At 47.1% G+C, this 129,392-nt stretch overlaps 2 protein-coding genes across 3 annotated transcripts; one reads left to right on the top strand and one right to left on the bottom strand.

Annotated features, from left to right (window-relative positions):
* The first annotated feature begins 5,823 nt into the window (after positions 1-5,823).
* ube2t (ubiquitin-conjugating enzyme E2T (putative)) lies at positions 5,824-11,634 on the top strand. Of its 2 annotated transcripts, XM_036989120.1 has the most exons (8): positions 5,824-5,983; positions 6,176-6,293; positions 6,529-6,598; positions 6,861-6,966; positions 7,069-7,167; positions 9,790-9,873; positions 11,134-11,172; positions 11,242-11,634. In XM_036989120.1, the coding sequence occupies exons 2-8, from the start codon at positions 6,185-6,187 to the stop codon at positions 11,311-11,313; spliced, it is 579 nt and encodes a 192-aa protein (XP_036845015.1). In that variant the 5' UTR covers positions 5,824-5,983; positions 6,176-6,184; the 3' UTR covers positions 11,314-11,634. The 2 variants fall into 2 exon arrangements, with proteins under 2 accessions (XP_036845015.1, XP_036845014.1); XM_036989119.1 differs by having other exon boundaries at positions 11,134-11,634.
* Positions 11,635-15,348: 3,714 nt separating this feature from the next.
* On the bottom strand, positions 15,349-117,988 carry LOC110531300 (leucine-rich repeat-containing G-protein coupled receptor 6). The gene is made up of 18 exons (XM_036989121.1): positions 117,699-117,988; positions 98,661-98,732; positions 69,093-69,164; positions 56,329-56,400; positions 49,718-49,933; positions 49,228-49,299; positions 43,514-43,582; positions 43,044-43,115; positions 42,816-42,887; positions 42,623-42,691; positions 41,105-41,176; positions 40,874-40,939; positions 40,534-40,605; positions 37,010-37,081; positions 33,647-33,772; positions 25,984-26,138; positions 23,763-23,843; positions 15,349-16,726 (listed from the first exon to the last, which is right to left on the bottom strand). The coding sequence occupies exons 1-18, from the start codon at positions 117,896-117,898 to the stop codon at positions 15,537-15,539; spliced, it is 2,820 nt and encodes a 939-aa protein (XP_036845016.1). The 5' UTR covers positions 117,899-117,988; the 3' UTR covers positions 15,349-15,536.
* Between the last annotated feature and the right edge of the window lie 11,404 nt (positions 117,989-129,392).

Raw genomic sequence — 129,392 nt, forward strand, 5'->3', positions numbered from 1 at the left:
AGCTGGGTATAATGTCTACAGACAGAGTGGGTAGAGGTAGACTCAGATGTTCTGTTAGCTGGGTATAATGTCAGAGTGGGTTGAGGTAGACTCAGATGTTCTGTTAGCTGGGTATAATGTCTACAGACAGAGTGGGTAGAGGTAGACTCAGATGTTCTGTTAGCTGGGTATAATGTCTAAAGAGCAGACAGAGTGGGTAGAGGTGGAGGTATTGCCATATATGTTAAATGCAACCTAGATGTCACTGTGTCCATTTCAACTTCTGTTCTGAAACAGTATGAATGTTTAGTTCTAAATGTGGGCCTTGGTCATAATGCACTATTAACGCTAGCGGGAGTTTATCGCCACCCTCAGCTCCGGTATCTGCTTTATCGCCCACCTTCTGCTCCGGTATCTGCTCTATCGCCCACCTTCTGCTCCGGTATCTGCTCTATCGCCCACCCTCAGCTCCGGTATCTGCTCTATCGCCCACCTTCTGCTCCGGTATCTGCTGTATCGCCCACCCTCAGCTCCGGTATCTGCTCTATCGCCCACCTTCTGCTCCGGTATCTGCTATATCGCCCACCTTCTGCTCCGGTATCTGCTTTATCGCCCACCTTCTGCTCCGGTATCTGCTCTATTGCCCACCTTCTGCTCCGGTATCTGCTATATCGCCCACCCTCAGCTCCGGTATCTGCTGTATCGCCCACCCTCAGCTCCGGTATCTGCTCTATCGCCCACCCTCAGCTCCGGTATCTGCTCTATCGCCCACCCTCAGCTCCGGTATCTGCTCTATCGCCCACCCTCAGCTCCGGTATCTGCTCTATCGCCCACCCTCAGCTCCGGTATCTGCTCTATCGCCCACCCTCAGCTCTGGTATCTGCTCTATTGCCCACCCTCAGCTCTGGTATCTGCTCTATGCAAATTGTTTGAGTTAATGTCTAATTATGCAAACTCTGAATCATTGATTAATCGGAGATCTCAATCTGGACTGGCTGATGCCAGCATCGTTTAAATTAAAATAAATTTTTAGCAAACTAAATCTTACTCAACTAATAACTCTACCTACCCGTCCTAATCCAAAAGACCCGGAAAAATCTGCATTAAAATAGACCTTATCTTAACAAATACACCTCACAAATATATAGCTAGTGAGTTATTTGCAAATCAGTGACCACTGCCCTTTTGCATGTATCAGAGACACTAGGATGAAAAACCCTGACCCCCGTATAATTCTAAAGAGAAACTATAAACACTTCTCAGAGCCTTTATCCATGACCTTTATAACTCAGAGATTTAATCCGTAAACTGCATAAAGGACCCAGTTTTAGCGTTCTCTTTCTTTTCATCAATTTTTACCTTCATGGCTGATTAACACACCCCATTAAAACAACTTAGGATTTTTTTTTAAATCTAACTAATTCTTGGTTCTTTTGCAGGAAAATCCTTTTCCTGCAAAAGAAACAAGCATGGGCCTTGGCGAGGAAAACTGGTGAAATAGCTGATTGGCTGCTTTTTAGACAATTGAGAAATAAATGGGACCGGAGGATTAAAAAAGGCCAAATCTAGGTATTTTCTTGATGCTCTGACAGAGTCTGCTGGTGATCCCGCTAAATTCTGGAAAACTGTCAACTCACTTAGACCAGGAAACTCCTTGACTTCCCTGCCGAAGCAAATTACATCTGAACCTGGGATCGTCAGGGACCAAACTGAAATTTGTGATGTTTTAAATAAGCATTTTTATTTCTGCTGGTTTTCTTTTTGAAATAAAAAATGTCCAACATGGTCCTTCCTGACTGGTCTATTGTTTCAGTCCCTCGGCCTTCAGCTGATGTGGAAAACAGTAATCCGGTTTTTAATTTTCAAAAAGTCACAGAAGATGAGGTCTTATCTGCACTATCTGCTATAGATTCTAAGAAATCATTAGGTTCGGACAATCTGGATCCAACCTGACAGAGCATCAGAGGATCTGCAGAGAATAAATGGGAGAAACTCAAGGGAGCGTTGCTGCACAGCTATTTTCAGGTCTCTCCAGAGATGTTCGATTGGGTTCAAGTCCGGGCTCTGGCTGGGTCACTCAAGGACATTCAGAGACTTGTCCCGAAGCCACTCCTTCGCTGTTTTGGCTGTGTGGTTAGGGTCATTGTCCTTTTGGAAGGTGAACCTTCTCCCCAGTCTGAGGTCCTGATTGCTCTGGTGCAGGTTTTCATCAAGGACCTCTCTGTGCTTTGTTCCATTCATCTTTCCCTTGATCCAAATTAGTCTGCCTTTCCCTGCCACTGAAAAAACATCTCCACAGCATGATGCTGCCACCATCATGCTTCACCGTAGGGATGGTGCCAGGTTTCCTCCAGACATGACACAGCATTCAGGCCAGAGTTCAATCTTGGTTTCATCAGAACAGAGAATCTTGTTTCTCATGGTCTGAGAGTGTAATGGTTCTCCTCGTCATCAGAGGAAGAGTAGTCAAGATCGGACCAAAATGCAGCGTGGTATGTGTCCATGTTAATATTTAATAAATCAACTGAACACTGAATAACAAAACAACACAGAGCGTGAACGAAACAGTCCTGTAAGGTGCAACAACACAAAACAGAAAACTACCCACAATTCAAGTGGGAAAAACAGGCTACCTAAGTATGATTCTCAATCAGAGACAACAATTGACAGCTGCCTCTGATTGAGAACCGTACCAGGCCAAACACATAGAAAACCAAAACTAGAGCAACACATAGAATGCCCAACTCACACCCTTACCAACCTAAACAAGAAACATAACAAAGGAACTAAGGTCAGGATGTGACAGAGAGTCCTTTAGGTGCCTTTTGGCAAACCCCAAGCGGGATGTCATGTGCCTTTTACTGAGGAGTGGCTTCCGCCTGGCCCCTCTACCATAAAGGTCTGATTGGTGTAGTGCTGCAGTGATGGTTGTCCTTCTGGAAGGTTCTCCCATCTCCACAGAGGAACTCTGGAGCCCTGTCAGAGTGACCATCGGGTTCTTGGTCACCTCCCCGACCAAGGCCCTTCTCCCCCGATTGGTCAGTTTGGCCAGGCAGCGCTAGGAATAGTCTTGTTGGTTCCAAATTTCTTCAATTTAAGAATGATGGAGGCCACTGTGTTCTTGGGGACCTTCAATGCTGCATTTTTTTTGGTACCCTTCCCCAGATCTGTGCCTCGACACAATCCTGTCTCGGAGCTCTACCGGACAATTCCTTCGACCTCATGGGTTGGTGTTTGCGCTGACATGCACTGTAAACTGTGGGACCTTATATAGACAGGTGTGTGTCTTTCCAAATAATGTCAATTAAATTGAATTTACCACAGGTTGACTCCAATCAAGTTGTAGAAACATCTCAAGGATGATCAATGGAATCAGGATGCACCTGAGCTCAATTTAGAGTCTCATAGCAAAGGGTCTGAATACTTATGTAAGTAAGGTATTTCAGTTTTTTATATATACATTTGCAAAGATTTCGGGAAAAACCTGTTTTCACTTTGTCATTATGGGTTATTGTGTGTAGATTGCTGAGGATTTATTTTAAAAAATGTAATGACAAGGTTTGAAGGATTTGCCAGTAGATTGATAACCTGATGCAAGATGATGACTGCTTTTCTAGCTCGCTAGAAGCTAAGATTTTGATAGTATGATGTTGACATAATCAGTCCAATCAAAGCTAAGGTAGATAGATATAACATGATTTGACATAATTTTATCTGTTGCCAATGACCATGACCCTTCTTGGATGGGCACTTCTAAAGTAACTCTATGGCAGCACCCAAAGGGCTTGAATTTTCTAGCTCTACCCTTAGATTTGGAGGTGAAGTAGTGACAGAACACTATGAGTGACAGAACACTGAGCCAATCACGGCGCAACTAGAGAACATTACCAACCCCTATGCTCCGTATTTTCCTCTGGCTTTTTTATTTATTTATTTATTTTAAATTACATTGTTTGCACACTGACATGTGACATATATTAATGGAAAATTATTATTATTATTGTTATTTTCTTGTTTTATCTAAACAGGTAGCTTGAATGACACGTCACTACTGGTCCCATGTTAAGTACCTTGGCATCATAGTGGCATCATACTTGATTCCAACCTTTCTTTCAGAAGCTAAAATCGAAAATAACCAAATTCAACCTAGCTCATTTCCGATTCATACAAAAAAACTTGACCACAGAAGCAAAACTCTACCTCAATGATATGATACTCCTCCACTTAACACACTACTTGACTAGTTGTGCCCAAGCTTGCTGTACAACATTAAAACCCATTCAGTCGGTCTACAAAACAGGCTCACAAAGTGCTTGATAGGAAGCCCAATAGCCTGTTACATCCTCAGAAAGCTCCTGAGTTGGGAAAACTTTGTGCAATGCACCGACACGTCTTGTATTCCAGACCCTAAATGGCCTGGCTCCTCCCCCTACACTTAGTAACTTAGTAACAGAAAACCCATCCCCAAGGCAGCAGATACACAAGGTCTGCCATGAGAGGTGACTGGATAGTTCCCTTATTAAGGAAAAGCACTTTTAGTGAATCTGCATTCTCTGTGAGAGCTTTACATGTCTGGAGCACAGCCATCCGACACAACTGCACAACATACCACACCTTCACAAAGAGACATGGCTGAAGACCAATCAGACTAGTGAATGTGGCTAAAGACCAATCAGACTAGTGAACATGAAGACATGGCTTAAGACCAATCAGACTAGTGAATATGAAGACATGGCTGAAGACCAATCAGACTAGTGAATGTGGCTAAAGACCAATCAGACTAGTGAACATGAAGACATGGCTTAAGACCAATCAGACTAGTGAATATGAAGACATGGCTGAAGACCAATCAGATTAGTGAATGTGGCTAAAGACCAATCAGACTAGAGAACATGAAGACATGGCTGAAGACCAATCAGACTAGTGAACATGAAGGAAGACATGGCTGAAGACCAATCAGACTAGTGAACATGAAGACCAATCAGACTAGTGAACATGAAGACATGGATAAAGACCAATCAGACTAGTGAACATAAAGACCAATCAGACTAGTGAACATGAAGACCAATCAGACTAGTGAACATGAAGACCAATCAGACGAGTGAACATGAAGACCAATCAGACTAGTGAACATAAAGACCAATCAGACTAGAGAACATGAAGACATGGATAAAGACCAATCAGACTAGTGAACATAGCTAACCACCAATTAGACTAGTGAACATAAAGACCAATCAGACTAGTGAACATAAAGACCGATCAGACTAGTCGTTTATCGATGGCGGTTATGATATCGTTTAGGACCTTGAGCGTGGCTAAGGTGCACCCGTGACCAGCTCGGAAACCAGATTGCATAGCGGAGGGGGATGACCGCGGCAGCTTTCCAATCTTTAGGGATCTCAGACGATACGAAAGAGAGGTTGAACAGGCTAGTAATAGGGGTTGCAACATTTTCAACTGATAATTTTAGAAAGAGAGGGTCCAGATTGTCTAGCCCAGCTGATCTGTAGGGATCCAGATTTGGCAGCTGTTTCAGAACATCAGCTATCTGGATTTGGGAGAAGGAGAATGTTTTATTTTATTTTAAGTGTTTCTAAAATCCTCTATCGAAAAAGTGAATGGTGGAAAAATGATTGGAGACATTTCCTTGTTTGACTGCTAAGTTTGATGGGTATTATGACTCATACAGTGGTACTTCATACCAGTTGAATTTGATAAAATAAACCTAAGCAACTTTGCTTTATTATTAAAATAAACCTGAATATATGTATATTGACTTAGTGTCAAATGTGTCTATAATTTGGATGACGCTTTGGTAAATGGCCTACAATTTTCTTTGAGAAGTTTTCTACATTCTGCCAATGAACTACAACACCCAAAATGCACTTCACCAAAACCCGGATTTCCGGTGAGGTATAAGGAGGGAAAATCTAAACATTCTGTCAACCCCCTTGCTAGCTACTTCTTTCTGTCGCCTACAGGTGTATTTGAAGCGACATTCTAGGTAAGCCCAAATGTGTCGATAATAATATAACCAACAAGTGTCCAGCATCATGAGTAACGTAAATAACGTTAGTTGACACAAAGCTTCTAACTTAGCTACTGTAACGTTATATAGCTAGCTACGGTTGGTCTGTAGTTAACTAACTCGTTAGTTAGCGAACTAGTTAAACATGTCTTTCACCGTGTGTCTCAGAGCGAGAAAATGCAGAGGACATCACGTCTGAAGCGCGAGTTACAGCTGCTTAGCATGGAGCCTTCACCGGGGATCACTTGCTGGCAGACCGAGGGGAAGATGGACGAGCTCCGGGCCCGTGAGTATCAATCAACTTATCGATCAGTCAGTCCTACGGTTATGTAGCCTCTCGGTGGGTGCTAGTATATGTGTCGAAGGAACTCTTTTCATGCATCCGCCATTGATAGCCTATTGGTGTTAATCAATAATATATATTAATATTATAAACATACATGTATAGTAGTGAGCAATGATGTCGTTTTATATAGATATAAACGTCTATAGGTGTTGTTACTGTCCCTTGTCCTGTGTAGAAATAGTGGGCGGAGCTGAGACTCCGTTTGAAGGAGGAGTCTTCTCACTGGAGATCATAGTTCCAGACAGGTATGATGTGACTGACATAACACACACATCTCTGAGTAGATACAGGTCTAGTACATGTTTTAGGTACAATCATCGTGATCATTCTCTCCTAACCCTCCAGGTATCCCATTGAGCCCCCTAAGTTCTCTCCTAACCCTCGAGGTATCCCTTTGAGCCCCTAAGTTCTCTCTTAACCCTCGAGGTATCCCTTTGAGCCCCTAAGTTCTCTCTTAATCCTCGAGGTATCCCTTTGAGCCCCCTAAGTTCTCTCCTAACCCTCCAGGTATCCCTTTGAGCCGCCTAAGATGAGATTCCTGACCCCTATCTACCACCCCAACATAGACAACAATGGTCGCATCTGTCACGACGCCCTCAAACTACCACCCAGGGTAACACACACACACGCCCACCCAAGATACAACATGGACAGCCAACCTCTGCACCATGTGTAGCACCTCTTCTCGTGTGTGTGTGTGTGTGTGTGTGTGCAGGGTGCGTGGAAACCTTCCCTGAACATCTCCACAGTGCTCACCTCCATACAGCTGCTGATGGCTGAACCCAACCTTGACGACCCACTCATGGCTGACATAGTGAGTAACACTTTGCTCCTTCACTGTCCTGTCCGTACAACGACTCAGACGAGACAGACTGACCCCATAGCTGATATAACAGACTGACCCCATAGCTGATATAACAGACTGACCCCATAGCTGATATAACAGACTGACCCCATAGCTGATATAACAGACTGACTGACCCCATAGCTGATATAACAGACTGACTGACCCCATAGCTGATATAACAGACTGACTGACCCCATAGCTGATATAACAGACGGACTGACCCCATAGCTGATATAACAGACAGACTGACCCCATAGCTGATATAACAGACAGACTGACCCCATAGCTGATATAACAGACAGACTGACCCCATAGCTGATATAACAGACAGACTGACCCCATAGCTGATATAACAGACATACTGACCCCATAGCTGATATAGCAGACAGACTGACCCCATAGCTGATATAACAGACTGACCCCATAGCTGATATAACAGACTGACCCCATAGCTGATATAACAGACTGACTGACCCCATAGCTGATATAACAGACTGACTGACCCCATAGCTGATATAACAGACTGACTGACCCCATAGCTGATATAACAGACTGACCCCATAGCTGATATAAGACTGACTGACCCCATAGCTGATATAACGGACTGACTGACCCCATAGCTGATATAACGGACTGACTGACCCCATAGCTGATATAACAGACAGACTGACCCCATAGCTGATATAACGGACTGACCCCATAGCTGATATAACAGACAGACTGACCCCATAGCTGATATAACAGACAGACTGACCCCATAGCTGATATAACAGACAGACTGACCCCATAGCTGATATAACAGACAGACTGACCCCATAGCTGATATAACAGACTGACTGACCCCATAGCTGATATAACAGACTGACTGACCCCATAGCTGATATAACAGACAGACTGACCCCATAGCTGATATAACAGACTGACTGACCCCATAGCTGATATAACAGACAGACTGACCCCATAGCTGATATAACAGACAGACTGACCCCATAGCTGATATAACAGACTGACTGACCCCATAGCTGATATAACAGACTGACTGACCCCATAGCTGATATAACAGACAGACTGACCCCATAGCTGATATAACAGACAGACTGACCCCATAGCTGATACACTCTCTCTCTATATATATATATATATATATATATGAGTGTATATGCAAAAGTATATGTGGATTCGGCTATTTCAGCCACACCCGTTGCTGACAGGTTTATAAAATCGAGCACACAGCCATGCAATCTCCATAGACGAACATTGGCAGTAGAATGGCCTTTACTGAAGAGCTCTCTCACACACACACAGAGTTGATGTTGGTCCTGTAGCCCTCTCACACACACAGAGTTGATGTTGGTCCTGTAGCCCTCTCACACACACAGAGTTGATGTTGGTCCTGTAGCCCTCTCACACACACAGAGTTGATGTTGGTCCTGTAGCCCTCTCACACACACAGAGTTGATGTTGGTCCTGTAGCCCTCTCACACACAGAGTTGATGTTGGTCCTGTAGCCCTCTCACACACACACACAGAGTTGATGTTGGTCCTGTAGCCCTCTCACACACAGAGTTGATGTTGGTCCTGTAGCCCTCTCACACACACAGAGTTGATGTTGGTCCTGTAGCCCTCTCACACACACAGAGTTGATGTTGGTCCTGTAGCCCTCTCACACACAGAGTTGATGTTGGTCCTGTAGCCCTCTCACACACACAGAGTTGATGTTGGTCCTGTAGCCCTCTCACACACACACACAGAGTTGATGTTGGTCCTGTAGCCCTCTCACACACAGAGTTGATGTTGGTCCTGTAGCCCTCTCACACACAGAGTTGATGTTGGTCCTGTAGCCCTCTCACACACAGAGTTGATGTTGGTCCTGTAGCCCTCTCACACACAGAGTTGATGTTGGTCCTGTAGCCCTCTCACACACACAGAGTTGATGTTGGTCCTGTAGCCCTCTCACACACAGAGTTGATGTTGGTCCTGTAGCCCTCTCACACACACAGAGTTGATGTTGGTCCTGTAGTCTTTGGCAGTACGTCCAACCGACCTCAGGCCACGTGTATCCACGTCAGCTCTCCACATCCGGCTTCTTCACTGGCAGGATCGTCAGAGGTGGCGCTGAGGAGTATTTCTGTCTGGAATAATGTCCTTTGTGGGGTAGAATTCATTCTGATTGGCTGGGCCCGACTCCCCAGCGGCCGGGCCCGGCTCCCCAGCGGCCGGGCCCGGCTCCCCAGCGGCCGGGCCCGGCTGCCCTATGCCCTCCCGGCCCTTCCATTGCAGCACAGTCAAGTGAAATCCATAGATTAGAGGCTAATGAATTTATTTCGATGGACTTGATTTCCTTATTTGAACTGTAACTCAGTAAAAATCCTAAATTGTTGCATGTTGCGTTTTTAAATTTGTGTTCAGTGTAATTCATAATGAATCATGATTTTGGTGGGTGCATTGGCCCTATTTCACACACAAGTGTGTATTTAATATATGTGTGAATTGGAAATGTTTAGTTTTTTTTTACGTATCCCAACTCCCCTGAGACACCCTCGGTGACGTTATCCGTCTCACACACTGAGTTGTCTGTTTCTCTCCCAGTCATCAGAGTTGAAGTACAGCAAGCAGGTATATCTGCAGAAGGCCAAGAGTTGGACAGAGAAACACGCTGTACAGAACAACAAGGTAATGTTAACCAGGTGGTTAGGTATGTGGACCGTAGACGCACTGAGTGACTGTATGTAGTGGTGTCTTCTCTCCACAAGGTGGTGCTGTAACTTCATGTCAATGTAGTCATGTTATGTAGTGGATAAGGGAGTGTGGTGCCATGAAAATAACCTCAACGTCAACGAAACGAAGGAGCTAATCGTGGACTTCAGGAAACAGCAGAGGGAGCACCCCCCCCCCCCCATCAACATCGACGGGACAGTAGTGGAGAAGGTGGAAAGCTTCAAGTTCCTCTGCGTACACATCACTGATGATCTGAAATGGTCCACCCACACAGACAGCGTGGTGAAGAAGGCACAACAGCGCCTCTTCAACCTCAGGAGCCTGAAGACATTCGAGAGCATCCTGTCGGGCTGTATCACCGCCTGGTACGGCAACTGCTCCGCCCACAACCGTAACGCTCTCCAGAGGGTGGTGAGGTCTGCACAACGCATCACCGGGGGCAAACTACCTGCCCTCCAGGACACCTACACCACCCGATGTCACAGGAAGGCCATAAAGATAATCAAGGACAACAACCACCCGAGCCACTGCCTGTTCACCCTCCTACCATCCAGAATGCGAGGTCAGTACAGGTGCATCAAAGCTGGGACCGAGAGACTGAAAAACAGCTTCTATCTCAAGGCCATCAGACTGTTAAACAGCCATCACTGGCTGGCTACTCAACCCTGCACCTTAGAGACTGCTGCCCTCTATACATAGACATGAGATCACTGGCCACAATAATGTTTACATACTGCTTTAATTGTCTCTCATATGTAAATACTCTGTTTATTCTACTGGATTTTAGTCAATGCCACTCCGCTCATCCTAATATTTATATATTTATTAATTCCATTCTTTTACTTTTAGATGTGTGAATTGTTAAATATTACTGCACTGTTGGAGATAGGAACACAAGCATTTCACTACACCCACATCTGTTAAATGTGACCAATTAGATTTGTTAAATATGTGACCAATAAGATTTGTCTTCTCACCACAAGGTGGTGCTGTAACTCCCCGTCAGTGTCGGAATGTTACGACGCTTCTATTTAGTGAACGTGTTCATTCTAGAAAGATACCAGGCCATTTTATTAAGGGAACTGTAGCTGCAGAGCTTAATATGCTGTTCAATGATCAAATATCTCCTGACTTAAGTTCAGTATTCCATTTGAAGAGCACGTAGTATATTTTAATGCTTGCCTTCAGCAGTTAATTAATTGTGTGTGTGTCTAGGGTGGTGTGGTGGAGACCGTGGACAGTGCCGAAGCTCAGGTCCAGCCGCCGGCCCTCAAGAGAGAAGCTCAGGACAAGACAGAGGAACACCCCAAGAGAGAAGCTCAGGTCCAGCTGCCGGCCCTCAAGAGAGAAGCTCAGGACAAGACAGAGGAACACCCCAAGAGAACGTGTCTGTAGACACGTCACACGTTTTGTCCCGTTGTGTTGGGAACAGTAATTACTTCATTTAGTCTTTAAGTGATTGAGATTTTCCCTTTTTATATAGTTACGTACAGACTAAGGCTGGGATTCATTCATAGCAATGTTTAGGCAGTGTCTTTATTTACAGTGTTCAGCTCGCATACCTGTTGAGAGGGGTCGACCTGGTAGTAGTAGTCGGTTTTAATACAGTTCCCAGGTCCAATATGGGACTGTTGGAAAAAGAGCTGCTGTGGAAATGTCATGCTGCTTACTCCAATTAGATTCTTCTTTTCTTATTAAAATATGTTTTGAAGCTAACTGAGTTGCACATTGTATTTATATATTTAACATTGGTCACCTTTTTTAGAATGTGTAAGCGCATAAAACAAAGACCAGTCATCTCTACTCGTATAAAACAATTTTTTATTCAACCATAACTTTTAACAGGTATTTAATTCAATAAAAAACGTTTTTAACATATCAACAATCGAAGGTATGTACATCCAAAGGAACAAGTCCGTTTGTAACAAACTACAGGTTATATTTTATATGTATTGGGGAAATGGGTTATTTAGAAGGGCTGGTTGTTTACCGGCTAAACTGACAGGGTTGGCTTAGACTGACACATGCAAACTATTTCGTCTCCGATGTTTATTGAACACGTGTAGAATGGTTAGTTAGCTAGCGAATTTTAGCATCAACTTGAGGTCAGTTCTAACAAGACAAAACTAGTTGAAATGAGCCACATGGCAGCTTCTTGTCATCTGACCTAGATGTCTCTCTATCAAACAAATGACATTCAGCTTCTTGTCATCTGACCTAGATGTCTATCAGACAAACGACATTCGGCTTCTTGTCATCTGACCTAGATGCCTCTATCAGACAAACGACATTCGGCTTCTTGTCATCTGACCTAGATGTCTCTCTATCAGACAAGCGACATTCAGCTTCTTGTCATCTGACCTAGTCTGATAGAGAGGCATCTATCAGTTGAATAATGTGCTGTTATACACCTGTTGTGTCCTGTACTGTAAGACCTTCTGCATAGGAACAATAACATACTAGTTCAGAGGTAGTTACATTGTATTTACATCATCACCTGGGGTCTGTTCAGCAGGGTGGAACGTTACAAAACAACATACTTAGAAATATTTATGGTGTAGAACAGAACAGACAGGACGTCATGAATGCATTTCCATCTGCAGCCTCGCTGAACAGACCCCAGCTAGCTAGTCTATTGTACACCAGAACCTCTAGATAATCCCTGTCCCCTCGCTGAACAGACCCCAGCTAGCTAGTCTACTGTACACCAGAACCTCCAGATAATCCCTGTCCCCTCGCTGAACAGACCCCAGCTAGCTAGTCTACTGTACACCAGAACCTCTAGATAATCCCTGTCCCCTCGCTGAACAGACCCCAGCTAGCTAGTCTACTGTACACCAGAACCTCTAGATAATCCCTGTCCCCTCGCTGAACAGACCCCAGCTAGCTAGTCTACTGTACACCAGAACCTCTAGATAATCCCTGTCCCCTCGCTGAACAGACCCCAGCTAGCTAGTCTACTGTACACCAGAACCTCTAGATAATCCCTGTCCCCTCGCTGAACAGACCCCAGCTAGCTAGTCTACTGTACACCAGAACCTCTAGATAATCCCTGTCCCCTCGCTGAACAGACCCCAGCTAGCTAGTCTACTGTACACCAGAACCTCTAGATAATCCCTGTCCCCTCGCTGAACAGACCCCAGCTAGCTAGTCTACTGTACACCAGAACCTCTAGATAATCCCTGTCCCCTCGTTGAACAGACCCCAGCTAGCTAGTCTACTGTACACCAGAACCTCTAGATAATCCCTGTCCCCTCGTTGAACAGACCCCAGCTAGCTAGTCTACTGTACACCAGAACCTCTAGATAATCCCTGTCCCCTCGCTGAACAGACCCCAGCTAGCTAGTCTACTGTACACCAGAACCTCTAGATAATCCCTGTCCCCTCGCTGAACAGACCCCAGCTAGCTGGTCTACTGTACACCAGAACCTCTAGTTAATCCCTGTCCCCTGTCCCCTATACATCACTACTCATCTGAAAGGATTAGATAAGTGTAAACTAAATGGCCAGAAAGTCCACCTACATCAAATGGATCTACATGGCTTAAACCCAGTAGTTTGACATCTGAATGAAGGACCCTGAGCATTGGTGAGGGGAGAAGTGTCCAGGGGTCTATTTTGGATTGGGCGCTACTCTACAGTCTGTGAAGGGACCCAGGCTACCAATCATTCATTCTGCCATACATCTGCTGGTAATATGGCTGGAATTCAGTCAAATCAACAGAGTTGACAGTGAACATCTCACAAACATCTGGGACATTTCATTTGAATGAATCCCAGTCTATTTGTTGGAATATGGTGAATAGTGATGGCAGTAGGACACATAGTAGTGTGTACTTATTGACTATTAAGGACACTAAGGCTGGGATTCATTCAAATCTGTCAAAGCAATGTTTAGGCTGTGTCTTATTTGACACTATTCTGAAAAATGAAAACATACCTGTGTGGAGGGGAGGGGGAGGGGGGTCACCCTGCTAGTAGTTGTAGGTTTTATACAGTACCCAAGACCAGTCTGGTCACCCTGCTAGTAGTTGTTGGTTTTATACAGTACCCAAGACCAGTCTGGTCACCCTGCTAGTAGTTGTTGGTTTTATACAGTACCCAAGACCAGTCTGGTCACCCTGCTAGTAGTTGTAGGTTTTATACAGTACCCAAGACCAGTCTGGTCACCCTGCTAGTAGTTGTAGGTTTTATACAGTACCCAAGACCAGTCTGGTCACCCTGCTAGTAGTTGTTGGTTTTATACAGTACCCAAGACCAGTCTGGTCACCCTGCTAGTAGTTGTAGGTTTTATACAGTACCCAAGACCAGTCTGGTCACCCTGCTAGTAGTTGTAGGTTTTATACAGTACCCAAGACCAGTCTGGTCACCCTGCTAGTAGTTGTTGGTTTTATACAGTACCCAAGACCAGTCTGGTCACCCTGCTAGTAGTTGTTGGTTTTATACAGTACCCAAGACCAGTCTGGTCACCCTGCTAGTAGTTGTAGGTTTTATACAGTACCCAAGACCAGTCTGGTCACCCTGCTAGTAGTTGTTGGTTTTATACAGTACCCAAGACCAGTCTGGTCACCCTGCTAGTAGTTGTTGGTTTTATACAGTACCCAAGACCAGTCTGGTCACCCTGCTAGTAGTTGTAGGTTTTATACAGTACCCAAGACCAGTCTGTGAGTTCATTTGATCTTTGGAAAAAGAGCTACTGTGAAAAGACCTTAATGCAGGTTGGATTGAATTGAGGCCTTAGTGATATACTTAGTAGTAGACTCTTCAATACTGTTGTACGATGTCTCTGTGTGGAGCGATGCTGACATTAATGAAGATGCTTTCTCCAGGACTGATGCACTTTCAAAAGCCCCCTGCTGCCGGTCTTCTGTAATGGTCCCCTTATGAGTGAGGGATGGATGGAGAGGGAGGGAGGGGGAGAGGGAGGGAGGGAGGGAGGGAGGAGAGGGAGGGAGGAGAGGGAGGGAGAGAGGGAGAGAGGGAGAGAGGGAGGAGAGGGAGGGAGGGAGGGAGGGAGGGAGGGAGGGAGGGAGGGAAGGAGAGGGAGGGAGGGAGGGAGGGAGGGAAGGAGAGGGAGGGAGGGAGGGAGGGAGGGAGGGAGGGAGGGAGGGAGGGAGGGAGGGAGGGAGGGAGGGAAGGAAGGAAGGAGAGGGAGGGAGGGAGGGAGGGAGGGAAGGAGAGGGAGGGAGGGAGGGAGGGAAGGAGAGGGAGGGAGGGAAGGAAGGAGAGAGAGGGAGGGAAGGGGGGAAGGAGAGAGGAGGGAGGAACGGAGAGAGGAGGGAGGAAAGGAGAGAGGAGGGAGGGAAGGAGAGAGAGGGATGGAAGGAGAGAGGAGGGAGGGAAGGAGAGAGGAGGGAGGGAAGGAGAGAGAGGGGGGAAGGAGAGAGAGAGGGAGGGAAGGAGAGAGGAGGGAGGGAAGGAAAGGAGGGAGGGAAGGAGAGAGGAGGGAGGGAAGGAGAGAGAGGAGGGGAGGAGGGAGGAAGGGAAGGAGAGAGAGGGAAGGAAGGAGAGAGGAGGGAGGCAGTAGGGAATGTGTTGGTTTATAATGTCTCGTAGGGTCCCAGCCAGCGGTGCTTGACAACTGAGATTGTGTCCCATTGTAGTTTAGTGATTCATACCTTACCACTCTGCCTCCCTCTCGCTCTCCATATCTATTTCACTCTCCATCTCTCTTTCGCTTAGGCTGGGGAAAGGTGTCTGACACGGGATCAGAGGAACCGAGGAGGAGGAGGAGGAAGAAGAGCAGTGGGATAATCTGATTGGATCCATCCGGGGTTGAAGGGCGGCGCTTCCACCGTAGAGGGCGTCTGCTTCGGCGAGTGACACCTGCGTCGATAAATCAGAACACAAGCTCTTCTCTGTGTCCACAGAGACCAGCGAGTCTTCAAGCGTGCGGTCCCGGTATAACTGGGGGCGTGCCTTGGGATGTGGCCAGAACAAGAAGTGGGTGTGGTCTCGGGTGAATAGGAGGAAGAGGAGTGGGTTGAGGCAGGAGGGGAGAGGTTGTAGAAGGAGCAGGACAGACTTCAGCACTTCCTCCCCCAGAGAAAGCAGTCCCAGCAGGGAGCAGAGAGACAGGAAGGCCACTGGGATGTAGAGGAGACCGTTGATGAAGATCAACCAGGTGATGTGTTTAATCATGCTACAGTCCCACAGCCCCTCGCACTCTCCTCTCAGCAGCTCCCAGTACAGACGGATGTAGGAGACTGTCACTATCAGCAGACACAAAGTATTCATCATGATCAGAGAGAGAGGGAAGCCTAGAGAGGAGGGTGGATGGGAGGAGGGGGGATGCAAGGGGGAGGGCAGGCAGAGAGGGGAGGAACCGTACTCTCCCACATTGACCAGAGGGAGGGATGCCAGGGTGAGAGAGAGGGTGAGGCAGAATAACGCGCACGTACGGATGCTCCCGTGTGAGGGCGCCTTTCCGTAGGCCCGTGCGCACGTCACGCTCATGCCACACTGCACGGCTGCCAGGGTCAACAGCAGCACGCTCGCCTCGGACGCAAACACCCACACCCACCCCGTCACCTGGCAACCGGGACCCGACTCCCAGCGGGCGCCGTGGCGTCCAAATTCTCCCAGCGTGAGGGCGTCCACGAGGGCGAGCGTGCATGTGCATACGCCGGTTAGGAGGTTGGCAGCGGCCATGCAGGCGGTGGTGAACCGCAGCGGGGAGAGATAGCCCGCCGAACCGAAGAGCGACAGCAGCAAGAGAGAGTTCCCAAGTAGAGACACGATGGAGACGCACCACAGACCCACACGGACCAACCAGCTGCCTAGCAGGGAGTCACATGGCCGGAACGGACCTAGGCGGGCGAGACAGACGTACGTTTAACAATATACAGTGCATTAGGAAAGTATTCAGACCTCTTGACTTTTTCCACATTAGGTTACAGTCTTATTCTAAAAAAATTTAAATAGTTTTTCCCCCTCATCAATCTACACACAATACCCCATAATGACATCACAATACCCCATAATGACATCACAATACCTCATAATGACATCACAATACCCCATAATGACATCACAATACCCCATAATGACATCACAATACCCCATAATGACATCACGATACCCCATAATGACATCACGATACCCCATAATGACATCACAATACCCCATAATGACATCACAATACCCTATAATGACATCACAATACCCCATAATGACATCACAATACCTCATAATGACATCACAATACCCCATAATGACATCACAATAACACATAATGACATCACAATACCCCATAATGACATCACAATACCCCATAATGACATCACAATACCCTATAATGACATCACAATACCCCATAATGACATCACAATACCTCATAATGACATCACAATACCCCATAATGACATCACAATACCCCATAATGACATCACAATACCCCATAATGACATCACAATACCCCATAATGACATCACAATACCCTATAATGACATCACAATACCCTATAATGACATCACAATACCCTATAATGACATCACAATACCCCATAATGACATCACAATACCCCATAATGACATCACAATACCCCATAATGACAAAACCAAAACAGGTTTTTAGAAATGATATGTATTTCAAATAGAGAACTAAAATGTCACATTTCCATAAGTATTCAGACTCTTTACTCAGTACTTTGTTGAAGCACCTTTAACAGTGATTACAGCCTCCAGTCTTCTAGGGTCTGCTAGAATATAAAGATAAATACACAACACAGAGGACTACAAGTCAATAGAGTCCCAACGATCAATGGAAAGTGGGTTTTTTCTGGAAAAGGGAATTAATGAGCAATGGATCAGAGACATGGGAGGAATTTGTCTTCTGAAATAGGTTACTTGTTATTTGGCCATTGGCCCAGTTTTATTGCAAGGAATTCTAATTGGTCAACCACAGAATAGGGCTGGGTTATAAAACTAGATCCTGTGACTTTGTTCTGTGGAGAGAATCACTGGAGTGAATCACTGGAGAGAGAATCACAGGAGAGAATAACTTGAGAAAGAATCACTGGAGAGAGAATCACTGAGGAGAGAATCACTGGAGAGAATCACAGGAGAGAATCACAGGAGAGAATCACAGGAGAGAATTCCTGGAGAGAATCACTGAGGAGAGAATCCCTGGAGAGAGAATCACTGAGGAGAGAATCACTGGAGAGAGAATCACAGGAGAGAATCACAGGAGAGAATCACTGAGGAGAGAATCCCTGGAGAGAGAATCACTGAGGAGAGAATCACTGGAGAGAATCCCTGGAGAGAGAATCACTGGAGAGAATCACAGGAGAGAATCACTGAGGAGAGAATCCCTGGAGAGAGAATCACTGGAGAGAGAATCCCTGGAGAGAGAATCACTGAGGAGAGAATCCCTGGAGAGAATCCCTGGAGAGAGAATCACTGGAGAGAGAATCCCTGGAGAGAGAATCACTGGAGAGAGAATCACTGGAGAGAGAATCCCTGGAGAGAATCACAGGAGAGAATCACTGAGGAGAGAATCGCTGAGGAGAGAATCCCTGAGGAGAGAATCACTGAGGAGAGAATCACTGAGGAGAGAATCCCTGGAGAGAGAATCACTGAGGAGAGAATCCCTGGAGAGAGAATCACTGGAGAGATAATCCCTGGAGAGAGAATCCCTGGAGAGAGAATCACTGGAGAGAGAATCCCTGGAGAGAGAATCCCTGGAGAGAGAATCCCTGGAGAGAGAATCACTGGAGAGAGAATCCCTGGAGAGAGAATCCCTGGAGAGAGAATCCCTGGAGAGAGAATCACTGGAAAGAGAATCACTGGAGAGAATCACTGAGGAGATAATCCCTGAGGAGAGAATCACTGAGGAGAGAATCACTGAGGAGAGAATCACTGAGGAGAGAATCCCTGGAGAGAGAATCACTGGACAGAGAATCACTGGAGAGAGAATCCCTGGAGAGAATCACTGGAGAGAGAATCCCTGGAGAGAGAATCCCTGGAGAGAGAATCACTGGAGAGAGAATCCCTGGAGAGAGAATCCCTGGAGAGAGAATCACTGGAGAGAATCACTGAGGAGATAATCCCTGAGGAGAGAATCACTGAGGATAGAATCACTGAGGAGAGAATCACTGAGGAGAGAATCCCTGGAGAGAGAATCACTGGACAGAGAATCACTGGAGAGAGAATCACTGGAGAGAGAATCCCTGGAGAGAGAATCACTGGAGAGAGAATCACTGGAGAGAGAATCACTGGAGAGAGAATCACTGGAGAGAATCCCTGGAGAGAGAATCCCTGGAGAGAGAATCACTGGAGAGAGAATCACTGAGGACAGGGGAGCATGAACATCTACCATCTACCTCCAAGTATGATTTGTTCTCTTTGAATGAACCTATGTTCCTCCCCCTGATTTGCTTTGGGGTCTGTGTTATTAAATAACAACATCAACTGCTAACAGGTATGATGCTACAAGCTTGGTACACCTGTATTTGGGGAATGTCTCCCATTCTTCTCTGCAGATCAAGCTCTGTCAGGTTGGATGGGGAGCGTTGCTGCACTGAAGGACATTCAGAAACGTGTCCTGAAGCCACTACCATAAAGGCCTGATTGGTGGAGTGCTGCAGAGATGGAAGGTTCCCCCTGGGGCGGCAGGTTAGTAACCACTAGGCGTTGGACTAGTAACCGGAAGGTTGCAAGTTCAAATCCCCGAGCTGACAAGGTACAAATCTGTCGTTCTGCCCCTGAACAGGCAGTTAACCTAATAGAAAATAAGAATTTGTTCTTAACTGACTTGCCTAGTTAAATAAAGGTCAAATTAAAATAAAAAAATCTCCACAGAGGAACTCTGGAGCTCTGACCAAGGCCCTTCTCCCCCGATTGCTCAGTTTGGCCGGGCGACCAGCTCTAGGAAGAGTCTTGGTGGTTCCAAACTTCTCCCATTTAAGAATGATGGAGGCCACTGTGTTCTTGGGGACCTTCAATTCTGCAGAAATGTTTTGGTACCCTTCCCCAGATCTGTGCCTCGACACAATCCTGTCTCGACCGCATGGATTCATTTTTGCTCTGCCATGCACTGTCAACTGTGGGACCTTCTATAGACAGGCGTGTGCCTTTCCAAATAATGTCCAATCATTTGATTTTACCACAGGTGGACTCCAATCAAGTTGTAGAAACATCTCAAGATGATCAATGGAAACAGGATGCACCTGAGCTCAATGTCCAGTCTCATACCAGAGGGTCTGAATACTTATATGAATAAGGTATTTCAGTTTTAGAATTTTAATACATTTTGCAAATTTTCCTAAAAAACTGTTTTTCCTTGTCATTGTGATGTCATTAGGGGTATTGTGATGTCATTATGGGGTATTGTGATGTCATTATGGGGTATTATGTGTAGATTGTTGAGGAAAATGGTTTATTTAATCAATTTTAGAATAAGGCTGTAACGTAACAAAATGTGGAAAAAGTCAAGGGGTCTGAATACTTTATGAATGCGCTGTATTTAACAATACACTCATTCAAGACTTGAACCACATCCATCACAAGTGATTGTATAAGCAAGGCGTATGAGGTTAACGTCCGTGTGATTTCATCTGTGATGGTGAGATAACCAGGAGTATTAAACAGTGGTGTGTGTACCTGGTACAGGTGTATTAGGTGTGTGTACCTGGTACAGGTCTATTAAACAGTGGTGTGTGTACCTGGTACAGGTGTATTAGGTGTGAGTACCTGGTACAGGTCTATTAAACAGTGGTGTATGTACCTGGTACAGGTGTATTAGGTGTGTGTACCTGGTACAGGTATATTAAACAGAGGTGTGTGTACCTGGTACAGGAGTATTAAACAGTGGTGTGTGTACCTGGTACAGGTGTATTAAACAGAGGTGTGTGTACCTGGTACAGGAGTATTAAACAGTGGTGTGTGTACCTGGTACAGGTATATTAAACAGAGGTGTGTGTACCTGGTACAGGTATATTAAACAGAGGTGTGTGTACCTGGTACAGGTATATTAAACAGAGGTGTGTGTACCTGGTACAGGAGTATTAAACAGTGGTGTGTGTACCTGGTACAGGTATATTAAAGAGAGGTGTGTGTACCTGGTACAGGTATATTAAACAGAGGTGTGTGTACCTGGTACAGGTATATTAAACAGAGGTGTGTGTACCTGGTACAGGAGTATTAAACAGTGGTGTGTGTACCTGGTACAGGTATATTAAACAGAGGTGTGTGTACCTGGTACAGGTGTATTAAACAGTGGTGTGTGTACCTGGTACAGGTGTATTAGGTGTGTGTACCTGGTACAGGTGTATTAAACAGAGGTGTGTGTACCTGGTACAGGTGTATTAAACAGTGGTGTGTGTACCTGGTACAGGTCTATTAAACAGTGGTGTGTGTACCTGGTACAGGTGTATTAGGTGTGTGTACCTGGTACAGGTCTATTAAACAGTGGTGTGTGTACCTGGTACAGGTATATTAAACAGTGGTGTGTGTACCTGGTACAGGTGTATTAAACAGTGGTGTGTGTACCTGGTACAGGTATATTAAACAGTGGTGTGTGTACCTGGTACAGGTGTATTAGGTGTGTGTACCTGGTACAGGTCTATTAAACAGTGGTGTGTGTACCTGGTACAGGTGTATTAGGTGTGAGTACCCTGGTACAGGTCTATTAAACAGTGGTGTATGTACCTGGTACAGGTGTATTAGGTGTGTGTACCTGGTACAGGTATATTAAACAGAGGTGTGTGTACCTGGTACAGGAGTATTAAACAGTGGTGTGTGTACCTGGTACAGGTGTATTAGGTGTGAGTACCCTGGTACAGGTCTATTAAACAGTGGTGTATGTACCTGGTACAGGTGTATTAGGTGTGTGTACCTGGTACAGGTATATTAAACAGAGGTGTGTGTACCTGGTACAGGAGTATTAAACAGTGGTGTGTGTACCTGGTACAGGTGTATTAAACAGAGGTGTGTGTACCTGGTACAGGAGTATTAAACAGTGGTGTGTGTACCTGGTACAGGTATATTAAACAGAGGTGTGTGTACCTGGTACAGGTATATTAAACAGAGGTGTGTGTACCTGGTACAGGTATATTAAACAGAGGTGTGTGTACCTGGTACAGGAGTATTAAACAGTGGTGTGTGTACCTGGTACAGGTATATTAAACAGTGGTGTGTGTACCTGGTACAGGTATATTAAACAGAGGTGTGTGTACCTGGTACAGGTATATTAAACAGAGGTGTGTGTACCTGGTACAGGAGTATTAAACAGTGGTGTGTGTACCTGGTACAGGTATATTAAACAGTGGTGTGTGTACCTGGTACAGGTGTATTAAACAGTGGTGTGTGTACCTGGTACAGGTGTATTAGGTGTGTGTACCTGGTACAGGTCTATTAAACAGTGGTGTGTGTACCTGGTACAGGTGTATTAGGTGTGTGTACCTGGTACAGGTCTATTAAACTGTGGTGTGTGTACCTGGTACAGGTGTATTAAACAGTGGTGTGTGTACCTGGTACAGGTGTATTAAACAGTGGTGTGTGTACCTGGTACACGAGTATTAAACATAGGTGTGTGTACCTGGTACAGGTGTATTAGGTGTGTGTACCTGGTACAGGTGTATTAAACAGAGGTGTGTGTACCTGGTACAGGTATATTAAACAGTGTTGTGTGTACCTGGTACAGGTCTATTAAACAGAGGAGTGTGTACCTGGTACAGGAGTATTAAACAGTGGTGTGTGTACCTGGTACAGGTGTATTAAACAGTGGTGTGTGTACCTGGTACAGGTGTATTAGGTGTGTGTACCTGGTACAGGTGTATTAAACAGTGGTGTGTGTACCTGGTACAGGTGTATTAGGTGTGTGTACCTGGTACAGGTCTATTAAACAGTGGTGTGTGTACCTGGTACATGTGTATTAGGTGTGTGTACCTGGTACAGGTGTATTAAACAGTGGTGTGTGTACCTGGTACAGGTGTATTAGGTGTGTGTACCTGGTACAGGTCTATTAAACAGTGGTGTGTGTACCTGGTACAGGTGTATTAGGTGTGTGTACCTGGTACAGGTCTATTAAACAGTGGTGTGTGTACCTGGTACAGGTGTATTAGGTGTGTGTACCTGGTACAGGTCTATTAAACAGTGGTGTGTGTACCTGGTACAGGTGTATTAGGTGTGTGTACCTGGTACAGGTCTATTAAACAGTGGTGTGTGTACCTGGTACAGGTGTATTAGGTGTGTGTACCTGGTACAGGTCTATTAAACATAGGTGTGTGTACCTGGTACAGGAGTATTAAACAGTGGTGTGTGTACCTGGTACAGGTGTATTAAACAGTGGTGTGTGTACCTGGTACAGGTCTATTAAACAGTGGTGTGTGTACCTGGTACAGGTGTATTAGGTGTGTGTACCTGGTACAGGTGTATTAAACAGTGGTGTGTGTACCTGGTACAGGTGTATTAGGTGTGTACCTGGTACAGGTCTATTAAACATAGGTGTGTGTACCTGGTACAGGTGTATTAGGTGTGTGTACCTGGTACAGGTGTATTAAACAGTGGTGTGTGTACCTGGTACAGGTCTATTAAACAGTGGTGTGTGTACCTGGTACAGGTGTATTAGGTGTGTGTACCTGGTACAGGTGTATTAAACAGAGGTGTGTGTACCTGGTACAGGTGTATTAAACAGTGGTGTGTGTACCTGGTACAGGTGTATTAAACAGTGGTGTGTGTACCTGGTACAGGTGTATTAAACAGTGGTGTGTGTGTACCTGGTACAGGTGTATTAAACAGTGGTGTTTGTGTACCTGGTACAGGTGTATTAAACAGTGGTGTGTGTGTACCTGGTACAGGTGTATTGGGTGTGTGTACCTGGTACAGGTGTATTAGGTGTGTGTACCTGGTACAGGTGAGCACTGGATGTTAGTCTGTAGTTTAGATTCCTGTATCTCCATCTGGAGATCCTCCTGGTCTTGGTCATCTGAATAAACAACAGAAATGTCAAGTTAGATAATGGAGTATATATAAGATAAGGAGTCTATAGATACGATAATGATGTCTATAGATACGATAATGGAGTATATAGACAACAGAATGAAGTCTATGTATAAGATAATGAAGTCTATGGATAAGATAATGGAGTCTGTAGGTAAGATAATGGAGTCCATAGATAAGATAATGGGGTATATCAATACAATAATGGAGTCTATAAATAATGTAATGAAGTTTATAGCTACGATAATGGACTTTATAGATAAGATAATGAGTCAATGTATAAGATAATGGAGTCTATAGATAACATAATGGTGTCTATATACAAGACAATGAAGTCTATAGATAAGAGAATGGAGTTTATAGATAAGATAATGGAGTCTATATATAAGACAATGGAACTATAGATACGAGAAAAAAGTATATATATAAGATAATGAAGTCAATAGGTAAGATAATGGATTCTATAGATAAGGTAATGGAGTCTATAGATAAGAGAATGGAGTCTATAGATAAGATAACGGACTCTATAGATAAGGTAATGTAGTCTATAGATAAGATAATGAAGTCAATAGATAAGGTAATGGTCTATAGATAAGATAATGAAGTCAATAGATAAGGTAATTGAGTCTATAGATAAGATAATGAAGTCAATAGATAAGGTAATGGTCTATAGATAAGGTAATGGTCTATAGATAAGGTAATGGAGTCTATAGATAAGAGAAAGGAGTCTATAGATAAGATAACATATTCTATAGATAAGATAACAAAGTCAATAGATAAGGTAATGGTCTATAGATAAGATAATGAATTCAATAGATAAGGTAATGGTCTGCAGATAAGATAATGAAGTCAACAGATAAGGTAATGGTCTATAGATAAGATAATGGAGTCAATCGATAAGGTAATGGTCTATAGATAAGATAATGAAGTCAATAGATAAGGTGATGGTCTATATATAAGGTAATGAAGTCTATAGATAAGATAATGAAGTCAATAGATAAGAGAAAGAAGTCTATATATAAGATAATGGAGTCTATAGATAAGGTAATGGTCTATAGATAAGATAATGGAGTCTATAGATAAGATAATGGAGTCTATAGATAAGGTAATGAAGTCTATAGATAAGAGAAAGGAGAGTGTGTGCTGCTGTGCCAGGTATCTATGGTTAAGTAGGGCTCTGACATGTTCGAAACAGCATCTGTTCCAGACTCACAGTCAGAACATTAGCCTGTTACCCTGCCCTGACCCCGAAACCCAGTGTGTGTGTGTGTTCTTACAGTATGTGTGCTGTGTGTGTGTGTGTTCTTACAGTATGTGTGCTGTGTGTGTGTGTTCTTACAGTATGTGTGCTGTGTGTGTGTGTGTGTGTGTGTGTTCTTACAGTATGTGTGCTGTGTGTGTTTTTTTGCGTTCTTACAGTGTGTGTGCTGTGTGTGTGTGTGTGTGTGTGTGCGTTCTTACAGTATCTGTGCTGTGTGTGTGTGTGCGTTCTTACAGTGTGTGTACGTGCGCTGTGTGTGTGTGTGTAATGGTGGTGTGTGTGTGCGTTCTTACAGTGTGTGTGCCTGCGCTGTGTGTGTGTGCGTTCTTACAGTGTGTGTACGTGTGCTGTGTGTGTGTGTGCGTTCTGTGTGTCTGCGTGCGCTGTGTGTGCGCGCTGTGTGTGTGTGTGCTGTGTGCGTTCTTACAGTATGTGTGCGTGCGCTGTGTGTGTGTGTGTGCGTTCTGTGTCTGCGTGCGCTGTGTGTGTGTGTGCGTTCTGTGTCTGCGTGCGCTGTGTGTGTGTGTGCGTTCTGTGTCTGCGTGCGCTGTGTGTGTGTGTGCGTTCTTACAGTATGTGTGCGTGCGCTGTGTGTGTGTGCATGTGCTGTGTGTGTGTGTGCGTTCTGTGTGTCTGCGTGCGCTGTGTGTGTGTGTGCGTTCTTACAGTATGTGTGCGTGCGCTGTGTGTGTGTGCGTTCTGTGTGTCTGCGTGCGCTGTGTGTGTGCGTTCTTACAGTGTGTGTACATGCGCTGTGTGTGTGTGTGTGCGTTCTGTGTGTCTACGTGCGCGTGCGCTGTGTGTTCTTACAGTATGTGTGCGTGCGCTGTGTATGTGTGCGTGCGCTGTGTGTATGGGTTCTTACAGAGTGTGTCTGTGTGGATGGGGTATAGGGCGACGGTCCTCTGGTCTAGCTCCTCCTCCTCACTGCTCTGCTCAGTCTCCGGTTGGCTGATGGGCTTATAGCTGTCACATGACCCGTAGACACAGCACTGGTACGCATACGGCATCTCTACCACCCTGAGAGAGAGCGAGAGAGAGAGAGAAAGATGGGAAGAGAGGTTATTTTCAGAGTCAGAAACATCTGAGGAATTTCTTTGATCAGTAGCATGCTGGTTCTTGTTAGCGGGATGAACCTCCCTGCAGGGAGCTCACCATAGTTTAAAGGGAGGGATGGATAGAGAGAGGGATGGAGGGAGGCATGGAGCGATAGAGGGAGGGATGGAGGGATAGAGAGATGGAGAGATAGAGGGAGGGGTGGACGGAGGGATGAGAGAGAGGGAGGGAGGGATGGGGAGATAGAGGGAAGCATGGAGGGATACAAGGTGTTGTTGATGTTGAATATAGAGACTGACATGTTTTCATGACAGACAGAACACCTGAGGTTCTATTGGTGGCTGGGTCAGGAGACCTGAGGTTCTGTTGGTGGCTGGGTCAGGAGACCTCAGGTTTTATTGGTGGCTGGGTCAGGAGACCTGAGGTTCTATTGGTGGCTGGGTCAGAACACCTCAGGTTCTATTGGTGGCTGGGTCAGAACACCTCAGGCTCTATTGGTGGCTGGGTCAGAAGACCTGAGGTTCTGTTGGTGGCTGGGACAGAACACCACAGGCTCAATTGGTGGCTGGGCCAAGAGACCTGAGGTTCTATTGGTGGCTGGGTCAGAAGACCTGAGGTTCAATTGGTGGCTGGGACAGAACACCACAGGCTCAATTGGTGGCTGGGTCAGGAGACCTGAGGTTCTATTGGTGGCTGGGTCAAGACACCTGAGGTTCTATTGGTGGCTGGATCAGAAGACCTGAGGTTCTGTTGGTGGCTGGGACAGAACACCTCAGGCTCTATTGATGGCTGGGTCAGGAGACCTGAGGTTCTGTTGGTGGCTGGGACAGGAGATGGTTTTTAATAGTTTAAGAGTTGGACGGTGGGAGTGTTCTTCTGACGATTACTACAGGTGGTTGCTGAGACGGCTGAAACAGACAAGGTTGATAGACTAAAACCATGAGGCTGGTCCTCTTACCTCAAGACTAAAACAATGAGGCTGGTCCTCTTACCTTAAGACTAAAACCATGAGGCTGGTCCTCTTACCTCAAGACTAAAACCATGAGGCTGGTCCTCTTACCTCAAGACTAAAACCATGAGGCTGGTCCTCTTACCTCAAGACTTAAACCATGATGCTGGTCCTCTTACCTCAAGACTAAAACCATAATGCTGGGCCTCTTACCTCAAGACTAAAACATTGATGCTGGTCCTCTTAACTCAAGAAGCAGACAAGGCTGATAGATTAAAACCATGATGCTGGTCCTCTTACCTCAAGACTAAAACCATGAGGCTGGTCCTCTTACCTCAAGAAACAGACAAGGTTGATAGACTAAAACCTTGATGCTGGTCGTCTTACCTCAAGACTAAAACCATGATGCTGGTCCTCTTACCTCAAGACTTAAACCTTGATGCTGGTCCTCTTACCTCAAGACTAAAACCATGATGCTGGTCCTCTTACCTCAAGACTAAAATCATGAGGCTGGTCCTCTTACCTCAAGACTAAAGCCATAATGCTGGGCCTCTTACCTCAAGACTAAAACCTTGATGCTGGTCCTCTTACCTCAAGACTAAAACCATGATGCTGGACCTCCTAACTCAAGAAGCAGACAAGGCTGATAGATTAAAACCATGATGCTGGTCCTCTTACCTCAAGACTAAAACCATGAGGCTGGTCCTCTTACCTCAAGAAACAGACAAGGTTGATAGACTAAAACCTTGATGCTGGTCGTCTTACCTCAAGACTAAAACCATGATGCTGGTCCTCTTACCTCAAGACTAAAATCATGAGGCTGGTCCTCTTACCTCAAGACTAAAGCCATAATGCTGGGCCTCTTACCTCAAGACTAAAACCTTGATGCTGGTCCTCTTACCTCAAGACTAAAACCATGATGCTGGTCCTCTTACCTCAAGACTAAAATCATGAGGCTGGTCCTCTTACCTCAAGACTAAAGCCATAATGCTGGGCCTCTTACCTCAAGACTAAAACCTTGATGCTGGTCCTCTTACCTCAAGACTAAAACCATGATGCTGGACCTCCCAACTCAAGAAGCAGACAAGGCTAATAGATTAAAACCATGAGGCTGGTCCTCTTACCTCAAGAAGCAGACGAGGTTGATAGACTAAAACCATGATGCTGGTCTTCTTACCTCAAGACTAAAACCATGATGCTGGTCCTCTTACCTCAAGACTAAAACCATGAGGCTGGTCCTCTTACGTCAAGATTAAAACCACGATGCTGGTCCTCTTATGTCAAGACTTAAACCTTGATGCTGGTCCTCTTACCTCAAGACTTAAACCTTGATGCTGGTCCTTTACCTCAAGAAGCAAACAAGGTTTAAAGACTAAAACTTCATCCTAGGGAATTGTTAAAGGCTGAAGTCCTCACACAGCTCAGAGGTTAGGGCTTAGGGTTAAGGTCCTCTTACCTCATGCACAAATCCAAACAGAGTTTGTATATATGTTGTGTAACCCTGCGGTTATAAACCTATCAACCCTGTAGTCTCTATGTGGTGTTCTGGCCTACAGTAGCCTCTATGTGGTGTTCAATACAGGCCTACAGTAGCCTCTATGTGGTGTTCAGGCCTACAGTAGCCTCTATGTGGTGTTCAGGCCTACAGTAGCCTCTATGTGGTGTTCAGGCCTACAGCAGCCTCTATGTGGTGTTCAATACAGGCCTACAGTAGCCTCTATGTGGTGTTCAATACAGGCCTACAGTAGCCTCTATGTGGTGTTTAATACAGGCCTACAGTAGCCTCTGTGTGGTGTTCAGGCCTACAGTAGCCTCTATGAGGTGTTCAATACAGGCCTACAGTAGCCTCTATGTGGTGTACAGGCCTACAGTAGCCTCTATGAGGTGTTCAGACCTACAGTACCCTCTATGTAGTGTTCAATACAGGCCTACAGTAGCCTCTATGTGGTGTTCAATACAGGCCTACAGTAGCCTCTATGTGGTGTTCAGGCCTACAGTACCCTCTATGTAGTGTTCAATACAGGCCTACAGTAGCCTCTATGTGGTGTTCCAGCCTACGGTAGCCTCTGTGGTGTTCAGGCCTACAGTAGCCTCTATGTGGTGTTCGGGCCTACAGTAGCCTCTATGTGGTGTTCAATACAGGCCTACAGTAGCCTCTATGTGGTGTTCAATACAGGCCTACAGTAGCCTCTATGAGGTGTTCAATACAGGCCTACAGTAGCCTCTGTGTGGTGTTCAGGCCTACAGTAGCCTCTATGAGGTGTTCAATACAGGCCTACAGTAGCCTCTATGTGGTGTACAGGCCTACAGTAGCCTCTATGAGGTGTTCAGGCCTACAGTACCCTCTATGTAGTGTTCAATACAGGCCTACAGTAGCCTCTATGTGGTGTTCAATACAGGCCTACAGTAGCCTCTATGTGGTGTTCAGGCCTACAGTACCCTCTATGTAGTGTTCAATACAGGCCTACAGTAGCCTCTATGTGGTGTTCAGGCCTACAGTAGCCTCTATGTGGTGTTCCAGCCTACGGTAGCCTCTATGTGGTGTTCAGGCCTACAGTAGCCTCCATGTGGTGTTCGGGCCTACAGTAGCCTCTATGTGGTGTTCAATACAGGCCTACAGTAGCCTCTATGTGGTGTTCAGGCCTACAGTAGCCTCTATGTGGTGTTCGGGCCTACAGTAGCCTCTATGAGGTTAACACCGTGGGCCAAATAGGTGACTGTAAATTGCAGTGTATTGTGTTGTATGATGTAAGACCCCACTTAACAAAATAAAAATTCATTATTATTACCATACAGACAATTAGACAACGTAGACTACCCCTCTGACTATTGGCTTATTTGCATAGTCAAGCCTTTTCTCAAAATACAATACTGCCCCTTTAATTAAGACACACCCCTTTTTACCTGACTGGCTTTTCAAAGACAGGTTGAAATGTAGCTTACACATTTTGTGGTCTTGTAGGAAGCAGTAATTCCCCATTACTGACCTCTACTTATCTATAACTGGGCTAATAACTCACTAACTAGTATAGAATATCAACAAATGTTCACACCCCATGGCTCTGAACTGATTTAAAAAGCATATGCACTTGTGTGTGATTGGGCTACCTCCACCAATAGAATTCTACTCCGCTGTGCTCCGGCTCCGCCTACAACTACATCACAGACTCAATCTTACAAAGTTAGATGTGTTTTGGTTTGTTGCATTGACAAGGGGCTGATAAAATGTTTGATTCGATCACAGAAAAAAACATTGATCTACATGGGGCGAACATGGGGCGAACTAATGGGGCGAACTAATGGGGCGAACATGGGGCAAACTAATGGGGCGAACTAATGGGGCGAACTAATGGGGCGAACATGGGGCGACCTCAGTGCCGTTCTCTTGCGTCTGTTCTGCGGGGCAAGTCCTGGAGGAGGTGCGTAATCTCACACGGGCGCAGTTTAGAGGGAACATTGCATTTAACTTAATTAACTATTATCAAATTGCTTCAAATCAAAACACAGAAAGAGTGGTGTGTGTGTGTGTGTGACTGACATGCTTGTTAGTGCTCAATGCTATAAGAGATAACAGCCTGACTAGCTGTCTACCAGTCCACTGAGGTAGCTTCCTGTCCTGACTAGCTGTCTACCAGTCCACTGAGGTAGCTTCCTGTCCTGACTAGCTGTCTACCAGTCCACTGAGGTAGCTTCCTGTCCTGACTAGCTGTCTATCAGTCCACTGAGGTAGCTTCCTGTCCTGACTAGCTGTCTACCAGTCCACTGAGGTAGCTTCCTGTCCTGACTAGCTGTCTATCAGTCCACTGGGGTAGTGGGGAGGAACATATAACAGCCTGACTAGCTGTCTACCAGTCTACTGAGGTAGCTTCCTGTCCTGACTAGCTGTCTACCAGTCCACTGAGGTAGCTTCCTGAGGTAGCTTCCAGTGGGGAGGAACATATAACAGCCTGTCCTGACTAGCTGTCTACCAGTCCACTGAGGTAGCTTCCTGTCCTGACTAGCTGTCTACCAGTCCACTGAGGTAGCTTCCTGTCCTGACTAGCTGTCTATCAGTCCACTGAGGTAGCTTCCTGTCCTGACTAGCTGTCTACCAGTCCACTGAGGTAGCTTCCTGTCCTGACTAGCTGTCTACCAGTCCACTAAGGTAGCTTCCTGTCCTGACTAGCTGTCTATCAGTCCACTGAGGTAGCTTCCTGTCCTGACTAGCTGTCTATCAGTCCACTGAGGTAGCTTCCTGTCCTGACTAGCTGTCTACCAGTCCACTGAGGTAGCTTCCTGTCCTGACTAGCTGTCTACCAGTCCACTAAGGTAGCTTCCTGTCCTGACTAGCTGTCTACCAGTCCACTGAGGTAGCTTCCTGTCCTGACTAGCTGTCTACCAGTCCACTAAGGTAGCTTCCTGTCCTGACTAGCTGTCTATCAGTCCACTGAGGTAGCTTCCTGTCCTGACTAGCTGTCTACCAGTCCACTGAGGTAGCTTCCTGTCCTGACTAGCTGTCTACCAGTCCACTGAGGTAGCTTCCTGTCCTGACTAGCTGTCTATCAGTCCACTGAGGTAGCTTCCTGTCCTGACTAGCTGTCTATCAGTCCACTGAGGTAGCTTCCTGTCCTGTCAGTCCACTGACTTCCATAGCGTCTGCCTTGTCGATGCCCATGTATCTGTGCCACTCCTCTGCAGACACCTGGCTCAGAGCAGGGATGGTAGAACATAGTCCTTTGTGTCCTTTCTTGGTCCTACCACCCGGGCTGGATCTAGAACCATGAGTGACGTGAACAGGTGAAGGACAGGGGTGCTTCTCCAGCACAGTGCAGCTTGATGGCGCACGCGGCAGACTGGAACAACAATGCAGGAGAACCTGTCTTCCTCTGGCTGGAAGCTGCCCCAGCAGCTCCATTGAATGAGGGCGCCAGTCGTTAGCTCCAGCTGTTCTGACATACTCAAACTGCACTCGCAAGTCCTCCAGCTTGCAGGCGATGTTGTGAGCTGTTGGCACAGAGGTCTCATCCAGCCTTGTCAGGTTAGCCACGATCTCCACACTATGCTCCAGAATGAACACTGTCTGGGCCTTCAGCAGGGCGTGTGTTACCTCAGCAGCTCACAAAGGTCCTGGACATACTTGGCTGTTTCTGGTAAGGTCGTAGTGAATTCGGGGAGCACATCCATGTACTCGGACAGGAACTTCACAGCACGTATTCAGGAGCCGCACCTGGTCTGCACAGCGTACACAGGCCTCACAGGAGAATGGCCATTACCCAGCATGAATTCTCAGATGACGCTGGGGAGCCTGACAGAACACCTTCTTCGACTTACAAAAGCCCACACATTGTTAAAGTCAACCCCTTTGTTGTTGAGACAGGAAATGACTGCTTGGGCCACAGTGGTAAAGTTTCCTTAATCCAAGAAAGTCAGATCTGTTACAACGGGTCGTTCACCTACTGGCTAGAGTAGGATGGAGAGAGAGCACATCTTCCAGACAGATCTGTTACAACGGGTCACCTACTGGCTAGAGTAGGATGGAGAGAGAGCACATCTTCCAGCCAGATCTGTTACAACGGGTCGTTCACCTACTGACTAGAGTAGGATGGAGAGAGAGCACATCTTCCAGCCAGATCTGTTACAACGGGTCGTTCACCTACTGACTAGAGTAGGATGGAGAGAGAGCACATCTTCCAGACAGATCTGTTACAACGAGTCGTTCACCTACTGACTAGAGTAGGATGGAGAGAGAGCACATCTTCCAGACAGATCTGTTACAACGGGTCGTTCACCTACTGACTAGAGTAGGATGGAGAGAGCACATCTTCCAGACAGATCTGTTACAACGGGTCGTTCACCTACTGACTAGAGTAGGATGGAGAGAGAGCACATCTTCCAGACAGATATACAGATCTGTTACAACGGGTCGTTCACCTACTGACTAGAGTAGGATGGAGAGAGAGCACATCTTCCAGACAGATCTGTTACAACGGGTCGTTCACCTACTGACTAGAGTAGGATGGAGAGAGAGCACATCTTACTGAGCTGTCTGCACCCTGGAGCTGTCACTCACACAGGGGAGGGGCTTTGGAGAGTGGGCTACACCACTGGCTAGAGTAGCTGTCACTCACACAGGGGAGGGGCTTTGGTGGGGAGAGTGGGCTACACCACTGGCTAGAGTAGCTGTCACTCACACAGGGGAGGGGCTTTGGTGGGGAGAGTGGGCTACACCACTACACCACACTTTTCGGTGATTCATAAACATAAATGAAAACAGAGGAAAAACTTCAACAACAAGTAAATTTTATTTAACTTTGCTAACAGTTGGCAATTTATTTTTAGCTTTAAAATCCTATGCGTTCTGTTTGAAATGTTGCGCATTTCAGTCGGAATTATGCGTGCGCGGATTCCTTGTGGGTCTGCGTGGGAAGTGTTCAGGGCTGAAGGGTTAGGGTTGAGTGTCAGAGGTCAGGGGTTAGAGTTAGGGTCATCATACCTTATCCGTGGGAAGACTTAGGGGTCAGAGGTTTGGGGTCAGGGGTCATACCTCATGCGGGTGAAGAGTTCAGGGCTGAAGTCCTCATAGAGCTCCATGTTTCCTTTCAGCTTCAGATGGGTCAGTCCCCCCAGACCACCCACAGGAAGTGATGTAAGACTGTTCTCACTCAGGTCCCTGTACAAGGAGGGGGAATTCAGTCATGTTTAAAATGATTATGAAAACACTTACTGTGAAATCCACAAACATGTTCTGTGCTCCTTGCATGTTTGTAAGTGTCATGTGTCATGACGTTGGCCTGAGGGGGGAGGTTTATGACCCCCATAAATACTTTTCCCCCTTTTCCTCTCTCTACTCTACCGATGTGACTATTGAAACGGAACCATATTTCGGTAATCCAACCAGTTGAAAATATGCGTTGGGACTTAATGAATATGATGTCAGTTCAGTTGGTGTCTGAGACATGACTACTGATGATAGGACGACATAAACTGTATCTTGGAAAATCTACACATTCTATTCAGATGGAATTGTTGTGCAATTTAAATGTTTAAATATGAAACTATTTGTGAAAAGATTAAACGTAATTTTTAGCTCCTAAATGAGAGAATAGGGTTTTCATGAGTGAACTAAGCTCAACTCAGTGGCCCCGCCCATGTGAACAGACATTGGTTATAAACCATGAAACGCGGCCCTCTCTCCCAATCCTATATAAGCCTCTTGACGAAAATGTAACTTTCTGTTCCAAGGACGTGAGGACTTACCATCCCCACATTGAAAGGACAAAGACCACCTGCAGAACTAAGCCAACCTTTCACTCAAAACCCAACCCCCTTTCTTTGTGTAACCAGCTGTCATATCTGTTCCGTCCACTAGGGATGTTTTCCTTTATGACATAATGTATGATCCATTCTGTGTAAATGTAATTCTCTGTGATTATTTAGTTATTTTGTAAATAAATAATTAAACCAAATGTTGTATTGCAGATTCAACTTGTTAGCCAGGGTTCGTGAAGATGAGACTCAACTTTCAGATGAGACTAAATAAGGTGACGATTAAATATTGACTGCTATTGATGTAAAAGATTACTAGGTCTTTAAGAGTTTATTTGGAAGATAACAGCTCTATAAAACACTCTTTCATGGTGCCCCAACGTTCTAGTTAATTATTTACCTGATTAGCTTAATCAGGTGATATTAATTACAGAGAAATGATAGAATAGCATGTCATATCACTTAATCCGGCATAGCCAAAGACACGACACATGTCATTTGTTCTCTGCTAATACAGTGGCTTTGGATCTAAAGAAAGGGCTTTCCTTCTAGAGAAAGGGCTTTCCTTCTAGAGAAAGGGGTTTATTTCTAGAGAAAGGGCTTTCCTTCTAGAGAAAGGACTTTCTTTCTAGAGAAAGGAGTTTTCATGTGATTACATCTAGCTCTGTGTAGTCCCAGCCAACACAAATAACTGATGATGACCTTTTTCAGCAAGACAGATCTTCCAAAGGTGGTGGAGTGGCAATCTTTACCAAGGACACCTTCAGTGCTTGGTTGTCTCCACCAAGTCTGTCCCCAGACAATTTGATTTGCTTGTTTTAAGCATTAAGCTTTCAATAGCTCTTTGTTGACTGTTGCTGGGTGTTATCAATCTCCATCAGCACCGGCCTGTAGCTCTCTCCTGGCCTCTTACACCAAGTCAGAATTTGTCCTGCTAGGTGACCTAAACTGGGACATGCTTAACCACCTGACCAAGTCCTAAAGAAATGGGACTCCCTAAATCTTTCTGAGATTTTTACCAATCCTACAAAGTATGACTCCAAACACCCAGAAAAGGCTACTCTCCTTGATGTTATCCTCACAAATAATCCTGATAGGTATCAGTCTAGTGTTTTCTGTAATGACCTTAGTCATCACTGTTTTACAGCCTGTGTTCGTAATGGCTGCTCAGTGAAACGAGCTGTCCTGATTTGTCAGACGCTTGCTAAAAAAACTTTAATGAGCAAGCATTCCTTCATGACCTGGCCTCTGTAAAATGGTATAGAATCAGCTTGATTCCCTCTGTCGAAGACTCTTGGACCTTCTTTTTTGATATTTTCAGTGGTATTGTTAACAAACACGCCCCCATAAAGAAAATGAGAATTAAAAACAGGTTCAGTCCCTGGTTCGACCGTGATCTTGCAGAGTTACTCCACCTCAAGAATTGCATTTGGTGAAAGGCTCAGCACACGCATACTCATGCTGACTGGGTATCGTTCAGGCAAATGAGAAATAAGTGCACTCAGGCTACCCAGAAGACCAAAGTTAGTTACTTTAAGGAGCAGTTCTCTCTCTGTGGGTCTCACCCCAAGAAGTTCTGGAGAACGGTTAAAGACCTGGAGAATAAACCCTCCTCCTCCCAGCTGCCCATGTCCCTTAATGTTGATGATGTGGTTGTTACTGACAAGAAGGACATGGCTGAGCTCTTTAATCTGGATTCCTATTTGACTCAGCCATGCCTCCTTGCCCGTCCAACATTTCCTCATCTCCCACCCCTTCTAATGTGACTATCCATAATGCTTCTCCCTCTTTTTCCCCTGCCCCGCTACAAACTTTCTCCCTGCAGGCAGTCACTGAGTCCGAGGGGCTAAAGGAGCTCCTTAAACTTAACCCCTAAAACAACATCTGGGTCAGATGGGTTAGACCCTTTCTTCTTTAAGGTTGCTGCCCCTATCATCGCCAAGCCTATCTCTGACCTTTTTAACCTGTCTCTCCTTTCTTCTTTAAGGTTGCTGCCCCCATCATCACCAAGCCTCTCTCTGACCTTTTTAACATGTCTCTCCTTTCTTCTTTAAGGTTGCTGACCCTATCATCACCAAGCCTCTCTCTGACCTTTTTAACATGTCTCTCCTTTCTTCTTTAAGGTTGCTGCCCCCATCATCACCAAGCCTATCTCTGACCTTTTTAACATGTCTCTCTTCTCTGGGGAGGTTCCCATTGCTTGGAAGGCAGCCACGGTCCATCCTTTATTTAAAGGGGGAAATCAAGCTGATGCTAACTGTTAAAGGCCCATTTCTATTTTGCCCTGTTTATCAAATAGTTTTGGAAAAACTTGTCAGTAATTAACATACTAGTTTTCTTGATGTTTACAGTCTGTCTGTCTGTCTGTCTGTCTGTCTTTCTGTCTGTCTTTTTGTCTGCTAGTATCAGTGTCTGTCTGTCTGTCTTTTTGTCTGCTAGTATCAGTGTCTGTCTGCCTGTCTGTCTTTTTGTCTGCTAGTATCAGTGTCTGTCTGCCTGCCTGCCTGCCTGCCTGCTAGTCTCTCAGTTTCTAGAGTCTGTGTCAGTGTTGGCCTAAAGATTTGCTTTAATTAAGGTGAACCAAAGTTTCCCTGACTTGCTTGGTGATGTGCATGGGATATATGTGTGTATGTATACTCACAGCTTGGTCAGAGAATGGAACGAAATGAAGGCATCAGGGTGAATCCACTCAATACTGTTGAAGCTGAGATCTCTGGGGGGAGAGAGAGAGAATTAGTTACTGTCGTTATTCCGAATTTTGTGTTTAGTGCCTATCTGTTAGAGTAACAGTATTCACAGAGAGTAACAGTTTGTGTGTAGGGGAAATAGTATATTGACACAGAGTAAAGAGTATTCACAGAGAGTAAAGAGTATTCACAGAGAGTAAAGAGTATTCACAGAGACTAACAGTTTGTGTGTAGGGGAAATAGTATATTGACAGAGAGTAAAGAGTATTCACAGAGAGTAACAGTTTGTGTGTAGGGGAAAGAGTATATTGACACAGAGTAAAGAGTATTCACAGAGAGTAAAGAGTATTCACAGAGGGGTAAAGAGTATTCACAGAGGGGTAAAGAGTATACTGACAGAGTAAAGAGTATTCACAGAGAGTAAATGGTATCCACAGAGGGGTAAAGAGTATACTGACAGATAGTAAAGAGTATTTACAGATGTCACGCCCTGACCTTAGAGAGACGTTTTATGTCTCTATTTGGTTAAGTCAGGGTGTGATGTGGGGTGGGCATTCTATGTTTCTTTAGTTCTATGTTCTGGCCGGGCATGGTTCTCAATCAGGGACAGATGTCTATCGTTGTCTCTGATTGGGAATCATACTTAGGTAGCCTTTTTTCCCTCCTTTCAGTGTGGGTAGTTAACTTTGTTGGAGGCATCATAGCCCTGTTAAGCTTTACGGACGTTTCTTTATTTCTTGTTTTGTTGGCGTCATTATATCTAATAAAAAGATATGCACGCTCACCATGCTGCACCTTGGTAATTTCCTAACGACGGCCGTGACAACAGAGGGGTAAAGTGGATACAGACAGAGTAAAGAGTATTCACAGAGAGTAAAGAGTATTCACAGAGAGTAAAGAGTATTCACAGAGGGGTAAAGAGGATACAGACAGAGTAAATAGTATTCACAGAGAGTAAAGAGTATTCACAGAGAGTAAAGAGTATTCACAGAGAGTAAACCGTATTCTGACATGGAGTAAAGAGTATTCACAGAGGGGTAAAGAGTATACTGAACGAGCGTAAAGAGTATTCACAGAGAGTAAAGAGTATTCACAGAGAGTAAACAGTATACTGGCAGGGAGTAAAGAGTATTCACAGAGGGGTAAAGAGTATTCTTGTAAAGAGTATTCACAGAGGGGTAAAGAGTATACAGACAGAGAGTAAAGAGTATTCACAGAGAGTTAAGAGTATTCACAGAGGGTAAAGAGTATTCACAGAGTATACAGACAGAGAGTAAAGAGTATTCACAGAGGGGTAAAGAGTATACTGAACGAGAGTAAAGAGTATACTGACAGAGAGTAAAGAGTATTCACAGAGGGGTAAAGAGTATTCACAGAGGGGTAGAGAGTAAAGAGTATTCACAGAGAGTAAAGAGTATTCACAGAGAGTAAAGAGTATACTCACAGAGAGTAAAGAGTATTCACAGAGAGTTGACAGTATACTCACAGAGATTAAACAGTATTCACAGAGAGTAAAGAGTATTCACAGAGAGTAAAGAGTATTCACAGAGAGTAAAGAGTATTCACAGAGAGTAAAGAGTATTCACAGAGAGTAAACAGTATACTCACAGAGAGTAAAGAGTATTCACAGAGAGTTGACAGTATACTCACAGAGAGTAAACAGTATACTCACAGAGGGGTAAAGAGTATACTGAACGAGAGTAAAAAGTATTCACAGAGAGTAAACAGTATACTCACATAGAGTAAACAGTATACTCACAGAGTAAAGAGTTCACAGAGAGTAAAGAGTATTCACAGAGAGTAAAGAGTCTACTGAACAAGAGTAAAGAGTATTCACAGAGAGTAAAGAGTATTCACAGAGAGTAAACAGTATTCACAGAGAGTAAAGAGTATTCACAGAGAGTAAAGAGTATTCACAGAGAGTAAAGAGTATTCACAGAGAGTAAACAGTATACTCACAGAGAGTAAAGAGTATTCACAGAGAGTTGACAGTATACTCACAGAGAGTAAACAGTATACTCACAGAGGGGTAAAGAGTATACTGAACGAGAGTAAAAAGTATTCACAGAGAGTAAACAGTATACTCACATAGAGTAAACAGTATACTCACAGAGTAAAGAGTTCACAGAGAGTAAAGAGTATTCACAGAGAGTAAAGAGTCTACTGAACAAGAGTAAAGAGTATTCACAGAGAGTAAAGAGTATTCACAGAGAGTAAACAGTATTCACAGAGAGTAAACTGTATAATGACAGGGAGTAAAGAGTATTCACAGAGAGGTAAATAGTATTCACAGAGAGTAAAGAGTATTCACAGAGAGTAAAGAGTCTACTGACAGAGAGTAAAGAGTATTCACAGAGAGTAAAGAGTATTCACAGAGGGGTAAAGAGTATACTGAACGAGAGTAAAGAGTATACTGACAGAGATTAAAGAGTATTCACAGAGAGTAAAGAGTATTCACAGAGGGGTAAAGAGTATACTGAACGAGAGTACAGAGTATTCACAGAGGGGTAAAGAGTATACTGAATGAGAGTAAAGAGTATTCACAGAGAGTAAAGAGTATTCACAGAGAGTAAACAGTATACTGACAGGGAGTAAAGAGTATTCACAGAGGGGTAAAGAGTATACTGAACGAGAGTAAAGAGTATTCACAGAGAGTAAAGAGTATTCACATAGAGTTAACAGTATACCCACAGAGTAAACAGTATGCTCACAGAGAGTAAAGAGTATTCACATAGAGTTAACAGTATTGACAGAGAGTTAACAGTATACTCACAGAGAGTAAAGAGTATTCACAGAGAGTAAACAGTATACTCACAGAGAGTAAAGATATTCACATAGAGTTAACATTATGCTCACAGAGAGTAAACAGTATACTCACAGAGCGTAAACAGTATACTCACAGAGAGTAAAGAGTATACTCACAGAGAGTAAAGAGTATTCACAGAGAGTAAACAGGATACTCACAGAGAGTAAACAGTATACTCACAGAGAGTAAAGAGTATTGACAGAGAGTTGACAGTATACTCACAGAGAGTAAAGAGTATTGACAGCGAGTAAACAGTATACTCACAGAGAGTAAAGAGTATTGACAGAGAGTAAACAGTATTCACAGAGAGTAAACAGTATACTAACAGAGAGTAAACAGTATACTCACAGAGAGTAAACAGTATACTAACAGAGAGTAAACAGTACACTCACAGAGAGTAAAGAGTATTCACAGAGAGTAAACAGTACACTCACAGAGAGTAAACAGTACACTCACAGAGAGTAAACAGTACACTCACAGAGAGTAAACAGTACACTCACAGAGAGTAAACAGTATACTTACAGAGAGTAAACAGTATACTCACAAAGAGTAAAGAGTATTCACAGAGAGTAAAGAGTATTCACAGAGAGTAAACAGTATACCCACAGAGAGTAAACAGTATACTCACAGAGAGTAAACAGTATACTCACAGAGAGTAAACAGTATACTCACAGAGACTGTAGAGAGCTGAGCTGCTGGAAGGTATTCCTCTCAATCCTCCTAATGTGGTTATACTGCAGGCCTCTACACACACACACCCTGTTACTACAAAACAAGCAGTGAAACTGCAATACCAAAGCATAGACTCCTACTATTTCAGTCATACCATTATCGGAACGTTGTTCTAACATACCATTATCGGAACGTTGTTCTAACATTCTGTTATTGGAACGTTGTTCTAACATTCTGTTATTGGAACGTTGTTCTAACATTCTGTTATTGGAACGTTGTTCTAACATTCTGTTATTGGAACGTTGTTCTAAGCTTCAACCATTACACCATGTTGACTCACATTTCCTGCAGGGCAGAGCAGTGATAGAAGCTGGGAAGATCCTCTATCTGATTATGAGACAGCTCGCTGTGAACACACAGGCAAAAATATCATTATAGTGTAATCTGGGGTTTCAGACCCATGTCAGAGGTAAGCAATTCTGTGGGTTTGGGATTTTATCAATTGGGGCATTTAGGGGGTACGGTTAAATTGAATTGTGTGTGTGCACATTCTTTCGTTCAAAGTACTCACAGTACTCTGAGGCGGAGTAGCTGCTGACACAACCGCTGAGGAAGAGTAGAGAGACCAGCCCTGGTCAATGTCCTAGAGAGAGGAGAGAGAGGGGGAAGTGAGAGACAGAAGAGGGTATTTGAGTATTGTAGTGATTGTTTAGGTCAAGGGAAGCCAGTTGATTCTTCTGTCTCTGTGATACTAACACAGTGAGACAGCTAGCTCAATAGGCTGACACGAACCGGACCACTGCTGGCTTGCCACAAGCTAAGCAGGGTTGGGACTAGTTGGTTCCTGGATGGGAGACCAGATTTGGCTGGAACTGGTGTTGTAAGGCTAGTTGTGGGCCCTCTTCCCTCTAGTCTAAGAGATCCTAATGCCCCAGAACTTTCTCAACGTCAATGCATGTGTGTGCTCTGTCATTCCCTCCCAGAGCCTCTGTCGTACCCTTCTAGAGCCCCCGTTGTACCCTTCTAGAGCCTGTCACACCCTCCCAGAGCCTGTCATACCCTCCCAGAGCCTCTGTCGTACCCTTCGGGGGCTAGAGCCTGTCACACCCTCCCAGAGCCTGTCGTACCCTCCCAGAGCCTCTGTCGTACCCTTCTAGAGCCCCTGTTGTACCCTCCCAGAGCTTGCCGTACCTTCCCAGAGCCTGTCGTACCCTTCCAGAGCCTGTCATACCTTCCCAGAGCCTGTCGTACCCTCCCAGAGCTTGTCGTACCTTCCCAGAGCCTGTCATACCCTCCCAGAGCCTGTCGTACCCTCCCAGAGCCTGTCGTACCCTCCCAGAGCCTGTCGTACCCTCCCAGAGCTTGTCGTACCCTCCCAGAGCTTGTCGTACCCTCCCAGAGCCTGTCGTACCCTCCCAGAGCTTGGCGTACCCTCCCAGAGCTTGGCGTACCCTCCCAGAGCTTGGCGTACCCTCCCAGAGCTTGTCGTACCCTCCCAGAGCTTGTCGTACCCTCCCAGAGCCTGTCGTACCCTCCCAAATCAAATCAAATCAAATCAAATTTATTTATATAGCCCTTCGTACATCAGCTGATATCTCAAAGTGCTGTACAGAAACCCAGCCTAAAACCCCAAACAGCAAGCAATGCAGGTGTAGAAGCACGGTGGCTAGGAAAAACTCCCTAGAAAGGGAGCCTGTCGTACCCTCCCAGAGCTTGTCGTACCCTCCCAGAGCCTGTCGTACCCTCCCAGTGCCTGTCGTACCCTCCCAGTGCCTGTCGTACCCTCCCAGAGCTTCTGTGGCTAGTTAGCTACCTGATGGTACAACTCTCCCCTCTCTCTCCTCCTTCTATTTCTGTCTCTGTTCCCATTCTCTGAGACAGTCATTAGGTAGGGGAGACTGAGCCCCTGCACTCATTACAGCAGTAGTGTGTGTGTGTGTGTGTGTGTGTGTGTGTGTGTGTGTGTGTGTGTGTGTGTGTGTGTGTGTGTGTGTGTGTGTGTGTGTGTGTGTGTGTGTGTGTGTGTGTGTGTGTGTGTGTGTGTGTGTGTGTGTGTCTGTGTGTCTGTGTGTGTGTCTCTCTCTCTTACAGTGTTTCCAGGCTGGTGGTTCCTTTCAGGTCGGGGAAATCTCGTATCTGGGTCGCCCCGTTTAGGGAGCTGGAGAGGGACGCGCTGGTTAGTTAGATGGTACACACACATACACACTCATGTGGTCTGCTATATCCAAGACATACATCCAAAAGTCATATTGTCAGACTGGAGAAGGAACCTCATTACTTACAGGGTATGGAGCTTAGGTAAAAACTGGAAAGCGGATCTTCCCACAGACTGGATGGGATTCTCATAGAAGTGACTGAGGAAGAGGTCATGTTATTTATTTCACCAAGGCCTTTGTCTACGTGCACTTGTGTGCGTTTATGTGTATTAATCAGTGTATGTGTGTGTGTGTGTTTATGTGTATTAATCAGTTTATGTGTGTGTGTGTTTATCAGTGTGTGTGGGTACTAACATGGTCTGTAGCTGGCGGTTTCCCATGAAGGCTCTCTCAGGGATTGCTCTGATGTTGTTGTGGTGGAACCCACTAGGACACACACACACACACACACGTCAGAGCATCTGCTAAGTGCGAGAGAAATCATAGCCCTCCCCTCGGTGTGCAGCTATTGAGGTTTGAGATGTTGTATCCTGCATTAAAACCACTGATAAAATATGATATGAATATAACATAAACCACTGATCCTGATCACAGAGAGAACATATGATAGTTAAGCAGGCAACTGTGTGTCTGTGTGTGTGTGTGTGTGTGTGTGTGTGTGTGTGTGTGTGTGTGTCTGTGTGTCTGTGTGTGTGTCTGTGTGTGTGTGTGTGTGTGTGTCTGTGTGTGTCTGTGTGTGTCTGTGTCTGTCTGTGTCTGTGTGTGTGTGTGTGTCTGTGTGTCTGTGTGTCTGTGTGTCTGTGTGTGTGTGTGTGTGGACTCACAGTTCCTGAAGCTTTTCCAGGGTCCTGATGGCTGTAGGAAACTCTGGTAGATCATTGTAGTTCAGATCCCTGAGAGGGGAGATAGGAAGAGATAGAGAGGGGGAGATAGAGGGGAAGAGAGAGAGAGAGACAGAGGGAGAGGGGAATATAGGAAGAGGAAGAGGGGGAGAGAGATAGAGAGGGGGAGATAGGAAGAGAGAGCGAGGGGGAGATAGGTAGAGAGACAGGGAGACAATGGGAGAGGGGGAGATAGGAAGAGAGAGAGTGAGGGGGAGATAGGTAGAGAGACAGGGAGACAAAGGGAGAGATAGGAAGAGAGAGAGGGAGAGCGAGGGGGAGATAGACAGGGATACAAAGGGAGAGATAGCGAGGGGGAGATAGGTAGAGAGACAGGGAGACAAAGGGTAGGGGGAGATATGAAGAGATAGAGGGAGAGAGATAGAGACGGGAGATAGGTATAGAGACAGGGAGACGAAAGGAGAGATAGGGAGAGAGATAGCGAGGGGGAGATAGGTAGAGAGACAGGGAGACAAAGGGGAGGGGGAGATAGGAAGAGATAGAGGGAGAGAGAGAGGGGGGAGATAGGACGAGAGAGAGGGAGAAATAGAGAGGAGAGGGAGATGAACCTGGAGAAGAGTCCCCTTAGCAAGCTGGTCCTGGGGCTCTATTCACAAACACCCAACAGAGCCCCAGGACAGCAGCACAATTAGACCCAACCAAATCATGAGAAAACAAAAAGATAATTACTTGACACATTGGAAAGAATTAACAACAAAACAGAGCAAACTAGAATGCTAACATGAAGCTTGTTGATTAACTTGTTAGATACATTCTGTATCTGCCTTTAACATCTCAAATCAAACCAAAGTTTGTCATGTACGCTGAATACAACAGGTGTAGTAGACCTCACAGTGAAATGCTGAATACAACAGGTGTAGTAGACCTCACAGTGAAATGCTGAATACAACAGGTGTAATAGACCTTACTGTGAAATGCTGAATACAACAGGTGTAGTAGACCTTACAGTGAAATGCTGAATACAACAGGTGTAGTAGACCTTACAGTGAAATGCTGAATACAACAGGTGTAGTAGACCTCACAGTGAAATGCTGAATACAACAGGTGTAGTAGACCTCACAGTGAAATGCTGAATACAACAGGTGTAGTAGACCTTACAGTGAAATGCTGAATACAACAGGTGTAGTAGACCTTACAGTGAAATGCTGAATACAACAGGTGTAGTAGACCTCACAGTGAAATGCTGAATACATCAGGTGTAGTAGACCTTACAGTGAAATGCTGAATACAACAGGTGTAGTAGACCTCACAGTGAAATGCTGAATACAACAGGTGTAGTAGACCTCACAGTGAAAGGATTACTTACAGGCTCTAACCAATAGTGCAATTAAGGTATTAGGTGAACAATAGATAAGTAAAGAAATAAAACAACAGTAAAAAGACAGGCTATATACAGTAGAGAGGCTATATACAGTAGAGAGGATATATACAGTAGAGAGGCTATATACAGTAGAGAGGCTATATACAGTAGAGAGGTTATAACAGTAGAGAGGCTATATACAGTAGAGAGGCTATATACAGTAGAGAGGCTATATACAGTAGAGAGGCTATATACAGTAGAGAGGCTATATACAGTAGAGAGGCTATATACAGTAGAGAGACTATATACAGCAGAGAGGCTATATACAGTAGAGAGGCTATATACAGTAGAGAGACTATATACAGCAGAGAGGCTATATACAGTAGAGAGGCTATATACAGTAGAGAGGCTATATACAGTAGAGAGGCTATATACAGTAGAGAGGCTATATACAGTAGAGAGGCTATATACAGTAGAGAGGTAATAACAGTAGAGAGGCTATATACAGTAGAGAGGCTATATACAGTAGAGGCTATATACAGTAGAGAGGCTATATACAGTAGAGAGGCTATATACAGTAGAGAGGCTATAACAGTAGAGAGGCTCTATAACAGTAGAGAGGCTCTATACAGTAGAGAAGTTATATACAGTAGAGAGGCTATATACAGTAGAGAGGCTATATACAGTAGAGAGGCTATATACAGTAGAGAGGCTATATACAGTAGAGAGGCTATATAGAGTAGAGGCTATATACAGTAGAGAGGCTATATACAGTAGAGAGGCTATATACAGTAGAGACGCTCTATACAGTAGAGAGGCTATATACAGTAGAGAGGCTATATACAGTAGAGAGGCTATATACATTATAGAGGCTATATACAGTAGAGAGGCTATATACAGTGGCGAGGCTATATACAGTAGAGAGGTCATAACAGTAGAGGCTATATACAGTAGAGATGTTATAACAGTAGAGAGGCTATATACAGTAGAGAGGCTATATACAGTAGAGAGGTTATAACAGTAGAGAGGCTATATACAGTAGAGAGGCTATATACAGTAGAGAGGTATTATATAGTAGAGAGGTTATAACAGTAGAGAGGCTATATACAGTAGAGAGGCTATATACAGTAGAGAGGCTATATACAGTAGAGGCTATATACAGTAGAGAGGTTATAACAGTAGAGAGGCTGTATACAGTAGAGAAGCTATATACACTAGAGGGGCTATATACAGTAGAGGCTATATACAGTAGAGAGGCTATATACAGTAGAGGGGCTATATACAGTAGAGAGGCTCTATACAGTAGAGAGGCTATGTACAGTAGAGAGGCTATATACCGTAGAGAGGCTCTATACAGTAGAGAGGTTATAACAGTAGAGAGGCTATATACAGTAGAGAGGCTATATACAGTAGAGGGGCTATATACAGTAGAGAGGCTATAGAGAGGCTATATACCGTAGAGAGGCTCTATACAGTAGAGAGGTTATAACAGTAGAGAGGCTATATACAGTAGAGAGGCTATATATAGTAGAGAGGTAATAACAGTAGAGAGGCTGTATACAGTAGAGAGGCTATATACATTAGAGAGGTTATAACAGTAGAGAGGCTTTATACAGTAGAGGCTATATACAGTAGAGAGGCTATATACAGTAGAGAGGTAATAACAGTAGAGAGGCTCTATACAGTAGAGAGGTTATAACAGTAGAGAGGCTTTATACAGTAGAGGCTATATACAGTAGAGAGGCTATATACAGTAGAGAAGCTCTATACAGTAGAGAGGCTATATTCAGTAGAGAGGCTATATACAGTAGAGAGGCTATATACAGTGGCGAGGCTCTATACAGTAGAGAGGCTATGTACAGTAGAGAGGCTATATACCGTAGAGAGGCTCTATACAGTAGAGAGGTTATAACAGTAGAGAGGCTATGTACAGTAGAGAGGCTATATACCGTAGAGAGGCTCTATACAGTAGAGAGGTTATAACAGTAGAGAGGCTATATACAGTAGAGAGGCTATATACAGTAGAGGGGCTATATACAGTAGAGAGGCTCTATACAGTAGAGAGGCTATGTACAGTAGAGAGGCTATATACCGTAGAGAGGCTCTATACAGTAGAGAGGTTATAACAGTAGAGAGGCTATATACAGTAGAGAGGCTATATACAGTAGAGGGGCTATATACAGTAGAGAGGCTATAGAGAGGCTATATACCGTAGAGAGGCTCTATACAGTAGAGAGGTTATAACAGTAGAGAGGCTATATACAGTAGAGAGGCTATATATAGTAGAGAGGTAATAACAGTAGAGAGGCTGTATACAGTAGAGAGGCTATATACATTAGAGAGGTTATAACAGTAGAGAGGCTTTATACAGTAGAGGCTATATACAGTAGAGAGGCTATATACAGTAGAGAGGTAATAACAGTAGAGAGGCTCTATACAGTAGAGAGGTTATAACAGTAGAGAGGCTTTATACAGTAGAGGCTATATACAGTAGAGAGGCTATATACAGTAGAGAAGCTCTATACAGTAGAGAGGCTATATTCAGTAGAGAGGCTATATACAGTAGAGAGGCTATATACAGTGGCGAGGCTCTATACAGTAGAGAGGCTATGTACAGTAGAGAGGCTATATACCGTAGAGAGGCTCTATACAGTAGAGAGGTTATAACAGTAGAGAGGCTATGTACAGTAGAGAGGCTATATACCGTAGAGAGGCTCTATACAGTAGAGAGGTTATAACAGTAGAGAGGCTATATACAGTAGAGAGGCTATATACAGTAGAGAGGCTATATACAGCAGAGGGGCTATATACAGTAGAGAGGCTATAGAGAGGCTATATACCGTAGAGAGGCTCTATACAGTAGAGAGGTTATAACAGTAGAGAGGCTATATACAGTAGAGAGGCTATATACAGTAGAGAGGCTATATACAGTAGAGAGGCTATATACAGTAGAGGGGCTATATACAGTAGAGGGGCTATATACAGTAGAGAGGCTCTATACAGTAGAGAGGCTATGTACAGTAGAGAGGCTATATACCGTAGAGAGGCTCTATACAGTAGAGAGGTTATAACAGTAGAGAGGCTATATACAGTAGAGAGGCTATATACAGTAGAGAGGCTATATACAGCAGAGGGGCTATATACAGTAGAGAGGCTATAGAGTGGCTATATACCGTAGAGAGGCTCTATACAGTAGAGAGGTTATAACAGTAGAGAGGCTATATACAGTAGAGAGGCTATATACAGTAGAGAGGCTATATACAGTAGAGAGGCTATATACAGTAGAGAGGCTATATACAGTAGAGAGGCTATATACAGTAGAGGGGCTATATACAGTAGAGAGGATATAGACAGTAGAGGGGCTATATACAGTAGAGAGGCTATATACAGTAGAGAGGCTCTATACAGTAGAGGTTATATACAGTAGCGAGGCTACATACAGACACTGGTTAGTCAGGCTGATTGAGGTAGTATGTACATGTAGATATGGTTAAAGTGACTATGCATATATGATAAACAGAGAGTAGCAGCAGTGTAAAAGAGGGGTTGGGGGGGGACACACAATGCAAATAGTCCTGGTAGCCATTTGATTACCTGTTCAGGAGTCTTATGGATTGGGGGTAGAAGCTGTTTAGAAGCCTCATGGACCTAGACTTGGTGCTCTGGTACCACTTGCCATGCGGTAGTAGAGAGAACAGTCTATGACTGGGGTGGCTGGGGTCTTAGACAATTTTTAGGGCCTTCCTCTGACACCGCCTTGTGTAGAGGTCCTGGATGACAGGCAGCTTAGCCCCAGTGATGTACTGGGCAGTACGCATTACTCTCTGTAGTGCCTTGCAGTCGGAGGCCGAGCAGTTGCCATACCAGGCAGTGATGCAACCGGTCAGGATGCTCTTGATGTTGCAGCTGTATAACCTTTGGGGGTGTGCTCGGTCCTCCAAGGATTTAGGGGGAAAAGGTTTTGTCGTGCCCTCTTCATGACTGTCTTGGTGTGTTTGGACCATTCTAGCTTGTTGTTGATGTGGACACGTAGGAACTTGAAGCTCTCAACCTGCTCCACTGTAGCCCCGTCGATGAGATTGGGGGGCGTGTTTGGTCCTCCTTTTCCTGTAGTCCACAATCATCTCCTTAGTCTTGATTACTTTGAGGGATAGGTTGTTATTCTGGCACCACCCGGCCAGGTCTCTGACCTCCCTATAGTCTCGTCGCAAACGTAATGATGGTGTTGGAGTCGTGCCTGGCCATGCAGTCGTGGGTGAACAGGGAGTACAGGAGGGGATTGAGCACGCACCCCTGAGTGTGTGTGTGTGTGTTTTTTTTTGTTTTTTTTACTCACAGTGTCTCCAGACTGAGCAAACCTTGGAAACACCTCTCTCCCATCGTCTGGATCTGGTTGTTATGGAGATGACTATGCACAGAAAGACAGCCAATCACAACGAAGGAAAGACTTTTCAACCAATCACAGTTAAAACACACATCTCAACACGACTGACCTCAGAAAGACAACAGACACATTGTCAGATAACAGACAGACACATAAACCCCCTCTAATCCCCCCGCCCACACACACAACCAGAGGGTACTCACAGTACGACCAGTGATGAACCCCCCCCCCCCCCACACACACACACACACACAACCAGAGGGTACTCACAGTACGACCAGTGATGAATCCCCCCCACACACACACAACCAGAGGGTACTCACAGTACGACCAGTGATGAATCCCCCCCACACACACAACCAGAGGGTACTCACAGTACGACCAGTGATGAATCCCCCCCCCCCCCCCCACACACACACACACACAACCAGAGGGTACTCACAGTACGACCAGTGATGAGAGGTTGCTAAATGCATGGTCAGGTATGTGAGTGATATGGTTGAGAGCGAGGGTCATAGCTTGTAGGGCCGGCAGAGAGTCCAGAGCAGAGACAGGGATCTCTGTTAAACTGTTATCATCCAACCACAGGTGTCTTAGAGACCTAAGACCACCTAGTGACCGCGCAGGCACCTCAGATAACAGGTTAGCATCCAGACGCCTGGAGGAGAGAAGGGGAGGGGAGAGGGGGGAGAAGAGGTGAGGGGAGGAGATTGGAGAGGAGGGGAGAAGAGAAGAGGTGAGGGGTGAAGAGGTGAGGTGAGGAGATTGGAGAGGAGATTGGAGAGGAGGAGAGGAGAGGAGAGGAGAGGAGAGGAGAGGAGATTGGAGAGGAGAGGAGAGGAGAGGAGAGGAGAGGAGAGGAGAGGAGAGGAGAGGAGGAGGGGAGAGGAGGGGAGGGGAGGGGAGAACAAAGGGTCATTGAATTCATATCAATACATCTTGATGACATTTATCACCTCATTTATCACCTCATTTATCACCTCATTTATCACCTCATTTATCACCTCATTTATCACCTCATTTATCACCTCATTTATCATCTAATTTATCACCTCATTTATCACCTCATTTATCACCTCATTTATCACCTCATTTATCACCTCATTTATCACCTCATGTATCACCTCATTTATCACCTCATTTATCATCTAATTTATCACCTCATTTATCACCTCATTTATCATCTAATTTATCACCTCATTTATCACCTCATTTATCATCTAATTTATCACCTCATTTATGACCTCATTTAGAGTCTCTTTGAATCATTTTATGGACATCAGATAATTAACTGGGGGGATTTCAATGAATGCTCTGTCTGAATGCATGCTCTATCTGAATAATGCTCTATCTGAATGCATGCTCTATCTGAATAATGTTCTATCTGAATACATACTCTGAATAATGCTCTGTCTGAGTGCATGCTCTGAATAATGCTCTGTCTGAATGTATGCTCTGAATAATGCTCTATCTGAATACATGCTCTGTCTGAATGTATGCTCTGAATAATGCTCTATCTGAATAATGCTCTGTCTGAATGCATGCTCTGAATAATGCTCTATCTGAATACATGCTCTGTCTGAATGCATGCTCTGAAAGCATGCTCTATCTGAATACATGCTCTGTCTGAATACATGCTCTGTCTGAATGCATGCTCTATCTGAATACATGCTCTGTCTGAATGCATGCTCTGTCTGAATGCATGCTCTGAATAATGCTCTATCTGAATACATGCTCTGTCTGAATGCATGCTCTGAAAGCATGCTCTATCTGAATACATGCTCTGTCTGAATACATGCTCTGTCTGAATGCATGCTCTATCTGAATACATGCTCTGTCTGAATGCATGCTTTGTCTGAATACATGCTCTGTCTGAATACATGCTCTGTCTGAATGCATGCTCTGAATGCATGCTCTATCTGAATACATGCTCTGTCTGAATGCATGCTCTGTCTGAATACATGCTCTGAATGCATGCTCTATCTGAATACATGCTCTGTCTGAATGCATGCTCTATCTGAATACATGCTCTGAAAGCATGCTCTGAATGCATGCTCTATCTGAATACATGCTCTGTCTGAATGCATGCTCTATCTGAATACATGCTCTGTCTGAATGCATGCTCTGAAAGCATGCTCTATCTGAATACATGCTCTGTCTGAATGCATGCTCTATCTGAATACATGCTCTGTCTGAATACATGCTCTGTCTGAATGCATGCTCTGAAAGCATGCTCTATCTGAATACATGCTCTGTCTGAATACATGCGCTATCTGAATTCATGCTCTATCTGAAAGAAAACATTTCATCCCAATGTAGCGGTCTTTTGGTCAACACCTATCCACTCTGACACTAACTCAGTGTAATTATATAACTTGTTCAAAAATCCCAATGGGATTTCACATCGGAGTTCAGACGAATGAATTAACTTGAAGAGGCTTGATTCTTCCTTTGAACCCAACAGATGTACAACTGACTTCCTCTCCTTGTTCGTTTCGGCGGTCGACGTCACCGGCTTTCTAGCCACCGGCGATCCACTTTTCATTTTCCATTTGTTCTGTCTTTGTCATGATCACATCCTGGCTTCACGTTGTCAATATACTTGTTTATTATTTAACCCCCTGTTCTACATGCTGTATTTGTGAGTGTTTGTTGTATTGTGGTTCGTTTTGTGTGGCCGTGCATTTTTACGTGTCATGTTTGAATGTTTTGAGTAAAGTGTTTTATTACTCATATCGGCTGTCCTGCGCCTGACTCATCTCACCAGCTACACACGGACGCCTTTACAACTGCTTCAGTCACCTCTATCTGAAACTCACAATGTGAACCTGAACGGATTTCATATCGGACTTCAGACAAACTATACTGAATATAAATATAAACGCAACATGCAACAATTTCAAAGGTTTTACTGAGTTACAGTTCATAAGGAAATCAGTCAACTGAAATAAATTCATTAGGTCCTAATCTATGGATTTAACATGACTGGGAATACAGATATACATCTGTTGGTCACAGATACTTATTAATAATATGGGCCTCAGGATCTCGTCACTGTATCTCTGCGCATTCAATCTGCCATTGATAAAATTCAATTGTGTTCATTGTCCATAGTTTATGCCTGCCCATACCATAACCCTGCCACCATGAGGCACTCTGTTAACAATGACTACAACAGCAAATCGCGCACCCACATAACGCCATAGACGTGGCCTGTGGTTGTGAGGCCGGTTGGACGTACTGCCAAATTCTCTAAAACAACGTTGGAGGCCGCTTATGGACATAAACATTAAATTGTCTGGTAACAGCTCTGGTGGACATTTACAGACTACTCATATACTGTATTTAGTGATTTCAGAAAGTATTCACACCCCTTGACTTTTTCCACATTTTGTTGTTTTACAAAGTGGGATTAAAATTGATTTAATTGTCATTTAATGTCAATGATCTCTACAAAGAACTCTGCAATATTAAAGCGAAAGAAAAATTCTAACATTAAAACTTAATGGAATAGAAAACAGGAATATACAGTGCCTTGCGAAAGTATTCGGCCCCCTTGAACTTTGCGATCTTTTGCCACATTTCAGGCTTCAAACATAAAGATATAAAACTGTATTTTTTTGTGAAGAATCAACAACAAGTGGGACACAATCATGAAGTGGAACGACATTTATTGGATATTTCAAACTTTTTTACAAATCAAAAACTGAAAAATTGGGCGTGCAAAATTATTCAGCCCCCTTAAGTTAATACTTTGTAGGGCCACCTTTTGCTGCGATTACAGCTGTAAGTCGCTTGGGGTATGTCTCTATCAGTTTTGCACATCGAGAGACTGACATTTTTTCCCATTCCTCCTTGCGAAACAGCTCGAGCTCAGTGAGGTTGGATGGAGAGCATTTGTGAACAGCAGTTTTCAGTTCTTTCCACAGATTCTCGATTGGATTCAGGTCTGGACTTTGACTTGGCCATTCTAACACCTGGATATGTTTATTTTTGAACCATTCCATTGTAGATTTTGCTTTATGGTTTGGATCATTGTCTTGTTGGAAGACAAATCTCCATCCCAGTCTCAGGTCTTTTGCAGACTCCATCAGGTTTTCTTCCAGAATGGTCCTGTATTTGGCTCCATCCATCTTCCCATCAATTTTAACCATCTTCCCTGTCCCTGCTGAAGAAAAGCAGGCCCAAACCATGATGCTGCCACCACCATGTTTGACAGTGGGGATGGTGTGTTCAGCTGTGTTGCTTTTACGCCAAACATAATGTTTTGCATTGTTGCCAAAAAGTTCAATTTTGGTTTCATCTGACCAGAGCACCTTCTTCCACATGTTTGGTGTGTCTCCCAGGTGGCTTGTGGCAAACTTTAAACAACACTTTTTATGGATATCTTTAAGAAATGGCTTTCTTCTTGCCACTCTTCCATAAAGGCCAGATTTGTGCAATATACAACTGATTGTTGTCCTATGGACAGAGTCTCCCACATCAGCTGTAGATCTCTGCAGTTAATCCAGAGTGATCATGGGCCTCTTGGCTGCATCTCTGATCAGTCTTCTCCTTGTATGAGCTGAAAGTTTAGAGGGACGGCCAGGTCTTGGTAGATTTGCAGTGGTCTGATACTCCTTCCATTTCAATATTATCGCTTGCACAGTGCTCCTTGGGATGTTTAAAGCTTGGGAAATCTTTTTGTATCCAAATCCGGCTTTAAACTTCTTCACAACAGTATCTCGGACCTGCCTGGTGTGTTCCTTGTTCTTCATGATGCTCTCTGCGCTTTTGACGGACCTCTGAGACTATCACAGTGCAGGTGCATTTATACGGAGACTTGATTACATACAGGTGGATTGTATTTATCATCATTAGTCATTTAGGTCAACATTGGATCATTCAGAGATCCTCACTGAACTTCTGGAGAGAGTTTGCTGCACTGAAAGTAAAGGGGCTGAATAATTTTGCACGCCCAATTTTTCAGTTTTTGATTTGTTAAAAAAGTTTGAAATATCCAATAAATGTCGTTCCACTTCATGATTGTGTCCCACTTGTTGTTGATTCTTCACAAAAAAATACAGTTTTATATCTTTATGTTTGAAGCCTGAAATGTGGCAAAAGGTCGCAAAGTTCAAGGGGGCCGAATACTTTCGCAAGGCACTGTATTCACCCCCCTGAGTCAATGACAGAATCACATTTGATTACAGCTGTAAATCTATAAGAGCTTTGCATACCTGGATTGTACTATATTGGCCCGTTATTGTAAAAATACATTTTGTTCAAGCTATTTCAAGTTTCTAGACAGCCATTTTCATGTCTTGCCATAGATTTTCAAGCCAATTTATGTTAAAACTTGCTTCTTGCTTCTTCGACCCCCTCTCTCTACCGCACCTGCTGTATCGAACTCTGAATGCTCGTCTATGAAAAGCCAACTGACATTTACTCCTGACCTGTTTCACCCTCTATAAACACGGATTATTATTTGACCCTGTTGGTCATCTATGCATGTTTGAACATCTTGAAGAACAATCTGGCCTTTAATGGCCATGTACTGTTATAATCTCCACCTGACACAGCCAGAAGAGGACTGGCCACCCCTCAGAGCCTGGTTCCTCTCTAGGTTTCTTCCTAGAGTCTTGCCTTTCTAGCGAGTTTTTCCTAGCCACAGTGCTTCTACATCTGCATTGCTTGCTGTTTGGGGTTTTAGGCTGGGTTTCTGTATAAGAACTTTGTGACATCTGCTGATGCAAAAGGGGCTTTATAAACTTCATGAAAGTCATTGTAGCAGTAGTATTTATTAGTATTTAGTATTTATTAGTATTTAGTATTTATTAGTCCAAAGGTAAAACTTTATGAAAGTCATTGTAGAAATAGTATTTATTTGTGTTTAGTATTATTAGTGTTTAGTATTTAGTATTTATTCGTACTTATTCGTTTTTAGTATGTGTTAGCATTTAGTATTTCTTAGTATTTAGTATGTATTAGTATTTATTCGTTTTTAGTATGTCTTAGTATTTAGTATTTATTAGTATTTAGCATTTCGTAGTATTTAGTATGTCTTAGTATTTAGTATTTCTTAGTATTTGTTAGTATTTAGTATGTATTAGTATGTAGTATGTATTAGTATTTAGTATGTATTAGTATTTAGTATGTATTAGTATTTAGTATGTATTAGTATTTAGTATTTGTTAGTATTTCGTATTTCTTAGTGTTTAGTATTTATTAGTCTAGAGGTAAAACTTTATGAAAGTCATTGTAGAAATAATATTTATTAGTGTTTAGTATTTATTAATATTTAGTATATATTAGTATTTAATATGCATTAGTGTTTAGTATTTATTAGTCCAGAGGTAAAACTTTATGAAAGTCATTGTAGAAATAGTATTTATTAGTGTTTAGTATTTATTAGTGTTTAGTATTTAGTTGTATTTAGTATTTATTAGTGTTTAGTATTTCTTAGTGTTTAGTATTTCTTAGTGTTTAGTATTTATTAGTATTTAGTATTTCTTAGTGTTTAGAATTTAGTAGTATTTAGTATGTATTAGTATTTAGTATTTATTTGTTTTTAGTATGTATTCGTATTTAGTATTTCCTAGTGTTTAGTATTTCTTAGTGTTCAGTATTTATTAGCATTTAGTATTCATTAGTATTTAGTATTTATTAGTATTTAGTATTTATTAGTATTTAGTGTTTATTAATATTTAGTATTTATTAGTGTTTAGTATTTATTAGTATTTAGTATTTATTAGTATTTAGTATTTATTAATATTTAATATTTATTAGTATTTAGTATTTATTAGTATTTAGTGTTTATTAATATTTAGTATTTATTAGTGTTTAGTATGTATTAGTATTTAGTATTTATTAGTATTTAGTATTTATTAGTATTTAGTATTTATTCGTCTAGAGGTAAAGATAGATTACGTCTTTACTGTCGCTGCCTCACACACACATAAAACACACCAGGTTAGGAGTGTGTCTGTGTGTGTGTGTGTGTGTGTGTGTGTGTGTGTGTGTGTGTGTGTGTGTGTGCGTGTGCGCGTGCGTGCGTGTGTGTGTGTTACTCACAGAGACAGCAGGTTGGGTAGATTCCATGGAATGTCATTGGGAAGTCTTTCCAGCTGATTATTCTGAAGCATCCTGTGAACCAGACAACAACATTAGTATCTTTTTATTTTTATTTTTTTTATTTCACCTTTATTTAACCAGGTAGGCTAGTTGAGAACACCTTTATTTAACCAGGTAGGCCAGTTGAGAACACCTTTATTTAACCAGGTTGGCAAGTTGAGAACACCTTTATTTAACCAGGTTGGCAAGTTGAGAACAAGTTCTCATTTACAATTGCGACCTGGCCAAGATAAAGCAAAGCAGTTCGACAGATACAACGACACAGAGTTACACATCTACTGAGTTACAGTTCATATGAGGAAATCAGTCCATTTGAATAAATTCATTTTGCCCTAATCTAAAGATGTCACATGACTGGGAATACAGATATGCATCATAAAGTGACATACCCAAATCTAACTGCCTGTACCTCAGGACCTGACGCAAGGATATACATATTATTGGTACCATTTGAAAGGAAACACTTTGAAGTTTGTGGAAATGTGAAAGGAATGTAGGAGAATATAACACATTAGATCTGGTAAAAGATAATACAAACAAAACTACACTATATTTTTATCTCTGGGACCGTCAGGATGACAGATCAGAGCCAGATTACTGAATGTAAGTACATCATTTACCTTCAGAGGTGAATGTATCAAACCAGTTGCCATGATAAAAGTGTGTTGTTGTTGTGCGCTCTCCTCACACAATAGCATGGTATTTTCTCACTGTTAAAGCTACGGTAAATTGGACAGTGCAGTTAGATGAACAATAATTTAAGACCTTTCTGCCCATATAAGACATGTCTATGTCCCAGAAAGTTTGCTGTTGTTTACAATGTCATTCTAGTCACATTAGCGCACGTTAGCTACAACCGTTCCGGTTTAGAAACACGCTGTCATACAAGTCAACCCAGAGCATCCCAAACATGCTCAATGGGTGACATGTCTGGTGAGTATGCAGGCCATGGAAGAACTGGGACATTTTCAGCTTCCAGGAATTGTGTACAGATCCTTGTGACACGGGGCCCTGCATTATCATTCTGCAACATGAGGTGATGGGGCAGATGAAGGGCAAGACAATGTTCCTAAGGATCTCATCAAGCGCCAAGACTAGGTCCAAGAGGCTTCTAAACAGCTTCTACCCCCAAGCCATAAAACTCCTGAACACCTAATCAAATGTCTACCCAGACTATTTGCATTGCCCCCTTTTACACCGCTGCTACTCTCTGTTGTTATCATCTATAGTCACTGTAATAACTCTTCCTTATACATATTACCTCAACTAACCGGTGCCCTCCGCACATTGACTCTGTACCGGTACCCCCTGTATATAGCCTCCACATTGACTCTGTACCGTAATACCCTGTATATAGTCTCCACATTGACTCTGTACCGGTACCCCCTGTATATAGCCTCCACATTGACTCTGTACCGTAATACCCTGTATATAGCCTCCACATTGACTCTGTACCGTAATACCCTGTATATAGCCTCCACATTGACTCTGTACCGTAATACCCTGTATATAGCCTCCACATTGACTCTGTACCGTAATACCCTGTATATAGCCTCCACATTGACTCTGTACCGTAATACCCTGTATGTAGACTCGCTATTGTTATTTTACTACTGCTCTTTAATTACTTGTTACTTTTATTTCTTATTCTTAGTCATATTTTTTTTTACTGAATTGTTGGTTAGGGGCTCGTAAGTAGGCGTTTCACTGTAAGGTATTTGGCGCATTAGACTAATACAATTTGATTTGATTTTGAAGGTATCTCTGTGCATTCAGATTGGATTTTGTTGTCCGTAGATAATGCCTGCCCATACCATAACCCCACCGCCACCACGACGTTGACATCAGTAAACCCCTCACCCACATGACGCCATCTGTCCGGTACAGTTGAAAACGGCATTCATCCATGAAGAGCTCACTTCTCCAGCGTACCAGTGGCCATCGAAGGTGAGCATTTTCCCACTGAAGTCGGTTACGACGCCGAACTGCAGTCAGGTCAAGACGACGAGCACGCAGATGAGCTTCCCTGAGATGGTTTCTGACAGTTTGTGCAGAAAACCCCCAGTTTCATCAGCTGTCCGGGTGGCTGGTCTCAGACGATCCCACAGGTGAAGAAGCCGGAAGTGGAGGTCCTGGGCTGGCGTGTTTACACTTGGTCTGCGGTTGTGACAAGTTCTCTAAAGCAACGTTGGACGTGGCTCATGGTAGAGAAATGAACATAAAATTATCTGGCAACATTCCTGCAGTCAGCTTGCCAATTGCACGCTCCCTCAAAACTTGAGACATCTGTGGAATTGTGTTGTATAACAAAACTGCACATTTTACAGTGGCCTTTTATTGACCCCAGTAGAAAGTGCACCTGTGTAATGATCATGCTGTTAAATCAGCTTCTTGATATGCCAACCAGCATATATGTTAGAGTAACAGACCCAACTCGCCACTAACAGACCCAACCAGCCTCTAACAGACCCAACCAGCTCCAAACCCAACCAGACTCTAACAGACCCAACCAGCCACTAACAGACCCAATCAGCCTTTAACAGAACCAACCAGCCACTAACAGACCCAACCAGCCATTAACAGACCCAACCAGCCTCTAACAGACCCAACCACCACTAACAGACCCAACCAGCCCCCTCTAACAGACCTAAACAGCCTCTAACAGACCCAACCAGCCCCTTGCCGACCCAACCAGCCCCTAACAGAACCAACCAGCCCCTAACAGACCCAACCAGTCTCTAACAGACCCAACCAGCCTCTAACAGACCCAACCAGCCTCTAACAGACCCAACCAGCCTCTAAAAGTCCCAACCAGCCTCTAACAGACCAAACCAGCCCCAAACAGCCCCTCTAACAGACCCATCCAGCCCCTCTAACAGACCCAACCAGCCCCTAACAGACCCAACCAGCCCCCTCTAACAGACCCAACCAGCCACTAACACACCCAAACAGCCCCTGACAGACCCAACCAGCCTCTAACAGACCTAACCAGCCCCAAACAGACCCAACCAGTCTCTAACAGACCCAACCAGCCTCTAACAGACCCAACCAGCCACTAACAGACCCAACCAGCCTTTAACATAACCAACCAGCCACTAACAGACCCAACCAGCCATTAACAGACCCAACCAGCCTCTAACAGACCCAACCAGCCCCTAACAGACCCAACCAGCCCCTAACAGACCCAACCAGCCTCTAACAGACCCAACCAGCCTCTAACAGACCCAACCAGCCACTAACAGACCCAACCAGCCTCTAACAGACCCAACCAGCCCCAAACAGACCCAACCAGCCTCTAACAGATCCAACCAGCCACTAACAGACCCAACCAGCCACTAAAAGACCCAACCAGCCTCTAACAGACCCAACCAGCCTCTAACAGACCCAACCAGCCCCAAACAGACCCAACCAGCCCCAACCAGCCTCTAACAGACCCAACCAGTCTCTAACAGACACAACCAGCCACTAACAGACCCAACCATCCACTAACAGACCCAACCAGCTCCCTCTAACAGACCCAACCAGCCCCGTCTAACAGACCCAACCAGCCCCCTCTAACAGACCCAACCAGCCCCCTCTAACAGACCCAACCAGCCCCCTCTAACAGCCCCAACCAGCCTCTAACACACTCAACCAGCCCCTGACAAACCCAACCAGCCTCTAACAGACCCAACAAGCCCCTAACAGACCCAACCAGCCCCAAACAGACCCAACCAGCCCCAAACAGACCCAACCAGCCTCTAACACACCCAACCAGCCTCTAACAGACCCAACCAGCCACTAACAGACCCAACCAGCCACTAACAGACCCAACCAGCCACTAACAGACCCAACCTGCCACTAACAGACCCAACCAGCCCCCTCTAACAGACCCAACCTGCCCCCTCTAACAGACCCAACCAGCCCCCTCTAACAGACCCAACCAGCCCCCACTAACAGACCCAACCAGCCCCCTCTAACAGACCCAACCAGCCCCTAACAGACCCAACCAGCCCCCTGTAACAGACCCAACCAGCCCCTAACAGACCCAACCAGCCCCCTGTAACAGACCCAACCAGCCTCTAACACACCCAACCAGCCCCTGACAGACCCAACCAGCCTCTAACAGACCCAACCAGCCCCTAACAAACCCAACCAGTCTCTAACAGACCCAACCAGCCTCTAACAGACCCAACCAGCCTCTAAAAGACCCAACCAGCCCCCTGTAACAGACCCAACCAGCCTCTAACACACCCAACCAGCCCCTGACAGACCCAACCAGCCTCTAACAGACCCAACCAGCCCCTAACAAACCCAACCAGTCTCTAACAGACCCAACCAGCCTCTAACAGACCCAACCAGCCTCTAAAAGACCCAACCAGCCCCCTGTAACAGACCCAACCAGCCTCTAACACACCCAACCAGCCCCTGACAGACCCAACCAGCCTCTAACAGACCCAACCAGCCCCTAACAAACCCAACCAGTCTCTAACAGACCCAACCAGCCTCTAACAGACCCAACCAGCCTCTAAAAGACCCAACCAGCCTCTAACAGACCCAACCAGCCCCAAACAGACCCAACCAGCCTCTAACAGACCCAACCAGCCACTAACAGACCCAACCAGCCCCCTCTAACAGACCCAACCAGCCTCTAACACACCCAACCAGCCCCTGACAGACCCAACCAGCCTCTAACAGACCCAACCAGCCCCTAACAAACCCAACCAGTCTCTAAAAGACCCAACCAGCCCCCTGTAACAGACCCAACCAGCCTCTAACAGACCCAACCAGCCCCTGACAGACCCAACCAGCCTCTAACAGACCCAACCAGCCCCTAACAAACCCAACCAGTCTCTAACAGACCCAACCAGCCTCTAACAGACCCAACCAGCCTCTAAAAGACCCAACCAGCCTCTAACAGACCCAACCAGCCCCAAACAGACCCAACCAGCCTCTAACAGACCCAACCAGCCACTAACAGACCCAACCAGCCCCCTCTAACAGACCCAACCAGCCCCCTCTAACAGACCCAACCAGCCCCATCTAACAGACCCAACCAGCCTCTAAAAGACCCAGCCAGCCTCTAACAGACCCAACCAGCCCCTGACAGACTCAACCAGCCTTTAACAGACCCAACCAGCCTAACAGACCCAACCATCCCCAAATAGACCCAACCAGCCACTAACAGACCCAACCAGCCCCAAACAGACCCAGCCAGCCCCTAACAGCCCCAAACAGCCCCAACCAGCCACTAACAGACCCAACCAGCCCCAAACAGACCCAGCCAGCCCCTAACAGACCCAACCAGCCCCAAACAGACCCAACCAGCCTCTAACAGACCCAACCACCACTAACAGACCCAACCAGCCTCTAACAGACCCAACCACCACTAACAGACCCAACCAGCCTCTAACAGACCCAACCAGCCTCTAACAGACCCAACCACCACTAACAGACCCAACCAGCCTCTAACAGACCCAACCAGCCTCTAACAGACCCAACCACCACTAACAGACCCAACCAGCCCCAAACAGACCTAACCAGCCTCTAACAGACCCAACCACCACTAACAGACCCAACCAGCCTCTAACAGACCCAACCAGCCTCTAACAGACCCAACCAACCTCTAACAGACCCAACCACCACTAACAGACCCAACCAGCCTCTAACAGACCCAACCACCACTAACAGCCCCAACCAGCCTCTAACAGACCCAAACAGCCTCTAACAGACCCAACCACCACTAACAGACCCAACCAGCACCTAACAGAACCAACCAGCCCCTAACAGACCCAACCAGTCTCTAACAGACCCAACCAGCCTCTAACAGACCCAACCAGCCTCTAACAGACCCAACCAGCCTCTAAAAGTCCCAACCAGCCTCTAACAGACCAAACCAGCCCCAAACAGCCCCTCTAACAGACCCATCCAGCCCCTCTAACAGACCCAACCAGCCCCTAACAGACCCAACCAGCCCCCCTAACAGACCCAACCAGCCACTAACACACCCAACCAGCCCCTGACAGACCCAACCAGCCTCTAACAGACCCAACCAGCCCCAAACAGACCCAACCAGTCTCTAACAGACCCAACCAGCCTCTAACAGACCCAACCAGCCACTAACAGACCCAACCAGCCTTTAACATAACCAACCAGCCACTAACAGACCCAACCAGCCATTAACAGACCCAACCAGCCTCTAACAGACCCAACCAGCCCCTAACAGACCCAACCAGCCCCTAACAGACCCAACCAGCCTCTAACAGACCCATCCAGGCTCTAACAGACTCAACCAGCCACTAACAGACCCAACCAGCCTCTAACAGACCCAACCAGCCCCAAACAGACCCAACCAGCCTCTAACAGATCCAACCAGCCACTAACAGACCCAACCAGCCACTAAAAGACCCAACCAGCCTCTAACAGACCCAACCAGCCTCTAACAGACCCAACCAGCCCCAAACAGACCCAACCAGCCCCAAACAGACCCAACCAGCCTCTAACAGACCCAACCAGCCCCAAACAGACCCAACGTGCCTCTAACAGACCCAACCAGTCTCTAACAGACACAACCAGCCACTAACAGACCCAACCATCCCCTAACAGACCCAACCAGCTCCCTCTAACAGACCCAACCAGCCCCGTCTAACAGACCCAACCAGCCCCCTCTAACAGACCCAACCAGCCCCCTCTAACAGACCCAACCAGCCCCCTCTAACAGACCCAACCAGCCCCCTCTAACAGCCCCAACCAGCCTCTAACACACTCAACCAGCCCCTGACAGACCCAACCAGCCTCTAACAGACCTAACCAGCCCCAAACAGACCCAACCAGCCCCAAACAGACCCAACCAGCCTCTAACACACCCAACCAGCCTCTAACAGACCCAACCAGCCACTAACAGACCCAACCAGCCACTAACAGACCCAACCAGCCACTAACAGACCCAACCAGCCCCCTCTAACAGACCCAACCAGCCCCCTCTAACAGACCCAACCTGCCCCCTCTAACAGACCCAACCAGCCCCCTCTAACAGACCCAACCAGCCCCCACTAACAGACCCAACCAGCCCCCTCTAACAGACCCAACCAGCCCCTAACAGACCCAACCAGCCCCCTGTAACAGACCCAACCAGCCCCTAACAGACCCAACCAGCCCCCTGTAACAGACCCAACCAGCCTCTAACACACCCAACCAGCCCCTGACAGACCCAACCAGCCTCTAACAGACCCAACCAGCCCCTAACAAACCCAACCAGTCTCTAACAGACCCAACCAGCCTCTAACAGACCCAACCAGCCTCTAAAAGACCCAACCAGCCCCCTGTAACAGACCCAACCAGCCTCTAACACACCCAACCAGCCCCTGACAGACCCAACCAGCCTCTAACAGACCCAACCAGCCCCTAACAAACCCAACCAGTCTCTAACAGACCCAATCAGCCTCTAACAGACCCAACCAGCCTCTAAAAGACCCAACCGGCCTCTAACAGACCCAACCAGCCCCAAACAGACCCAACCAGCCTCTAACAGACCCAACCAGCCACTAACAGACCCAACCAGCCACTAACAGACCCAACCAGCCCCCTCTAACAGACCCAACCAGCCCCCTCTAACAGACCCAACCAGCCCCCTCTAACAGACCCAACCAGCCCCATCTAACAGACCCAACCAATCTCTAAAAGACCCAATCAGCCTCTAAAAGACCCAGCCAGCCTCTAACAGACCCAACCAGCCCCTGACAGACTCAACCAGCCTTTAACAGACCCAACCAGCCTAACAGACCCAACCATCCCCAAATAGACCCAACCAGCCACTAACAGACCCAACCAGCCCCAAACAGACCCAGCCAGCCCCTAACAGCCCCAAACAGCCCCAACCAGCCACTAACAGACCCAACCAGTCCCAAACAGACCCAGCCAGCCCCTAACAGACCCAACCAGCCCCAAACAGACCCAACCAGCCTCTAACAGACCCAACCACCACTAACAGACCCAACCAGCCTCTAACAGACCCAACCACCACTAACAGACCCAACCAGCCTCTAACAGACCCAACCAGCCTCTAACAGACCCAACCACCACTAACAGACCCAACCAGCCTCTAACAGACCCAACCAGTCTCTAACAGACCCAACCACCACTAACAGACCCAACCAGCCCCAAACAGACCCAACCAGCCTCTAACAGACCCAACTACCACTAACAGACCCAACCAGCCTCTAACAGACCCAACCAGCCTCTAACAGACCCAACCAACCTCTAACAGACCCAACCACCACTAACAGACCCAACCAGCCTCTAACAGACCCAACCACCACTAACAGACCCAACCACCACTAACACACCCAACCAGCCTCTAACAGACCCAACCACCACTAACAGCCCCAACCAGCCTCTAACAGACCCAAACAGCCTCTAACAGACCCAACCACCACTAACAGACCCAACCAGCACCAAATAGACCCAACCAGCCTCTAACAGACCAAACCAGCCAAAGACCTGTATATTAGCCCATCCAACCCTTCCATAGCTTACAGCTTCTCACTTTTTATTTATTTTGGAGTTAATCAAAACAGAATTACCTCAGTGGTGAATATATATATTTTTAACTGTAGTGATGATATCCCAGCTCAGTTAGCAGGGATAATAACAGACAGCTCAGTTAGCAGGGATAATAACAGACAGCTCAGTTAGCAGGGATAATAACAGACAGCTCAGTTAGCAGGGATAATAACAGACAGCTCAGTTAGCAGGGATAATAACAGACAGCTCAGTTAGCAGGGATAATAACAGACAGCTCAGTTAGCAGGGATAATAACAGACAGCTCAGTTAGCAGGGATAATAACAGTGACAGCCCAGTTAGCAGGGATAATAACAGACAGCTCAGTTAGCAGGGATAATAACAGTGACAGCCCAGTTAGCAGGGATAATAACAGACAGCTCAGTTAGCAGGGATAATAACAGACAGCTCAGTTAGCAGGGATAATAACAGACAGCTCAGTTAGCAGGGATAATAACAGACAGCTCAGTTAGCAGGGATAATAACAGACAGCTCAGTTAGCAGGGATAATAACAGACAGCTCAGTTAGCAGGGATAATAACAGACAGCTCAGTTAGCAGGGATAATAACAGACAGCTCAGTTAGCAGGGATAATAACAGACAGCTCAGTTAGCAGGGATAATAACAGACAGCTCAGTTAGCAGGGATAATAACAGACAGCTCAGTTAGCAGGGATAATAACAGACAGCTCAGTTAGCAGGGATAATAACAGACAGCTCAGTTAGCAGGGATAATAACAGTGACAGCCCAGTTAGCAGGGATAATAACAGACAGCTCAGTTAGCAGGGATAATAACAGACAGCCCAGTTAGCAGGGATAATAACAGACAGCTCAGTTAGCAGGGATAATAACAGTGACAGCCCAGTTAGCAGGGATAATAACAGACAGCTCAGTTAGCAGGGATAATAACAGACAGCTCAGTTAGCAGGGATAATAACAGACAGCTCAGTTAGCAGGGATAATAACAGACAGCTCAGTTAGCAGGGATAATAACAGACAGCTCAGTTAGCAGGGATAATAACAGTGACAGCCCAGTTAGCAGGGATAATAACAGACAGCTCAGTTAGCAGGGATAATAACAGACAGCTCAGTTAGCAGGGATAATAACAGTGACAGCCCAGTTAGCAGGGATAATAACAGACAGCTCAGTTAGCAGGGATAATAACAGACAGCTCAGTTAGCAGGGATAATAACAGACAGCTCAGTTAACAGGGATAATAACAGACAGCTCAGTTAGCAGGGATAATAACAGTGACAGCCCAGTTAGCAGGGATAATAACAGACAGCTCAGTTAGCAGGGATAATAACAGTGACAGCCCAGTTAGCAGGGATAATAACAGACAGCTCAGTTAGCAGGGATAATAACAGACAGCTCAGTTAGCAGGGATAATAACAGTGACAGCCCAGTTAGCAGGGATAATAACAGACAGCTCAGTTAGCAGGGATAATAACAGACAGCTCAGTTAGCAGGGATAATAACAGTGACAGCCCAGTTAGCAGGGATAATAACAGTGACAGCCCAGTTAGCAGGGATAATAACAGACAGCTCAGTTAGCAGGGATAAAAACAGTGAGAGCCCAGTTAGCAGGGATAATAACAGACAGCTCAGTTAGCAGGGATAATAACAGACAGCTCAGTTAGCAGGGATAATAACAGACAGCTCAGTTAGCAGGGATAATAACAGTGACAGCCCAGTTAGCAGGGATAATAACAGACAGCTCAGTTAGCAGGGATAATAACAGACAGCTCAGTTAGCAGGGATAATAACAGTGACAGCCCAGTTAGCAGGGATAATAACAGACAGCTCAGTTAGCAGGGATAATAACAGACAGCTCAGTTAGCAGGGATAATAACAGACAGCTCAGTTAGCAGGGATAATAACAGACAGCTCAGTTAGCAGGGATAATAACAGACAGCTCAGTTAGCAGGGATAATAACAGACAGCTCAGTTAGCAGGGATAATAACAGACAGCTCAGTTAGCAGGGATAATAACAGACAGCTCAGTTAGCAGGGATAATAACAGACAGCTCAGTTAGCAGGGATAATAACAGACAGCTCAGTTAGCAGGGATAATAACAGACAGCTCAGTTAGCAGGGATAATAACAGACAGCTCAGTTAGCAGGGATAATAACAGTGACAGCCCAGTTAGCAGGGATAATAACAGACAGCTCAGTTAGCAGGGATAATAACAGACAGCTCAGTTAGCAGGGATAATAACAGACAGCTCAGTTAGCAGGGATAATAACAGACAGCTCAGTTAGCAGGGATAATAACAGTGACAGCCCAGTTAGCAGGGATAATAACAGACAGCTCAGTTAGCAGGGATAATAACAGACAGCCCAGTTAGCAGGGATAATAACAGACAGCTCAGTTAGCAGGGATAATAACAGTGACAGCCCAGTTAGCAGGGATAATAACAGACAGCTCAGTTAGCAGGGATAATAACAGACAGCTCAGTTAGCAGGGATAATAACAGACAGCTCAGTTAGCAGGGATAATAACAGACAGCTCAGTTAGCAGGGATAATAACAGACAGCTCAGTTAGCAGGGATAATAACAGACAGCCCAGTTAGCAGGGATAATAACAGACAGCTCAGTTAGCAGGGATAATAACAGACAGCTCAGTTAGCAGGGATAATAACAGTGACAGCCCAGTTAGCAGGGATAATAACAGACAGCTCAGTTAGCAGGGATAATAACAGACAGCTCAGTTAGCAGGGATAATAACAGACAGCTCAGTTAGCAGGGATAATAACAGACAGCTCAGTTAGCAGGGATAATAACAGTGACAGCCCAGTTAGCAGGGATAATAACAGACAGCTCAGTTAGCAGGGATAATAACAGTGACAGCCCAGTTAGCAGGGATAATAACAGACAGCTCAGTTAGCAGGGATAATAACAGACAGCTCAGTTAGCAGGGATAATAACAGTGACAGCCCAGTTAGCAGGGATAATAACAGACAGCTCAGTTAGCAGGGATAATAACAGACAGCTCAGTTAGCAGGGATAATAACAGTGACAGCCCAGTTAGCAGGGATAATAACAGTGACAGCCCAGTTAGCAGGGATAATAACAGACAGCTCAGTTAGCAGGGATAATAACAGACAGCTCAGTTAGCAGGGATAATAACAGTGACAGCCCAGTTAGCAGGGATAATAACAGACAGCTCAGTTAGCAGGGATAATAACAGTGACAGCCCAGTTAGCAGGGATAATAACAGACAGCTCAGTTAGCAGGGATAATAACAGTGACAGCCCAGTTAGCAGGGATAATAACAGTGACAGCCCAGTTAGCAGGGATAATAACAGACAGCTCAGTTAGCAGGGATAATAACAGTGACAGCCCAGTTAGCAGGGATAATAACAGACAGCTCAGTTAGCAGGGATAATAACAGACAGCTCAGTTAGCAGGGATAATAACAGTGACAGCCCAGTTAGCAGGGATAATAACAGACAGCTCAGTTAGCAGGGATAATAACAGACAGCTCAGTTAGCAGGGATAATAACAGTGACAGCCCAGTTAGCAGGGATAATAACAGACAGCTCAGTTAGCAGGGATAATAACAGACAGCTCAGTTAGCAGGGATAATAACAGCCAGCTCAGTTAGCAGGGATAATAACAGACAGCTCAGTTAGCAGGGATAATAACAGACAGCTCAGTTAGCAGGGATAATAACAGACAGCTCAGTTAGCAGGGATAATAACAGACAGCTCAGTTAGCAGGGATAATAACAGACAGCTCAGTTAGCAGGGATAATAACAGACAGCTCAGTTAGCAGGGATAATAAAAGGCAGCTCATTTAGCAGGGATAATAACAGACCTTCCAGTTAGCAGGGATAATAACAGACATCTCAGTTAGCAGGGCTAATAACAGACAGCTTAGTTAGCAGGGATAATAACAGACATCTCAGTTAGCAGGGATAATAACAGACAGCTCAGTTAGCAGGGATAATAACAGTGACAGCTCAGTTAGCAGGGATAATAACAGACAGCTCAGTTAGCAGGGATAATAACAGTGACAGCTCAGTTAGCAGGGATAATAACAGACATCACAGTTAGCAGGGATAATAACAGACAGCTCAGTTAGCAGGGATAATAACAGACAGCTCAGTTGGTGTGTGTGTGTGTGTGTGCGTGTGTGTGTGTGTGTGTGTGTACTTACAACACTTTGAGATTGTGTAGACCATGGAGAGCGAGGCCAGAGATGTACCTTAACCGGTTCCCTGAGATACGCCTGGAGAGAGAACAGGAGCAGAGATAAACAGATACATCATTTGTTAATAGCTTAAAGACGTCATTACTTCCACAAATCTCATCAAACATCTCTGTCTCTCGTTTTTGCTACTTCTGTATTTTCTAGATCAGTTCTTCTCTTCCTCCTTGGCCTAGTTTTATGCTGAGGTCATCGTGAAGGGGTACAACTATGTCATCACGTCAATGAGTCAGGGCTAATCTAGAATCGTCACGTCAATGAGTCAGGGCTAATCTAGAATCATCACGTCAATGAGTCAAGGCTAATCTAGAATCATCACGTAAATGAGTCAGGGCTAATCTAGAATCATCACGTCAATGAGTCTAGAATATGTTCCTTTCACCGTGGTCGCTGTAGGATCCCAACCCCCACCAGCCCCACAAGATCCACCAGCCCCACCAACCCTGCCAGCCAACACAAGCCCCACCAGCCTGCACCAGCCCCACCAGACTGCACCAGCCCCACCAGACTGCACCAGCCCCACCAACCCTACCAGGCAAAACAGCCCTACCAGCCTGCACCAGCCCCACCAGCCTGCACCAGCCCCAAAAGCCTGCACCAGCCACACCAGCCTGCACCAGCCCCACCAACCCCACCAGTCTCCAACAGCCCCACCAGTCCCCACCATCCCCACCAGTCTCCACGAGCCCCACCAGCCTCAACCAGCCTGCACCAGCCCCACCAGCTCCACCAGCCCCACAAGCTCCAAAAGCCCCACCAGCCCCACCAGCCCCACCAGCCTGCACCAGCCCCACCAACCCTGCCAGCCTGCACAAGCCACACCAGTCTGCACCAGCCCCACCAGCCTGCACCAGCCCCACCAGACTGCACCAGCCCCACCAACCCTACCAGGCACAACAGCCCTACCAGCCTGCACCAGCCCCACCAGCCTGCACCAGCCACACCAGACTGCACCAGCCCCACCAACCCTGCCAGCCCCACCAGTCTCCAACAGCCCCACCAGTCCCCACCATCCCCACCAGTCTCCACGAGCCCCACCAGCCTCCACCAGCCCCACCAGCCTCCACCAGCCCCACCAGCCCCACCAGCTCCACCAGCCCCACCAGCCCCACCAGCCCCATCAGCTCTACAAGCCCCACAAGATCCACCAGCCCCACCAGCCCCACGAGCCTGCACCAGCCCCACCAGCCCCACCAGCCCCATCAGCTCCACAAGCCCCACAAGATCCACCAGCCCCACCAGCCCCACGAGCCTGCACCAGCCCCACCAACCCTGCCAGCCTGCACAAGCCCCACCAGTCTGCACCAGCACCACCAGCCTGCACCAGCCCCACCAGACTGCACCAGCCCCACCAACCCTACCAGGCACACCAGCCCCACCAGCCTGCACCAGCCCCAAAAGCCTGCACCAGCCCCACCAGCTCCACCAGCCCCACAAGCTCCACAAGCCCCACCAGCCGCACCAGCCCCACCAGCCTGCACCAGCCCCACCAACCCTGCCAGCCTGCACAAGCCATACCAGTCTGCACCAGCCCCACCAGCCTGCACCAGCCCCACCAGCCTGCACCAGCCTGCACCAGCCCCACCAGCCTGCACAAGCCCCACCAGTCTGCACCAGCACCACCAGCCTGCACCAGCCCCACCAGACTGCACCAGCCCCACCAACCCTACCAGGCACACCAGCCCCACCAGCCTGCACCAGCCCCAAAAGCCTGCACCAGCCCCACCAGCTCCACCAGCCCCACAAGCTCCACAAGCCCCACCAGCCGCACCAGCCCCACCAGCCTGCACCAGCCCCACCAACCCTGCCAGCCTGCACAAGCCATACCAGTCTGCACCAGCCCCACCAGCCTGCACCAGCCCCACCAGACTGCACCAGCCCCACCAACCCTACCAGTCACAACAGCCCTACCAGCCTGCACCAGCCCCACCAGCCTGCACCAGCCACACCAGACTGCACCAGCACCACCAACCCTACCAGGCACAACAGCCCTACCAGCCTGCACCAGCCCCACCAGCCTGCACCAGCCCCACCAGCCTGCACCAGCCTGCACCAGCCCCACCAGCCTGCACCAGCCCCACCAGACTGCACCAGCCCCACCAACCCTGCCAGCCCCACCAGCCCCACCAGTCTCCAACAGCCCCACCAGTCCCCACCATCCCCACCAGTCTCCATGAGCCCCACCAGCCTCCACCAGCCTGCACCAGCCCCACCAGCCCCACAAGATCCACCAGCCCCACCAGCCCCACCAGCCTGCACCAGCCCCACCAGCCCCACCAGCCTGCACCAGCCCCACCAACCCTGCCAGCCTGCACAAGCCACACCAGTGTGCACCAGCCCCACCAGCCTGCACCAGCCCCACCAGACTGCACCAGCCCCACCAACCCTACCAGGCACAACAGCCCTACCAGCCTGCACCAGCCCCACCAGCCTGCACAAGCTTCACCAGCCTGCACCAGCCACACCAGACTGCACCAGCCCCACCAACCCTACCAGGCACAACAGCCCTACAAGCCTGCACCAGCCCCACCAGCATGCACCAGCCCCACCAGCCTGCACCAGCCCCACCAGCCTGCACCAGCCCCACCAGACTGCACCAGCCCCACCAACCCTGCCAGCCCCACCAGCCCCACCAGTCTCCAACAGCCCCACCAGTCCCCACCATCCCCACCAGTCTCCACGAGCCCCACCAGCCTCCACCAGCCTGCACCAGCCCCACCAGCCCCACAAGATCCACCAGCCCCACCAGCCCCACCAGCCTGCACCAGCCCCACCAACCCTGCCAGCCTGCACAAGCCACACCAGTGTGCACCAGCCCCACCAGCCTGCACCAGCCCCACCAGCCTGCACCAGCCCCACCAGACTGCACCAGCCCCACCAACCCTTCCAGGCACAACAGCCCTACCAGCCTGCACCAGCCCCACCAGCCTGCACAAGCCCCACCAGCCCCATCAGTCTCCACCAGCCCCACCAGTCTCAACCAGCCCCACCAGTCTCCACCAGCCCCACCAGTCACCACAAGCCCCACCAGCCACTCAGTCCCCACCAGCCCACCAGTCTGCACCAGCCTGCACCAGCCCCACCAGACTGCACCAGCCCCACCAACCCTGCCAGCCCCACCAGCCCCACCGGTCTCCAACAGCCCCACAAGTCCCCACCTGCCCCACCAGTCTCCACCAGCCCCACCAGCCCCACCAGCCCAACCAGCACCACCAGTCTCCACCAGCCCCACCAGTCTCCAACAGCCCCACCAGCCCCACCAGCCCCACCAGCCTGCACAAGCCCCACCAGCCCCACCAGCTCCACCAGCCCCACCAGCACCACCAGTCTCCAACAGCCCCACCAGCCCCACAAGCCCCACAATTCTAAACCAGCCCCACCAGTCCCACCAGTCCCACCAGCCCCGCCAATTTGCACCAGCCTCACCAGCCCCACAATCCCCACCAGTCTCCACCAGCCTCACCAGCCCCAACAGTCTCCACCAGCCCCACAAGCCCCACAATTCTAAACCAGCCCCACCAGCCCCACCAGTCCCACCAGTCCCACCAGCCCCGCCAGTCTGCACCAGCCCCACAAGTTCCACAAGCCCCACCAGCCCCACCAGCACCACCAGTCTCCAACAGCCCCACCAACCCTACCAGGCACAACAGCCCTACCAGCCTGCACCAGCCCCACCAGCCTGCACCAGCCACACCAGACTGCACCAGCCCCACCAACCCTGCCAGCCCCACCAGTCTCCAACAGCCCCACCAGTCCCCACCATCCCCACCAGTCTCCACGAGCCCCACCAGCCTCCACCAGCCTGCACCAGCCCCACCAGCCCCACAAGATCCACCAGCCCCACCAGCCCCACCAGCCTGCACCAGCCGCACCAACCCTGCCAGCCTGCACAAGCCACACCAGTGTGCACCAGCCCCACCAGCCTGCACCAGCCCCACCAGCCTGCACCAGCCCCACCAGCCCCACCAACCCTACCAGGCACAACAGCCCTACTAGCCTGCACCAGCCCCACCAGCCTGCACAAGCCCCACCAGCCCCATCAGTCTCCACCAGCCCCACCAGTCTCAACCAGCCCCACCAGTCTCCACAAGCCCCACCAGTCACCACAAGCCCCACCAGCCACTCAGTCCCCACCAGCCCCACCAGTCTGCACCAGCCTGCACCAGCCCCACCAACCCTGCCAGCCCCACCAGCCCCACCAGTCTCCAACAGCCCCACCAGTCCCCACCAGCCCCACCAGTCTCCACCAGCCCCACCAGCCCCACCAGCTCCACCAGCCCCACCAGCACCACCAGTCTCCACCAGCCCCACCAGTCTCCAACAGCCCCACCAGCCCCACCAGCCCCACCAGCCTGCACAAGCCCCACCAGCCCCAACAGCTCCACCAGCCCCACCAGCACCACCAATCTCCAACAGCCCCACCAGCCCCACAAGCCCCACAATTCTAAACCAGCCCCACCAGTCCCACCAGTCCCACCAGCCCCGCCAGCCCCGCCAATCTGCACCAGCCCCACCAGCCCCACAATCCCCACCAGTCTCCACCAGCCTCACCAGCCCCAACAGTCTCCACCAGCCCCACAAGCCCCACAATTCTAAACCAGCCCCACCAGCCCCACCAGTCCCACCAGCCCCGCCAGTCTGCACCAGCCCCACAAGTTCCACAAGCCCCACCAGCCCCACAAGCACCACCAGTCTCCAACAGCCCCACCAGCCCCACAAGCCCCACAATTCTAAACCAGCCCCACAAGCCCCACCAGTCTCCACCAGCCTCACCAGCCCCACCAGTCTCCACCTGCCCCACAAGCCCCACAATTCTAAACCAGCCCCACCAGCCCCACCAGTCCCACCAGTCCCACCAGCCCCGCCAGTCTGCACCAGCCCCACAAGTTCCACAAGCCCCACCAGCCCCACCAGCTCCACCAGCCCCATCAGCACCACCAGTCTCCAACAGCCCCACCAGCCCCACCAGCCCCACAATTCTAAACCAGCCCCACCAGTCCCACCAGTCCCACCAGCCCCACCAGTCTCCACCAGCCTCACCAGCCCCACCAGTCTCCACCAGCCCCACAAGCCCCACAATTCTAAACCAGCACCACCAGCCCCACCAGTCCCACCAGTCCCACCAGCCCCGCCAGTCTGCACCAGCCCCACAAGTTCCACAAGCCCAACCAGCCCCACCAGCACCACCAGTCCCACCAGTCCCACCAGCCCCGCCAATCTGCACCAGCCCCACCAGCCCCACAATCCCCACCAGTCTCCACCAGCCTCACCAGCCCCAACAGTCTCCACCAGCCCCACAATCCCCACCAGTCTCCACTAGCCTCACCAGCCCCAACAGTCTCCACCAGCCCCACAAGCCCCACAATTCTAAACCAGCCCCACAAGCCCCACCAGTCTCCACCAGCCTCACCAGCCCCACCAGTCTCCACCTGCCCCACAAGCCCCACAATTCTAAACCAGCCCCACCAGCCCCACCAGTCCCACCAGTCCCGCCAGTCTGCACCAGCCCCACAAGTTCCACAAGCCCCACCAGCCCCACCAGCTCCACCACCAGTCTCCAACAGCCCCACCAGCCCCACCAGCCCCACAATTCTAAACCAGCCCCACCAGTCCCACCAGTCCCACCAGCCCCACCAGTCTCCACCAGCCTCACCAGCCCCACCAGTCTCCACCAGCCCCACAAGTCCCACAATTCTAAACCAGCCCCACCAGCCCCACCAGTCCCACCAGCCCCGCCAGTCTGCACCAGCCCCACAAGTTCCACAAGCCCCACAAGCACCACCAGTCTCCAACAGCCCCACCAGCCCCACAAGCCCCACAATTCTAAACCAGCCCCACAAGCCCCACCAGTCTCCACCAGCCTCACCAGCCCCACCAGTCTCCACCTGCCCCACAAGCCCCACAATTCTAAACCAGCCCCACCAGCCCCACCAGTCCCACCAGTCCCACCAGCCCCGCCAGTCTGCACCAGCCCCACAAGTTCCACAAGCCCCACCAGCCCCACCAGCTCCACCAGCCCCATCAGCACCACCAGTCTCCAACAGCCCCACCAGCCCCACCAGCCCCACAATTCTAAACCAGCCCCACCATTCCCACCAGTCCCACCAGCCCCACCAGTCTCCACCAGCCTCACCAGCCCCACCAGTCTCCACCAGCCCCACAAGCCCCACAATTCTAAACCAGCCCCACCAGCCCCACCAGTCCCACCAGTCCCACCAGCCCCGCCAGTCTGCACCAGCCCCACAAGTTCCACAAGCCCCACCAGCCCCACCAGCACCACCAGTCCCACCAGTCCCACCAGCCCCGCCAATCTGCACCAGCCCCACCAGCCCCACAATCCCCACCAGTCTCCACCAGCCTCACCAGCCCCAACAGTCTCCACCAGCCCCACAAGCCCCACAATTCTAAACCAGCCCCACCAGCCCCACCAGTCCCACCAGCCCCGCCAGTCTGCACCAGCCCCACAAGTTCCACAAGCCCCACCAGCCCCACAAGCACCACCAGTCTCCAACAGCCCCACCAGCCCCACAAGCCCCACAATTCTAAACCAGCCCCACAAGCCCCACCAGTCTCCACCAGCCTCACCAGCCCCACCAGTCTCCACCTGCCCCACAAGCCCCACAATTCTAAACCAGCCCCACCAGCCCCACCAGTCCCACCAGTCCCACCAGCCCCGCCAGTCTGCACCAGCCCCACAAGTTCCACAAGCCCCACCAGCCCCACCAGCTCCACCAGCCCCATCAGCACCACCAGTCTCCAACAGCCCCACCAGCCCCACCAGCCCCACAATTCTAAACCAGCCCCACCAGTCCCACCAGTCCCACCAGCCCCACCAGTCTCCACCAGCCTCACCAGCCCCACCAGTCTCCACCAGCCCCACAAGTCCCACAATTCTAAACCAGCCCCACCAGCCCCACCAGTCCCACCAGTCCCACCAGTCTGCACCAGCCCCACAAGTTCCACAAGCCCCACCAGCCCCACCAGCACCACCAGTCCCACCAGTCCCACCAGCCCCGCCAATCTGCACCAGCCCCACCAGCCCCACAATCCCCACCAGTCTCCACCAGCCTCACCAGCCCCAACAGTCTCCACCAGCCCCACAAGCCCCACAATTCTAAACCAGCCCCACCAGCCCCACCAGTCCCACCAGCCCCGCCAGTCTGCACCAGCCCCACAAGTTCCACAAGCCCCACCAGCCCCACCAGTCTCCAACAGCCCCACCAGCCCCACAAGCCCCACAATTCTAAACCAGCCCCACAAGCCCCACCAGTCTCCACCAGCCTCACCAGCCCCACCAGCCCCACCAGCTCCACCAGCCCAACCAGCACCACCAGTCTCCAACAGCCCCACCAGCCCCACCAGCCCCACAATTCTAAACCAGCCCCACCAGTCCCACCAGTCCCACCAGCCCCACCAGTCTCCACCAGCCTCACCAGCCCCACCAGTCTCCACCAGCCACACAAGCCCCACAATTCTAAACCAGCCCCACCAGCCCCACCAGTCCCACCAGTCCCACCAGCCCCGCCAGTCTGCACCAGCCCCACAGGTTCCACAAGCCCCACCAGCCCCACCAGCACCACCAGTCTCCAACAGCCCCACCAGCCCCACAAGCCCCACAATTCTAAACCAGCCCCACAAGCCTCACCAGTCTCCACCAGCCTCACCAGCCCCACCAGTCTCCATCAGCCCCACAAGCCCCACAATTCTAAACCAGCCCCACCAGCCCCACCAGTCCCACCAGTCCCACCAGCCCCGCCAGTCTGCACCAGCCCCACAAGTTCCACAAGCCCCACCAGCCCCACCAGCTCCACCAGCACCACTAGCACCACCAGTCTCCAACAGCCCCACCAGCCCCACCAGCCCCACAAGCCCCACAATTCTAAACCAGCCCCACCAGCCCCACCAGTCCCACCAGTCCCACCAGCCCCGCCAGTCTGTACCAGCCCCACAAGTTCCACAAGCCCCACCAGCCTGCACCAGCCCCACCCAGCCCCACCAGCCCCGCCAGTCTGCACCAGCCCCACCAGCTCCACCAGCCCCACAAGTTCCACAAGCCTGCACCAGCCCTATCAGCCTGCACCAGCCCCACCAGACTGCACCAGCCCCACCAACCCTACCAGGCACAACAGCCCCACCAGCCTGCACCAGCCCCACCAGCCTGCACCAGCCCCACCAGCCTCACCAGCCCCACCAGTCTCCACCAGCCCCACAAGCCCCACAATTCTAAACCAGCCCCATCAGTCCCACCAGTCCCACCAGCCCCGCCAGTCTGTACCAGCCCCACAAGTTCCACAAGCCCCACCAGCCTGCACCAGCCCCACCCAGCCCCACCAGCCCCGCCAGTCTGCACCAGCCCCACCAGCTCCACCAGCCCCACAAGTTCCACAAGCCTGCACCAGCCCTATCAGCCTGCACCAGCCCCACCAGACTGCACCAGCCCCACCAACCCTACCAGGCACAACAGCCCTACCAGCCCCACCAGCCTGCACCAGCCCCACCAGAATGCACCAGCCCCACCAACCCTACCAGGCACAACAGCCCTACCAGCCCCACCAGCCTACACCAGTCCATCCAGCCTGCACCATCCCCACCAGACTGCACCAGCCCCACCAACCCTACCAGGCACAACAGCCCTACCAGCCTGCACCAGCCCCACCAGCCTGCACCAGCCCCACCAGCCCCACCAGCCTGCACCAGCCCCACCAGCCCCACCAACCTGCACCAACCCCACCAGACTGCACCAGCACCACCAACCCTGCCAGCCCCACCATATCCACCAGCCCCACCAGCTCCACCAGCCCCACCAGCCCCACCAGCCTGCACAAGCCCCACCAGCCCCACCAGTCTCCACCAGCCCCACCAGCCCCACCAACCTGCACCAACCCCACCAGACTGCACCAGCACCACCAACCCTGCCAGCCCCACCATATCCACCAGCCCCACCAGCTCCACCAGCCCCACCAGCCCCACCAGCCCCACCAGCCTGCACAAGCCCCACCAGCCCCACCAGTCTCCACCAGCCCCAGCAGCCCCACCAGCCCCACCAACCTGCACCTGCCCCACCAGCCTGCACCAACCCCACCAGCCTGCACCAACCCCACCATACTGCACCAGCCTCACTAACCCTGCCAGCCCCACCAGCCCCACCAGTCTCCACCAGCCCCACCAGCCCCACGAGATCCACCAGCCCCACCAGCTCCACCAGCCCCACCAGCCCCACCAGCCTGCAAAAGCCCCACCAGCCCCACCAGCCCCACCAGTCTCCGCAAGCCCCACCAGCCCCACCAGCCCCACAAGCCCCACAATTCTAAACCAGCCCCACCAGCCCCACCAGCCCCACCAGTCCCACCAGTCCCACCAGCCCCGCCAGTCTGCACCAGCCCCACAAGTTCCACAAGCCCCACCAGCCCCACCAGCCTGCACCAGCCCCACCAGCTCCACCAGCCCCACAAGTTCCACAAGCCCCACCAGCCCTGTCAGCCTGCACCAGCCCCACCAGACTGCACCAGTCCCACCAACCCTACCAGGCACAACAGCCCTACCAGCCTGCACCAGCCCCACCAGACTGCACCAGCCCCACCAACCCTACCAGGCACAACAGCCCTACCAGCCTGCACCAGCCCCACCAACCTGCACCAGCCCCACCAGCCTGCACCAGCCCCCCAACCCCACCCACCTGCACCAGCCCCACCAGCCTGCACCAACCCCACTACACTGCACCAGCACCACCAACCCTGCCAACCCCACCAGCCCCACCAGCCCCACCAGTCCCCACCAGCCCCACCAGTCCCCACCAGCCCCACCAGTCTCCACCAGCCTCACCAACCCTACCAGCCTGCACCAGCCCCACCAGCCTGCATCAGCCCCACTAACCCTACCAGCCTGCACCAGCCCCACCAGCCTGCACCAGCCCCACCAGCCTGCACCAGCCCCACAAGCCCCACCAGCCCCACCAGTCTCCACCAGTCTCCACCAGCCCCAACCTAAACAGGTAGTTTATCGGGCAGTCCCTTCACCTGCGCCAACAGGTAGTTTACCAGGCAGTCCCTTCACCTGCAATCACAGGTAGTTTACTGGGCAGTCCCTTGACCTGCCCCAACAGGTAGTTTACAGGGCAGTCTCTTCACCTGCCCTAACAGGTGGTTTACCAGGAAGTCCCTTCACCTGCCCCAACAGGTAGTTTACTGGGCAGTCCCTTCACCTGTTGGCTACGCTATACCCTCCAACGTATAGGTCTCTATACCCTCCTACGTATAGGTCTCTATACCCTCCAACGTATAGGTCTCTATACCCTCCAACGTATAGGTCTCTATACCCTCCTACGTATAGGTCTCTATACCCTCCTACGTATAGGTCTATATACCCTCCTACGTATAGGTCTCTATACTCTCCTACGTATAGGTCTAATAGGTCTCTATACCCTCCAACGTATAGGTCTATATACCCTCCTACGTATAGGTCTCTATACCCTCCTACGTATAGCTCTAATAGGTCTCTGTACCATCCAACGTATAGGTCTAATAGGTCTCTGTACCCTCCTACGTATAGATCTAATAGGTCTCTGTACCCTCCTACGTACAGGTCTCTGTACCCTCCTACGTATAGGTCTCTGTACCCTCCAACGTATAGGTCTAATAGGTCTCTGTACCCTCCTACGTATAGGTCTCTATACCCTCCAACGTATAGGTCTCTATACCCTCCAATGTATAGGTCTCTATACCCTCCTACGTATAGGTCTCTATACTCTCCTACGTATAGGTCTAATAGGTCTCTATACCCTCCAACGTATAGGTCTATATACCCTCCTACGTATAGGTCTCTATACCCTCCTACGTATAGCTCTAATAGGTCTCTGTACCCTCCAACGTATAGGTCTAATAGGTCTCTGTACCCTCCAACGTATAGGTCTCTGTACCCTCCTACGTATAGGTCTAATAGGTCTCTGTACCCTCCTACATATAGGTCTCTGTACCATCCAGCGTATAGGTCTAATAGGTCTCTATACTCTCCTACGTATAGGTCTCTTTACCCTCCTACGTATAGGTCTCTATACCCTCCTACGTATAGGTCTAATAGGTCTCTGTACCCTCCTACGTATAAGTCCCTGTACCCTCCAACGTATAGGTCTAATAGGTCTCTATACCCTCCTACATATAGGTCTCTGTACCCTCCAACGTATAGGTCTAATAGGTCTCTATACCCTCCAACGTATATGTCTCTATACCCTCCTACGTATAGGTCTAATAGGTCTCTATACCCTCCAACGTATAGGTCTAATAGGTCTCTGTAACCTCCAACGTATAAGTCTAATAGGTCTCTATACCCTTCAACGTACAGGTCTCTGTACCCTCCTACGTATAGGTCTCTGTACCCTCCTACGTATAGGTCTCTGTACCCTCCTACGTACAGGTCTCTGTACCCTCCTACGTATAGGTCTCTTTACCCTCCAACGTATAGGTCTAATAGGTCTCTGTACCCTCCTACGTATAGGTCTAATAGGTCTCTATACCCTCCAACGTATAGGTCTATATACCCTCCTACGTATAGGTCTCTATACCCTCCTACGTATAGCTCTAATAGGTCTCTGTACCCTCCAACGTATAGGTCTCTGTACCCTCCTACGTATAGGTCTAATAGGTCTCTGTACCCTCCTACATATAGGTCTCTGTACCCTCCAGCGTATAGGTCTAATAGGTCTCTATACCCTCCTACGTATAGGTCTCTTTACCCTCCTACGTATAGGTCTCTATACCCTCCAACGTATAGGTCTAATAGTTCTCTGTACCCTCCTACGTATAAGTCCCTGTACCCTCCAACGTATAGGTCTAATAGGTCTCTATACCCTCCTACATATAGGTCTGTACCCTCCAACGTATAGGTCTAATAGGTCTCTATACCCTCCAACGTATAGGTCTCTATACCCTCCTACGTATAGGTCTAATAGGTCTCTGTAACCTCCAACGTATAAGTCTAATAGGTCTCTATACCCTTCAACGTACAGGTCTCTGTACCCTCCTACGTATAGGTCTCTGTACCCTCCTACGTATAGGTCTCTGTACCCTCCTACGTGCAGGTCTCTGTACCCTCCTACGTATAGGTCTCTATACCCTCCAACATATAGGTCTCTATACCCTCCAACATATAGGTCTCTATACCCTCCTACGTATAGGTCTCTATACCCTCCTACGTATAGGTCTAATAGGTCTCTATACCCTCCAACGTATAGGTCTATATACCCTCCTACGTATAGGTCTCTATACCCTCCTACGTATAGCTCTAATAGGTCTCTGTACCCTCCAACGTATAGGTCTAATAGGTCTCTGTACCCTCCAACGTATAGGTCTCTGTACCCTCCTAAGTATAGGTCTCTATACCCTCCTACGTATAGGTCTAATAGGTCTCTGTACCCTCCTACGTATAAGTCCCTGTACCCTCCAACATATAGGTCTAATAGGTCTCTATACCCTCCTACGTATAGGTCTAATAGGTCTCTATACCCTCCTACGTATAGGTCTCTATACCCTCCTACGTATAGGTCTAATAGGTCTCTGTAACCTCCAACGTATAGGTCTAATAGGTCTCTGTACCCTCCTACGTATAGGTCTAATAGGTCTCTGTACCCTCCAACGTATAGGTCTCTATACCCTCCAACGTATAGGTCTCTGTACCCTCCTACGTATAGGTCTATATACTCTCCAACGTATAGGTCTAATAGGTCTCTGTACCCTCCAACGTATAGGTCTCTGTACCCTCCTACGTATAGGTCTATATACCCTCCAACATATAGGTCTAATAGGTCTCTATACCCTCCAACGTATAGGTCTCTATACCCTCCAACGTATTGGTCTCTATACCCTCCTACGTATAGGTCTCTATACCCTCCAACGTATTGGTCTCTATACCCTCCTACGTATAGGTCTATATACCCTCCAACATATAGGTCTAATAGGTCTCTATACCCTCCAACGTATAGGTCTCTGTACCCTCCAACGTATTGGTCTCTATACCCTCCTACGTATAGGTCTCTATACCCTCCAACGTATTGGTCTCTATACCCTCCTACGTATAGGTCTCTATACCCTCCAACGTATAGGTCTAATAGGTCTCTATACCCTCCAACGTATAGGTCTCTATACCCTCCAACGTATTGGTCTCTGTACCCTCCTATGTATAGGTCTCTATACCCTCCTACGTATCGGTCTCTGTAACCTCCAACGTATAGGTCTAATAGGTCTCTATACCCTCCAACGTATAAGTCTCTATACTCTCCTACGTATAGGTCTCTATACCCTCCAACGTATAGGTCTAATAGGTCTCTGTACCGTCCTACGTATAGGTCTCTATACCCTCCAACGTATAGGTCTAATAGGTCTCTATACCCTCCAACGTATAGGTCTCTATACCTTCCAACGTATAGGTCTCTATACCCTCCTACGTATAGGTCTAATAGGTCTCTGTAACCTCCAACGTATAAGTCTAATAGGTCTCTATACCCTTCAACGTACAGGTCTCTGTACCCTCCTACGTATAGGTCTCTGTACCCTCCTACGTATAGGTCTCTGTACCCTCCTACGTACAGGTCTCTGTACCCTCCTACGTATAGGTCTCTGTACCCTCCAACGTATAGGTCTAATAGGTCTCTGTACCCTCCAACGTATAGGTCTCTATACCCTCCAACGTATAGGTCTAATAGGTCTCTATACCCTCCAACGTATAGGACTCTGTACCCTCCAACATATAGGTCTCTATACCCTTCAACGTATAGGTCTCTATACCCTCCAACGTATAGGTCTCTATACCCTCCAACGTATAGGTCTCTATACCCTCCTACGTATAGGTCTCTATACCCTCCAACGTATAGGTCTCTATACCCTCCAACGTATAGGTCTCTATACCCTCCAACGTATAGGTCTCTATACCCTCCTACGTATAGGTCTAATATGTCTCTGTAACCTCCAACGTATGAGTCTAATAGGTCTCTATACCCTTCAACGTTCAGGTCTCTGTACCCTCCTATGTATAGGTCTCTGTACCCTCCTACGTATAGGTCTCTGTACCCTCCTACGTACAGGTCTCTGTACCCTCCTACGTATAGGTCTCTGTACCCTCCAACGTATAGGTCTAATAGGTCTCTGTACCCTCCTACGTATAGGTCTCTATACCCTCCAACGTATAGGTCTCTATACCCTCCAACGTATAGGTCTCTATACCCTCCAACGTATAGGTCTCTATACCCTCCAACGTATAGGTCTAATAGGTCTCTATACCCTCCAACGTATAGGACTCTATACCCTCCAACGTATAGGTCTAATAGGTCTCTGTACCCTCCTACATATAGGTCTCTGTACCCTCCTACGTATAGGTCTCTATACCCTCCAACGTATTGGTCTCTGTACCCTCCTACGTATAGGTCTCTATACCCTCCAACGTATTGGTCTCTATACCCTCCAACGTATAGGTCTCTATACCCTCCTACGTATAAGTCTAATAGGTCTCTGTAACCTCCTAAGTATAGGTCTCTATACCCTCCAACGTATAGGTCTCTATACCCTCCAACGTATAGGTCTCTATACCCTCCAACGTATAGGTCTAATAGGTCTCTATACCCTCCAACGTATAGGACTCTATACCCTCCAACGTATTGGTCTCTATACCCTACAACGTATAGGTCTCTATACCCTCCTATGTATAGGTCTCTATACCCTCCTACGTATCGGTCTCTGTAACCTCCAACGTATAGGTCTAATAGGTCTCTATACCCTCCAACGTATAAGTCTCTATACTCTCCTACGTATAGGTCTAATAGGTCTCTATACCCTCCTACGTATAGGTCTAATAGGTCTCTATACCCTCCAACGTATAGGTCTCTATACCCTCCAACGTATAGGTCTCCATACCCTCCTACGTATAGGTCTAATAGGTCTCTATACCCTCCAACGTATAGGTCTCTATACCCTCCTACGTATAGGTCTAATAGGTCTCTATACCCTCCAACGTATAGGTCTCTATACCCTCCAACGTATAGGTCTCTATACCGTCCTACGTATAGGTCTAATAGGTCTCTGTAACCTCCAATGTATAAGTCTAATAGGTCTCTATACCCTTCAACGTACAGGTCTCTGTACCCTCCTACGTATAGGTCTCTGTACCCTCCTACGTATAGGTCTCTGTACCCTCCTACGTATAGGTCTAATAGGTCTCTGTACCCTCCTACGTATAGGTCTAATAGGTCTCTGTACCCTCCTACGTATAGGTCTCTGTACCCTCCAACGTATAGGTCTCTATACCCTCCAACGTATAGGTCTAATAGGTCTCTATACCCTCCTACGTATCGGTCTCTGTAACCTCCAACGTACAGGTCTAATAGGTCTCTATACCCTCCTACGTATCGGTCTCTGTAACCTCCAACGTATAGGTCTAATAGGTCTCTATACCCTCCAACGTATAACTCTCTATACTCTCCTACGTATAGGTCTAATAGGTCTCTGTACCCTCCTACGTATAAGTCCCTGTACCCTCCAACGTATAGGTCTAATAGGTCTCTATACCCTCCAACTTATAGGTCTCTATACCCTCCTACGTATAGTTCTAATAGGTCTCTATACCCTCCAACGTATAGGTCTATATACCCTCCTACGTATAGGTCTCTATACCCTCCTACGTATAGCTCTAATAGGTCTCTGTAACCTCCAACGTATAAGTCTAATAGGTCTCTATACCCTTCAACGTACAGGTCTCTGTACCCTCCTACGTATAGGTCTCTGTACCCTCCTACGTATAGGTCTCTGTACCCTCCTACGTACAGGTCTCTGTACCCTCCTACGTATAGGTCTCTGTACCCTCCAACGTATAGGTCTCTATACCCTCCAACGTATAGGTCTAATAGGTCTCTATACCCTCCAACGTATAGGACTCTGTACCCTCCAACATATAGGTCTCTATACCCTTCAACGTATAGGTCTCTATACCCTCCAACGTATAGGTCTCTATACCCTCCAACGTATAGGTCTCTATACCCTCCTACGTATAGGTCTCTATACCCTCCAACGTATAGGTCTCTATACCCTCCAACGTATAGGTCTCTATACCCTCCAACGTATAGGTCTCTATACCCTCCTACGTATAGGTCTAATATGTCTCTGTAACCTCCAACGTATGAGTCTAATAGGTCTCTATACCCTTCAACGTTCAGGTCTCTGTACCCTCCTATGTATAGGTCTCTGTACCCTCCTACGTATAGGTCTCTGTACCCTCCTACGTACAGGTCTCTGTACCCTCCTACGTATAGGTCTCTGTACCCTCCAACGTATAGGTCTAATAGGTCTCTGTACCCTCCTACGTATAGGTCTCTATACCCTCCAACGTATAGGTCTCTATACCCTCCAACGTATAGGTCTCTATACCCTCCAACGTATAGGTCTCTATACCCTCCAACGTATAGGTCTAATAGGTCTCTATACCCTCCAACGTATAGGACTCTATACCCTCCAACGTATAGGTCTAATAGGTCTCTGTACCCTCCTACATATAGGTCTCTGTACCCTCCTACGTATAGGTCTCTATACCCTCCAACGTATTGGTCTCTGTACCCTCCTACGTATAGGTCTCTATACCCTCCAACGTATTGGTCTCTATACCCTCCAACGTATAGGTCTCTATACCCTCCTACGTATAAGTCTAATAGGTCTCTGTAACCTCCTACGTATAGGTCTCTATACCCTCCAACGTATAGGTCTCTATACCCTCCAACGTATAGGTCTCTATACCCTCCAACGTATAGGTCTAATAGGTCTCTATACCCTCCAACGTATAGGACTCTATACCCTCCAACGTATTGGTCTCTATACCCTCCAACGTATAGGTCTCTATACCCTCCTATGTATAGGTCTCTATACCCTCCTACGTATCGGTCTCTGTAACCTCCAACGTATAGGTCTAATAGGTCTCTATACCCTCCAACGTATAAGTCTCTATACTCTCCTACGTATAGGTCTAATAGGTCTCTGTACCCTCCTACGTATAAGTCCCTGTACCCTCCAACGTATAGGTCTAATAGGTCTCTATACCCTCCAACGTATAGGTCTCTATACCCTCCTACGTATAGGTCTAATAGGTCTCTATACCCTCCAACGTATAGGTCTCTATACCCTCCAACGTATAGGTCTCCATACCCTCCTACGTATAGGTCTAATAGGTCTCTATACCCTCCAACGTATAGGTCTCTATACCCTCCTACGTATAGGTCTAATAGGTCTCTATACCCTCCAACGTATAGGTCTCTATACCCTCCAACGTATAGGTCTCTATACCCTCCTACGTATAGGTCTAATAGGTCTCTGTAACCTCCAATGTATAAGTCTAATAGGTCTCTATACCCTTCAACGTACAGGTCTCTGTACCCTCCTACGTATAGGTCTCTGTACCCTCCTACGTATAGGTCTCTGTACCCTCCTACGTATAGGTCTAATAGGTCTCTGTACCCTCCTACGTATAGGTCTAATAGGTCTCTGTACCCTCCTACGTATAGGTCTCTGTACCCTCCAACGTATAGGTCTCTATACCCTCCAACGTATAGGTCTAATAGGTCTCTATACCCTCCTACGTATCGGTCTCTGTAACCTCCAACGTACAGGTCTAATAGGTCTCTATACCCTCCTACGTATCGGTCTCTGTAACCTCCAACGTATAGGTCTAATAGGTCTCTATACCCTCCAACGTATAACTCTCAATACTCTCCTACGTATAGGTCTAATAGGTCTCTGTACCCTCCTACGTATAAGTCCCTGTACCCTCCAACGTATAGGTCTAATAGGTCTCTATACCCTCCAACTTATAGGTCTCTATACCCTCCTACGTATAGTTCTAATAGGTCTCTATACCCTCCAACGTATAGGTCTATATACCCTCCTACGTATAGGTCTCTATACCCTCCTACGTATAGCTCTAATAGGTCTCTGTACCCTCCAACGTATAGGTCTAATAGGTCTCTGTACCCTCCAACGTATAGGTCTCTGTACCCTCCTACGTATAGGTCTCTATACCCTCCTACGTATAGGTCTAATAGGTCTCTGTACCCTCCTACGTATAAGTCCCTGTACCCTCCAACATATAGGTCTAATAGGTCTCTATACCCTCCTACGTATAGGTCTAATAGGTCTCTGTAACCTCCAACGTATAGGTCTAATAGGTCTCTGTACCCTCCTACGTATAGGTCTAATAGCTCTCTGTACCCTCCAACGTATAGGTCTCTATACCCTCCAACGTATAGGTCTCTGTACCCTCCTACGTATAGGTCTATATACCCTCCAACGTATAGGTCTAATAGGTCTCTATACCCTCCAATGTATAGGTCTCTATACCCTCCAACGTATTGGTCTCTATACCCTCCTACGTATAGGTCTCTATACCCTCCAACGTATAGGTCTAATAGGTCTCTATACCCTCCAACGTATAGGTCTCTATACCCTCCAACGTATTGGTCTCTATACCCTCCTACGTATAGGTCTCTATACCCTCCAACGTATTGGTCTCTATACCCTCCTACGTATAGGTCTCTATACCCTCCTACGTATAGGTCTAATAGGTCTCTGTACCCTCCAACGTATAGGTCTCTATACCCTCCAACATATAGGTCTAATAGGTCTCTATACCCTCCAACGTATAGGTCTCTATACCCTCCAACGTATAGGTCTCTGTACCCTCCTATGTATAGGTCTCTATACCCTCCTATGTATCGGTCTCTGTAACCTCCAACGTATAGGTCTAATAGGTCTCTATACCCTCCAACGTATAAGTCTCTATACTCTCCTACGTATAGGTCTCTATACCCTCCAACGTATAGGTCTAATAGGTCTCTGTACCGTCCTACGTATAGGTCTCTATACCTTCCAACGTATAGGTCTCTATACCCTCCTACGTATAGGTCTAATAGGTCTCTGTAACCTCCAACGTATAAGTCTAATAGGTCTCTATACCCTTCAACGTACAGGTCTCTGTACCCTCCTACGTATAGGTCTCTGTACCCTCCTACGTATAGGTCTCTGTACCCTCCTACGTACAGGTCTCTGTACCCTCCTACGTATAGGTCTCTGTACCCTCCAACGTATAGGTCTAATAGGTCTCTATACCCTCCAACATATAAGTCTCTATACTCTCCTACGTATAGGTCTCTGTACCCTCCTACGTATAGGTCTAATAGGTCTCTGTACCCTCCTACGTATAAGTCCCTGTACCCTCCAACGTATAGGTCTAATAGGTCTCTATACCCTCCAACATATAAGTCTCTATACTCTCCTACGTATAGGTCTCTATACCCTCCAACGTATAGGTCTCTGTACCCTCCTATGTATAGGTCTCTATACCCTCCTATGTATCGGTCTCTGTAACCTCCAACGTATAGGTCTAATAGGTCTCTATACCCTCCAACGTATAAGTCTCTATACTCTCCTACGTATAGGTCTCTATACCCTCCAACGTATAGGTCTAATAGGTCTCTGTACCGTCCTACGTATAGGTCTCTATACCTTCCAACGTATAGGTCTCTATACCCTCCTACGTATAGGTCTAATAGGTCTCTGTAACCTCCAACGTATAAGTCTAATAGGTCTCTATACCCTTCAACGTACAGGTCTCTGTACCCTCCTACGTATAGGTCTCTGTACCCTCCTACGTATAGGTCTCTGTACCCTCCTACGTATAGGTCTCTGTACCCTCCAACGTATAGGTCTAATAGGTCTCTGTACCCTCCTACGTATAAGTCCCTGTACCCTCCAACGTATAGGTCTAATAGGTCTCTATACCCTCCAACTTATAGGTCTCTATACCCTCCTACGTATAGGTCTAATAGGTCTCTATACCCTCCAACGTATAGGTCTCTATACCCTCCTACGTATAGGTCTAATAGGTCTCTATACCCTCCAACGTATAGGTCTCTATACCCTCCTACGTATAGGTCTAATAGGTCTCTATACCCTCCAACGTATAGGTCTCTATACCCTCCTACGTATAGGTCTAATATGTCTCTGTAACCTCCAACGTATGAGTCTAATAGGTCTCTATACCCTTCAACGTTCAGGTCTCTGTACCCTCCTACGTATAGGTCTCTGTACCCTCCTACGTATAGGTCTCTGTACCCTCCTACGTACAGGTCTCTGTACCCTCCTACGTATAGGTCTCTGTACCCTCCAACGTATAGGTCTAATAGGTCTCTGTACCCTCCTACGTATAGGTCTCTATAACCTCCAACGTATAGGTCTCTATACCCTCCAACGTATTGGTCTCTATACCCTCCTACGTATAGGTCTCTATACCCTCCAACGTATAGGTCTAATAGGTCTCTATACCCTCCAACGTATAGGTCTCTATACCCTCCAACGTATTGGTCTCTATACCCTCCTACGTATAGGTCTCTATACCCTCCAACGTATTGGTCTCTATACCCTCCTACGTATAGGTCTCTATACCCTCCTACGTATAGGTCTAATAGGTCTCTGTACCCTCCAACGTATAGGTCTCTATACCCTCCAACATATAGGTCTAATAGGTCTCTATACCCTCCAACGTATAGGTCTCTATACCCTCCAACGTATAGGTCTCTGTACCCTCCTATGTATAGGTCTCTATACCCTCCTACGTATCGGTCTCTGTAACCTCCAACGTATAGGTCTAATAGGTCTCTATACCCTCCAACGTATAAGTCTCTATACTCTCCTACGTATAGGTCTCTATACCCTCCAACGTATAGGTCTAATAGGTCTCTGTACCGTCCTACGTATAGGTCTCTATACCCTCCAACGTATAGGTCTAATAGGTCTCTATACCCTCCAACGTATAGGTCTCTATACCTTCCAACGTATAGGTCCCTATACCCTCCTACGTATAGGTCTAATAGGTCTCTGTAACCTCCAACGTATAAGTTTAATAGGTCTCTATACCCTTCAACGTACAGGTCTCTGTACCCTCCTACGTATAGGTCTCTGTACCCTCCTACGTATAGGTCTCTGTACCCTCCTACGTACAGGTCTCTGTACCCTCCTACGTATAGGTCTCTGTACCCTCCAACGTATAGGTCTAATAGGTCTCTATACCCTCCAACATATAAGTCTCTATACTCTCCTACGTATAGGTCTCTGTACCCTCCTACGTATAGGTCTAATAGGTCTCTGTACCCTCCTACGTATAAGTCCCTGTACCCTCCAACGTATAGGTCTAATAGGTCTCTATACCCTCCAACATATAAGTCTCTATACTCTCCTACGTATAGGTCTCTGTACCCTCCTACGTATAGGTCTAATAGGTCTCTGTACCCTCCTACGTATAAGTCCCTGTACCCTCCAACGTATAGGTCTAATAGGTCTCTATACCCTCCAACTTATAGGTCTCTATACCCTCCTACGTATAGGTCTAATAGGTCTCTATACCCTCCAACGTATAGGTCTCTATACCCTCCTACGTATAGGTCTAATAGGTCTCTATACCCTCCAACGTATAGGTCTCTATACCCTCCTACGTATAGGTCTAATAGGTCTCTATACCCTCCAACGTATAGGTCTCTATACCCTCCTACGTATAGGTCTAATATGTCTCTGTAACCTCCAACGTATGAGTCTAATAGGTCTCTATACCCTTCAACGTTCAGGTCTCTGTACCCTCCTTAGTATAGGTCTCTGTACCCTCCTACGTATAGGTCTCTGTACCCTCCTACGTACAGGTCTCTGTACCCTCCTACGTATAGGTCTCTGTACCCTCCAACGTATAGGTCTAATAGGTCTCTGTACCCTCCTACGTATAGGTCTCTATACCCTCCAACGTATAGGTCTCTATACCCTCCAACGTATAGGTCTCTATACCCTCCTACGTATAAGTCCCTGTACCCTCCAACGTATAGGTCTAATAGGTCTCTATACCCTCCAACTTATAGGTCTCTATACCCTCCTACGTATAGGTCTAATAGGTCTCTATACCCTCCAACGTATAGGTCTCTATACCCTCCTACGTATAGGTCTAATAGGTCTCTATACCCTCCAACGTATAGGTCTCTATACCCTCCTACGTATAGGTCTAATAGGTCTCTATACCCTCCAACGTATAGGTCTCTATACCCTCCTACGTATAGGTCTAATATGTCTCTGTAACCTCCAACGTATGAGTCTAATAGGTCTCTATACCCTTCAACGTTCAGGTCTCTGTACCCTCCTACGTATAGGTCTCTGTACCCTCCTACGTATAGGTCTCTGTACCCTCCTACGTACAGGTCTCTGTACCCTCCTACGTATAGGTCTCTGTACCCTCCAACGTATAGGTCTAATAGGTCTCTGTACCCTCCTACGTATAGGTCTCTATAACCTCCAACGTATAGGTCTCTATACCCTCCAACGTATTGGTCTCTATACCCTCCTACGTATAGGTCTCTATACCCTCCAACGTATAGGTCTAATAGGTCTCTATACCCTCCAACGTATAGGTCTCTATACCCTCCAACGTATTGGTCTCTATACCCTCCTACGTATAGGTCTCTATACCCTCCAACGTATTGGTCTCTATACCCTCCTACGTATAGGTCTCTATACCCTCCTACGTATAGGTCTAATAGGTCTCTGTACCCTCCAACGTATAGGTCTCTATACCCTCCAACATATAGGTCTAATAGGTCTCTATACCCTCCAACGTATAGGTCTCTATACCCTCCAACGTATAGGTCTCTGTACCCTCCTATGTATAGGTCTCTATACCCTCCTACGTATCGGTCTCTGTAACCTCCAACGTATAGGTCTAATAGGTCTCTATACCCTCCAACGTATAAGTCTCTATACTCTCCTACGTATAGGTCTCTATACCCTCCAACGTATAGGTCTAATAGGTCTCTGTACCGTCCTACGTATAGGTCTCTATACCCTCCAACGTATAGGTCTAATAGGTCTCTATACCCTCCAACGTATAGGTCTCTATACCTTCCAACGTATAGGTCCCTATACCCTCCTACGTATAGGTCTAATAGGTCTCTGTAACCTCCAACGTATAAGTTTAATAGGTCTCTATACCCTTCAACGTACAGGTCTCTGTACCCTCCTACGTATAGGTCTCTGTACCCTCCTACGTATAGGTCTCTGTACCCTCCTACGTACAGGTCTCTGTACCCTCCTACGTATAGGTCTCTGTACCCTCCAACGTATAGGTCTAATAGGTCTCTATACCCTCCAACATATAAGTCTCTATACTCTCCTACGTATAGGTCTCTGTACCCTCCTACGTATAGGTCTAATAGGTCTCTGTACCCTCCTACGTATAAGTCCCTGTACCCTCCAACGTATAGGTCTAATAGGTCTCTATACCCTCCAACATATAAGTCTCTATACTCTCCTACGTATAGGTCTCTGTACCCTCCTACGTATAGGTCTAATAGGTCTCTGTACCCTCCTACGTATAAGTCCCTGTACCCTCCAACGTATAGGTCTAATAGGTCTCTATACCCTCCAACTTATAGGTCTCTATACCCTCCTACGTATAGGTCTAATAGGTCTCTATACCCTCCAACGTATAGGTCTCTATACCCTCCTACGTATAGGTCTAATAGGTCTCTATACCCTCCAACGTATAGGTCTCTATACCCTCCTACGTATAGGTCTAATAGGTCTCTATACCCTCCAACGTATAGGTCTCTATACCCTCCTACGTATAGGTCTAATATGTCTCTGTAACCTCCAACGTATGAGTCTAATAGGTCTCTATACCCTTCAACGTTCAGGTCTCTGTACCCTCCTACGTATAGGTCTCTGTACCCTCCTACGTATAGGTCTCTGTACCCTCCTACGTACAGGTCTCTGTACCCTCCTACGTATAGGTCTCTGTACCCTCCAACGTATAGGTCTAATAGGTCTCTGTACCCTCCTACGTATAGGTCTCTATACCCTCCAACGTATAGGTCTCTATACCCTCCAACGTATAGGTCTCTATACCCTCCAACGTATAGGACTCTATACCCTCCAACGTATAGGTCTAATAGGTCTCTGTACCCTCCTACATATAGGTCTCTGTACCCTCCTACGTATAGGTCTCTATACCCTCCAACGTATTGGTCTCTATACCCTCCAACGTATAGGTCTCTATACCCTCCTACGTATAAGTCTAATAGGTCTCTGTAACGTCCTACGTATAGGTCTCTATACCCTCCAACGTATAGGTCTCTATACCCTCCAACGTATAGGTCTCTATACCCTCCAACGTATAGGTCTAATAGGTCTCTATACCCTCCAACGTATAGGACTCTATACCCTCCAACGTATTGGTCTCTATACCCTCCTACGTATAGGTTTCTATACCCTCCAACGTATAGGTCTCTATACCCTCCTATGTATAGGTCTCTATACCCTCCTACGTATCGGTCTCTGTAACCTCCAACGTATAGGTCTAATAGGTCTCTATACCCTCCAACGTATAAGTCTCTATACTCTCCTACGTATAGGTCTAATAGGTCTCTATACCCTCCTACGTATAAGTCCCTGTACCCTCCAACGTATAGGTCTAATAGGTCTCTATACCCTCCAACGTATAGGTCTCTATACCCTCCTACGTATAGGTCTAATAGGTCTCTATACCCTCCAACGTATAGGTCTCTATACCCTCCAACGTATAGGTCTCTATACCCTCCTACGTATAGGTCTAATAGGTCTCTGTAACCTCCAACGTATAAGTCTAATAGGTCTCTATACCCTTCAACGTACAGGTCTCTGTACCCTCCTACGTATAGGTCTCTGTACCCTCCTACATATAGGTCTCTGTACCCTCCTACGTATAGGTCTAATAGGTCTCTGTACCCTCCTACGTATAGGTCTAATAGGTCTCTGTACCCTCCTACGTATAGGTCTCTGTACCCTCCAACGTATAGGTCTCTATACCCTCCAACGTATAGGTCTAATAGGTCTCTATACCCTCCTACGTATCGGTCTCTGTAACCTCCAACGTATAGGTCTAATAGGTCTCTATACCCTCCTACGTATCGGTCTCTGTAACCTCCAACGTATAGGTCTAATAGGTCTCTATACCCTCCAACGTATAAGTCTCTATACTCTCCTACGTATAGGTCTAATAGGTCTCTGTACCCTCCTACGTATAAGTCCCTGTACCCTCCAACGTATAGGTCTAATAGGTCTCTATACCCTCCAACTTATAGGTCTCTATACCCTCCTACGTATAGGTCTAATAGGTCTCTATACCCTCCAACGTATAGGTCTCTATACCCTCCTACGTATAGGTCTCTATACCCTCCTACGTATAGGTCTAATAGGTCTCTGTAACCTCCAACGTATAAGTCTAATAGGTCTCTATACCCTCCAACGTATAGGTCTCTCTACCCTCCTACGTATAGGTCTCTATACCCTCCTACGTATAGGTCTAATAGGTCTCTGTACCCTCCTACGTACAGGTCTCTGTACCCTCCTACGTATAGGTCTCTATACCCTCCTACGTATAGGTCTAATAGGTCTCTGTACCCTCCTACGTACAGGTCTCTGTACCCTCCTACGTATAGGTCTCTATACCCTCCAATGTATAGGTCTCTATACCCTCCTACGTATAGGTCTAATAGGTCTCTATACCCTCCAACGTATAGGTCTCTATACCCTCCAATGTATAGGTCTATATACCCTCCTTCGTATAGGTCTAATAGGTCTCTGTACCCTCCTACGTATAGGTCTCTATACCCTCCAACGTATAGGTCTATATACCCTCCAACGTATAGGTCTATATACCCTCCAACGTATAGGTCTCTATACCCTCCAACGTATAGGTCTAATAGGTCTCTATACCCTCCAACGTATAGGTCTAATAGGTCTCTGTACCCTCCTACGTATAGGTCTCTATACCCTCCTACGTATAGGTCTCTATACCCTCCAATGTATAGGTCTATATACCCTCCAACGTATAGGTCTAATAGGTCTCTATACCCTCCAACATATAGGTCTCTATACCCTCCAACGTATTGGTCTCTATACCCTCCTACGTATCGGTCTCTATACCCTCCTACGTATAGGTCTCTGTAACCTCCAACGTATAGGTCTAATAGGTCTCTATACCCTCCAACGTATAAGTCTCTATACCCTCCAACGTATTGGTCTCTATACCCTCCTACGTATTGGTATTATACCCTCCTACGTATAGGTCTCTACACCCTCCTAAGTATAGGTCTAGAGGTATAGAGAGAGAGAGGTAGAGAGAGAGAGGTAGAGAGAGAGAGGTAGAGAGAGGGAAGAGTTGCACAAGATCCAGAGACCATCTGACACGAGATTAAGGAGATGGGTCAGAGCTAGACATCACATCTTCCTTATCTATTTAATGTTACGCTTGTTCCTACTTCTAAGTCTCCACAGCTGATCAAATACAGTTTGTTTTGTGAGGGCCAACTTTCAGGCTTTTTGGGATGTTTATGATTCAGCAGAAACACGCATCACAGTGATAGCGATGAGAATCAAAGGGATGTTAGCCACAGTTCCTCTACTGTGAGAATCTCTAAGCGCAGATGATTAAATGAAAGTGGTGATTATAGATAATGACAGAACAACCAGCAGGAGAATAAACAGGTTAAAGCAGGAGAAGACACAGAGATACACAGAGACACACAGAGACACACAGAGACACAGACGGTAGTTAAAGAGAGACACACAGACAGGAGACTGATAGAAGGTAGTTAAAGAGAGACACACAGACAGGAGACTGATAGAAGGTAGTTAAACACAGAGACACACAGACAGGAGACTGATAGAAGGTAGTTAAACACAGAGACACACAGACAGGAGACTGATAGAAGGTAGTTAAACACAGAGACACACAGACAGGAGACTGATAGAAGGTAGTTAAACACAGACACACAGACAGGAGACTGATAGAAGGTAGTTAAACACAGAGACACACAGAGACACACAGACAGGAGACTGATAGAAGGTAGTTAAACACAGAGACACACAGACAGGAGACTGATAGAAGGTAGTTAAACAGAGACACACAGACAGGAGACTGGTAGAAGGTAGTTAAACACAGAGACACACAGACAGGAGGCTGATAGAAGGTAGTTAAACACAGACACACAGACAGGAGACTGATAGAAGGAAGTAAACACAGAGACACACAGAGACACACAGAGACACACAGACAGGAGACTGATAGAAGATAAAGGAAGTTAAACACAAAGACACACAGACAGGAGACTGATAGAAGGTAGTTAAACACAGAGACACACAGAGACACACAGACAGGAGACTGATAGAAGGTAGTTAAACAGAGACACACAGACAGGAGACTGATAGAAGATAAAGGAAGTTAAACACAGAGACACACAGACAGGAGACTGATAGATGGTAGTTAAACACAGAGACACAGAGAGGAGTCTGATATAAGGTAGTTAAACACAGAGACACACAGACAGGAGACTGATAGAAGATAAAGGAAGTTAAACACAGATTGTGGCCCAGGCGTTTCAAGCCACAGTGACTTTGATATGGTTGGTGAGGAGTAGACCTGTAAACTCTTTGTCGGAGCGATAATAGGGGTAATTGACTTGTTTGATTGAGAGGTGCGTGATGGTGAGGGTAGAAGAGACGCAGCGATCAAAGTAGTTAATGAGAGGGATTACAGATCAATGGATCAGTGTTTTGATTGCCTTGGCTTGGTTCTAAAGTATGATGTGGTGTTGTGATTGCCTTGGCTTGGTTCTAAAGTATGACATGGTGTTGTGATTGCCTTGGCTTGGTTCTAAAGTATGACGTGGTGTTGTGATTGCCTTGGCTTGGTTCTAAAGTATGACGTGGTGTTGTGATTGCCTTGGCTTGGTTCTAAAGTATGACGTGGTGTTGTGATTGCCTTGGCTTGGTTCTAAAGTATGACGTGGTGTTGTGATTGCCTTGGCTTGGATCTAAAGTATGACATGGGGTTGTGATTGCCTTGGCTTGGTTCTAAAGTATGACGTGGTGTTGTGATTGCCTTGGCTTGGTTCTAAAGTATGACGTGGTGTTGTGATTGCCTTGGCTTGGATCTAAAGTATGACATGGGGTTGTGATTGCCTTGGCTTGGTTCTAAAGTATGACATGGGGTTGTGATTGCCTTGGCTTGAATCTAAAGTATGACGTGGTGTTGTGATTGCCAGAAGAGCTCATACGCGCGGGAGCCTATTTTTTGGTTCTGTAGCTTGAGGCAGCTTGATGTACAACAACCACCCCTGGACAGGACACTAGTCTTTCACAGGGACTCACCCCCCCCCCGATCTATCTCCTTAATGCTGAGTGCCAAGCAGAGACGCATCAGGTCCCGACCTACCAATCTCAGGACGGACACTAACCACAAGGGCAGTATGGTAGCCTAGTGGTTAGAGCGTTGGACTAGTAACCGGAAGGTTGCAAGTTCAAACCCCGAGCTGACAAGGTCCAAATCTGTCGTTCTGCCCCTGAACAGGCAGTTAACCCACTGCTCCTAGGCTGTCATTGAAAATAAGAATTTGTTCTTAATTGACTTGCCTGGTTAAGGTTAAATAAAATTAATTAAATAAAAATACAAATATTGTAGTGATTTCCATGGTTCAATCCAGTGCGGGACACGACATACTCGATTACACAAAGCTAGTCTGCCAAATGCACACAAACACAGACAGACAAACATAGACAGACAGACAAACTCACACCTCATGCCTGACTGGTGACAGGCAATAGCAGAGAAAGCAGTAGGAAGGATCAGTTAAAAGCACACCATGTTTATTCAGGCTGGGCTGCTCTACTTAATGACATGACATTAATGACACACTCTATAGCTGCTCTACTTACTGATGTGACATATGTGACATGATGTGACTCTCTGTTCTAATTACTGACATAACACACTCTATAGCTGCTCTACTTACTGATGTGACATAACACACTCTATAGCTGTTCTAATTACTGTCATAACACACTCTATAGCTGCTCTACTTACTGATGTGACATAACACACTCTATAGCTGCTCTACTTACTGATGTGACATAACACACTCTATAGCTGTTCTAATTACTGTCATAACACACTCTATAGCTGTTCTACTGATATGACATAACACACTCTATAGCTGTTCTACTGATATGACATAACACACTATATAGCTGTTCTACTGATATGACATAACACTCTCTATAGCTGTTCTACTGATATGACATAACACACTCTATAGCTGTTCTACTGATATGACATAACACACTCTATAGCTGTTCTACTGATATGACATAACACACTCTATAGTTGTTCTACTGACATGAAATAGCACACTCTATAGCTGTTCTACTTACTGACATGACATAGCACAGTTCTCTCATGTGTGTGTGGTTCTCAATGATCAAAGTGTGTGTGTGTGTGTGTGATACTCAGTTCTGTGTGTGTGTGTGTGTGTGTGGTGTGTGGTACTCACAGATGTGTGTGTGTGTGTGTGTGTGTGTGTGTGTGTGTGTGTGTGTGTGTGTGTGTGTGTGTGTGTGTGTGTGTGTGTGTGTGTGTGTGTGTGGTACTCACAGTTCTGTCAGCAGGTGCAGGCTGTGGAAGACTCTGGGTTGCAGCTCACTGATGCTGTTCATGCTAAGATCCCTGAGAGAGAGAGAGAGGTAATTTAACAGATGTTTAATCAAAGTAATTAACAAGGGATAGAGAGAGAGATAGAGAGATGGAGGGAGAGAGGGATAGAGTGAGGAAGGAAAGAAAAGATAGGGAGAAGGATAGAGAGAGGGAGGGAGAGAGAGGGGAATACTGAGAGGGAGGCAGAGTGGGATAGAGTGAAGGAGGGAGAGAGGGATAGAGTGAAGGAGGGAGAGAGGGATGGAGAGATGGAGGGGGAGAGGGATGGAGAGAGGGATAATAGTCTTATTTTTCCTCTCTCTCTCTTTCTCTTATTCTCTCCCTTGTTATCTTTTCTTTCACCCCACCAGGCCCATAACCCAGACACACATTTCTCCCCTAGTCTCACCTGGCAAGGTGTGTGTGAGGGTATTGTTGAAGTACCACACACACACACACAGTGAACTCGTAACTCAGAGACAATATACCTATGAAAACACTTTCACTTCACCGGTCCAGTCCTTTAACTTCTTGGTGACTGGGGGGCAGTATTGAGTAGCTTGGATGAATAAGGTGCTCAGACTAAACTGCCTGCTACTCAGTCCCAGATGCTAATATATGCATATAATTAGCAGTATTGGATAGAAAACACAGAACTCATATGGCAGATGAAAACCTGATCAAGGGTTTATGTTTCCTCCTGCTCTGTGTGCGCCCAGTGTAAGGATCCATAGGCACCAGAGGGAAACTACAGCCCTTACCAGTTCCATATCGGCATATCGGCACCTGTCGGTGGATTTCATAACCTATCTTCCTCCATCGCAGGGTAACACCACCATCCTGGTCATTGTGGATCATTTTTCAAAAAAATCCAACCAGGAAGTGGGAAATCTGAGGTTTGTAGTTTCATTTAAGTGATTGCCTATCCAATATCCTGTGTCTATGGGGCCAGATTGCACTCCCCAAGGCTTCCAGCAGATGTCAGTCTTTAGAAAGTTGTTTGATTTCTATTGTGGAAGGGTGTCGAATAAGAGCTGTTTTAACAAGTGGACTAGTCTGAGGCCAATCAGTTGTTTACTGCACAGTCACGCCGATCCTTCTTTTTCCTCTGTAATGAATACGCTATTGAGATTTATTATAAAAACACCCTAAGGATTGATTGTAAACATCGTTTGTTTCTACAAACTGTAATTGAACTTGACTTTTCATCTGGATTTTGCGTTCGCGCATTGTGCCTTTGGAATAGTGAACTAAACGCGCAAACAAAACGGAGCTATTTGGACATAAATATGGACGTAAGGGCTCTCACGGGGTGGTCATGAGAGTGCTCAGGTAGGTGTTTAGGGGTTTCCGTTGGTGCTACTACGGTGGAGACCAGGTCTCAATTACCACCTCATTGACGGGGAGATAAATATATATATAAATATATAAATAACAGGACAGACTGATGTTCTATATAAATAACAAGACAGACTGATGTTCTATATAAATAACAGGACAGACTGATGCTCTATATAAATAACAGGACAGACTGATGCTGTATGTGAATAACAGGACAGACTGATGCTCTATATAAATAACAGGACAGACTGATGCTGTATGTGAATAACAGGACAGACTGATGCTCTATATAAATAACGGGACAGACTGATGTTCTATATAAATAACAGGACAGACTGATGCTTTATGTAAATAACAGGACAGACTGATGCTCTATATAAATAACAGGACAGACTGATGCTCTATATAAATAACAGAACAGACTGATGCTCTATATAAATAACAGGACAGACTGATGCTCTTTATAAATAACAGGACAGACTGATGCTCTTTATAAATAACAGGACAGACTGATGTTCTATATAAATAACAGGACAGACTACTGCTCTATATAAATAACAGGACAGACTGATGCTCTATATAAATAACAGGACAGACTGATGCTCTATATAAATAACAGGACAGACTGATGCTCTATATAGATAACAGGACAGACTGATGCTCTATATAAATAACAGGACAGACTGATGCTCTATATAAATAACAGGACAGACTGATGCTCTATATAAATAACAGGACAGACTGATGCTCTATATAAATAACAGGACAGACTGATGCTCTATATAAATAACAGGACAGACTGATGCTCTATATAAATAACAGGACAGACTGATGCTCTATATAGATAACAGGACAGACTGATGCTCTATATAAATAACAGGACAGACTGATGCTCTATATAAATAACAGGACAGACTGATGCTCTATATAGATAACAGGACAGACTGATGCTCTATATAGATAACAGGACAGACTGATGCTCTATATAAATAACAGGACAGACTGATGCTCTATATAAATAACAGGACAGACTGATGCTCTATATAAATAACAGGACAGACTGATGCTCTATATAAATAACAGGACAGACTGATGCTCTATATAGATAACAGGACAGACTGATGCTCTATATAGATAACAGGACAGACTGATGCTCTATATAGATAACAGGACAGACTGATGCTCTATATAAATAACAGGACAGACTGATGCTCTATATAGATAACAGGACAGACTGATGCTCTATATAAATAACAGGACAGACTGATGCTCTATATAAATAACAGGACAGACTGATGCTCTATATAAATAACAGGACAGACTGATGCTCTATATAAATAACAGGACAGACTGATGCTCTATATAGATAACAGGACAGACTGATGCTCTATATAGATAACAGGACAGACTGATGCTCTATATAAATAACAGGACAGACTGATGCTCTATATAAATAACAGGACAGACTGATGCTCTATATAGATAACAGGACAGACTGATGCTCTATATAGATAACAGGACAGACTGATGCTCTATATAGATAACAGGACAGACTGATGCTCTATATAAATAACAGGACAGACTGATGCTCTATATAAATAACAGGACAGACTGATGCTCTATATAAATAACAGGACAGACTGATGCTCTATCTCTGAGTCTCTGATGAAATAAGATATTTCCACTACAATGACAAGGCAGTCAAAGAGAAGCCTATGTGTTTACCTTCTATGGTGTCTGAAAGGACACACACACACACACACACACACACACACACACACACACACACACACACACACACACAATGCCACAGGAAGGAGGACACAAAGCCATCCTCCCCTCCTTCTTCCTCTAAAGAAAATGTTTAGCTTTTTCTCTTCTCCTTCTCTCACACACTCCAGACATCCTGGGCGAGGCATCGCTCCTTTGTTTCTGAACTCACTCTCTCTTTCTCTCTTCCTCTCTTCCTTTTCTTTAGCACAAAGAGAGAGAGAGACGAGGCATTCACCTGGCTGAGACACGGAGAGGACACAGCCACAAAAGAGGGAGAAAGAAAGAGAGAGAAGGAAGAGGAATTGAGGGGAGACAGAGAGAGAGGGAAAGTAGGAGAAGAAGGCAGAATCAGAGGGAGAGAGACATACGTTTCGTACCAAGATGTTATTCCGACAACTTTTTGTCTCATTTTCTTTTTATCCTTTTAAAAGGTGTTGCCGGCAACAAAGCCTTTACTTCTGTTTCTACCAACCGACCCAGTCCTGATTGGTGTGTTTTAAAGTCCCGCCAACCCCCCCCCCCCCCCCCGTGTTAATGGCGCCTGCTACGGATGGGTGTTGCCATCGTGACCAGTGAACTGAGATAAGGCGGAGCTTTACCTAGCATGGACTTGTAGATGACCTGGAGCCAGTGGGTCTGGCGACGAATATGTAGCGAGGGCCAGCCGACTAGAGCATACAAGTCGCAGTGGTGGGTGGTATAAGGTGCTTTAGTGACAAAACGGATGGCACTGTGATAAACTGCATCCAGTTTGCTGAGTTGACCTATATGTAGGAGGGTACAGAGACCTATTAGACCTATACGTTGGAGGTTACAGAGACCGATACGTAGGAGGGTATAGAGACCTATACATAGGAGGGTATAGAGACCTAGATGACATCGCCGAAGTCGAGGATCGGTAGGATAGTCAGTTTTACTAGGGTGTAATGAATGAACACTGGCATTTAGCCTGGGGGAATGAACACTGGCATTTAGCCTGGGGGAATGAACACTGGCATTTAGCCTGGGGGAATGAACACTGGCATTTAGCCTGGGGGAATGAACACTGGCATTTAGCCTGGGGGAATGAACACTGGCATTTAGCCTGGGGGAATGAACACTGGCATTTAGCCTGGGGGAATGAACACTGGCATTTAGCCTGGGGGAATGAACACTGGCATTTAGCCTGGGGGAATGAACACTGGCATTTAGCCTGGGGGAATGAACACTGGCATTTAGCCTGGGGGAATGAACACTGGCATTTAGCCTGGGGGAATGAACACTGGCATTTAGCCTGGGGGAATGAACACTGGCATTTAGCCTGGGGGAATGAACACTGGCATTTAGCCTGGGGGAATGAACACTGGCATTTAGCCTGGGGGAATGTACACTGGCATTTAGCCTGGGGGAATGAACACTGGCATTTAGCCTGGGGGAATGAACACTGGCATTTAGCCTGGCACTTCATCTTTTCTTCTTGACTTTGAAAAGCAAATGTTTAAAGGGCCTTATATTTAGGAAATAAATGATGAGTTAATATGAATAAGTTACTAACTTAAACTACGAATCGCTAATAGGCTATCTGTCTTCAGCGAAAATAATTGTTGGGGAATTTGAAAGAGGAGAAAGCACTCGATAGATCACGTCCAACAACGTTTTGAGGAGCCAACTATTTATTGATCATAACAGGAAAATACACGGCAATTATTTACAAATGATTTACAAGTAGGCTACGGCAGGCTGCTAACTTCCTGTTGAAGTGAAATGTGAAAACACAAAAGCAGTGGAACATCTGAATTTAAACAGAGGAATTAAGAACATGCAGCTGTCAGGATACCATGACAACGGTCACGACAACAGGGTCAAAGTTGAATGTCTCTTGCTCCTTCCCGGCAAAAGGAATAGCCATATAAAAGGCTAGTGGTGCCAAAACTGAGGTAACAATAGGGCTCTTTGAAAGAAACGTGTTTTTACAGACAACATACCGTGATTCCTGTGTGAAAGCACTAAGATAGAGGAAGGGGTAGAGAAAGGGAGGTAAAGGGAGAGGAAGTTAAAAAGAATGGAAGAGAGAAAGAGAGAGATGGAAAGGGTGAGAAGAAGGCAGAGTTAGAGAGAGAGAAAGAGAGGGAAATGAGGAAGGGGGGTTAGAGAAAGAGAGGGAAATGAGGAAGGGGGGTTAGAGAGAGAGAAATTGAGGAAAGAGAGAGGAAGGGAGAGTTAGAGAGAGAGAGAGAAAGAAAGAGGGAAATGAGGGATAGAGGAAGGGAGAGTTAGAGAGAGAGAAAGAGGGAAATATGGGAAAGATGAAGGGAGAGTTAGAGAGAGAGAGAGGGAAATGACAGAGAGCAGAAGGGGGAGTTAGAGAGAGAGAAAGAGAGGGAAATGACAGAGAGCAGAAGGGAGAGTTAGAGAGAGAGAAAGAGTGAAATATGGGAAAGATGAAGGGAGAGTTAGAGAGAGTGAAAGAGGGAAATGACAGAGAGCAGAAGGGAGAGTTAGAGAGAGAGAAAGAGGGAAATATGGGAAAGATGAAGGGAGAGTTAGAGAGAGAGAAAGAGGGAAATGACAGAGAGCAGAAGGGAGAGTTAGAGAGAGAGAAAGAGGGAAATATGGGAAAGATGAAGGGAGAGTTAGAGGATATGACTGTATACATGAGTCACTCTCCTCTCTAAAGGATATTACTGTATCCCGGAGTCTCTCTCTAAAGGATATGACGGTATACAGGAGTCTCTCTCCTCTCTAAAGGATATGACTGTATACAGGAGTCTCTCTCTAAAGGATATGACTGTATACAGGAGTCTCTCTCCTCTCTAAAGGATATGGCTGTATACAGGAGTCTCTCTCTATAGGATATGGCTGTATACAGGAGTCTCTCTCTAAAGGATATGACTGTATACAGGAGTCTCTCTCTAAAGGATATGACTGTATACAGTAGTCTCTCTCTATAGGATATAACTGTATACAGGAGTCTCTCTCCTCTCTAAAGGATATGGCTGTATACAGGAGTCTCTCTCTATAGGATATGGCTGTATACAGGAGTCTCTCTCTAAAGGATATGACTGTATACAGGAGTCTCTTTCCTCTCTAAAGGATATGGCTGTATACAGGAGTCTCTCTCTACAGGATATGGCTGTATACAGGAGTCTCTCTCTGAAGGATATGACTGTATACAGGAGTCTCTCTCTAAAGGATATGAATGTATACAGGAGTCTCTCTCTATAGGATATGACTGTATACAGGAGTCTCTCTCTAAAGGATATGACTGTATACAGGAGTCTCTCTCCTCTCTAAAGGATATGACTATATACAGGAGTCTCTCTCTAAAGGATATTACTGTATACAGGAGTCTCTCTATAAAGGATATGACTGTATACAGGAGTCTCTCTCCTCTCTAAAGGATATGACTGTATACAGGAGTCTCTCTCTAAAGGATATGACTGTATACAGGAGTCACTCTCCTCTCTAAAGGATATTACTGTATACAGGAGTCTCTCTCTAAAGGATATGACGGTATACAGGAGTCTCTCTCCTCTCTAAAGGATGTGACTGTAAACAGGAGTGTCTCTCCTCTCTAAAGGATATGACTGTATACAGGAGTCACTCTCCTCTCTAAAGGATATGACTGTATACAGGAGTCTCTCTCTAAAGGATATGACTGTATACAGGAGTCACTCTCCTCTCTAAAGGATATTACTGTATACAGGAGTCTCTCTCTATAGGATATGGCTGTATACAGGAGTCTCTCTCGAAAGGATATGACTGTATACAGGAGTCTCTCTCCTCTCTAAAGGATATGGCTGTATACAGGAGTCTCTCTCTACAGGATATGGCTGTATACAGGAGTCTCTCTCTAAAGGATATGGCTGTATACAGGAGTCTCTCTCTAAAGGATATGACTGTATACAGGAGTCTCTCTCTATAGGATATCACTGTATACAGGAGTCACTCTCTAAAGGATATGACTGTATACAGGAGTCTCTCTCTAAAGGATATGACTGTATACAGGAGTCTCTCTCTATAGGATATGACTGTATACAGGAGTCACTCTCCTCTCTAAAGGATATGACTGTATACAGGAGTCTCTCTCTAAAGGATATGACTGTATACAGGAGTCTCTCTCTAAAGGATATGACTGTATACAGGAGTCTCTCTCTATAGGATATCACTGTATACAGGAGTCACTCTCCTCTCTAAAGGATATGACTGTATACAGGAGTCTCTCTCTAAAGGATATGACTGTATACAGGAGTCTCTCTCTAAAGGATATGACTGTATACAGGAGTCTCTCTCTATAGGATATGGCTGTATACAGGAGTCTCTCTCTAAAGGATATGAATGTATACAGGAGTCTCTCTCTAAAGGATATGACTGTATACAGGAGTCTCTCTCTATAGGATATGGCTGTATACAGGAGTCTCTCTCTAAAGGATATGAATGTATACAGGAGTCTCTCTCTATAGGATATGACTGTATACAGGAGTATCTCTCCTCTCTAAAGGATATGACTGTATACAGGAGTCTCTCTCTAAAGGATATGACTGTATACAGGAGTCTCTCTCTAAAGGATATGACTGTATACAGGAGTCTCTCTCTAAAGGATATGACTGTATACAGGAGTCTCTCTCTATAGGATATCACTGTATACAGGAGTCTCTCTCCTCTCTAAAGAATATGACTGTATACAGGAGTCTCTCTCTATAGGATATGACTGTATACAGGAGTCTCTCTCTATAGGGTATGACTGTATACAGGAGTCTCTCTCTAAAGGATATGACTGTATACAGGAGTCACTATCCTCTCTAAAGGATTTGACTGTATACAGGATTGTCTCTCTAAAGGATATGACTGTATACAGGAGTCACTCTCCTCTCTAAAGGATATGACTGTATACAGGAGTCTCTCTCTAAAGGATATGACTGTATACAGGAGTCACTCTCCTCTCTAAAGGATATGACTGTATACAGGAGTCTCTCTCCTCTCTAAAGGATATGACTGTATACAGGAGTCTCTCTCTAAAGGATATGACTGTATACAGGAGTCTCTCTCTATAGGATATGACTGTATACAGGAGTCTCTCTCTAAAGGATATGACTGTATACATGAGTCACTCTCCTCTCTAAAGGATATGACTGTATACAGGATTCTCTCTCTATAGGATATGACTGTATACAGGATTCTCTCTCTCTCTCTCTGGGGAAATGCTGTGGTTGTTGTTGTTATTGTGCCTGCTTCTACTAGACATAGCCCCCTGAGCAATGTTTAAACCACACACAGCATTTATAACACATACACACTGTTTATAACACATACACAACATTTATAACACACACAATGTTTATAACACACACACAACATTTATAACACACACACAACGTTTATAACACACACACACACCTTCCACCCCATTTATTTGTCTACCCCCCAGCATAAATATCTCTTGTTACCGGGCGGAAGTTGCTTTGTGAGAATTGCCCCAAGGGAGTGGCTTTTTTTCTGAGACTGCAGAACACCAAAGAGGGAGAGCGAAGAGATGAAAGAGTATAAGGGTTTTTTTCTCTTTACAGGACTATCTCTTCCATTTATTTTAGTTAGTAATTACATGTATCTCTCTGGCTCTTTCTTCTCTCCCTCTCATGTCTTTAATTACAGGTGTGTCTGATCATTAACAACATATTGACTCAGAGCCAGAGACGGCAGCAGCCATGATTCCCTGTAACACACCTACCATCTCCCTCTCTCTCTCTGTAGCCCAGAGGTTAGTGAATGTGTCCAGGTGATTCTCTCTAACCACTAGGCTACCCTGCCGCCCCACCCTCCCTGTAACACACCTACCATCTCTCTCTCTCTCTCTCTCTCTGTAGCCCAGAGGTTAGTGAATGTGTCCAGGTGATTCTCTCTAACCACTAGGCTACCCTGCTGCCCCACCCTCCCTGTAACACACCTACCATCTTTCCCTCTCTCTCTCTGTAGCCCAGAGGTTAGTGAATGTGTCCAGGTGATTCTCTCTAACCACTAGGCTACCCTGCCGCCCCACCCTCCCTGTAACACACCTACCATCTCTCTCTCTCTCTCTCTCTCTGTAGCCCAGCGGTTAGTGAATGTGTCCAGGTGATTCTCTCTAACCACTAGGCTACCCTGCTGCCCCACCCTCCCTGTAACACACCTACCATCTTTCCCTCTCTCTCTCTGTAGCCCAGAGGTTAGTGAATGTGTCCAGGTGATTCTCTCTAACCACTAGGCTACCCTGCCGCCCCACCCTCCATGTAACACACCTACCATGCTTTTGGGAAAAGGTGCTTTTTGGCAAACTTCAGTCAAATATTTGGACGAGATGAGTCCCATTACGTCTGGCGAAAACCAAACACTGCATTCCACAGTAAGATCCTCATACCTATGGTCAGCATGGTGGTGGTAGTGTGATGGTTTGGGGTCCAGCATGGTGGTGGTAGTGTGATGGTTTGGGGTCCAGCATGGTGGTGGTAGTGTGATGGTTTGGGGTCCAGCATGGTGGTGGTAGTGTGATGGTTTGGGGTCCAGCATGGTGGTGGTAGTGTGATGGTTTGGGGTCCAGCATGGTGGTGGTAGTGTGATGGTTTGGGGTCCAGCATGGTGGTGGTAGTGTGATGGTTTGGGGTCAGCATGGTGGTGGTAGTGGGATGGTTTGGGGTCCAGCATGGTGGTGGTAGTGTGATGGTTTGGGGTCCAGCATGGTGGTGGTAGAGATGGTTTGGGGTCCAGCATGGTGGTGGTAGTGGGATGGTTTGGGGTCAGCATGGTGGTGGTAGTGTGATGGTTTGGGGTCCAGCATGGTGGTGATAGTGTGATGGTTTGGGGTCCAGCATGGTGGTGGTAGTGTGATGGTTTGGGGTCCAGCATGGTGGTGGTAGTGTGATGGTTTGGGGTCCAGCATGGAGGTGGTAGTGTGATGGTTTGGGGTCCAGCATGGTGGTGGTAGTGTGATGGTTTGGGGTCCAGCATGGTGGTGGTAGTGTGATGGTTTGGGGTCCAGCATGGTGGTGGTAGTGTGATGGTTTGGGGTCAGCGTGGTGTTGGTAGTGTGATGGTTTGGGGTCCAGCATGGTGGTGGTAGTGTGATGATTTGGGGTCAGCATGGTGGTGGTAGTGTGATGGTTTGGGGTCCAGCATGGTAGTGGTAGTGTGATGGTTTGGGGTCAGCGTGGTGTTGGTAGTGTGATGGTTTGGGGTCCAGCATGGTGGTGGTAGTGTGATGGTTTGGGGTCCAGCATGGCGGGTGGTAGTGTGATGGTTTGGGGTCAGCATGGTGGTGGTAGTGTAATGGTTTGGGGTCAGCATGGTGGTGGTAGTGTGATGGTTTGGGGTCCAGCATGGTGGTGGTAGTGTGATGGTTTGGGGTCCAGCATGGTGGTGGTAGTGTGATGGTTTGGGGTCAGCGTGGTGTTGGTAGTGTGATGGTTTGGGGTCCAGCATGGTGGTGGTAGTGTGATGGTTTGGGGTCCAGCATGGTGGTGGTAGTGTGATGGTTTGGGGTCCAGCATGGTGGTGGTAGTGTGATGGTTTGGGGTCAGCATGGTGGTGGTAGTGTGATGGTTTGGGGTCAGCATGGTGGTGGTAGTGTGATGGTTTGGGGTCCAGCATGGTGGTGGTAGTGTGATGGTTTGGGGAGGCTTTGCTGCCTCAGGACCTGGACGACTTGCCTTAATAGAAGGAACCATGAATTCTGTATCAGATAATTCTACAGGAGAATGTCAGGCCATCCGTCTGTGAGCTGAAGCACAGCTGGGTCATGCAGCAATACAATGATCCAAAAGTTTTGGAATGGCCTAGTCAAAGTCCAGACCTAATCCCAATTGAGATGTTGTGTCAGGACTTTAAAGGAGCAGTTCAGGCTTGAAAATCCACAAATGTCGCTGAGTTAAAGCAGTTCTGCATGGAAGACTCTGGATGAACTGTCTACTGTTAAAAAACGTTTGTTTTAATGGACAATTCTATGAACTGCCTTGGGCAAGTGTTCAAGTTTACACACTACCTGTTATCGATCCTGAAGTAAAATATAAAACGCAGGGAGCATTGGTCCCATGTTTCATGAGCTGAAATAAAAGATGGCAGAAATGTTTTCTGTTAGTGAGCATTTCTCCTGTGCCTTCATCCACCCACCTGACAGGTGTGGCATATACAAGAAGCTGATTAAACAGCACGGTCATTACACAGGTGCACCTTGTGTTGGGAACAATAAAAGGCCACCGTTTTGTCACACAACACAATGTCATAGAAGTTTTAAAGGAGTGTGCAATTGGCATGCTGACTGCAGGACTGTCCACCCGTTGTTGCCAGATAACTAAATGTTTCTCTAAAACAAAGTCGTTTTGGAAATGTGGTAGTATGTCCAACCGGCCTCACGACCGCAGACCACGTGTAACCACACCTGCCCAGGACCTCCACATACAGCATCTTCACCTGAGGGACGGTCTGAGACCAGCCAACCGGAAGAATTATTGCAAAACATTTCTGAAACTATCTCGGGGAAGCTCGTCGTCCTCACCAGGGTCTTGACCTCAAATCACAAGCACCGAATACAACAGGTAGACCTTACAGTGAAATGCTTACTTACGAGCCTCTAACCAACAATGTAGTTTTAAAAAATACGGATAAGAAATAAAAGTAATAAGTCAATAAAGAGCAGCAGTAAAATAACAATGTGGAGGTTATATACAGGGGTTACCGGTACAGAGTCAATGTGGAGGCTATATACAGGGGGTATCGGTACAGAGTCAATGTGGAGGCTATATACAGGGTATTACGGTACAGAGTCAATGTGGAGGCTATATACAGGGTATTACGGTACAGAGTCAATGTGGAGGCTATATACAGGGTATTACGGTACAGAGTCAATGTGGAGGCTATATACAGGGTATTACGGTACAGAGTCAATGTGGAGGCTATATACAGGGTATTACGGTACAGAGTCAATGTGGAGGCTATATACAGGGTATTACGGTACAGAGTCAATGTGGAGGCTATATACAGGGTATTACGGTACAGAGTCAATGTGGAGGCTATATACAGGGTATTACGGTACAGAGTCAATGTGGAGGCTATATACAGGGTATTACGGTACAGAGTCAATGTGGAGGCTATATACAGGGTATTACGGTACAGAGTCAATGTGGAGGCTATATACAGGGTATTACGGTACAGAGTCAATGTGGAGGCTATATACAGGGTATTACGGTACAGAGTCAATGTGGAGGCTATATACAGGGTATTACGGTACAGAGTCAATGTGGAGGCTATATACAGGGTATTACGGTACAGAGTCAATGTGGAGGCTATATACAGGGTATTACGGTACAGAGTCAATGTGGAGGCTATATACAGGGTATTACGGTACAGAGTCAATGTGGAGGCTATATACAGGGTATTACGGTACAGAGTCAATGTGGAGGCTATATACAGGGTATTATGGTACAGAGTCAATGTGGAGGCTATATACAGGGTATTACGGTACAGAGTCAATGTGGAGGCTATATACAGGGTATTACGGTACAGAGTCAATGTGGAGGCTATATACAGAGGGTATTACGGTACAGAGTCAATGTGGAGGCTATATACAGGGTGTTACGGTACAGAGTCAATGTGGAGGCTATATACAGGGTATTACGGTACAGAGTCAATGTGGAGGCTATATACAGGGGTTACCGGTACAGAGTCAATGTGGAGGCTATATACAGGGGGTACCGGTACAGAGTCAATGTGGAGGCTATATACAGGGTATTACGGTACAGAGTCAATGTGGAGGCTATATACAGGGTATTACGGTACAGAGTCAATGTGGAGGCTATATACAGGGTATTACGGTACAGAGTCAATGTGGAGGCTATATACAGGGGGTACCGGTACAGAGTCAATGTGGAGGCTATATACAGGGTATTACGGTACAGAGTCAATGTGGAGGCTATATACAGGGGGTACCGGTACAGAGTCAATGTGGAGACTATATACAGGGGGTACCGGTACAGAGTCAATGTGGAGGCTATATACAGGGTATTACGGTACAGAGTCAATGTGGAGGCTATATACAGGGGGTACCGGTACAGAGTCAATGTGGAGACTATATACAGGGTATTACGGTACAGAGTCAATGTGGAGGCTATATACAGGGGGTACCGGTACAGAGTCAATGTGGAGGCTATATACAGGGTATTACGGTACAGAGTCAATGTGGAGGCTATATACAGGGGGTACCGGTACAGAGTCAATGTGGAGGCTATATACAGGGGGTACCTGTACAGAGTCAATGTGGAGGCTATATACAGGGGGTACCGGTACAGAGTCAATGTGGAGGCTATATACAGGGTATTACGGTACAGAGTCAATGTGGAGGCTATATACAGGGGGTACCGGTACAGAGTCAATGTGGAGGCTATATACAGGGTATTACGGTACAGAGTCAATGTGGAGGCTATATACAGGGTATTACGGTACAGAGTCAATGTCGAGGCTATATACAGGGGGTACCGGTACAGAGTCAATGTGGAGGCTATATACAGGGGGTACCGGTACAGAGTCAATGTGGAGGCTATATACAGGAGGTACTGGAACAGAGTCAATGTGGAGGTTATATACAGGGTATTATGGTACAGAGTCAATGTGGAGGCTATATACAGGGTATTATGGTACAGAGTCAATGTGGAGGTTATATACAGGGGGTACCAGTACAGAGTCAATGTGGAGGCTATATACAGGGTATTACGGTACAGAGTCAATGTGGAGGCTATATACAGGGGGTACCGGTACAGAGTCAATGTGGAGGCTATATACAGGGTATTATGGTACAGAGTCAATGTGGAGGTTATATACAGGGGGTACCAGTACAGAGTCAATGTGGAGGCTATATACAGGGTATTACGGTACAGAGTCAATGTGGAGGCTATATACAGGGTATTGTGGTACAGAGTCAATGTGGAGGCTATATACAGGGGGTACCAGTACAGAGTCAATGTGGAGGCTATATGCAGGGTATTATGGTACAGAGTCAATGTGGAGGCTATATACAGGGTATTGTGGTACAGAGTCAATGTGGAGGCTATATACAGGGGGTACCAGTACAGAGTCAATGTGGAGGCTATATACAGGGTATTACGGTACAGAGTCAATGTGGAGGCTATATACAGGGTATTATGGTACAGAGTCAATGTGGAGGTTATATACAGGGGGTACCAGTACAGAGTCAATGTGGAGGCTATATACAGGGTATTACGGTACAGAGTCAATGTGGAGGCTATATACAGGGTATTGTGGTACAGAGTCAATGTGGAGGCTATATACAGGGGGTACCAGTACAGAGTCAATGTGGAGGCTATATGCAGGGTATTATGGTACAGAGTCAATGAGGAGGCTATATACAGGGTATTGTGGTACAGAGTCAATGTGGAGGCTATATACAGGGGGTACCAGTACAGAGTCAATGTGGAGGCTATATACAGGGTATTACGGTACAGAGTCAATGTGGAGGCTATATACAGGGTATTATGGTACAGAGTCAATGTGGAGGCTATATACAGGGTATTATCGTACAGAGTCAATGTGGAGGCTATATATCATTCCAGTGATGTACTGGGCCGTACGAGCAGTTGTTGTTTACCAAGCACATCACTATTAGTCCTGTTGTTTACCAAGCATGTCACTGTTAGTCCTGTTGTTTACCAAGCATGTCACTATTAGTCCTGTTGTTTACCAAGCATGTCACTATTAGTCCTGTTGTTTACCAAGCATGTCACTGTTAGTCCTGTTGTTTACCAAGCACATCACTGTTAGTCCTGTTGTTTACCAAGCATGTCACTATTAGTCCTGTTGTTTACCAAGCATGTCACTGTTAGTCCTGTTGTTTACCAAGCATGTCACTGTTAGTCCTGTTGTTTACCAAGCACATCACTGTTAGTCCTGTTGTTTACCAAGCATGTAACTGTTAGTCCTGTTGTTTACCAAGCATGTCACTGTTAGTCCTGTTGTTTACCAAGCACATCACTGTTAGTCCTGTTGTTTACCAAGCATGTCACTGTTAGTCCTGTTGTTTACCAAGCATGTCACTGTTAGTCCTGTTGTTTACCAAACATGTCACTGTTAGTCCTGTTGTTTACCAAGCATGTAACTGTTAGTCCTGTTGTTTACCAAGCACGTGCCAAATTAAATTGGCCTTCACGAGCCAAAACGTCCAAGTAAATAAATTGTATCTGTGAGCTACTTTCAGAAGCTCTGGCTCAATTTAAACCAGCAGAACTCTCAGATTCATACTCAGGTATCATATGAGCTACACTCTCTGCCTCGGTTTTATTACGGTGGTGTTACCTGCAGGTACATACAACACCTCTCCATACTGCCTACCAGAGGCTTGCTTTCTCTTAAAACACACACAAGCCCCTGGGCAGCTCCTTCTCTCTAATCTCGTATCAAAGCCTGCGTCTTTCAAAGCATCACACACACACACACACACATACATATACATACACACACACACGATCTTCCTGTCCAGTTTTGCACCCCCTCAGGCTCGTGCAGTGGAGGAGATTTTTGCAGTCTATACTCGGCCTTGTCTCAGGGTAGTAAGTTAGGGGTCTGTTGATATCCCTCTAGTGGTGTGGGGTCTATACTCGGCCTTGTCTCAGGGTAGTAAGTTAGGGGTCTGTTGATATCCCTCTAGTGGTGTGGGGTCTATACTCGGCCTTGTCTCAGGGTAGTAAGTTAGGGGTCTGTTGATATCCCTCTAGTGGTGTGGGGTCTATACTCGGCCTTGTCTCAGGGTAGTAAGTTAGGGGTCTGTTGATATCCCTCTAGTGGTGTGGGGGCTATACTCGGCCTTGTCTCAGGGTAGTAAGTTAGGGGTCTGTTGATATCCCTCTAGTGGTGTGGGGTCTATACTCGGCCTTGTCTAAGGGTAGTAAGTTAGGGGTCTGTTGATATCCCTCTAGTGGTGTGGGGCTGTGCTTTGGCAAAGTGGGTGGGATTATATCCTGCCTGGTTGGCCCTGTTTGCGGGTATCGTCGGACGGGGCCACAGTGTCTCCCAATCCCTCCTGTCTCAGTCTCCAGTATCTATGCTACAATAGTCTATGTGCCTGGAGGCTGGGGTTAGTCTGTTATATCTGGAGTATTTCTCATGTCTTATCAGGTGTCTCTCTGCCTCTCTGTCTCTCTCAATTCAATTCAAGGGGCGTTATTGACATGGGAAACGTGTTAACATTACCAAAGCAAGTGAGGTAGATAATATACAAAAGTGAAATAAACAATAAATAAACAGTCTCTCTCTCTCTCTCTACCTCTCTCTACATCTCTCTACCTCTCTCTACATCTCTCTACCTCTCTCTAACTCTCTCTACCTCTCTCTACCTCTCTCTACCTCTCTCTACCTCTCTCTACCTCTCTCTCTCTCTCTACCTCTCTCTACCTCTCTCTACCTGGCCTGATGACTCCTGGCTGTCCCCAGTCCATCTGGTCACGCTGCTGAGGCTATGGAACCCTGACCTGTTCACCAGACATGCTTCCTTGTCCCGGACCTGCTGTTTTCGACTGTCTCTCTCTACCGCACCTGCTGTCTCTAACTCTGAATGATATTTCCTCCTGAGGTGCTGACCTGTTGCACCCTCTACAACCACTGTGATTATTATTGTTATTTGACCCTGCTGGTCATCTATGAACGTTTGAACATCTTGGAGAACGATCTGGCCGGTGGAGGCTGCTGAGGGGAGGACGGCTTGTCATAATGGATGGAATATTTCAATGAAATGATATCATGCACATCAAAGGGTGGTTGATACCGTTATGAGCTGTCCTCCTCTCAGCTGCCTCCACTGGATCTGGCCTTAATGTACTCTGATCATCAGGGCGGCAGGGTAGCCTAGTGGTTAGAGTAACCGAAAGGTTGCAAGTTCATATCCCTGAGCTGACAAGGTACAAATCTGTCGTTCTGCCCCTGAACAAGGCAGTTAACCCTCTGTTCCTAGACCAGTTAACCCACTGTTCCTAGACCAGTTAACCCACTGTTCCTAGACCAGTTAACCCACTGTTCCTAGGCCGTCATTGTAAATAAGAATTTGTTCTTAACTGACTTGCCTGGTTAAATAACAGTTAGATAAAAGATGTAATCTCCGCTTACAAAGCCTGAAAGGGACTGGCCGCCCCCCCCGAGACGAGCTCCTCTTCTTCCTAAGTTCTTGTCTTCCTTGCCACTGTGCTTCTACATCTGCGTAGCTTATTGTTTGGGGCTGCTGATATAAAAATCCTTCATAAATAAATGTTATTTGATGACACACACCACCTCACACACACACACACACACACACCCTTCTAGTTGCTTAAAGTAACAATTCTCTTCATAAATCATAGAGAAATATATTGTAGGAACTCTGAAAACAGTCTGTTCTTCTGATTCGTGAGGTGTTACTATGGAGAGACACAGAGAAAGATGTCAGGACATTTGAGCCTGTGTGTCCTGTAACGCTGTGTTTAGAAACACTTGGATGGGTCAGTATGAATACAGCAGCCTCCGTTTGATGTTAGAATGTCCTGCAGTCTGTCCAGGACTGCAGGACAGGACAGGACATCTGCAGGACATCAGGTCACCTGATGTCCTGTAGTCTGTATGACGGCCCCTCTAGAGGTCACCTGATGTCCTGTAGTCTGTATAACGGCCCCTCTAGAGGTCACCTGATGTCCTGCAGTCTGTATAACGGCCCCTCTAGAGGTCACCTGATGTCCTGTAGTCTGTATGACGGCCCCTCTAGAGGTCACCTGATGTCCTGTAGTCTGTATGACGGCCCCTCTAGAGGTCACCTGATGTCCTGTAGTCTGTATGACGGCCCCTCTAGAGGTCACCTGATGTCCTGCAGTCTGTATAACGGCCCCTCTAGAGGTCACCTGATGTCCTGTAGTCTGTATAACGGCCCCTCTAGAGGTCACCTGATGTCCTGCAGTCTGTCCACCTGTGATTCCCTCTAGAGGTCACCTGATGTCCTGCAGTCTGTCCACCTGTGATTCCCTCTAGAGGTCACCTGATGTCCTGCAGTCTGTCCACCTGTGATTCCCTCTAGAGGTCACCTGATGTCCTGCAGTCTGTATCCAGATAGGTAAATATAGATACATACTGTAGGGTAGAGGGGGTAGGGGGTAGGGGAGAGGGGGTAGGGGTAGGGGAGAGGGGGTAGGGGTAGGGTAAATATAGAATAGGGGGTAGGGGAGAGGGAGTAGGGGGTAGGGTAGAGGGGGTAGGGGAGAGGGGGTAGGGGGTAGGGTAGAGGGGGTAGGGGTAGGGTAAATATAGATACATACTGTAGTGTAGGGTAGAGGGGGTAGGGGAGAGGGGGTAGGGGAGAGGGGGTAGGGGGTAGGGTAGAGGGGTTAGGGGAGAGGGGGTAGGGGGTAGGGGTAGAGGGGGTAGGGTAGAGGAGGTAGGGGTAGGGTAGAGGGGGTAGGGTAGAGGAGGTAGGATGTAGGGTAGAGGGGGTAGGGTAGAGGAGGTAGGGGTAGGGTAGAGTGGGTAGGGTAGAGGGGGTAGGGTGTAGGGTAGAGTGGGTAGGGTAGAGGGGGTAGGGTAGAGGAGGTAGGGGTAGGGTAGAGGGGGTAGGGGGTAGGGTAGAGGGGGTAAGGTAGAGGAGGTAGGGTAGGGTAGAGGGGGTAGGGGGTAGGGTAGAGGGGGTAGGGTGTAGGGTAGAGTGGGTAGGGTAGAGGGGGTAGGGTAGAGGAGGTAGGGGTAGGTTAAATATAGATACAGTACATATTGTAGTGTACTTACAGGTAAGTAGTTAGGTGGCTGAGGGGTAGGGTAGAGGGGGTAGGGTGGAGGGGGTAGGGTAGAGTGGGTAGGGTAGAGGAGGTAGGGTAGAGGAGGTAGGGGTAGGTTAAATATAGATACATATTGTAGTGTACTTACAGGTAAGTAGTTAGGTGGCTGAGGTTGTCAGGTACAGCTGATAGTCCCAGTTCAGAACAGTCCGCCAGAACAAAGATACCATCCTCCTCACACTGACACGGAGAAGGGCACAGTCCTGCCCCCGATGAGTCCTTCTGCCCCCCGCGCCCGTACCCCAACACACCCCACGACCAGCACAGCACCATCAACACACACAGCATCTCTCTTTCTGTCCGTCTCTCACAGACTGATCATTTATTATTTTCTCCCCTTTCTCTCTCTCTCTCTCTCTCTCTCTCTCTCTCTCTCTCTCTCTCTCTCTTTCTGTCAGTCTCTCCAGTCTTGTCAGTCTCTCCAGTCTTGTCAGTCTCTCTCTCTCTTTCTGTCAGTCTCTCCAGTCTTGTCAGTCTCTCTCTCTCTTTCTGTCAGTCTCTCCAGTCTTGTCAGTCTCTCTGTCAGTCTCTCCAGTCTTGTCAGTCTCTCTCTCTTTCTGTCAGTCTCTCCAGTCTTGTTAGTCTCTCTGTCAGTCTCTCCAGGCTTGTCAGTCTCTCTCTCTCCAGTTGGTAAACCAGTCAGCAGTTAGGTCCCATAGTTTGCATAACACATCTCTTGGTTGCCTTCTCCCTCTGCTCTATCTCTTCTTCTGTATCAATCTGCCTCTCACCTCTCTCTCTCTCTCTCTCTCTCTCTCTCTCTCTCTTTTGAAACATGTACCTATTGTATAGTGAGTTCATCAGCTCTGAATGTGCTGTGCTGATTGGCTCAAAGTTTTGGAGCTGGGCTGGAACATTTCAGATGAGGGGAGGGCCCTAGATCCCTTTCTCTTTGAGTCTGGGAGGGAGAAAATAGGATGAAGAGTGGAACAGAGAGCAGTGGAGAGGAGGGGAAGAGAGAGGAGGGGGGAGGAGGGGAAGAGAGAGGAGTGGAGAGGAGGGGAAGAGAGAAGAGTGGGGAGGAGGGGAAGAGAGAGGAGTGGAGAGGAGGGGAAGAGAGAGGAGTGGGGAGGAGGGGAAGAGAGAGGAGTGGAGAGGAGGGGAAGAGAGAGGAGTGGAGAGGAGGGTAAGAGAGAAGAGTGGGGAGGAAGGGAAGAGAGAGGAGTGGAGAGGAGGGGAAGAGAGAGGAGTGGAGAGGAGGGGAAGAGAGAGGAGTGGGGAGGAGGGGAAGAGAGAGGAGTGGAGAGGAGAGGAAGAGAGAGGAGTGGGGAGGAGGGGAAGAGAGAGGAGTGGGGAGGAGGGGAAGAGAGAGGAGTGGGGAGGAAGGGAAGAGAGAGGAGTGGAGAGGAGGGGAAGAGAGAGGAGTGGAGAGGAGGGGAAGAGAGAGGAGAGGGGAGGAGGGGAAGAGAGAGGAGTGGAGAGGAGAGGAAGAGAGAGGAGGGGGGAGGAGGGGAAGAGAGAGGAGTGGAGAGGAGGGGAAGAGAGAGGAGGGGGGAGGAGGGGAAGAGAGAGGAGTGGAGAGGAGGGGAAGAGAGAGGAGTGGAGAGGAGGGGAAGAGAGAGGAGTGGGGAGGAGAGAGAGGAGTGGAGAGGAGGGGAAGAGAGAGGAGTGGGGAGGAGGGGAAGAGAGAGGAGTGGGGAGGAGGGGAAGAGAGAGGAGTGGGGAGGAGAGAGAGGAGTGGAGAGGAGGGGAAGAGAGAGGAGTGGAGAGGGGAAGAGAGAGGAGTGGAGAGGAGGGGAAGAGAGAGGAGGGGGGAGGAGGGGAAGAGAGAGGAGTGGAGAGGAGGGGAAGAGAGAGGAGGGGGGAGGAGGGGAAGAGAGAGGAGTGGAGAGGAGAGGAAGAGAGAGGAGGGGGGAGGAGGGGAAGAGAGAGGAGTGGAGAGGAGGGGAAGAGAGAGGAGGGGGGAGGAGGGGAAGAGAGAGGAGTGGAGAGGAGGGGAAGAGAGAGGAGTGGAGAGGAGGGGAAGAGAGAGGAGTGGGGAGGAGAGAGAGGAGTGGAGAGGAGGGGAAGAGAGAGGAGTGGGGAGGAGGGGAAGAGAGAGGAGTGGGGAGGAGGGGAAGAGAGAGGAGTGGGGAGGAGAGAGAGGAGTGGAGAGGAGGGGAAGAGAGAGGAGTGGAGAGGGGAAGAGAGAGGAGTGGAGAGGAGGGGAAGAGAGAGGAGGGGGGAGGAGGGGAAGAGAGAGGAGTGGAGAGGAGGGGAAGAGAGAGGTGGTGGGTGAGAGGTGGGTGAGATGGGGGTGAGAAGGGGTGAGAGGTGGGTGAGAGGTGGGTGAGAGGTGGGTGAGATGGGGGTGAGAGGGGGTGAGAGGTGGGTGAGAGGTGGGTGAGAGGTGGGTGAGATGGGGGTGAGAGGGGTGAGAGGTGGGTGAGAGGGGGTGAGAGGAGGTGAGAGGTGGGTGAGATGGGGGTGAGAGGGGGTGAGAGGTGGGTGAGAGGTGGGTGAGAGGTGGGTGAGATGGGGGTGTTAGGGGGTGTTAGGGGGTGAGAGGTGGGTGAGAGGGGGTGAGAGGAGGTGAGAGGTGGGTGAGATGGGGTGAGAGGGGGTGAGAGGTGGGTGAGAGGTGGGTGAGATGGGGTTGAGAGGGGGTGAGAGGTGGGTGAGATGGGGGTGAGAGGTGGTGAGAGGTGGGTGAGAGGTGGGTGAGATGGGGGTGAGAGGGGGTGAGAGGTGGGTGAGAGGTGGGTGAGAGGTGGGTGAGAGGTGGGTGAGATGGGGGTGAGAGGGGGTGAGAGGTGGGTGAGAAGTGGGTGAGAGGTGGGTGAGATGGGGTTGAGAGGGGGTGAGAGGTGGGTGAGATGGGGGTGAGAGGTGGTGAGAGGTGGGTGAGAGGTGGGTGAGATGGGGGTGAGAGGGGGTGAGAGGTGGGTGAGAGGGGGTGAGAGGAGGTGAGAGGTGGGTGAGTGAGAGGTGGGTGAGATGGGGGTGAGAAGGGGTGAGAGGTGGGTGAGAGGTGGGTGAGAGGTGGGTGAGATGGGGGTGAGAGGGGGTGAGAGGTGGGTGAGAGGTGGGTGAGAGGTGGGTGAGATGGGGGTGAGAGGGGTGAGAGGTGGGTGAGAGGGGGTGAGAGGAGGTGAGAGGTGGGTGAGATGGGGGTGAGAGGGGGTGAGAGGTGGGTGAGAGGTGGGTGAGAGGTGGGTGAGATGGGGGTGTTAGGGGGTGTTAGGGGGTGAGAGGTGGGTGAGAGGGGGTGAGAGGAGGTGAGAGGTGGGTGAGATGGGGTGAGAGGGGGTGAGAGGTGGGTGAGAGGTGGGTGAGATGGGGTTGAGAGGGGGTGAGAGGTGGGTGAGATGGGGGTGAGAGGTGGTGAGAGGTGGGTGAGAGGTGGGTGAGATGGGGGTGAGAGGGGGTGAGAGGTGGGTGAGAGGTGGGTGAGAGGTGGGTGAGAGGTGGGTGAGATGGGGGTGAGAGGGGGTGAGAGGTGGGTGAGAAGTGGGTGAGAGGTGGGTGAGATGGGGTTGAGAGGGGGTGAGAGGTGGGTGAGATGGGGGTGAGAGGTGGTGAGAGGTGGGTGAGAGGTGGGTGAGATGGGGGTGAGAGGGGGTGAGAGGTGGGTGAGAGGGGGTGAGAGGAGGTGAGAGGTGGGTGAGTGAGAGGTGGGTGTGATGGGGGTGAGAGGGGGTGAGAGGTGGGTGAGTGGTGGGTGAGAGGTGGGTGAGAGGGGGTGAGAGGAGGTGAGAGGTGGGTGAGTGAGAGGTGGGTGAGAGGGGGTGAGAGGTGGGTGAGAGGTGGGTGAGAGGGGAGTATTTCTTCTGTCTTATCCGGTGTCCTGTGGGAATTTAAGTATGCTCTGTCTAATTCTCTCTCTTTCTTTCTCTTCTCTCGGAAGACCTGAGCCCTAGGACCTACCTGACATGATGACTCCTTGCTGTCCCTAGTCCACCTGGCCGTGCTGCTGCTCCAGTTTCAACTGTTCAGTAGAGACAGTAGAGATACTCTCAATGATCGGCTATGAAAAGCCAACTGACATTTACTCCTGAGGTGCTGACTTGCTGCACCCTCCGACAACCACTGTGATTATTATTATTGGACCATGCTGGTCATCTATGAACATTTGAACATCTTGGCCTTGTTCTGTTATAATCTCCACCCGGCACAGCCAGAAGAGGACTGGCCACCCCACATAGACTGGTTTCTCTCTAGGTTTCTTCCTAGGTTGCTGTCTTTCTAGGGAGTTTTTCCTAGCCACCATGCTTCTACACCTGCATTGCTTGCTGTTTGGAGTTTTAGGCTGGGTTTCTGTATAGCACTTTGAGACATCAGCTGATGTAAGAAGGGCTTTATAAATACATTTGATTGACCTAGTACTACAGACTTCTGTTAGATATACCTGAGTGCTCCTTCAAGTGCTGCCTCCCGCTTCCTGAGTACTAGCCCCAGGTAGCCTGGCAGAGCAAACTCAGATGTGTGTGTGTGTGTGTGTGTGTGTGTGTGTGTGTGTGTGTGTGTGTGTGTGTGTGTGTGTGTGTGTGTGTGAGAGAGAGAGAGAGAGAGTGAGAGAGACAGAGAGAGAGAGAGTGTCAGGTAACTTCTTGTCTTTGTGTTTTTCAGACTACCGTTGCTTAGATAGGGAGTGGAGACGGAGAGGGTTGTTCCTTTGATCCAGTATGTTGGCTTAAGGTGTGTGCGTGTGTGTGTGTGTATTTAGTTCTTGTACTGAGGCCGGTGCTAGAAAACAACCCCTAAAGCTGTGTGAGGAGCAGGTTCTGGAATACTGGCATGGATTTTTATTTAATTTAACTAGGGCAAGTCAGTTAAGAACAAATTCTTATTTACAATGACGGCCTACTGGGAAACAGTGGGTTAACTGCCTTGTTCAGGGGCAGAACTACAGATTTTTACCTTGTCAGCTCGGGGATTCAATCTTGCAACCTTTCGGTTACTAATCCAACGCTCTAACCACTAGGCTACTTGCCACCCCAGGTGGGTACAGGTGGGTACAGTGTGTTGAGAGGAGCGGAGACTGAAAAAAGTCCAGTCACCAGGACCACAAACACAAATTCCATCTAGACACTGTTGCCCTAGAGCACACAAAAAACGATACATACCTCGGCCTAAACATCAGCCCCACAGGTAACTTCCACAAAGCTGTGAACGATCTGAGAGACAAGGCAAGAAGGGCATTACTCAAAAGGAACATATGGGAATACTCTGCATGCAGAATTATGCAAATATATCCTCTGTGTACAACGTAAAACACCAAATAATGCATGCAGAGCGGAATTAGACCGATACCCACTAATTATCAAAATCCAGAAAAGAGACATTAAATTCTACAACCACCTAAAAGGAAGCGATTCCCGAACCTTCCATAACAAAGCCATCACCTACAGAGAGATGAACCTGGAGAAGAGTCCCCTAAGCAAGCTGGTCCTGGGGCTCTGTTCACAAACACAAACACACCCAACAGAGCCCCAGGACAGCAGCACAATTAGACCCAACCAAATCATGAGAAAACAAAAAGATAATTACTTGACAAATTTACCAAAAAACAGAGCAAACTAGAATGCTATTTGGCCCTAAACAGAGAGTACACAGTGGCAGAATACCTGACCACTGTGACTGACCCAAACTTATGGAAAGCTTTGACTATGTACAGATTCAGTGAGCATAGCCTTGCTTTTGAGAAAGGCCGCCGTAAGCAGACATGGCTCTCAAGAGAAGACAGGCTATGTGCTCACTGCCCACAAAATGAGGTGGAAACTGAGCTGCACTTCCTAACCTCCTGCCCAATGTATGACCATATTAGAGAGACATATTTCCCTCAGATTACACAGATCCACAAAGAATTCGAAAACAAATCAAATTTTGATAAACTCCCATATCTACTGGGTGAAATACCACAGTGTGACATCACAGCAGCAAGATGTGACCTGTTGCCACGAGAAAAGGGCAACCAGTGAAGAACAAACACCATTGTAAATACAACCCACATTTATGTTTATTTATTATCCCTTTTGTACTTTAACTATTTGCACATCATTACACTGTAACACTGTATAGACAAAATATGGTTTAAACACTGTTTCCCAACCAGAAACAATTCATGAACATGCACCTGTGGAACGGTCGTTAAGACACTACCAGCTTACAGACGGTAGGCAATTAAGGTCACAGTTATGAAAACTTAGGACACTAAAGAGGCTTTTCTACTGACTCTGAAAAACACCAAAAGAAAGATGCCCAGGGTCTCCGCTCATCTTCGTGCAGATGACTGCAGATGTGGCCAGGGCAATACATTGCAATGTCCGTACTGTGAGACGCCTAAGACAGCGCTACAGGGAGACAGGACGGACAGCTGATCGTCCTCGCAGCGGCAGACCACGTGTAACAACACCTGCACAGGATCGGTACATCCGTACATCACACCTGCGGGACAGGTACAGGATGGCAACAACAACTGCCCGAGTTACACCAGGAACGCACAATCCCTCCATCAGTGCTCAGATTGTCCGTAATAAGCTGAGAGAGGCTAGACTGAGGGCTTGTAGGCCTGTTGTAAGGCAGTTGTAAGTCCTGTTGTAAGTCCTCACCAGACATCGCCGGCAACAACGTCGCCTATGGGCACAAACCCACCGTCGCTGGACCAGACAGGACTGGCAAAAAGTGCTCTTCACTGACGAGTCGCGGTTTTGTCTCACCAGGGATGATGGTCGGATTCGCGTTTATCGTCGAAGGAATGAGCATTACCCCGAGGCCTGCACTCAGTATGGAGGTGATCGATATGGAGGTGGAGGGTCCGTCAAGGTCTGGGGCGGTGTGTCACAGCATCAACGGACTGAGCTTGTTGTCATTGCAGGCAATCCAATGACATCCTCCTCCCTCATGTGGTACCCTTCCTGCAGGCTCATCCTGACATGACCCTCCAGCATGACAATGCCACCAGCCATACTGCTCGTTCTGTGCGTGATTTCCTGCAAGACGGGAATGTCAGTGTTCTGCCATGGCCAGCGAAGAGCCCGGATCTCGATCCCATTGAGCATGTCTGGGACCTGTTGGATCGGAGGCTGAGGGCTAGGGCCATTCCCCGTAGAAATGTCTGGGGCCCTGTTGGATCGGAGGGTGAGGGCTAGGGCCATTCCCCCCGGAAATGTCCAGGAACTTGCAGGTGCCTTGGTGGAAGAGTGGGGTAACATCTCACAGCAAGAACTGGCAAATCCTTACTCCTCGGCGACTATCGCCAAGGAAGGGTCTCACATCCACCTAGTATCTCTTCCCATGACCTCTTCCCTCTTCCCTCTTCCCATGACCAACTCTCCTGCACCTCCTGGGAACGCTGCTTGGTCCTGACTTGGGGGAATATTCTTTCACGACTGTCATATGAATAATTGGACCAAGGCGCAGCGTGAGTAGAGTTCCACATTTTAATGTTAGTGAAACTTCCAAAACAACAAAGATATAACGATCGTGAAATGCGTAGCGCTCATAGGCACTCATACAAAACAATATCCCCCCTAGCAGGTGGGAAAAAGGACACACTAAGTATATAATACCTAGAAACCCCCCTAGTCACTAACCCTAACCCTAACCCACTCATACAAAACAATATCCCCCCTAGCAGGTGGGAAAAAGGACACACTAAGTATATAATACCTAGAAACCCCCCTAGTCACTAACCCTAACCCTAACCCACTCATACAAAACAATATCCCCCCCTAGCAGGTGGGAAAAAGGACACACTAAGTATATAATACCTAGAAACCCCCCTAGTCACTAACCCTAACCCTAACCCACTCATACAAAACAATATCCCCCCTAGCAGGTGGGAAAAAGGACACACTAAGTATATAATACCTAGAAACCCCCCTAGTCACTAACCCTAACCCTAACCCACTCATACAAAACAATATCCCCCCCTAGCAGGTGGGAAAAAGGACACACTAAGTATATAATACCTAGAAACCCCCCTAGTCACTAACCCTAACCCACTCATACAAAACAATATCCCCCCTAGCAGGTGGGAAAAAGGACACACTAAGTATATAATACCTAGAAACCCCCCGAGTCACTAACCCTAACCCTAACCCACTCATACAAAACAATATCCCCCCTAGCAGGGGGGAAAAAGGACACACTAAGTATATAATACCTAGAAACCCCCCTAGTCACTAACCCTAACCCTAACCCACTCATACAAAACAATATCCCCCCTAGCAGGTGGGAAAAAGGACACACTAAGTATATAATACCTAGAAACCCCCTAGTCACTAACCCTAACCCACTCATACAAAACAATATCCCCCCTAGCAGGTGGGAAAAAGGACACACTAAGTATATAATACCTAGAAACCCCCCTAGTCACTAACCCTAACCCTAACCCACTCATACAAAACAATATCCCCCCTAGCAGGGGGGAAAAAGGACACACTAAGTATATAATACCTAGAAACCCCCCTAGTCACTAACCCTAACCCTAACCCACTCATACAAAACAATATCCCCCCCTAGCAGGTGGGAAAAAGGACACACTAAGTATATAATACCTAGAAACCCCCCTAGTCACTAACCCTAACCCACTCATACAAAACAATATCCCCCCCTAGCAGGTGGGAAAAAGGACACACTAAGTATATAATACCTAGAAACCCCCCTAGTCACTAACCCTAACCCACTCATACAAAACAATATCCCCCCTAGCAGGTGGGAAAAAGGACACACTAAGTATATAATACCTAGAAACCCCCCTAGTCACTAACCCTAACCCACTCATACAAAACAATATCCCCCCTAGCAGGTGGGAAAAAGGACACACTGAGTATATAATACCTAGAAACCCCCCTAGTCACTAACCCTAACCCTAACCCACTCATACAAAACAATATCCCCCCTAGCAGGTGGGAAAAAGGACACACTAAGTATATAATACCTAGAAACCCCCCTAGTCACTAACCCTAACCCACTCATACAAAACAATATCCCCCCCTAGCAGGTGGGAAAAAGGACACACTAAGTATATAATACCTAGAAACCCCCTAGTCACTAACCCTAACCCTAACCCACTCATACAAAACAATATCCCCTAGCAGGTGGGAAAAAGGACACACTAAGTATATAATACCTAGAAACCCCCCTAGTCACTAACCCTAACCCACTCATACAAAACAATATCCCCCCTAGCAGGTGGGAAAAAGGACACACTAAGTATATAATACCTAGAAACCCCCCTAGCCACTAACCCTAACCCTAACCCACTCATACAAAACAATATCCCCTAGCAGGTGGGAAAAAGGACACACTAAGTATATAATACCTAGAAACCCCCCTAGTCACTAACCCTAACCCTAACCCACTCATACAAAACAATATCCCCCCTAGCAGGTGGGAAAAAGGACACACTAAGTATATAATACCTAGAAACCCCCCTAGCCACTAACCCTAACCCACTCATACAAAACAATATCCCCCCCTAGCAGGTGGGAAAAAGGACACACTAAGTATATAATACCTAGAAACCCCCCTAGCCACTAACCCTAACCCACTCATACAAAACAATATCCCCCCTAGCAGGTGGGAAAAAGGACACACTAAGTATATAAAACCTAGAAACCCCCCTAGTCACTAACCCTAACCCTAACCCACTCATACAAAACAATATCCCCCCTAGCAGGTGGGAAAAAGGACACACTAAGTATATAATACCTAGAAACCCCCCTAGTCACTAACCCTAACCCACTCATACAAAACAATATCCCCCCCTAGCAGGTGGGAAAAAGGACACACTGAGTATATAATACCTAGAAACGCCCCTAGTCACTAACCCTAACCCACTCATACAAAACAATATCCCCCCTAGCAGGTGGGAAAAAGGACACACTAAGTATATAATACCTAGAAACCCCCCTAGCCACTAACCCTAACCCTAACCCACTCATACAAAACAATATCCCCCCCTAGCAGGTGGGAAAAAGGACACACTAAGTATATAATACCTAGAAACCCCCCTAGTCACTAACCCTAACCCTAACCCACTCATACAAAACAATATCCCCCTAGCAGGTGGGAAAAAGGACACACTAAGTATATAATACCTAGAAACCCCCCTAGTCACTAACCCTAACCCACTCATACAAAACAATATCCCCCCTAGCAGGTGGGAAAAAGGACACACTAAGTATATAATACCTAGAAACCCCCCTAGTCACTAACCCTAACCCACTCATACAAAACAATATCCCCCCTAGCAGGTGGGAAAAAGGACACACTAAGTATATAATACCTAGAAACCCCCCTAGTCACTAACCCTAACCCACTCATACAAAACAATATCCCCCCCTAGCAGGTGGGAAAAAGGACACACTAAGTATATAATACCTAGAAACCCCCCTAGTCACTAACCCTAACCCTAACCCACTCATACAAAACAATATCCCCCCCTAGCAGGTGGGAAAAAGGACACACTAAGTATATAATACCTAGAAACCCCCCTAGTCACTAACCCTAACCCACTCATACAAAACAATATCCCCCCTAGCAGGTGGGAAAAAGGACACACTAAGTATATAATACCTAGAAACCCCCCTAGTCACTAACCCTAACCCTAACCCACTCATACAAAACAATATCCCCCCTAGCAGGTGGGAAAAAGGACACACTAAGTATATAATACCTAGAAACCCCCCTAGTCACTAACCCTAACCCACTCATACAAAACAATATCCCCCCTAGCAGGTGGGAAAAAGGACACACTGAGTATATAATACCTAGAAACCCCCCTAGCCACTAACCCTAACCCACTCATACAAAACAATATCCCCCCTAGCAGGTGGGAAAAAGGACACACTAAGTATATAATACCTAGAAACCCCCCTAGTCACTAACCCTAACCCTAACCCACTCATACAAAACAATATCCCCCCTAGCAGGTGGGAAAAAGGACACACTAAGTATATAATACCTAGAAACCCCCCTAGTCACTAACCCTAACCCTAACCCACTCATACAAAACAATATCCCCCCTAGCAGGTGGGAAAAAGGACACACTAAGTATATAATACCTAGAAACCCCCCTAGTCACTAACCCTAACCCTAACCCACTCATACAAAACAATATCCCCCCTAGCAGGTGGGAAAAAGGACACACTAAGTATATAATACCTAGAAACCCCCCTAGCCACTAACCCTAACCCTAACCCACTCATACAAAACAATATCCCCCCTAGCAGGTGGGAAAAAGGACACACTAAGTATATAATATCTAGAAACCCCCCTAGCCACTAACCCTAACCCACTCATACAAAACAATATCCCCCCCTAGCAGGTGGGAAAAAGGACACACTAAGTATATAATACCTAGAAACCCCCCTAGTCACTAACCCTAACCCACTCATACAAAACAATATCCCCCCTAGCAGGTGGGAAAAAGGACACACTAAGTATATAATACCTAGAAACCCCCCTAGTCACTAACCCTAACCCTAACCCACTCATACAAAACAATATCCCCCCTAGCAGGTGGGAAAAAGGACACACTAAGTATATAATACCTAGAAACCCCCCTAGTCACTAACCCTAACCCTAACCCACTCATACAAAACAATATCCCCCCTAGCAGGTGGGAAAAAGGACACACTAAGTATATAATACCTAGAAACCCCCCTAGTCACTAACCCTAACCCTAACCCACTCATACAAAACAATATCCCCCCTAGCAGGTGGGAAAAAGGACACACTGAGTATATAATACCTAGAAACCCCCCTAGTCACTAACCCTAACCCACTCATACAAAACAATATCCCCCCTAGCAGGTGGGAAAAAGGACACACTAAGTATATAATACCTAGAAAC

The sequence above is a fragment of the Oncorhynchus mykiss genome, chromosome 9 (assembly GCF_013265735.2).
Source record: "Oncorhynchus mykiss isolate Arlee chromosome 9, USDA_OmykA_1.1, whole genome shotgun sequence".
Classification (NCBI taxonomy): domain Eukaryota; kingdom Metazoa; phylum Chordata; class Actinopteri; order Salmoniformes; family Salmonidae; genus Oncorhynchus; species Oncorhynchus mykiss.

Bases quoted from the DNA above. Each gene is read 5' to 3' on its own strand.
- LOC110531300 (XM_036989121.1), bottom strand. From the start codon at position 117,898: ATGCTGTGTGTGTTGATGGTGCTGTGCTGGTCGTGGGGTGTGTTGGGG. The intron at 40,940-41,104 runs GTGAGTACTTTG...GTGTGTTCACAG, and splicing joins CTACTCCGCCTCAGAGTACT to CGAGCTGTCTCATAATCAGA. The intron at 23,844-25,983 runs GTAAGAACCCAT...TTGTTTATTCAG, and splicing joins CATCCACACAGACACACTCT to ATGACCAAGACCAGGAGGAT.
- ube2t (XM_036989119.1), top strand. From the start codon at position 6,185: ATGCAGAGGACATCACGTCTGAAGCGCGAGTTACAGCTGCTTAGCATG. The intron at 6,294-6,528 runs GTGAGTATCAAT...TGTCCTGTGTAG, and splicing joins GATGGACGAGCTCCGGGCCC to AAATAGTGGGCGGAGCTGAG. The intron at 6,967-7,068 runs GTAACACACACA...GTGTGTGTGCAG, and splicing joins CCCTCAAACTACCACCCAGG to GGTGCGTGGAAACCTTCCCT.